Raw genomic sequence first — 120,712 nt, forward strand, 5'->3', positions numbered from 1 at the left:
TCCCCTCTTCTCAAGAGCCTTTCGTGCTTTCACCCACATTTGGTGGGTGTTTTCAGTGCATAAGGTACTGCTGTCACACAAAGGAAAGCCTTAAATTTCCAGAAATCACAAGCAACACCTAGTATACCTTGCTAGTAGACTATCACCTTGTCTTTGTGCCCAGTCCTCTGCTCTTGGTCCTACTAGAACCATCGGAGAGATGAGGCCTTCGCACGATTTGGTGAGTGCCACTGCTCTTGCAACTTGACAAGGATTCTGCAAGCGCGACACTGCTCCTACTGCTCCAAAGCTGAATTTAGGGCATGAAGTAAGCATGCGCCAGAATACATGCAGTAAGAATGCAAAGATATAATCTGAGATTGCAACTTGTCGATTGTCGAATTGAAGGAAGACCCAATATTGGACAAGTTGCAATCCCTATGCCAAGATGCAAGGAAGGTCGAACTTTCGCAATTCTGACAATCTGAGATACTTTTATTTATTTCTGTTATTCTTTATCTATTTCTATCACATTTTCTTGTCTCGAATACCATTCGAGCACTTGGAGCGAGCAAATATCCTTGTCATTAGGTTTTAAGAACTATATATTTTAAAATGTTTGGGAATATCAAGGAATAAAACACTATGATGTATACGTACGCTGCGTATATATAACTAACCGGAATCCTTCGGATGACATAAAGCCAGCCTCACACTCCGTGGTCCCTTCCATGGTTGGATTCGAGCCAAGACCACAATTGAACGAAGGATCGTCTTCAAGGCACTGAAATGATCAGTATAATGTTAATGGCCTTATATCTTAACAATATTTGCTGTTTGACTCCAGCGTGTTTTTCTGTCCTTCAAACATTTCTCGTCATTATAGTCAGGTCAAAAGGGCATGAAGCTCGGTGCAATTACGTAAGTTGCTGCGTACGAAGCGGCGTAGAAGAGCTGCGCATGGGATCGATGAGGGACCATCGCGAACAGCTGCGAAGAGTGCTTGCAGCAAGGGTGCGTCCTGGATCCTAACCGCTACGTTCCATCGCAGCGCTTCGAGCGCCACCGCTCACACAACTGCACAGAGCTTCAGGCCATTTTGACCTGACTATAAATGTATATTCATCTCTTCATTTTAAGAAAGGAACATTAAAGAAATTCACCATATATCCACCATATATACGGATTCGTTTCATCGTAGGAGAGGCAAAAAGCCATTGATTAATATGCTGATTCAGTGTGTTATAACGCACACCCTCGCCACAAACCAATTAACACTGGGAATTTTTGAATTGATACATATTATTTAGAAATTGATGTGTATTTTTTACACCTTTTAGGCTTTACAAAAGCTATCTGTTAGAAGTCTAATCAACCTCCTAAAGCGAGAGCTTCGAACAGTTTTTATTTCAAGAGCCCTCAACTAGGATGGGTTATTGGACAAACTCAGTAGAATCAGCTTCTATGAGCCCACGTAAACTATATCTAGAGAAAGAAGTCTGAAAATCTTTTTAACAAATTTAAAATCTATCTAACAAATAATTACAAGCATGTGCAGACTAGCGGTTCCAGGGAATACAACAATGCAATAAAAATCCAAAACTAACACTGGAACCGACCTCACCGAAACAGCAGATACGACATCACATTCGACATCACGGAGGGCTTCGGCACAAGCAGTGCTTAGGGCGCGATCCACACGAAATCCTACGCCTGAGCAAGCACAGATTACTGGCCACGACATTAACAAGAGAAATATAACGTCACCTCCGTGAACAGCAATCATTGTGGATCTCTAGGAACCACTAAGAGCGAACTATTAACAATCATTCAGAAGAACCAGAATGAATCAGTTCGTATTTTCTGAGGGACTGAAAAACGATTAGTTTCGAGGCCTATGTTGACGATGGAAACCCCAATGAGATTGGAATGTAAATCTGAATAGATAGTGAACTTTCTTGACAGGAAGTTTTTCGGAATTAAAAAAAAACGTTTTTATTCTGAAGTTGTTCAGATTTTATATGTTATGTCACTTTTAGTTAGGTTCTTTGGAGACGTTGGAAACATTTTCGAAGTCTCACGAAGGACGCTTACTGCAATTGAAAACAACTTGTAGTAGAAATGGCACCGATCACTTCGAAACCTGTTAAGGAATGCTGCTCCACTGTGATTAACTTTTAACGAATTGAAAGAAATAACGACATGACACTAAAACTACAGTCGGTTTAATAAAAACACTTTGTAACAATTCAGTCAGGGAAATTCCACGATACAGTGGAACTCAGCGGCCAAACAGGTAAACTTCAAAACAAAAACAGGGTGAACAAAAAATCACACTTAGAAGCACCGAAGAAGTCGAAGAAATGAACACATCCAGCAAACGCTTGGACTTACTATTCGATGTGCTTTCAATTAAAATAGGACCCAAAGAGAAATCAGATGGAACGTGAAGACGAATGGGAGTGAATCTTCCAGAACTGGAAACAGCAGAACCCGTGCGCTCCAGCGCGATGAGCCGCGACGCGGCCGCTGCAGCAAGAGTGCGGCAAAGACGGTGACCAGTTGTTTGCTTGTGTGTCTGAAGTAATGCTTGTTTCGTTTTCCAGTTGGGATAGCAAGCAGCAATTTCCTCTTCAGAATTATTCTCCTGATGTGCATAAATCTATAGTTCTTTTTTTAAGTAGGACGTTAGATCTAGCTGTGGTTCAGTCCATGAGAGTGTTCCACGTGTTGATTTCGTGCATAAGTTCATTTGCAATGCATACATATCTTCGCCCCTCGTGTTTTTGTAGGCTGAGACGAGATCGGAGATTGGGAACTTAGACCGGAACGCTCTCACTATTTCTTTTACCTTCTTGTACTTCAATTTTCGAGCGCGAAGTGTAAATATCGGGAGGGAAACTAGAGATCTGTGAGGGAATTCTAACGGTAACATATGAAAGTGATGTTCATGGTCCTATTCAATAGATTTAACGTGTGGTTACATAAAAACATCACCGAAAGGCAAGGATCAAAGTTATTTCCAGTGTGCAGCCTTTTCGCGGGTATAAGCACTTTTCTTTACAAAAAATGAAGAGGTTCAGTTTTTGTTACTGGGTTATTTCGAAAATCAAACAAAAAAATCAACAATATTAATGGCTGAAAATGAGGTACGTCATTATGTATATTGTATACGTCAATGTATACAGTATATAGTAAGGTCAACACGACTTCAAGCATGGTGCAGTTACGTAAGCGGGTGCGCTTGAAGATGTGCGGTGAAGCGTAGCAGTTAAAGGCATCACCACCTCGAATCTGAGGTGGTACGGATTTCAGGTGGAGTATTCGTATTATAGTAGATTATGGAGAGGGGGTGATTCCGTCCATTTCTTCCCAATTGCTGTAAAAAACGGTCTGGAAGATGCGGGGCGAGCACAAGGCTGTCGCGCTCCAACCGAACTCGTTGTAGAAAATAGTGCGCCGAAACGCTCGAAGCCGAAGCTTCCGGGGCGCTTTCTACGGCAATTAAGAAGAAATGGACGGAATCACCATTCTCTCCTTAATCTACGATCCCGTATACGAATACTCCACCTGAAATCCGTATCACATCAGATTCGTGGGGTGATGCCTTTAAGATCGACTGGGCACCCATATTAGCACCTCTCATCGTTGCAGTTCCCAATGGTCCCACCTTGATTCCAACCGTTGTCTCCACCGTGCCTGTTCGAGCCGCTTATGCAGCTGCTCCGTGCTTCATGTCGCTTCGACCGAGTATCAGTACATTTAATTACTTAATTTAATTACAGTAATACCGTGTTCTCTCTACTTAGTAGAATATAAACGGATGTTAAGATATTTGTAATTCCAGTCTGAAAAGTGATCAGTAGCTGAGGGTCGAGCTAATGCTGTGCTCTGAAACCACTCCAAACTACTCGAACGCAGAGTCTTTTTTCTTCTCTTTTTTGTGACATTTAGCCATTTCCGGCTATTGTTAAAAAAACTGTTTAAACGAGGATTTTTGCGCGTCTCGAGACGATAGCAAATGGTATGTTAAACAACTCTTTAGTATGTCAAATGATTGGGACAACGACTGGTCAGATACCCCTCAGGCGGGGAAACAACAGGGATTTCATCAGCAACAGCAGCAGCATCAGTACCAGTCATATGGGTGAGCGTAATCTCATTTTTTTTTAGTTTTCAGGCTTTCACTCTTCACGGTTTTTTTTATCAACATTTTTTAACGCATGCAGTATTTATCTGTTCCCTAACAGAGTTGTGATAGTCACGGCAAAAAGCAATACTTTCAGGGGTTATTCAGAAAATCAAGGACAAGGATACCATCAACATCAATATCATGGCCAACCTATTATCCCTCAACAACAAAATTACAACAGTTATTATTCCCAACCAAATTCTAATGCTGGTATAGTCATTTGAAACTTTATTCTCAACTCGTCAATGATCAACCTAGTAAGGTTACGCGTTCACGTGATGACGAATTTGCATTTACCGATCGAATTATTGTGCAAATTAGCTGCAGAAATGTGTATCCTTCGGAACTGCGTTCGTATGTGAAAAAATTGAGTACTTGATAGTGGGCAGAAGCACTTCTCGCAAATCTGATTCTGCTCTGGTCAGCTTTCTGGAAGAAAGTTAGATCTCTACCCGAATGCACGACATCCATGGTTCAAGCATGTCTTAAAAACTGTGGACTCTTCTGTAAAAATTGAGTTGGAGTCAACTATTTTGAGACCATCTTCGCCTAGGTTGCTCTGATGCATAGACGCGATAGTCGGAGCCGGTGCTCTGACGCCCTTCACTTTTGAATGTTTGGGAAAAGGAGCTCTTTCACTTTTAAATGGTTGGCGGAATTACCCCCTTCACTTTTGGACGGCTGGCGAAAGGACCACCTTCACTTGAGCTGCACCCCTTGAGCTAAACCCCCTTCACCCCCCCCCCCCACCCCCTTCTGGAGGTAATGTATTCAGGTTCAATTAATCTTAAATTTAGGATTCGGCTTCAATGCTCAGTCGTTTATGGCAGATCCTATGATGCAAGCTGCTCAGCAGTTTGGAGGGCAGTTTGCAGAACAACAAAAAGAAAAGGTTTTTTTTTTTAAATCAGCTGTGCTTTTTTGTCACTTTTTCTCAATCCACTATTCGTTCTATTATTCCTCATTTAAATTTTGTCTGTATGAATTTAGCTGACGAAATACTTGAGTGCTTTCAACTTGAAGTATTATTTCACAGTGGACAATTCGTATGTTGGAAAGAAACTTGGAATCCTACTATTCCCTTTCGTTCATTCTGTGAGTTCTTTTAATGCTGAGTTTCTGGGACATCCATTTAATTCTTCGTATCCCACCAATTTGCATCTGATATTCACATTAGGATGTCTAGTTCTTTTTTTTTTACTGATCTGTGTTCTAAAGCTACTTTCGGCTACACATTACACATTATTTTTTGTAAAGCTGGAAATATACAATAGGAGAAGAACAATAGTTCTAAACCTGAGATCAGATCAATTTCTGACCGTTAGGAAGCCCATAAAAACAGTCTGTAGACTATTGTAGCGGTTACGTGATGCGACTTAAAGACAGTGTGTTGTGGAATTGACGTAGTGTGTTAACGTGATAGAAAACACATGGTTCGGGGCGAGACAACGAATATGAACATGATCCTCTCAACTTCCGTTAACCGTGATGAAAAAAAAAACGGCGTGGAAGGCGGCGTTCTTTCCTACGAAATCAGTTGCAACGTGCTATCTGTGCAAGCATCCACATGCGAGCGGTCGAAGACCAATGGGGTCTCTTCAGCAGCGTACTCATGTAAAAAAAAAAATGAATAGGCTGGTGAGGAGGCCGAAGTGTGTAGAAAGGTTGTGCGTTTTAACGTGCCTCGTAGAACGTAAGGCAGTTCCCACACCGTTTTTTTTCGACGGCTATGAAAAGTTGAGCGGGATCGTGCTCATGTTTGTAATTTACACCTCGACCTCTGTGCTTTCCATCTGCTTTCCACACTACGTCAATTTCGTGATATGCTGCTTTTGAGCGATGGATGTTTGCAAGTGTACTTATGGTGTTCTTGCAGGATTGGTCTTTAAAATATGGAGGTGGAGAAGATCCTGTACCAGCTAAGGAGGATGTTAATGCACCAGATCTATACATTCCATTAATGGCTTTTATCACCTATATACTTGTATCAGGCTTTGTCTTAGGAACACAAGGACGGTGAGTGTTTCATATTATCAATACGTAAGCTCAATTTCGCTGATGTATTCATTAGATGTCTTGGAAAGAACAGCTTTTTTGTCTTTTGAATAGTTCTGAATTTCTTTGATTTCTTCTCCATGTATTATTTAGCTTTTCACCAGAGATGTTAGGCATTCTCACAAGTAATGCATTCATTTGGATTATAATTGAAAACATCATAATTTTTGTCAGCAAGTATGTACTAAACATATCGCAGGTAAGAAATCTGATCTCTTGTTGTGAACTGTCTCATTTGGCGCAGTTATCTTGATTTCCCTCTTCCTTTTCAGAGTCTTTCTGTCTGGCATTCTCTAGCGTACAGCACGTACAAATTCGTTGGGTAAGTTAACAATTGGTCAAGATAATTCTGTGCCTTAGTAATTCGTAGAGATGTACTCAAGAAATGCTCTTTTAGTGTCATTTTTCCACAAATCCCCTAAAATTTTCAGGATGATCATCTGTTTATTGATGTTCATGGCAGGAGGAAAGAGTTCTTACTATTGCGCACTTGCCTACACTTCCCTCGCCCTTGTTTTTTTCTTGGTAAGTTGATGCTGGGTTCTGAGACAACGTGTCTATCTATAGCTGCAAGCAAATTTTGTGAGCTCAAAGCAGGACACGTTCTGGTACATTTCATGTTTGTTTTCGAAGCAGTTTTATAGAAATTTACGTGTTCTTGTTTGTTTTCTTTTTCTGAAGTAAATACTGTGGCTGTATTCTGGGTCATATTTAATTCACATCACTATTTTGGTTCATGATTTGTATCCCACCAGTAGAAATGAGCTTTTTTCGCTCAACTAGGAAAAAATTGTTGGTAGTTTCTTTAGTACTTTTAGTTTAGTTTCTTTCTTTTATTAATACTTCTTTAGTTCACTTTGTCTCTTTTTTAAACATCCTGATATACACATCCAGTATTTCTTTTTATTTCAGCTTCGTACTGTTAAAAATTTTATCTTCGATTCGCATCACTTCGGAGGTGAGGATGGTCGGAAGAGGAAGCTGACGTTAATTCTATTCATTCTTGTATCCCAGCCCCTCATAATGTGGTGGCTTACTAGGTTAGCATTTGCATTGATTGTGCTCGACACCATATCCTTTGTTTCCATTTCATTATCCCAAGGAAAAAGCGGAAAGAATTAGTAGAGCAGATAACGACAGATAGAGACCGTAGTTTACAGCGTACGCTTGCGTTGGGACCAGTTCTTTATCTCGCTGCCTTGGACTTTGCTATAATGCAGACTGTTGTTTAAAACAATTTCTAGTAACCGTAATATGGCTGTTCTCATCATACTGTTATTACTAAATATAAGAAAATCTAGCACTTCAGCTCACAGATTTCAACCCAGAAGCCTAACGTTGTGTTGGTGGGTTTCGATTGCTGTAGTGAACGTTGTTTTTATTATGTGATACGTGCGCATCTTGTGTTTTCTGACTCTTTGCAAATTTGCGTTGATCATTTCTGCATTCATTGTCTCATTTGGTGATGCATCTGAGATGAGCCACTCGCTGAAGTTTCACTTTTCATTTTGAAGTACCTTTCCAAACAGATGGATCACATTTTTGGTGCTTTTCCTCGTAAGCAGATTTTGTGTTGCTCGTGAAATGCGGGCAAAATTCGATTAAGCCGGTGTAACTTCTGGCTGAATTGGCTCATCCAAGAATCTGAAAGATAGCTTGTGTTCAAAGGCTCGTATCAGAGTTTTTGTATACAAAATTTGATTTCCCTAATCACTAAAAGTTGAGTGCGGATATACATTCAATATGTTATTTAAAAGTATTGTAGTTTGCATGATTTTCTTGTCGTTGCTTATTTTACTTTTCTTTTCATGTATTTGTTTTGGGAGGTGTTTAGCGTCTATGACAATTCTTAAAGGTTTGTAATTTTCAGTGGAGTAACTAGCTTCGAGTACGGAAAATACAATTTTGCTCAAATGGCCATGGGAAAAATGGGAATGGGTGACGTGAAGGCACAGGACATACCACTGACCGCTGATGGAGATGTGGATTACGAGGCTTTGCTCAAAATGCCGCAGTAATTCATAATCTATTTCCTTGCCTTGCATAGTATATTATTTATTCGCCTTGTCTGTGTTACTTCGTGCCAAATTTTAATGTAATGAAAGTATTTCTTTGGTATCAGGAAGTAATGTTATCTTTGTCCACCTTCTCATAGCTGTAGCTGGTTCATCAGGTAAAAAAGGATATCTGAGAGGAACCCAGCATGTTTTCTGATGTTGTTATTTTTGCTGTTTGTATCATTGTAGAGAACTGTGAGATTTCATGTAATATTTATTGATTGAACCGTTTAGATATTATTCGTATTATTGGTAGTAGCAAGTGCGATGAGTTTACTACACATGAAGTATAAGACTAGAGATTAACTTATCGATTGGGCAAAATTCCTCACAATTGGCGTCGAAAGCGACATGGTAGATTGCTGGTAGGATCAGTTAGTACCCTCCTCCACTGAGGGCGTTGCACAATAATTGAATGGCGACTTCATATAGGCTACCTGTACTCCTATTCGTCAAGAGCGTGGTGGGAAATACGCTTCCTCAGAATTTGAGTTAAAGGATAACATGATTTCCCAACCGATAACTAACGTCAGCGCTTTGGCGCAAAATGTAGCGGTGTGCTTCCCATTAAAAGGTGGCGCGAAGTGGTCTTCCCATTAGCACTACTTTCTTGGAGCTACTGATCACCTGAATGAGTCATTAGAAGGCAATTTTCGGGAAACTGTTCCTTTGAGGAGGCACTGTTCTTATTATGTTCTGCTGGGTGAGTGAACATTGTCGAGAAAAAGTATTCGATCGTATTTGTTTTCGAGTATCACTCCATGAAATTGATGAGGAGTGCTTAGTCTGATCGAGAGACTTGAAGCGCAGTACAGTTGCATAACGGTGGAGATGGCGATGGGACCATCGTGAACTGCGACGATAGGTGATGTCAGCAAAGGTCCCTCCCCCCTCGATCCTAGCCGCAATGGTCCACCGCAACGAGATCCATATCGTTTTGACCCACCGGACTCTATCGCAGCTGGCTCCACTCGTACCGCAGGGAAGAGGGAGCGTCCCACCGTGTCACTTCAAGCGAAACTCTTTGTATAATTGTAGCATGAGTCAGGTGTTTCTGACTTGACTGTACCATAGGGCGTCATAACTGTAGAGAGGCACAATGAGACCTTTTTTGCGGAAGCTGACGCGAGTTGTAGCGAAAAACTTCCGAAGTGGGAGTGGATTAAACAGAAAATACCACAGATATGTTGTTGTCAGCTAGAACTTCAGAAGAAAACGGTACTGCTCGTATTCCTACCAGGGTCAGAAGCTTTCAGCTGAGTAGATTTAAGGTGAGGTTCCCACATTTTTGTCTTGGAACTTTGTATTTCGATTCTACTGTGATTATCATTATTACTAGTGGTTATCCTACGCTAATCAATCCTAGCGATAGAGATAGCTTCAACAATATCCATGACTGTTACGAGATCGACGAGATGTTGATTCCCTTATAGCGCTATAGATTTTCGTTCGACGAAGTATGTAATTTAAGGAATTTTCTGATTGATTCAATTCAACGATTGATTTAAATTTTATGTTAAGGTGGATGTCTTTAAAGGCATCACCCCACGAATCTGAGGTGGTACGGATTTCAAGTGGAGTATTCGTATACGGGATCGTAGATTAGATTAGGAGAGGTGGGTGATTCCGCCCATTTCTTGCTAATTGGCGTGAAAAAACGGCCCGGAAGATACGGCGTGTGGACACGGCTGGCGCGCTCCAATCGGAATCGTGGAAAATAGCGCGCCTGAAGCCGTATCTTCCGGGCCGTTTTTTACGGCAGTTAGGAAGAGATGGACAGAATCATCCCCTCTCCTTAATCTATGATCCCGTTACAAATACTCCACCTGAAATCCGTACCACCTCAGATTCGTGTGGTGATGCCTTTAAGCGTGCAGAACTTGCAGTTATGAGAAAGAACTGTGTATGCATACCGAGTGCAGAACCAGTTGTTTGTTATCGTAACCCTCTCAGGATGAATACACATCGATATTGTGCGCTCAAGGAAGCAGGCATATGAAAAGAATGTTTGACTTTCCGCCTTCACCGCATTCTTTGACTCAGTTCCGTTGCACTCGTTTCAGCGTTTGCTTACTGCTCTTTGCTGAGACCTGCCTCAAAAAATTTATACGGGGCCAAGAGATTATTTATGAGTACAGTGTGTTATTATTATTAATGTGCTTGAACCAACTTTTTTCCTTCCCGTGGACAGCCCACTCCTGTCTTTCTAGTCAACTTTCCCATTCATTCCAAATACATGCAGAGATTCACTTATAATGAATGGATTTTCAACGTTCTGAGTTCTTTTACTACTTTCTCGTTGCAATTCCACTTAATTTAATGTTATATATTTGTTTCGACAAATACATCTTTCGGAAATGTGCTTGCCGCAACTCGTGGACGAAAACGTACTCTTTATTATATTTACTGTTATCAAGGTCATCGTGACGTGTTCAACCAGCTGTGCGGTACAGATATAGAAGAGAAACAAAAGCGCCGCGTAGCGAAGTCTGGAACGGAGACACGCTGGCGCACTCACAGGAAAAAGTCATAAGTAGATAGACGTATAAATATGTAATGATAAAAGGGAAGCATGAAATTGAAATAAAAATTCTGTGCAACACAACAGCGTCGAACACCATCAATTGGTGTTAGTTTCTTTGTTCTTTACTTTTAAAACCTTTTAATTTTTTTTTCAAAATAAATTAGGTACATGAGGTGTGGATTTTTTTCTTGAGTCGGGCAAAAAAAAACTGGGCGATCGTATCAAACCAAAACGTATCTAGTGACGTTCGAAATCGAGTGTTTGCAGCGCGCATCCATAATCGGGTCGATCCCAGTGAAATGATCAAGCAAATTAATTCGAAACGCCTTTAATGAAATGAAACGTAAGTCTTCACCCAGTACGATCTCTGAAACAAGCACCCTTTCGCTGTACCGACGGTATAGGCGTCATAGTAGTGAAGGAAGAGATAAGCGCGGATCACCGAGTAAACCGGCTATCTTACCCTAATCTGTGAATCCTTTCCATGTTTTGTTTTCTAGTCAGCTCCTAATGAGATAATTTCATCCACACTGAAAAGAAAGTACTCTTTACCTTTTTTTCGGGAAATATAGAGGAAATCTTTCATCACAATCTTTCTCGGTAACGTTTCCATGAGAATTAAATCGCCATTGTTCCGTTACGAGAATTTTTTCGCCATTTTGTTACAGGAAAAGAAACAGACTTGAGGAAAATTGCACCGTCTGTAATTAGCATTGGAGTTCCAAGCGATCCGACCACATGCGTTTAAGTGCATAAATGGTTCATGAAGGTGGTTCCAATTAACTCGCTTGTCTTTTTGAAATATTTCATGTTCCTGTTTGCTTTTTCCGCCCTTCAGAAAATTCAACGTTTCCCTCAAATTGTACACGTGAAAAAAGATTTGCTAGCATCTTGTTCACAATTTGCCGGCGACACTTGACGATTCCCGCTTGGTTTTTTATAGGTTTGATGAAATTGTTGCAAGCATGTTATTCTGCGCTTTCAAATCGTTAACATTTCGTATTCGGCACGAAGTTTTTCGTCGTCCCACAACAGCTGCCGCGGATTTTGCGACCGGCTGATTGTCATCGATGTGCACTCGTTCCATCGCGCGGTATATCGCAATTCACTGAGGATTACGCCCGATCAGCCGTTTACGCTTCCGGTTTTGGAGCGTTTTTTTCTCGCCTCAACGCCACCGACAACCGCTCTCTTGCCCGCTGCTCATGGTTTTCGACACGCATCTAAACCGTCAAAATGACATTCGTTTCATTCGTCGCCGTCCCATGTGCTATGACTGGTGTCCCTGCGAGGCCTATTCCTTCCGCTGAACTCACATCAGTTTCTAGAATTTGACCTATCACAACATAACATAACTATTATAACAGCATCTTTTTGAGTCTTACCCTTTCACGTCACTTCTCTTCTTCTGAAGTGCAGTCACTTCATAAGAGGAGTCCACCTTTCCGTACTGTTTATTGCTGAAATTGTTCAACATCGCGCGCCGACTAATTTAATTTTTCTGATTTCAATCAAATGTTCTGTGTTAAAAGAATAAGGAAAGTGAGTTCTGATAATTTCCAAGTACTCTTTTCTTGAAACCTGAGAGAAGTTTGAAGGTACATGCTTAGCATCGAAAACCTCTAGCCATTTTGAGGCCTTCGACAAAAAAACGAGGTTGTCGAAACGTCCGGCCACCACTAAATTTTCAACAAAACCTCGTTAGTAGAACATAGAAGAAAACATAAATCCAGATTAAGTTCTGTTTTCTTCTCACTTTTTCTTTTCTGTTTGTTCAGCTTGGACTTCTCTTTTCTTACAAAGTTCCAAAAAGTTAATGCAGATGGAGGGAGTACAATCACTGGTTTAGCACTATAGCACTCGAATAATGATGAAGAATTACACTAACTACTTAATTGTAGAAGTTTGGTAAGCGCGCTAAACCTGGAGTGCTTCTAAAAACAACTTCGCAACAGGTTCCTTTTTTGTTATAGTGGCAAGGATATTTATTAGCTTTTACAAAAATCAAATATTGTCCGGTTAATTTAGAATTAATTGATTGCTTAATGAGTCCTCTGGAATTTCATGAAATGTCACGACAATCCATTTGAAGGCTGCACAGTTCCCCCTTGCAAATCCACCCAAGCTGAAGCCACGTTTGATACGTAGTTCACGTCCTACATCGAAGTGAAGAGAAGTGGGGTTAGAAGTTGCCACAAGAAAAAAGGGAACAAATCATCCGGACATACTTTAATTGAATGAGAGGAAAAATTATTCGAATATAAGAAAAATAAATAATTTTTTTGGAGCTTCAATTGCGGTGCCAATTCTTGTTGTACCATAACTTGCGAAGGTGGTTCATTGTGAGGTTGTTCGAGTCGAGTGAGAATGTCTTCGTCACCTCCGTTGTCACACGTAGAAAAACCCTTGAAATAACTCACTTTCTTGGAGGTAAATGGAAAAATATGGTGTTTGTAGCCTTTCATGTAATAATATGTGCATCAATAAGAAGAGACGGTTTCTTTTTCTAGAGAAGATTTCCCTTTCAAATTTCTTCCTTATTTAAGATTTTGCTTCATTTTTATATGAGATTTCCTGCACCGATCATGATCTTTTTCTGAAGGTTTCAGTTATAAATCAGCTAGAAAAAAATGAATTGAGAGCAGTCTGAAAGTAAGCGTTGGAAATACATACGTACGTAAGTGCATACATTAGAAATACCGCACATTGTTCGATAGAAATAGATTGAAATATCCCTTTGTTTTTTTGCGAAGCTTTCTCTCAAATGTTGAACCACATTTGACAAGCCAGATACTCGTCAATTTCGGAGTGTTTATCGCCGTGTGACTGAAACTGGAACGAATTTTCTTTTTCTTTGATGGTTGCCGCGGAAGTTTCACGCCTGGCAAGCGTTCAAAGAGAAGAGTATTTTTTGAGTGCGAGCTACCACACGTGAATGTCGGCGTCCCCCGCGTAAACCGTAATGGTTCGAACGTCACTTCTACTTTTCGAACACTGCTTGCAGTGACCTCAAATTTAGAAAAACTGGAGACTAGAATCTTGAGAGATGGACCGCTCGGTTTACCTCGCAAGGTTCCAGATTTTTGTGTAACAATTAGCTGACGGCGTACTTTTAACTACGTAGATAGCAGTTGTTTTAGTGAAACTGGTTTCTTCTCTTAGCAATTAGGGTAGTTCGCGGTTTACCGGCCGTTGGGCCTCTTTTTTTCTACTTTTTGCATCTGAGAAGGTTTTCTAAATTAAAACTCTCATTTATTGAAGAGAAATCGTTACTGTTTCTCCTTCCTCTGCAAAGTTGTGAAAACCGACAAAGAAATAATTATTATTTGTGTGAAGAAAACCGCTTCGATCAAAAAAAAAAAAACCAGGGTTTTTAATAACTACCATAATGAATCGACCACGTTATGGTTATTTTGATCGGATCGATCTTCTTGCCACAAAAAAAACAAGATCAGAAAGCCCTTTTGAACTCCAATAATTGATCGGGAAGGGATCGCGCCACAATAATGTGACGAAGCGCGAATTTTATATCCATTTTTATAGCGTTTATTACTTGTAACGTAATATGGATTTTATTCGTGATCATCGTCATTGATCGAATATTTGGCTTGCATAAATTTATTTTTTATTTTTCCGCATGAAAGAATTGCTTTACCTCTACGGGACTCATTCGCGTCATCATCTCACTGCTGTTAACAATTGCTTCGTCGGACAAACTGATCCCTCTGAGTCCTTTCTTTCGATTTCTGGACTCGTCCCAGTTCTTTCCCTTCTTCTGTGAAAAGGAGATTCCTATCTCTATCTGATACTGAGGAATATTCAGTACTGAGATATTCCTCCCAGAAAAGATCCATTTCCAGGAAAGGTACGTGTGACGAATCCTTGTGTCGGAATTTTTGTGTTAAGATCGTTCCAACACCACAGGTTTTTAATTGCAACGTCCTTGCCACTAAAAACTAAAACGTAAATTGTTGAGGATTTAATCACGAAACGCGGCTCCAGAGAAGAAGTGTCGAAGAATTTCACATTTAAACGAGTGGTTCCGCGCTTCAAAACAAATGACTGAAAAAATGTTCTGAATGCATCATGACGATGTTGGGCGTGGTAGTCACAGATCGTAACTACCACACTGGAGTCGACCACATTATGGTTATCAGAAAATGTTGTGTAACCACACTTTCTGCTCTTCCAAGGTTAGACCATCATTTCCTGGGTAAAAATTGGTTTAACCAAAAGGAAAAGGAGTAGAAAAAGAACGAATCTTCGAGGATGAAAATCAGCTGAGACCTTTGCTTTATTACTGGTTTTCGAGAAATAAAAGGTAACGATTTAAGAAGAATTCAGTAGGATCGGTCATTCACCGATTGCTCCGATCCGGAACTCGTAATTGAAAAGGAAAGAAAAAGTCATTGAAAAGAACAGTCTCTTCGAAAGGTCTGGAGAATACTTCGAAGATTCTGCCGAGGTAAAAACAGCTGTGGAATCTGTAGGCAACCAAGAATCATTCGTTCTACTCAATACATAAGAATCTTCCTGAGTTCAATAATCACGCCAGGTCATATAGACTTCTTTGCAAAATTTAAAACTTGTTGCAAAATTTCCACACTTAACTTCTTGGCATCGCAAACTGAGGTAGTACTCCTAGCGTGAAAATTGGATCCTCTCACAGGGGATGGACCTCTTCTCGCTGTTTCCCAAATCCGGAGCTCTGGCTATGAGCCAGTCTCTTCTGTTTATTTCTTTCGTCATTCCTCAAGAACTTCACCATCGACGGCATTGAAAGTTCTGGAAAGGCCTCATACTATTCGCCGCTACTCGGAAGGAAATCACTCGCTAATTTGAACTGGCGAAATGTAATGATATGTCATCTTGCTTCCATGCAGCGAATGAGAGTTAGTGAAACGAATTCCTCCCGATTTTTGCGAAGCGTTTAAGAAGACCGGTCCTCGTCGGTTGACATGGAAGAAAAGTATGTTCAAGAGAATAGGAGGCCCTTGCGAAGAAAACTAAGAACACCCGATTCCGCAAATGCCTCTTTAACAACACCTTTCTTTCTGCGTTACGTACATTTCGGAAACCAGGACACTTCGTAACGAGGAGAAGGATTGAAAGGCGGTCAACCTCGCCAACTTTTAAGTCCATATACTGAGTTGAGGGTATTTCGGAATGAGTACTTAGGATAAACAAAGGTTAAAGACCACGTATCACAAAAGCGACGATCCTGAGGCCCCTGTGGTCTGGTATAATGTCCGGAGTGTAAAATTTGATCAATACGATTTCTAATATGAGCGTGGTCCCGCTGAGTTTTCCTTAATCGTCTTGAAAAAATGGAAGTGGCGTCTGTCCATACGAACTGTGCAGCACCTTTCTACACACTCTCGTTTCCTCAGCACCATATTCAATGCTTTTACTTGAGTAGGCGTTGAAGAGAGCTCATTGAACTTCAACCGCTCGCTCGTGGATGCGGTGCGTTCACAAAGATAGTCCTTTTTGAGTGCCTGTATGAAGAAACACCGTTTTTCTGGACGCTTAAGGAAAGATGAGCGGAACCGTGCTGGTTTCCATCGTCTACAACTCGAGCTTTATATTCGCCCATGGAGAATCCAACAACGTCAACTTTCTGAGACGCTGCCTTTCAAACGAACAACATGAAGAAAGTCGGGAATGCTGATGTCAGACTTCTCTTTGAAGTCCATCAATGAAGAAATCTATTCATTCGGTTCGTGAATGAAGTAGGAAGTACTATGTAAGGATACACTAGGAGTAAACCCCAATGTGGTTCGGGTTAGGCACTGTTTACAACAAAAAAAAAAAAGATAAAGTCACTGGCGTATCAATCCACCTGGGATGCACCAACGCGTTTTACTGGAATTCGTAATCGTTGGGGTTTTGGAACGCGTATTGGCCTACACAATGACTTGCGGAGGCCAGCCGATCATCAAGTCAGTGTTTTTATCCTCCCAGACAAGTGTGGCACTAATTTGTTGACCCGGAGGGATGAAAGGCTTGGTTTGCACTAGGGCGGCTTCGAACCCTCGACCGTGGGGCTACAACGGACCTCTAACCGACTCCGCCACGCCCACCTTTTTTACATCTTATGGTTCTAGGTTATTTTAGTATGTTGTTTGTGATGTGCATTTTAAAAGAAACTACAACCTTACCCAATTATCCCTGCTGTACAAATAAAACATGTATTCGTGTTCTGCAGGAATGTGAACTAATGTGTTGAGAAGGCACTATTTATAAACAATATATCAACATGAGTAGGAATCAACCAAGATCTGTGAGCTTTTTGGTAGTTCCGACTTGGTTTGCACTAGGGCGGCTTCGAACCCTCGACCGTGGGGCTACAACGGACCTCTAACCGACTCCGCCACGCCCACCCTTTTTACAACAAAAATCCTCTCTAAATTAAATTAAGATGTTAAATTTAATTTAGTTTTCACATTCATTCGTTGCAAATTCAAATGTATCAATTTCAATAATTGTAAATGAAGTTTTAAATGTATCAATTCAATTGTAATAATTGATAATTTGTGATTTTAATCTAATTTTCCGAGATAGCTTCTTGATTCAAACTTAAATAAGAGTTTTTTTTTCATTGTTTATAAATCATCTCCGAGAGTAGAACACTCTCGTGCAACCGCTGGACGAGTTTGTGGTAACGAGAGAATTCAACACAATTAGTAAGAATGGAACAATAACAATAAACTCATTCATCAACCAGTTTCAGCTTGGCGCTTTTGACCATTTGCTGTTTTTGTTCTGCATTTATGTGTATATTATATTAGTGAATTCGTTTTCGTTAAGCACTGCCTTCACGATAGCGTTAAAAGCCCTCAGGAGCTGATTCACTTCTTATTTAAATTTGTCCTTCTTTTTTTGTTTATTTCACCTGTCGAGAAATTCCCATAATCAGCTGTTAAAGTTTTATTTTCTTTATTTCCGAAATAATTTACTCTACATCCAGGATTTTTGCTAAAGTAGACACAGTTATTCAAAACGCCCGAAAAACACATTATGAAAAATGTATTCACTTGTCTAATCATATCTGCCGTCATTTCCTCTGAATCCACGAAACGCTGTCCTCCAAATTCGGTTTCAAACTGCGAGAATTTGTTGAAATCGGCTGCGGCAAGATCAGTGGACTAATTCAAATACAGCAATCATTATCATTATTTTCAACATATTGTTCTTTCAGCCATACTGACCAATTTGCAGTGGCGCTGCCCTGCAGGAAATCCCCGTCGGTTTTGACGCGTTTTTCAGTTCGCTGAAATGGCTAAGCCTCAACCAATCATTCTCTCGGCTTTTCGTCATCTGAGACACAAACCTTTGAGAAAAAAGCTGAGTTTAAAACCCGGTTCAGCTGCGACTACGCGGTTGGTCGGTGGTTCGAAACTTTCTATTGTGTGGGTTAAAAACGCGTTCATAAAACCTCAAACGAATGTGAGTTGAAGTGAACGCGTTGGCGCATCCCAAGCGGATTGATTAACGTCAGATACTCCTTTATCCTTTATTTAAAAAATCTACTTAACAACACCACCGTCTTTTGTCAGCTACGCTTAGAATGATTTTTTTAATCAGTACAAAGTAGATACCTTCCGAGGCGAAAATCAAGTACTTTTCGTTGAATTTTGAAGATTTTGAAAAAAATCGAAAAAAATTTCATAATTCGAATGGTGCATATTGTGCGCGCGAGCACCTTCCCTTCCTGTTTTCTCTGGGATTTACAATTTTTCCTCTTAGGAAGAAATTCTGAAAAAGATGAAAGAATAAAGCTCAGCGATTCTATCGAACGCATCACAAATCACAGATGGGTATTTGGTGTTTTCCTGGAAATTCTCGGCTACCACTATCACATAGTACCGCAAGATTGATGGGTGACCCGACGACCGAGTTCCGAGCTGTCAAATCGGGTTCCCCTACCCGGCGTTGCCTCATCCGTTGCAATTCTCACTTCTTCATGCTGCTTTGATTCTCAGCTCGTAGAATTGCATTTTAATGCTGTTGGGCTGTTGGAGTGTTTGGTTGTTGACGACGGCTTCTGAAACTGTTTCACCGATCGCTTCAACTTTTCCTTATGCTTCGTTTTTCGATGGTTTTCTGGTGTTAGCCGCTTTTATTCGCCTTTATGCGAATTTTATGGCTTCGACGCCTAAAGGGAACGAGCCGTCAACGGGTTAAACAGGAAATTCGTCGAAAACGTTATTCTTTTGTGCTTTCGTCCTATTTCTCAAATAAATATAATTAGATTTTTTCACGTTGTTCATCTCTGAAATGATTTTTGTTTAGGAAGCGCATGGTACGAATTCGTTTGCTTCTTTTGCGGTGAAAAAAATTTCGGCAAATGATGTTTTCGATGTACTCATTTAAAGGCATCAACCCACGAATCTGAGGTGGTGCAGATTTCAGGTGGAGTATTCGTATACGGGATGGTAGACTACGGAGAGGGGCTGATTCCGTCCATTTCTTCCTAATTGCTGTAAAAAACGGCACGGAAAATGCGGCACCGCACAAGACTGGCGCGCTCCAATCGAACCTCTTGTACAAAATGGTGCACCAAAACGAAGCCGTATCTTCCGGGCCGTTTTTACGGCAATTAGGAAGAAATGGACGGAATCACCCCCCTCTCCGTAGTCTCCCATCCCGTATACGAATAATCCACCTGAAATCTGCACCACCTCAGATTCGTGGGATGATGTCTTTAAGGATTAAGGACGAAGGAGAAACTTTTGATAATTTTAGAAATGCAGAATTTCTAAAAATTATTAGTATAACCTGCAATTTTTCGCACCACTTCATCTTCTTTTTTTGTTTTTTGTTTTCAACGTAGTAAATTGAAGTCAGGGACGGAATAGGGCAGTCAGAAGAGGGTAAAGAATCGTGGAAAATTTTTGTAAGATTTATATCCTGCGCACTTTCCCTTACTTGTTTGAACAATTAGAAATTGAGTTAGAAGAAAAAAACTCGTCATGGTAGAAAAGAGAAAAGATAAAAGAAAAGTCTCGTGTATGTGTTGCTTTTTTGCTGCAAATTGCAATGATCGTTTGAATCAGTTATCTTTGCGGGATTTTCCCTGACATACATATACGTTTCTGTATTAAATAATTGAATCCGGCATAAGTTCGGTCGTCCTTGTAAACATTTCGTTGGTGCAATCCATACAAATTCTAATCAGTTCGACTTATATGAGTTCATGAAGGAGGTAGGGCGCGTAGGCACGGATATCTGTGTCTTCTTAGAAGACTATGTTCTTGAGTTCCTTCCAGCGGTAGCTTGAATCCTATTTTTGGTATTTTTTCTTTTTTTTTCTGGATAATACTAACATAATATTCCCGCTGTAATGTTGTGATTCGATTTGAGTGCGAACACTGTAAGAATTCCGTATTGTAGAGTATATTCTACATCGTTAGTTGTTTATTGAGTGAGCGTATTTGTTGACCCGGGCGTCAATAAACGCTAAACGGACCGGTCTCATCGTTGCTATTGAATATAGTATTTCATGGATGGATTGTAGACTTATCGCTTTCGTTCCAACTGCTGAGGTGAAAATAGAGGGGATTAGTTGAAAGAAGTGGGGAGCTGTGTCTGGGCGAGGGAGGGCTGAACGCATACGCAATGGTTCGATACCGTAAACCAAGCCTTCATATCTAACGAGTTGATGAACCAGTGCCAGACTTGTCTGGAAAAATATCAGCCATCTCCCGGAACTCAGAGACAGAACTCTAAAACGATTTCAAGCTGAAATCGTATGCGTCGGCGCATCCCAAACGGATCGATCAACGCCAAACTCCTAATTCTTTACCTCTTAGACCTTTTTCTCTTAAAAGAGTAGCGTTTTTTACTGGATTCATTTTCCATAAGTCAAGTACTGTCGGAAGAACAACTACTAAATCATGTTTGCAGTTTTTTTTAAACATTACTCTAACAAATACATCGAACTTTATATTCACTTTGCTTGTTTATTATTCCACGAATTATTTGAGCGTGTCAAAATTTACAATGTAGGCAACTGGAAAAAAGAACGACCTCGGAAATCAGACCATTATCCGGGCTTACGAAGGAAACGAAGAAATATCCTTTGTTTTGATACGTCGAAAGGATTAATTTTGACGGTGTACATGACAACGAACGACTGAGGATTTATTGAACGGGATGTGGTTTTTTGTTGTGCAACTTTGCATTGAAAATATGATCGCCTATTTTCAAATCTTCTTATGTGCTTCCTTTTTGATTTTGAAAATTCATTCATTTTGTTCTTCCTTTGTTCAGTTACAACTTTTCCTGAAACATTCACACTGGATCATCAATTACGCCAAGTTAAAAGTTAACGTAAATAGTAAGTTTTTCATTAGAGATTAATTAAAACCAATTTTTCCTAACATGTATAGGACGAGTCTGCGCTTCAAAACGCGAAATTCCCTCTTTTTTCTTTTTCCCCTTCCTTTCTTCTTTTCTCATCTCACTACAATCAAGTAAGTGTGAAAGTGGAAAAGTAGTGGCCAGGAGAAGAAGAATGAATAAGATGGAGCAAATTTTTACTTTTTGGTACAAATTAAATTCGCCGTGTACTCGTATTGTCAGCGTTCAAAAGATGTAAATATGTATTGTTTTCAGAAAAACATTGCGGAGAACTTTTTTAAAGTCATTTCAGTCCAAAAAATATTGACATTGCAACATTGCAGAATTTATGCGAGAAAAAGTGAAGGAGAAATAAAGACAACAAATAATAAAAGCAAGGAAATTTATAATCTAAACATCAATTTACAATCGGCGGGAATATCCTGACCAGCTGAAGAATCCAATAAAAAATCCGCAAAGGTGCAACGCTACGCCCCATCGCCGCCTGCGTACAACTTCCAATGAGTCCGCAGTAGTCGTCCTTGCTACGGGACACTGACTCGTAACTCCTTGCGTCGGACCCAAACCCAACGACATACGGCGCCATTATGGGAGGCGCGACCAGAACCTGAGCTATACGTGACCGCTCACGCGATTTTACACAGGTCAGAATTTTTCGATCGTATCGTTGGTTATGAACCAACACTTAAGAAAGCAACGGAAGAAGAAAAAAGCGGGGAGTCGCATAAGCTTCGTGAGAAATGAAGGGTATTTTTAGAGGCACATAGTAGTGCGGTCAGTAGAAGCGTCTGTCATCTCCTGACAGCAATAATGGACCTCGGTTCATCTGAGGAGACTGCTCAGATGCTATTATTTGGCGGTGATGCGCAGAGTTATATTCATTTCCTTTGTTTTTTCTTTCCTCTTCTGTACCAAAACGTTTAACTACGTCTCCTTGCAAAAAAACAACTCATCTTGCTTCAATAAATTAGTCCCATTGCACCCGCCTAACAAGGTTGGCCCAGTTCCGTCCCTCGGGTCCTCCTGACACCTTAATACTAACTGTTCGCACCCAACGCTTAGATATTTGTCCGATTTCATCCCAAAGTCGGAAACTACTGAGGAGTCACTATTTCATTCGAGTAGCCTACTCAACTTTGACCTTTTCTCACTGCATCCTTTCTTACAAGAGCCTGTAGATCCTTAACTGGAGAAGACCAATCATATGGTCCCGGCAGTGTCCCTCTGCCCGTTCCCTCCCAAACTACCTTAAGTACAATCAGAATTTGGTTGCATTGGGCTGCTGACACAGGTGCGTAATGGGAATCCTATAACATATGCAACATATTATACATACAGTATTGTACAAACGAACTAATCCCGTTTTTAAGCTAACTCATTGAATTAAAAATTACTCTATGCATTTTTAGATGTGCCTACTTGTTCATTCTTTTCTGACTTAGTGACTTACTTTTTACTTATTTATTCATTCAGTGGCAACTCGTTTCACATCCCAAACATCAGTGCATTTCGTTGACCGCTCGTTCATTGGTTTCTCGTACTTTTGGTATTTGGAATACGATTCTTACAATCGCATCTTCAATTTACGATTCCTACGTTGACCGTAGGCGGAGCCTGATTGATGAATGTGTGTTATTTCGCTAATGTTCACGTAACACGTAGCGATCGCCGTATTAGCGTCGTCTTTGTTGTGAATGATGAGCTACCGTACGTACTTCAGTGAATCGTGCTCAAATTCGGGCGATTGGACTAAGAGCGACTGTGTGAGTCTTGACGAGTTCTGCTATCCGCTGCCTGCAGATCCACATCAGCTAAGTGGGACGGACGTACTGCTTTTGAGCTCATTTCCAGCGGCTGCTGTTCGCTTAGCAAAGAGCTTGGTGTATCGCAAAGAAGAACTCTACGACGACGACGACGGCGGCGGCGAAATGCCGAGGCGGATTCGTGAGCAAATCCTGGAAGTGACAAAAACCGTGACAGTAACAGAGATCGTGAACTCTGCTCCAGATAAACATCCACGATCGTGTGAGGTGACAGTCACAAATCTCGCATCGGATACCTCCCATCCGGTTTCTGTAAAAATCAGTCATCTGCACGAGCGGCAATCAATCGACCATAATGAAGCAGGAACGCAAACACCGACGGTGACAGTCGAAGAGCACACTTGGGATGCGGTCGATACCGCTCCAGACGGCACGACACGAATCGAACAGGAGAAGCGGTCGAAGGTGGAGCGTATACGACGCAGAAATATGCCTGTCACGACAACTTTTAACCTTCCAACAGATAATGTTATTGATCTGCAGTTCACGCAACCTGTTTTGATTGAAAAACACGATCAGCGACAGCCAAAGGCGCATACATTTGAAACATTCGCAAGCGGACCGGTACATACGCTCTACTACCGGAATTTTTCGGATTCGGACAATCCGTTGGACATCGTTCGACCGACTTACGCTCAACCTGACGTTCTTCAAAGAAGTTCGGTTGTCGATGAGACAGATGTTAGTGCATTTACTCCTTGAGATACTTCTTATAATCATAATTCTAATTTTAAAAAATAATATAATCTCAATAATTGGGTGATATAGGAATGAAAAATTGATTTAGTCAATATTTATTCCTATATTACCTAATTATTAGTCAAAAGTGTTGATTTTTTACATGACGTATACTGTAGCCGAACACAGCGGCTTGAAGATTTGTGTAGGATTAAGCACTGTCCAATAGTATTCTGCAAAGACTTCACATATTCCTGGTTTTGAATGTTTTGTCATAGGAATCATATTTTACGGATTTTCCTCGTTTGTTTATTTAATGGTTTTGCAGTGATTCCTCTTCCAGTTAAAAGAACCATTAAAGTATTAGGAAACGTGTGGAAAATTCTCCCTAAAATAGTTGTAAAACAATCAGCAACATCAATAATCGTTTCTCTTTTTGAATTGAAATTATTTCCAAGAATAGCGTCTAGTGTTTTCAAGTCACCTGCATAGTGTCCCAAGGATTTGAAAATTATTGCAAAAATAAAAAAAATATATTTTTAATAAATGTCCTTGCAGCTCGGATCTATGGCAAGTGACGGATCTAGTGGAGGCAGCATTATCATCCACGCTGACGATAGTTCACCAGGCAGAGCATTGTCAGCCGAGGGCTACTTCACTACTCCTATGAAAAGGTAAGACGTGTCCGAGGATTTCTTCTTCTTACGTTTTTCTTTCACTTTTTTTGTGTTTCTCGCACGGTTACAGGTGGTACGGGAACTTTTTCTGCTTCGCTGAATCGGTTTTACTTACTTCTGAGACAGTTTTTTCTCACCACTAACAATTTTTTGGCAAACATTTTTTCAGTACCTTCTTTGCTTCTTCTCTGCAGCAGGCTTATTCCAAAGAAATTGAGTTTGAGAAATGTTTCGCACTCCACTTTTCCTATTTCTTCTTTGTTTTTCAGTTTTCATCGCTGTTTCAGCTCACCGCTGCGGAAGTCTTTCTTGTTTTTCCTATTAATTTTTATTATACAGTTGCCAGGAGTCCCTCACCTGGGAAGGAAGATGTGTTCAAAGTTGTTTTTAACAGTTTACTCCAAGCTATAATTTCGTTCCTCGTTCTCCGTTCTTTTCAGTGCCAAAACAATAAGATTTGGCTTGAAAGTGCTTGAGAATGCCCTCTTCAGTTGTCCTTTAAGTTACGTCAGCTGTCACTCTGCCAAAAAAAGAAAGATGAGTACATGTGGCTAGAGAAATCGCATGTAAACACCTGTATACGGAAAGTACTGGGCGGGAGGTTTTTTCTTTTTTCTTTTTTTTTTTGGCTGCTGGAGGATTCAAGACAATGCTTTGATTGGGATTTATAATATGATAATGTCGATGGTAATGAATGATTTGATGATAAACATAAGATGTTTTCTACCAGTGTTTTCCGGAGGACTGAGCTTTGCCGAAATTCCAGGAAACCGCTAGACTGAACGAGGTTTTTGTTTAAGCCATTCATTTTTCTTCTGTTAACTCATTTGGAATTCGTAGCCTTCGGAATTTTGTTTGAAAAGAGGCGGTTATCGCTGTGTTCATTAATTTTCATCGGAGCATTTAGTTCTCTAAGGTGCAGATGGTTGCTGGTGATCGAAAAGAACTTGGGACACCTAACTTCCCCAACTACATATGGTTGCATCTCTTCTCTTTTTCTGTTCACCTTCACTTTTATTCGCTTCTTCCTTTCTTTCTCTTCAGCCGTTTCCTGATGTGTTGACAAAGTTCACTTTATATCGTGTTGGTACTAAATAACTTATTAGCATAAAGAACTAATTCTACCATAACAGGATTGTTAGCGTTTCTTAGTGATCCAAAATTCTCTCCAAACACCGCGACTTACTCTCCCATTCCGATTTCCCTGCATTTCAGTTTTGCATTTCCACTGACAATGTGACTTACACCTAGAGTTTCGACTTTTCTGCTGTAATAGTTCGGTTTCACTGACGGTCATGACGTCAGCGATTTTCGGGTATTTGTGATGACCTTCCCTGTCATCGCTCTCATATTCATCATTCGCCATCTAATCATGAAATTTTCTTTGTAAGTTTCCTTTTTTTCTTCTGCTGAGAAACGTAGTACGAGGTACGATGACCATAAAGGTTCCTTTATCTCTGTGAGTTGAGCGTTTGGAATTTCCCTGAGAGGAAAAAAGTCGAATGTTTTTTTTTTGAGTACGTAATTCTGCGTGGAACGTTTGTTTCTGAAAAATGCTAAGAACCGAACCTTTCTACAATTTTTATTATTATATTATTATTTTTATTTTTGTTATTTATTATTAGAATTTTCTTGTTATTTCCTTGGAATGTACCGTCTTCAACGTCCCTGCTTACTGACGCAACTGAATATGATAGATATAACGAAAACATTGCAAACTCAAATAATTTAGTGCACATAAAAATCTCCGTTTATCGGAAGGACTTTTGCCTCAAATCTTCGTCACTAACATGATTTTTGTTCAGCTCAGAAAACTCTGAACCCCTGGAGAAAGCAAATAGCGATGACGGAGTTCCAAAAAGGCCTGAAAGAAATCTGACGAACAATCGACGAAGTCGTTATATTGTGACGTCGAAGGAGGAAACCAAGGAGTGAGTTTGTTGCTCAAAAATAATCGTTATTATTTGAATAATAATGTGTACTGTGTGCATATGCATCTATTTTTTCTATTAGGCAATCTGATTTTTTTTATTTTCATCCCCTCTTAACGCAGCTATATATATGTAGGTGATTATATGGTGCTTTGTATTTCATTTTGCGTTTTCATCGTTAGTCGTTCGCTTCGTTGCGCTTGATCAGATTATGATGCGCATTTTCAAAGTAAGTCTCTAGATTAAATGTTCTAGCCATTAATTTTCAGCTAAAGAAATAAATCTGTTACTCACTAGCATTTTGTAAGGACATTTTGCTCTCTGCTTTTTGGATTTTTCATTGACTTTTTCGTTCTAAAAACCTAGTGTATTCAGTAGAAAACAAGTTATTGGATGACTTTTTTTCAAAATTTGAAGTCTTTTGGGGGAAAAAATCTCTTGCATCAGACTTAAGGAAGGTACTTCAATTCTCATGTTCCGATTTTCTCGTGCAGATTTTTCAGGATTCTCAAATTATAAGTGGTACTAGACAGAAATTTATTTACATATATGACTTAGATGTTGGTTTTAATGTGAACTATAACGTTTATAACTGTTTATATTTTCTCATAAATACTTTTCAAAAATAAGAGCTTTTCAATTTACCAAACTTATTTATTTAATTTATTATTTATTTTATATCTGTTTATTTGTACACCTTTACTCAGCGCACATGTACATCAATTTCCCTTTTTCATCCTACTTACGGTGGAAAATCGCCTGCTTTTTTTCCTTTTCTCTTGCTCTCCAGCAAAAATTAGCTGCTCATGAGCAGGATCTGTTCTCTTACAGGTCAGATCGTGAGCCAACAATCCGGTGGATCTATGCCGAATTTGATCCATCTTCGAAAATGAAAGAGGGTAACGCCAGAAGTGCTGGTGCGGGTGGAGATGAAGTGAAAGGAGAAACAGCGAAAACCTCAGCCAAAAAAGAACAGGTTCGGAAGTCATCCAGTTTGTGAGGTAGGGATTTCTATACCGATGTTTTAAGCTTCCGTGCACATCCAAATCAATACCTAATGGACATGCGATCTTCAACAAAAGCTCGAATGCGACGCGGAGCGAGCATCTGATGTCGGTCACATCAAAACCGACAGCGGTAGCTTCGAAGCGACCACAAAACGCCTGTGAAAGCACTTCATTCATAGCGAAGTACGTTAACTTTTTTTTGTAAATTTTCTCAAGAAATGGTGGAAACCTTCTGAAAGAGAAAAAGCTCTTGCATGGTTTAAGTGATGCTCTCACGGGATGTGGTCCCAGCGTTCGAACTGATCAAGAGGATGTTTTTGAAAGGAGACGTCGTTCGACACCACCATTGATGACATCGACACCGTACACAACACTTGAGCGGAAGGACAGGTCCTCTCATTCGTTCTCATTCCTTCCTACGTTCTTCTAGGTATAACCCTTCCATTATCGCGTTAAAGGCAGCATACCAAGAACCATGATGGAATGTCTCCAGGGAAGGATATGGTTAGAAGTGTAGATCACGAGCACGAACGCGTAAATGTCCTGAAAAACAGCGTGGGAAACGGCTTGCCGACCGAATTTTCTACGAGGCACCTAGTGACGTGCCACAACTGAGAGCGGGCTATTAGAGAGATTCGCGCTCGTACTCATACATTGTACTATTGGCTTCAATAGCCGATCTGACGCTGACCCTCCAAACCTGCTTCGAATTTTCGTGGTTATCAGGTCAGGGTACAAATTGAAATGGGACCATGAACGCTTCTTGAAACCGCAGCGTTTTGAAATGTATTTATGTTTTTCAATTTGTGTGCAAAAGAGGTTTTGGTGAAACTTCATTAGTGGCGTGACGATTCGACAACCTCGTGTTTATGGAAGGCCTAAAAATGATCCGAGGTTTTCGATGCTAATCATATCCCATCAAACTCGTCCTCTCTCCTTGCCAAGCCTTCATAGATATCTGTTTAGACCAGTCACCAGTGTTTTCCTGTTTGGAGTTCTTGCGAAAAAAAAAACCTTAACCCATTATCGGGCCTTTGATAAAGACGAGATTGTCGAACCGTCAGGCAATAAATGAAGTTTCGACAAAACCTCATCGACAAAACAAGGAAACATTAGTCCGGTCACTAATGGTTTCAAAAAGAAAGCCTATCTGATGCGTGTTGTCTGGAGGACAAAGTCCGGGGATTCCTTTTCGTTAGGGTTTGGAGTGTAGTTTTTCTGACGGTATCACAACAAAACAGGAAATAGGAGGCTGCAAAACCAAGAAATTTCGGAAATTCTGTCACTCATGCACTCTGCGCATGGAATTGCCCCATCGGACTTCGGATTTCCACTCAACGCGTTTCCAATTTTTTTTCTGATACATTTACGAGTGCAAAGTCGTCTCGTTAGGAGAACTGATGCAATGACTCTGCTCCTAACGAATCCAACTCATATCGTTTTTCGTCTGATACATGAAAACTACGTTTCGAACCATTTCCATCACTGGAGTGAATCCAATACTGGAAAATTTCTTGAATGTCGTGTTTAATCCTATAGAAAAATGTTTGAAAGCTCCAAGATCTTGTCACGGTACGACGAGGGTCACCGTTTCGAGAATACCGCGTATTTTCCGAAGGTATTCGCAATGAACGACATCGATACAAAACACTTTTTTTTAAAAGAAAACTGAAACGTAACATGTCTTTGGTAATCATGTATGAAACGGAAGAGTGAGAAAGGCAAAGTTTTTTCCACGAGTATGTCGTTTTTGTTTTTTTTCTTTCGTGAATGCCAAACATTCTTCTAGTAGTGTGATTTCCAAAGTCGAACACCGTGAAAATGTATCCGTAATAATTTTTTCATTATACCGACTGAGAACAAGTCAATGAATGACTGAATGAATGAACGAATGAATGACTGAATGAATGAATGAATGAATGAATGAATGAATGTATGTATGTATGAATGAATGAATGAATGAATGAATGAATGAATGAATGAATGAATGAATGAATGAATGAATGAATGAATGAATGAATGAATGAATGATAGGAAGTTTTCGTGGGTAATGAGCATAGGCATTTAAAAAAGGAAAACTTAAAGAATTTGTATATACACGCTTATGTTGGCGTGAAAATATGAGTAATTCTTGAAAAATATGAAATCAGTTAATTGAACTACATATGCGCTCGGAACATTAGTTTTGTTTTGCACGTAGGTACGACTTTATGCAGAAAAAATCAATAAAACGAAAAAAAATCAGTAGAACTTTCAAGTTTTTTTTTGCAGAGGAATTCATAGTGATACTCAGACTTTAAGAGTAATTTTAAAAAAAGAATTTATTGACAAGTACTATTGTTGTAATGTGAGAGACGATATTTTAATCCAAAAGGACTAGTTTTTACTCGATTAGGTAAAAATTTCAAGTTATTTTTTGAATCAAAACAATGTGAGAAAAGAGATGGGTGTGGCGCAGTTGGCATGAGGTTCGGTTGTGGTTGTACCGCCAATGGCTCGAAACCGCACTAGAACCAACCAAGCTTTTCAATCTTTCATCCCTTCGGGATCCATAATAGCTGGGAAGATAAAAATAGCCCTCCCTTGCCTCTCATTTTTCCAAGCTGAAAAAAGCACATGATAATAAGAAGTAGTTCGAAACATTCTTTATATGGTTCGACAGAGCACTTCTCTCTCTCTCTCTCTCTCTCTCTCTCTCTCTCTCTCTCTCTCTAAAAGATAGTCAAATTCCAATTTTTTTGAATACTCATTGAATCTTGGTTTCCGAAATTCTTGTTTGGAAAGACAAGAATCAGCAAAAAATCTTCAGAAATCGGAATATCTTGAACATGTTCAGTTTTTTCCAATGAATCGAGGGGTTGAGGCGACCAGCGCTGCTTGTAAGATTTGTGTTGTACGTAAAGGACAAGAATGAGGCGAAGAGGCATGAAAAGTCAAAAAAACAATACTTGGAAGACATTTAAAAGTGCAAGATAGTGAAACAATTGAATGGTTGGATAAAATTATGTTTAGAGAAAAAAAAACAGTGGCGGGCATGTTTTTTATTGGTTCGCAGGAGTTTTTTTATTTTCAAAGAAAAAATTTCTTGCCTGTAAACCGCCGGCACCGGTGTCAGTCTGTGATATGTTTTCGAGGTAAAAATCCCCGATTTTGAAGTGTGAAGAAAAGATTGAGCGCTGTTTCCAGGTAGGTCTCCTCTCTAAGGCGAGTGTTTCCTATTCTCCACTTGACATTCACACTTTAAAGATCCGGACAGAAAAGAAAGCATAAAATTAGAAAATCTGCATAGTAAAATCTTGTATTGTGATAAATTTCTTCTCAAATAGAACATTGCGGAAGTATCCCTTATTTCTACGTGTATTTTTCACTTTGAGTGGAAAAAAGCGTTCGCAACTTATTCCTCAACCTGATGAATAGTGACAACATTGTGATTAATACTGTTTGTGGATATCACTAATAATATGAAAAAACACCTTCTTTCCTACTCGTCCTTCATTCTTGAGGTACGAAGAAGATCCAAATCATACTCACCAGGATATAAAAATCTAATTCTTTCCTTATCACACAATATTTTTTCACTTGAACTTCCTCGATGTAAATATTTATCATCCCTTTCGAATTCCTACCGGTTTAATGTTTATGAATACGATGATCAGTCACCATCAATTAATCTCGTTTCCATCAGCAAAATGTTTACTTGTGTACCTGTAACAATAATTTGTCACATGGCATGTCGTACAATATAAATTTCAATGAAAACACTCATCCAACCAGTCGAGGCGTAGTTCTGATGCGTGACGGTTTGATATCAGTGCGCTCTGCCGAACATGGCCTCGTGCGTAAGCGGCGTCCTTTTGTCTCCTCCCTTGAGACATCAAGTTCTAATCAATATGTACATACTGGTAATCAGTTGAAAATAATGCAGCCCGTAGAAAATAACTTTTTTTCCTCGCATACGTGTGTTGCCATTTCACAGCAATTTGCATTAGGGTAGCAATGAAAAAAAAAACAACTGAAGGTATCCTGGATATTCGTATGAAAAAGCAGATGTCCAGCGGTGAGTCACGTAGATTCGTTGACGTGTTGCGATCCCAGTCGCAGAAGCTTCAATAATCAAGGAATCATCCAAAAATTCCCAGTGTTCGTTAATCGCAAATGAATTGTGTTCCATCACCACAATACGAAAGTCCGCAGAAATTTGCCCACCGGTCTAAAATTATTGAAGTTTGCTTGGGATGTGTTGCCACACCCATCATTCTCGCCTGTTCTTGTGTCCCATCAGATTTCCACTTGTTTCGCTCTCTTCAAACTCCTTGCGAGGTATAATATTTAATTCAGGTAAGGCTGTGAATCAGTGCCTTTCTCAGTCTTTCCCCAATAAAGCCAGTTCCTCCTAGGAACGAGAAATTTTGAAGCTCCCTTAAAGATGGAGAAAGATCGTCGATTAAAGCTGACAGTCAATAAATGACCTTCGAAAAACATAGGAAAAATACGTCATGACTTTTACTACAACCAAAATCGTGGAATCTTGCGTCACAAATTTTCTTGAACTTCTGCGGTATCTACAAGGGAAATCTACCACACCCAAATCCCTCTTTGACGGCACTGCTCATCGACGGAGTCAGAAAATATCCGTGTTCCCTTTTTTGCAGGGAAAATAAAGCTGTTATAGCAATGCGGGTTTGAAAAAAAGATAAGTTTATGGTTGTCGGTGAACATGATAGAAAGATCTTGAAACATGACAACAGCTAGGGCGATGTAACAGCGAAAAATCTGCTTCTCTTGTTTTTTGCGGCTCTTTTGACTGTAAAATTATCCCGACCGTAATTTTTGACGTGAAGAATTCGTTTTTCTAGGAGACAAGGTCTCGGCTGTAGGAGGTTTTCTCAGACAAAAACGAGGGACGACCTTGGTTGTATAGTGTACTGAATGAATTCAAATGCCAACTTTTTTAGAGTCTTTGAAAATCGTTTCTCATTTCTAACGCACACTTCTTTTTTGCAGATCCAGCGTGGACATCATCAGTGACCGTAATGAATTGAGACAATCGCAATCATTCCCAGTAATACGTTTGGAAAATGGCTCTGATATCGGTAACAAGGTGCATCGTTTTTCTGCCTGCATTCCGTTCTCTAATTTCTCCACATATTCCCGCTGTTCCCACTAATTAGTGTCGACGGTCGTTTCGGGACGACTGAGAAAAGTTCTCTTCATCAATTACGTACTTGTCGTGTTCGTACACACCCTGTTCCTTTGATTCAGAACCATTGACATCCAATAGCCCTCTCCTTCTCATTCGTTTGAAGTCATGTCACGCCGACGGATGCGACAGATGCTCCTGTTGCAGGAGAACGACGTGGGCCACGATGAAGTTGGTGGTGAACTGGTACCTGCATCGCCTCGTCGAGTTCCGTCGTCGCCGATCGTTGTCCTCAACCAGAGCAGGAAGAGCAGCCTCGACCAACATTTTAATTCCGGCGAGCGGAGACGTCGCAAATCCACTGTCACGGACATCGACTGGTTTGCTGCCTTTAAGATGAAGGCCCGTTTTAAATTAGTTTTTTTTTGTTGTCGTTCGCTAAGTCATCTACTTTTCGCACGTTTTAAGATAATGAAGGAAGAAATCAGTGTAGTTTTTCTAGAAAGTTTTTTCTCTTACTCCCCGAAGATTGCATGAATAATACCAAACAACCATTCTGTTTACGCTGCTCTGATTTATCTGCACTTTATACCGTCGATATTATTAAACTAAACCTCATTCATGCAGAAATTCATCTGAATACACCCGAAAATGCAAAATCGATTCGAGAACGAAGACAAATCAAAATAAAAACTTTGCGAATGCCTTGGGGTAACCTTTTTAACACTGATCGTCTATTTTTCATGATCGTTATTGCTATACATATATTTAAAATGGATACACAGGGACCGTGATCACTATTTTGGTTCACAGTAACACTGATGTCTTGCTGATTATTGATAGTGCCAGTTCAGGAACCTTCCACACCTAACTCTCCGGGCTGTGCATTCGTTCTGGATGTGATGAAGCAAGCCGACGCCGCCGGTGAACACACACATCCACTCTACGAAACGACCAGGTCTGTTCTTTCTGCTCATCTCCTTCAAGAAAAATTATTTTTTTCTAGGCATCACGTGACGGAGGCCCCGAAGCCGGTCGAAATCGACATGGACGAGATTTTCTGTGTCAATTCCGGCAGCACAGATACGAAATCGTGTCCGTGTAATGCGTGCTACCTCACCAAGCTCAGCGACGACGAGAGAACAAGATTTCTACGAAGATCCTCGAGAAGGAGGAAGGTGCGTCCAGCTGAGAAGACCATGTCGCAGCCACCAACATCCAGCAACAATGTACCAACAATGGACATTTCTCTGGACGAGGTATTTGAACCCCACAGAGCATCGCGAAGTGCTGCGAGCACGAACAGTGAGGACGAGAGGCATGCGAGCAGAAGCGTGGAAAACTCAGGTCCGCTATCTCCAGAGGATATGAAAAACGCCAAGAAAACAACTTTTTGTCCGGAGAAAACCACTTCACTGTCGTCTCAGAAAGAGAAAACAGAGATTAATCTGGATGAGATTTTTCCAACAACGAATTCTTGTGATGGAAACCTCAGAGAACATAAAAGAAAGTCGGAGACCACCCAGTTGTCTTACGAAAAGGCGTTCGCAAAAGAAGTGGAGATGAGTCCAGAATTGCAACAACAGCAAAAACCATTCAATTGGGTAGCAGCGCTTGTTGGTACCAACTCCTCCGATTTTTCAGCGAATGAGACAAAAACGGGAGTAGTTCGTGCTCCCAGAATCGAGTGCAGTGATGCTCATATAGATGTAGACGTCAACAGAAATAAACCTGATGACTTCAGTAGCGTTTCTACCATAAGTTCTACGGAAATCAACGGACGAAGTTCTCCCTCCAACGGGCTCGAAGGAACGGAAGATTGGTTGCATAACATTGTAAAGTCGGAGAAGTCTGAGGAACAAAAGACGAGCATCAGTGACGAAGAAAAGCCATCCGATGTTAGCCGGAAAATGACGTCAGCTCAACAATTATCAGACGACTTGATGCAGACAGTCTTCAACCGAGAAGGCACAAGTAGTGGATGTGATGGTAGAAAGTGCCGCTGCGCCGCCTGTACGATTGACATTCGAACCGCTCCGACGACGAACGGAAGCGGGCACGGCGAGCACACGAGCGGAGAGGTATTCGCTTAGATTCTCTTCTCTTTTCTTTTTTTCCTGGAATCAAAAATAGTGGTTTTTTGGCATTTTATCCTCATTGACTGCTTGTTACTGGGTTCTTTATGAGATCTTCCGTACATAAATAGTAATAGAAAACTCAAAAATAATTAGTCATTTTAAAAATTAACTGAATATGAGTTCACCTCTATCAGTTCTTTTACAACATCCCACAAAAATTAACAAATTTTTGTTAATGATGTTTGCACATGAGTGCTTGGTTACTCGTCATTTTTCACTAATTAGCAACTGAAAAAGTTAGTTCAAATAAATTTTTGGCTGAATTTGAACTGAATTTTTTCTAAGCACTGCCATTTCTTCATAAACGAAACTGAAAATAATCAGTTTTGTGTTTATTAGAAATGTGGTGTTGAACTGACTAACAGGATTGGTCGCTCTGCCTGTAAAAAATTTATTATTTATTGAATATTTTCAGACTCTTTACTTTTTTCTTAACTCATAAGAAATGCCTGAATAACATACATACGTCCAGATCTACGTACCTTTGTAAACTTTCAATTAAAACTCTTTTCAGGAAGGGATCACAAATAACACTTTTGTTGCGAGGAAAGGTCTTCACCTTAAAGCAGAACTTAGAATACTTAGTTGCTTCAGTGTTTTTATTAATAAAAAATTGAATAACTGAGTAATAATTAATTATTGAAATTAAATTAATATGAAACATTTTAGATTTGCAATGGATTTTTATCGTTAAGGTACATCGATCAAAAAATAAAGCAGCAACGTCAATTCAAAAAGACCCTGCCACTTGTTCGAAGGATAACATCGAAGAAAAAACCTCGGGTTCGTGCGATTTCCGGTTTTCTGTTGTCCTAGAAACTCGCTTGAAATATGTAGCAGCAGTGAACTTATTCATAATCATGATGAAGTTAGAAGCGCAAAATTCCCACGATAATAAATGTTTAGATTGCTAGAAGTTTGAGGAAGGAAAAGCATGAGTTCACCCGGAGTATTCTCCATAAAGATTGAAAATTTCCTCAAATTTTTCTTCCTCAAAATCGGTCTCACTCTCGACAAAGAATTATCCTTCTCTTTTTTTTACAGATTCCTCTTCCAAAGTTTACGGTGACCCGCGAGATCCTCCTGATTCCAATGAATCTGAAGCAATCCACTTTCCACCTGGCCGTACAACACTGGTTGGCGACGTCCTAAGAAAGCCAAGTATCCTCGAAGAAACTTCATTTAACACAGGTTCGCTGTTAGTCACTTGAAATTGCGCCGTAAGTACACCTACTTATGGATTTCAATCGTTCCAGACCACTTGTCATCCATAAGCGATGTTTCGAAGGCATACGTACACCGTTTGACTCAGCTCAAATCAGAGCTCGATCTGGAGGAGAAGGACAAAAACCAGGGGCCTTCTGTGAGCGTGCCGAATTTGAACCCTCATGACATCTCTGAGCACGGTGGAAACCACATGCCCCGTGCTACGTTTTATTCTGCAGAACCGGATAGTTTGAGTGAGGAGGCTTTGAAACGCGAACCAATAAGCGATGAGGCGTTGATCGACGCAGTGTTCAGCGCTGTGTTCGAGGGAGAGTCAAGTGAGATGACGAGCTTGGGTGCCGCTTCCTCCTCGCAAAACCTTCTTGCTCCTGATCGACCTTCCACAGACGAAGATGCTGAGAAGAACCACGATAAATCGGAACCAGTGGTGAGCTCGAGTTTCGATGACTGGTACGATAATCCGACTGTTCCACCCTCAGAAGATAATGAGGTAAACGATTATGTTGAGGAGCTGCTCAACCAATCCATGGACGAAGCGATATTCTCGGCGTCAAGAAGTTTGCGGAAACACGATGACGACACGAAAGAAGAAACTCTGGACACTCCTGAGAAATCAAGTGACAAGGACCAGCAGGAGCAACTCGATTCTGCACCTGTAGTGGACTCTAAGGAGGGCAGTGGAGAACAGGAAAAGGATGCAATCATGGAGGCCGTGTTCACCTCAACGATCGACAATCAGCAGTTCATGGAATCTGTTATCTCGTACCCAGGATCAGCTTCATCATCCAGAATTACCTCGTCGGCGACTACTCCGGGACCTAATAGGTCTCGAAAAGACTCTGAGGTCTTTTTTGCATCAAACACAGGCCCAGCTCCTGAGGGCGATGTCACCTTCGTATCGAACGCGAGTGTCGTCATGAACAACACGCATTCATCGTCCGAAGGTGAATTTGATGAGGATTATATCATAAAATTAGTGTTCTCGGAGAAAAACGAGGAGGCAGTGCCGAAAGACGGAGCGCCTATCATAGAAACTCCACGGGAGCGAGTGGAAAAGACGGTGAGACCTCCTCCAGTAGAAGATCCAAGTGAGTCGGCCATTGTCTCGGCAAATTCAGAGGTGGGTTTTGTAGAAATTTGATTAAAACCACTTCTCTACAAATATATTCGGCATTTTCTTTCTCAAATTTCGGCTCTTGAGGCTCTTTTTTTATACCGCCTCGTGCAACCCAAAATTTCCCTTTTGTCGGATTTCCTTACCTTTCCTTCTTCTGTCCTTAAAAACTTAAGGGAAGAAGAAAGAATGGTTTTTAAGATTTTTCTTACTAAATGTTTGGTTTTCTGTTACACTTCCTTCATGTTCACCGGTGCTACAGCAAAGACACCAACTTCCAGGGTTTCTCCCTAACACGAACACCTGGATCTCTACTCCTTATCGAGTTTCAGCTAATATTTGAACATCCACGAATTAATGAAATAAAATGTTCTTTATCTTGAATAACGTATTATTTCCACTTTACAGTATCACTTAGCATATCTCATGGTCCACTTTTTCCACTTTTTTTGAAGTTAAAGCCACTTTACTTTGTGTCATTCAATAATTGTTTTGTTTTATTTATTTTAGTAACAGAACTACTACAGAAATTCTACAAGTTAGTAGGATCGAAACTGTGCACTCACTCGCCACAACGCTTCAAACTCATATTTTTTGACGGGTGCTATTTTCTGCTGATAACTTCAGGGAAAAGAACACTTTGATAACACTTCCAGAAACGCTGATAACATGGATCTCCGAGGCCAATTAAGAATCAATTACCCCATTCCTATTATTTCCAAGTCCAAATTTTGATTTTTTCTGCAGATATTTTCATGAATTGAGCATCTACTTAACAACTGGAACAGATGTGAAGCCAAATCCTCATACATTCATCGGGATTCGCAAAATTCTATCTTCCTCCTTTTGTTTTCTTCTACCATCCAAAAGACCAACTTATTGTTTGTATCCATAGTTCATGAAGCCGAGCTCGAATGCACGTTTACATTTAGAATGACGCGAATCGTCGAACGCTCTTGTGTTTTGTTTTTCTCGGAACAATCGATAGTAGTCAAAAGCCAGAGTAAACAGAGCTGCGATTTGCGTTACAACCGCTATTCTCCTAGCATTCTTACAAAGCTTCACATCATAGTGTTGAAGATCCATCGTATAACACCCATTCCTCCTTTTAGTCGCCATAACCATTCGTTTTCATTATCTCCTTTTTCTGAAACTCCCCGCCCTCTTCTGACGCCAGGTTTAGAAACGTTTTCACAGGTTTGTGCTTCTGTTATGCTGCTACTACAACATTTGAAATGTTGCAGATCGATAATCGATCGCTGTCACCAATGGAGAACGACATGGACGGGAAAGCGGACGAGGAACTTCTGGAGGTTGAGGTTTTCCCGGGATATTTCCACATAAAGGGGAACTATTCGCTAGTTGTCGCTAAGGTGGGCAAACTTGAATTTGTTGGATGCAGCGTCGGGAAGCTTTTCTTGCTTCAGGGTGATCCTTTGGGAGTTCTGCTCGCAGACGTCCACTCGAAGGGATCCTCCTCGTCCCTAGATTTCTCAATTACACCAAAGCTACGAAGAATGTTGATACAGTGTTTCAAGGAAAAGACTCGGCCTAACATAGAAGGAGGTTAGTTCTGAGAAATGCCGCATGGTCCTCCTAAATGGTGAGCTCAGCTCGGATTAAGCACCTTTGAGTAGCGCCCGTGGGTGTTTTCTTAGATTTGCAAGACTTTCTAGGCACTACACAAATATGAGAGCTGCACGGAAGTTCCTCATACAATATGGCTGGAACCCTTTGAGATAAACGCAGATTTCCTGTAGAATAACATTAAAATCTGTCATTTTACGAATATAGACTAATTAAAAGACAAATTAATTACATGGATTAAAAAACACAAAGAAGAACAAGCAAGGTTTCAAAGCAGTGACTCCGGTTTTTTGTCTTTGAGATCCTGAAAGTTAAATCGCTCGGTACAGGATCGATAGGATCGCTTTCAAACTGCCACCTTTTCGTAATATTTTTTCTTGCCTTGCACTTAGCATTTTTTTCTAGATTTCAAATGTCAGCACGTGTTTTCCATCATCTACTTCCGATAACTGAGCTAAACCGGTTGTAAACTTTGCCTTCATTATTTTATCATAGCTCCAACGATTGTAAATATTAGGAACTCATTTCTAGAGGTCACTGTCCCAGATAAATAATTGCTGGCAATTACCTTTTTTCAGTGAATTATCTTCACTTTTGAATAACACTTCTTCACATTTGGAAAATTTAAATAAAAACCTAGACCTTCCATTAAAAAGCAGAATACCAAGAAATTGATGGTGTTGAGGTCTTTACACGAATAAGGATCGGGGTGTAGCTCTCTACTGTATTCGTGGCCACGCTTAAAGGCATCACCCCACGAATCTGAAGTGGTGCAGATTTCAAGTGGAGTATTCGTATACGAGATGGGAGACTACGGAGAGGGAGGTGATTCCGTCCATTTCTTTGCGGCGCCGCACAAGACTGGCGCGCTCCAATCGAACCTCTTGTACAAAATGGTGCGCCAAAACGAATGAAGCCGTATCTTCCGGGCCGTTTTTTACGGCAATTAGGAGGAAATGGACGGAATCACCCCCCTCTCCATAATCCACGATCCCGTATACGAATACTCCACCTGAAATCCGTACCACCTCAGATTCGTGGGGTGATGCCTTTAAAGGCAGCAAAGGGTGATTTCGTCCATCTCTTTCTAATTACCGTAAAAACGGCCCGGAAGGAAAATGCTGCGCCAAAACGCCCGAATCCGTATCGTCCGGGCCGTTTTTCATGGCAATTAGGAAGAAATGGACGGAATCACACCCCTCTCCATAATCTACTATCCCTTAGGAGAATACTCCACCCGTACCACCTCAGATTCATGAAGTTCCGCCAACTAATCCAGAAAAAGAGGGGGCAAATAGGCCTTGTTGCACCAGTCCCCCCACGATGCAACTTGTTACGCAATAAAACGGAAGCAGCTTCGTTGTCGTCCACCACCACGCAGTTTTATTCAAAAAAGATAAAGGATAAAGTTGCTGGCGTTAATCAATCCGCTTGGGATGCGCCCCACGCTCACTTCAATTCTGAATCGTTTGAGGTTTACGAACGTGTAACTGGCCTATACAATGACTTGCGGTGGCCAGCCGATGTGTCAATTCGGTGCTTTTATCCTCCCAGACAAGTCTGGTACCAACTAATCGACCCTGGGGGGATGAAAGGCTTGGTGAGCTCTAGGGCGGATTCGAACTTCCGATCGACCGTGCAGGCAGAAGGGACCTCTAACCGCTACACTACATCAGCCCAATTCATTTCTTAGTCATCCAACTTGTTTCTTTATTCCGATTTATTGCATTTGCTTTTAATTGCTATATGAGCTGTACTAGACAGAGACTGGGGTCATTGTCGAGAGGGTATTTTATGTGAGGTGGTTGTCCTGAACCTGTCCCAAACGCACAATAGCAGACACGCTACAGGCAAATTGCTATCGGCCCACTACCTGTAATAAGTTGCACTGTTGGGAGCACCGGCACAAGCAAGGCTTCACACTCCTTTTTTCGAATAAGGAAAAATCTAACGTGCTTAAGCTCATGATTCTTTTCTTTACATCCCTGCCCCCGTCAACTCGCTTAGAGACCCAACATCGTCAATTTCGTGATTTCTAATACAAAAAACTTGCGATTATCTTCTCTCTTTTTTTTGAATCCAGGGAGAAGAAATACATAGTTTAGGTATTAAAATTATGTAAGGCATTAAAGAGGTTCCAAAATGAGTCCCATCTGTTACTAGTCGAAGTAGGAGCTAGTAGATATGTTTGTCCAGGTGGCCCCAACCCGCGTTCAGTGGCAAGACCCACAAACATGGTCGAAGACCTTTGTCAGCGACATTTTCGCGACAAGTTAAGCGCTTTCTCTTCCTACTTCTCTGCGCTTTCCCTTAGCCTAGTTGAGGACGCGTCGCGGTTTCTCTTTTAAATATAAGTCCCCCAAATGACGTTACCGAACTAAAAAGTGCTCATATAAGTGTTTTAAGCTGATATGATCTGTTATCGAGCTCGAAACCTCCTTACCGAAGAGGACGTATCGGATATTGTGTACACTATGATGGAAAAAAACCGCTTCAACGCCGAATCGAATCCAGAAGTGAGAATCTATTGAAAACTAGAGACTTTTTTTGGAGATATCGTTCTTCTTTAGGGCAACATCAATTTTTGCACGGCAGAAAACAATCTCTGTACGAAAGAAGTGATGGAACAGTTGAAGAGCAAAGGTTTCTCTCCGGACGAATCTCATCTGATACACTATCCCCCAGCTGGTGGATACATAAGGTGACCTTTGTGTACATAATTGAGCATCCATTGATCAATACCGTAACGAAGAACAGTTTTGGTTTACAGTTCACAATACCTTATTAAGTATCATCACCATGTAAATGAACAAAAGAAAAACAGACGGGAATTGTAGAACTGGCTTCTCGTAGCTGCGCGCCACTTTTTACATATGTTTATATGACTATCGGTTGCGGAAATCTTAAGTGAGAGCGCGCTTCCGAAGAAAAAAATAAGTGTTGCTATGTTTTTAGGATCAACATAAAAAAATGAATCCGGTCAATTGAAGATAAACATCTGAGAAAAATATGAAGATGATCATTTGTTTACATTACGGTCGGCCATTCTTACTACAGCCGGCAATTTATTGCAGCACTAAGCAAGCAGTGGCTAAGTACATGGCGGAATTCATGTCCATCGAACCGCCTGAACAAGAACTAGTGATTCTTCCTTCCTCCACTTCTGGATACGATATGTTATGTCATTGCACCTGTGAAGCTGAAGGTGACTTCTGGACAAACAGGGAAATTTCCTAAGAACCATAGTAGAACGATTGCTCAAACAAAAGAAAAACATCTTCAGATATTGTCCTGACAAGCGTTCCTACCTACGCCGCTTCGGTGAGAAATTGCGGATTTCGTGCTGAATGCAGAATTCGTCCTGTTGAGGTGAGGCTGTTTCTTCAGGATTCTCTACGGAAGTTAAAGAAATTACTTTTATTGCAGTAAACAGTATATAAGGGAATAAATTCGATATCAAATTATATCCTTATATGCTTACAAATTTTTGCCTAGAATCGGTTCTCTTGCCCACTCCTTGCATTTTAATCCCCAATTGAGCAGCGAAGCTCTGATACTTTATTATTCCATTATTTTTCTCTTATTCATGTCATTAATTTCATATTAATCATTTATTTCATTACTGATGTACTACAGTCTGTTTAATTTATTATGTGTTTACATTTTGTTGTTTCTTTCATTATTATATTATTTTATTCTTTGGTACTTGATATTGTATTATTAATTATTATCAATTATTTATTTTATTGGTGACACAGTGCCCTGTTTTATTGTTTATTCATTTATGTTTCGTTATTTATTATATTACTACTTCATTTTAAGCTTTCATTATATGTTCAAGTCCAGGTCGGGTGCAATATTGATACACAACAGTCTGTTCTAGATGGATATGGAGTCGCCCAGGCTGGACGTTGACGCTTACCAGAAACAACTGGATTATCATAATGCTAGGGTTTGGACTCCACTTTTGCATTCGCTGGTGAATAGAATAGAAATCAAAAATTTTAGGGGGCTATCGTGGGAGCTGTGCTCATAATCAACCCGCACAATCCTCTAGGAATAGTTTTCCCGCCAGACGATGTGCTAAAGTTATGCAATTGGGCAACAAGGTTGGAACACTTCGAAATTTGCTTCCAGCTAAGCACCTAACTCTTTCGTTCCAGGAATAACCTCGTGGTGCTTGTGGATGAGTCGTTTTCGTCGTGCGTATTCGCGCCTGATTCATCGTTCAAGAGTTTTCTTAGCTACAGAAATCGATTAGAAAACCCCGAAAATGTGATCTACTTGTGGAGTTTGAGCAAGGTGAGACTTTCCAACATCATATTTTTATTATTTCATTTGTTCCTATAACGCAAGAAATTCAAGGACTTCGGCGTTCCCGGTCTGAAACTTTCCGTTGTGCAATCGTGCTGTCCGAAGTTGATCGAGTCGCTGGGCACGCTCGAGCGGATTCATCCCGTTTCAGCAGTAGCACAAGATGTCGCGGTGGCGATTCTCACGGATTTCGGTTAGTGAATCGACACATGTAGTTGTCGATGTTATGTTTGTGGGAATGATGCAGCTGTGCATGCGATGAGCCTTTCACCAGTGGAAAACGCGCCGCGATCTGAAGTATAAACATGAGTACTGAGGACTATGGGTGCGACTGCACATTCTGCCTGGCTTATGGAATCTGGAAACGTCTTCCACTCTCTCAGTACTACAGACTGGTTATTATAGTATAATTTGCTCACTCGGAGGCAGCATGCATCCATTCTGACGTGGTGAAGGAATAGCAGAAAAAGCAAGAGTTGGGTGAGCGGATTTCGGTAGTCGGTAGTTCCGCTCATCTCCCCCAATCGTCGTAAAAAAACTGCGAGAAAGACGACCTTTTGGGACGATTAGGGGGAAGTGAGCGGACTGCGCTCATTTCCATAATCTACAACCCAAACTCTACGTTTTCGCTGGGATTTCCATTTTCCATGTCAATTTGAAAATTAACGAGATTGTCTGTTGTGTTTCTTACCCAGAACCCAGAATTCAATACCCAGAACTATAGTAGAGTCAAAAGGACATGAAGCAGGGTGCAATTGCGTATGCGGCTTTTCTCAAGGCGGCGCGGTGGAGCGTAGCGGTTAGGATCGAGTGAGGACCCCTCCTAACACCGCTCATTGCTGTAGTTCGTGATGGTTCCACCTAGATTCCAGCTGCTGCCTCCACCGTGCCGTTTCGAGGGCGTACGCAAATGCCCTGTGCTTTATGTCGTTTTAACCCAACTATAAATTGAGACTAATGCCGACCGCGAAATTCTGCAATGTTTGGTGACTTCCGATTAAAACATTCACAAAATTTGCACATTTTCGCTTTGAAAGTCGCATGGGACCTGTACACTCTTGAGGATTAGATCAGACACCTGCAGGAAAAACATTTGTGTGATTCATCAGCAACGATCTATTGCCTCCAGTTCAAAAATGTGTGACTCAAATAATTACTCAGCGTAGAAAAAATTCTAGATTTCCTTCTTTTTTTGAATTCCGAGGAGCATTCAGTTATTTATTTTGTAGACTTGGTTTCACTCATTCTTATTTAAAGGCATCACTCCACGGATGGTACGGATTTCAGGTGGAGTATTCGTATACGGGATGGTATATTATGAAGGTGATTCCGTCTATTACTTCCTAATTGCCGTAAAAAACGGCCTTTGGGCGTTCTGGCGCACTATTTTCTACAAGGAGTTCGACTGGAGCGCACCAGCCTTGCGCGGTGCCGCGTCTTCTGGATCTTTTTTACGGCAATTAGGAAGAAATGGAATCACCCTCCTCTCCATAATCTGCTATCCTTATAAGAATACTCCACCTGAAATCTGCACCACCTCAGATTCGTGGGGTGATGCCTTTAGGGGCAAAACTTCCTCCTCTCACAAACGTTATCCCAGACTCATCGATATTTTTAGAGTGGTTGCGGAACTTCCATGACACAAAACTGAAACGGTTGTCAGCTCACTACAAGTATGTAGCTGATCACCTTCGTCAAATGGCTCTTTCGTTTTGTCCAGCAGTAGCTGGCTGCTTCGTTATGGTCGACTTCAGAAAGGTAATTACTTACTACTTGACTATGCACGCTTTTCGACATGAGAGAATGTAGTACTTCTGAAAAAAATTATTTTGCTGCTAATTTGGGCGGGCGATAGTTGAATTGAGCCGGGAATGTAAGCGTGTAAGAAGAAAATGAAAATAAAGAACTACGAAATGAGAAGAGCATACAGTTTTTGAACAAAGAGACTGAAAAATTTTCTCTGAGACATATCATGGAGTTTCAGTCTTCGTGTGATCATTAACGGCGCAGATAAGATCTCCTGCAGTCTGATACTTAAATTATCCTTACTCTTACCATGTCAAACAACGACAACTCCGATGATGTAGTTAGAACGGCCTGCCCAGGCTATCGAATAGTACTGAGCCCCCAAAAAGTCCATCACGTCTTGGGAATCGCCAAGGAACTTGTGTCGCTGAGTTTCTGGCGGATCCGTAAAATGTGTTGTTACAGCACCTGCGCGCTCAGACCTTCGCGGATGAATTGTCACTGTTTCAATCGCTGTGCGATCGAGGAGTAATGCTGACTCCCGGTCAACATGTTTTATGTCAACAACCCGGATGGATGCGTCTTGTGTTCAGTTGTGATAAGAAGGAACTGATTGAAGGTATGCTGTCCGGTCTGAAGTAAGCAGATTTCTTCTAATCCTTGATGAACTGAAGGCATTAACCGAATTCGGAAGTTCTTCAATTTGGAAATGGACCAGAACGAAGCGGATATTGAGTACTGAGGTTAGTACCAGTATCAGGACACTTTTCTCGGTGATTTCGTTGTTATTAGCAGTGTTTGCAGCAGTGTCTTCCGTTTTTGCAACATGTTACGAGAAAGCATATCGTGTTGTATTGAAGTATACTGAAAGACATGTATCAAGAGTGTGCATAAAGATTATTATTTTTATCTTTCTGTTGCTAAATCCATTCAATCGCAGTAATTGCTTCCAAGACAGACGTAGCCAGCCAGCTGTAACGAAGTAGAAAATTTACCTTTCTATGGAATTTCTGGGAAATAGTATCCATTTAGTAATTAACAAACCTGGATACTTTTCTGAGCCTTATCCTTCTTACCGTTCTCTTTAGCAGTTTTTTCAGAACTTAAGCAAATGTTTCTTTTGCTTTTTGTTTACTTTCATCTATGAGTTCTTCACAGGTTCGACGACAGGAACCACGACTTTTCGAAGTTGCACTTTTGATTTTGCTTAGCGTGCCGCATCCCTCACTGGATTTCCCCAGTAGCTTGAGAGGCTTCGTCGCATCAGGTCTCAGCTCGTTGGCGATAATGTCCAACGATGCCGCCGGTCACTTTTTTTGCCGAGTGGGACAATTCCCGACGATATTGGAGGAAGTATTATTCAAAAAAAATAATTACGATGATTATTATTAACTTATTTATTGAAAATTTAATGTGTTCTGTGAATTGTTTCTGGAACACAGGACAATGCAGCCGGAAAAAGCCGCCAGAGCGTCGGTGTGTTAATGGGTGAAGTGTAGTTGGGAAGAGGAGTAGAAGGGGGAGGTATACTTCAATGCTGCTCGAATCGACTTGCACTTTACTACCACTTCCTGCAGCTCAAGAACCGTTCTTAACTAGCGAATTTCTTTCCCATTTGCATTTGCAGGAAAATTTGAGGAGACAGTATCTCATCAGTCTACAGGTCAGTACAGAAAGTGAATAGCTCAGTCAGTAGGCGGCTAAAACCTAAGCATTTGTCTTAAACGGTCTATGAAGTGGAGGCTAAAACCTCTAAGAGGAGAAAGGAAGTAGAGTTGGAACTGCTATCTGTTCTTACTTTACAAAACTCCCCAAACAGGCTCACTGCAAGTGAATAGCTGAGTCGTACCATTTGTACTTTCAAAGAAACCTAAATGGGTACGACAGAAAGCTATAAAATGGGACGAGATGGGTTCTACAGCTTAGATTTGGGTGCCGCGGTGCAGTAGCAGGACACAAAAATCCAAATGAATTTGTCAAGAAGTAAATGAGACTTATAGCTATGAGATCTGCATTTCTTGCATTTCACCACTGAGACATGGCTTCTCTGCAATCTGCAATTAACAAATAAAGGCATCACCTCACGAATCTGAGTCGTATATTGTGGAGAAGAGGGTGATTCCGTTCATCACTCCCCAGTGTAAACGGATGACCCCGGAACGCTGTTTCTCACGACGGCTTCTGTTGACCCTTGCGCCCCGCCCCCACCTGTGATTCGTCGAAAACCCATTCGGACGAATCGCAGGCGTCGGCGGTGCGCAAGTGTTTGCATGCAACAAAAGCCGTCGTGAGAAACAGCGCTCCGGAGTTGTCCGTTTACACTTATACAGGGAGAGATGAGCGAAACCACCCCTGTATTCACAATCTACGACTCGATACAGGTGTACTCGAGAGGAAATCCATACCGCCTCAGATACGTGGGTTGATGCCTTCAAGAACGGTCTTTACGCTCTGAGAAAGTCTTTTTTGCGCGCCAAACTGGAGGTCGACTAGAGCAGTGTTGAGTGCCCCTCCAACCACATTTTACCAGGTTTTTGAATGTTATGAACTACAAACAAAGCCACTTCAATAGAACCAATGCTGTTGCGCTGAGTTCGAAGGGAAAAAGATGAATGTTCACGAAAAAATAGTTTTTTTCTGCGAGGAGTTATATTGGGAGAAGCAAAGAATCGTCTTAGCACGAGAGTCCCGGCGAAAAAAGGTAATTAGAACAAAGAGTATGATCTTTCTGTGATGAGCATCAACAGTTTAGTTAGGGACGCTTTGGTCGGAGGTTCTCCAAAAACACTCTCTGCAGGACAACACGAAATTGTATCTGACGATCACAAGAGAAAAAAATTCCACCCACAGGAAAGAATTGGAAATCATAAGGAGAAAGCTGCAAAGCTGTAGGCTCGCGTATCGGTAGTCTGTACAGAGAGTCGACGCGCAGAAATACCATTATTCTTCGGACGCACGTGACTGAGAACTCGCATAGAAGAAAAGGAGATATAGTCCTTACTAAGAAAAATAGAAAAACGTAAAGACAAAGTACATTTGTTGTCAAAAAAATTTCAGGAGAAGAAGGTTCTCATGGACGGACAGGTCTGATCATTTTGATACAATTAGACTTCTCATCAATTCCGCTAATTCCGCCTAATGGGTCATGAATGCGGTTGGTCGTTCTTATTTGACTTTGAAAAAAGTTGTCTGCACAGGCGCCAAACGTTTAACCCGGATTGCTCTTTTGATTGTGGCAAAACAGTAGAAATAGGAACCGTGCGCGAAACACACAAAGACAGTGTGTTCCCAGATTCGCGTCGCGGTCACAGTCTTCTGACCTCGGCTGGTTTGGCCACCTCGAATTTTTCCAGATAACACTTCCTTATAATTCGAATGACGCTCATATATGGACTCATAAAGATCCCGATCTTCAGTTGATAGAGCCAAGAATACTTGCTTCCATTAATAGGAACTATCTCGTGTATGGAAGAAAAGTGAGCCCATACCATTCTTTGCAAGAAAATGTCCGAGATCAGGGTAGAATGTAGTTGAGGGGACGCTCAACGCTGCTCCAATCGAACCGCACATTTTAAGCGCAAAAACGTTCTTAGAGCAAAGAAACCATCTTTACCTGGCAAATGGTTTTCCCATCTGAGAAGGCGATTGTTCATCAATCGACATTTCATCACTGGAAGCAAGTAGCTGGGTTGGTCGGTGCCCTAAAACCCAACCATGTCTTGAAGGATCCATGGCATCTAGGGTAAAGCTAATGAGACGAAAAGGAAGATAGAGCTAGGAAGATGGAAACACTTATGCTTTAAATCGGTCAAAACCTTCCAAACAGATTTAATGAAAGCGGATACCTTTGTTATATCATCTAGTAGTTTCAACGAAGCCCAAAATAGGAAAAGAACTTAAGAGTTGCTGCGCATTTCACACTTGACAGTTAGGAACGGTCTTCGCGCTCTAGGTGCGTTTTTTGCGCTCTAATTTAATTAGTTATTTTATAATTCAGTGCACTTCGAGTGCAGTTCAATTAGAGTGGTTTGAGCGCGGCAAACTTCATTTTACCCCGGCAGTAGGAAGTATCGGTTCTTATGAAAAGGAATAGAGAAAAGGCGACTTTATTACTGTAGTTGTTGTTTACTACAAGTTCTAGGTCGGTCGTCCTTCCCTGAACCACCAAGTGACAATTGTCAATCACGGAGAACATCCTATAGCATTCAAAGTAATGACCACCGATAACTACGCGTACTTTGTCAATCAGGTAGGCAGACCCTCCTAACATTTCACTGATTGGCAGGAAGTAATACTTTGTAAAAAAAAGACTGTAAAGTAGATAAGTAGAAATTGCACCTTGCTAAAGCTAAATCTGAGGGAATTCTGAACATGTTACCGTACAGCAATGAGAAAGTGCTCTCTGGAACAAATATGACTTCGAGCGCAGTTCCTTGATTTCTTAACCATTCTGGTGAATTAAACAGAGGAATTAAGTAGTCATGGTAGGGTGAAAACACATGCAGCTCAGTAGAGATGATGACGTTCACGTCATTTCAAGTTAGCACGTCATCCTGTGCTAATAGTCGCGCTAAAATAGGAGAAAAACCAATACTTTGAATAGTCTTCAAATGTCAATTTCAATTTGAAATGTCTTCAAATTGTGGCGGTATCGAAGGAATGCAGGTGTGAAATCAAGTTTGAATACTCTCCAAATGTAGTGCTGCCACATTTAAGAACAACAAATTCCTTCACCAATGCTTATACTATAAAAAAAAGAACTAAGAAAGCATGGGTTAAAAAATACATATTTAACTCCTCAGAGAGTGGCAGGACTTTTAATTTTTATTGGTAAGCGAAGGCAGGCAAAACGAACACCAGAAAAAGTCTGAAGTCCGGCTTTACTCGGACGTTAAGACTGGTACATAAATAATGTAAGGTCAGGTAATATTCATGAGTAAGCCCTACCACATAACACCGAAGAGATTTGTATTTTCATGCCCAAGGTATTTGGAATAATTCCTGGACGACATCTTCATGCGTTACCTCATGTTCGTGCCCCGAATCAGTTCACTCTACAAGTAAATCGAAGGCCATATAATTGTTTCTGTGATGAACAGCAACCTTCTCACTGGAATACGTGAGCTGACTTTTTTCTGTTTGGATCCTAGAGTTTTCTATCTTAAGCTTGGTGACCCCGAGAAGTTGAAATGACTCAGACAGAAGCAACACTCTCGATATTTTTCCAAATAATAAGCACTTCTATTTTTACGATCTGTAGAAATAAAATTGTAGAAGTAGAAGGAATCTACTCAAATTGAGCTGCTGTCTGATTTATCTTCATCCAAAAAGTTTTCGAAATCTTGTTCATTTGGGTCAGTCAAGGCTACTCTACTCACCAGGGTGGAGGCTGTTTGTAAACCACGCGCTCGACCACTAGTTGATTACTGGAATCTAAATGTTCGCACAGTGACTTCTACTTTACTTCAACTTTATGTTTTCTTCTTGTTGTTGTCTTGTTCATCTCCAGTCTTGCCGAATGGGCAAACATTATCTGAAATAGTAGATAGTCACGGCTGTAGTATAGAAACCTTTTTCTAAGCAAACAGCGCATAATGATCCTGACCAACGAATGCCTTCATTTTCAAATGATCAGCAAAATAGTACTCTCAAATAAGAGCATTTGCTATGGGCAGAAAACTTGCTGCAGTTCTTGCCATTTGCTTTATGAGCAGAAACAACCAATAATCGAACGTTTTCCACAGTACATAAAATCCACCCGAAAACAACCAAAAGATGGTTGGCTGCCTTACTCGAATGCTCAAATAAAAGTGCACAGTGGCATTGCGAGTGTGAAATGGTATCGCAAGGAAAGCTCGAAAAATATACTGATAAAGGCAACGCCAGCTCATTCTATTGGCATGAAAAAGGCAATTATACGAAATATGGTCAAAACAGCAACAGCAATATGCACAGAGGATAGAGAACGGGAGGAATCACTAGAACTAGCCGTGAGCATAGCTAGTTCAAACGGTTACACGATATCGAAATCTAACACCCAATCTCGAACTACAAACAAGACAGTGAGGATCCCACGTGAAAGTAGAATTCCACTGTGCATCCTCTTCCCTTCTGACTCCTTAACTGCTGCTACACCGAACGGACTCTTGCGAGCACAGTTGCAAAATGATATTGTATTGGTGAATATCCCAAACGACAGCATCAAGTTCGCAATAGATTCTGCGATAGCCAATGTGTGTCAGAGTGTTGCGTTGTTTGTCTGTTCGGTAAGACTGGAGATTGCATAAAAATCCGAGTCGTCTATCGAATAGAATGTCTAACGTGCAACGCTTCTATATTGGAGAAACTGGAAAGATCCTGAACCTGTGTATCAAAGAACATTCGACTGATAAAATGTTTGAAATGAAGCGTACAATATTAGCGTACGAGAAAGAAATATCTGCTAGGAAGGCATAGGAAGCATTCTGGATTTCTGTCAGGAACCCAGCCATGAGTATAAAAAAGGAGTGCTTAAAACGTTAGTCCAGCAATAAAGTTTCACCTAAACCTCGCTGGGATAACAAGAAAACATAAATACACTTCCTAATGCCGAGTTTTTAGGTAGAGAGAACTTGGATATTAGTGGTGCTTTTTATTCGTTTTCCCATTCACTGTTCAACTTTCTATGATGATATTTGCTGCATTTTTGTTGGTACTAATTCGGCTATGTCAGCTTAAACTCGGTATTTCTATTGAATGTTTCCTCTTTAAAATGCAATTAAAGGCGGGTGCGGCGCAGTCGGTTAGAGGTCCGTTGCAGCCACACGGTCGAGGGTTCGAATCCGCCCTAGTGCTCACCAAGCCCTTCATCCCTCCGGGGTTGATAAATTGGTACCAGACTTGTCTGGGAGGATAAAAACACTAACTTGATCATCGGCTGGCCTCCGCAAGTCATTGTATAGGCCAACACGCGTTCCAAAACCTCAACGATTACGAATTCCAGTAAAACGCGTTGGCGCATCCCAAGTGGATTGATACGCCATTGACTTTATCCTTTATCCTTTAATGCAATTTCGCTTCCTGGTTGCCTTCTGCTGAAATACGCTTTGGTTTGAAGACTTGACTCTCGAAGGCCTCACATTGTAATAGCAAGCAATACTATCAAGCAATTTTGAATTGACGGGGCTCTTATAATAGCAAATCCTCTCCTCCCTATTAATTTTAGGCCTCGCAAAGACAAACTGTTCATTCTATTGGCATCCGTATTCTCATACAGCATTCCTCCTGCAGCTGTCTTCCAACATCAAGGAGCTTATGAGAAACTTCGGATTTGTCTGGAATACACTGGAATGCCTACTGATCCGGCAAAAGATACGTATGCAAAAACACTTTTATCACTTCTAGCGTGCAAATGCTAAAGAATGCAAAACAAAAACGTCGAGGAAGAACGAAAGACAAAAGAAAACACCACATGGTCTATGAATAACGTGAAAATTAATAAAATAGATTTCAGATGTTTCCCTGATTTTCAAACGCTTCCGAGGTTGGTGCACTTGGGATTTGGAGAAAAAAAAGGAAGGTTCTTGTGAGCCACTAGTAAGTACATGATCTAGCAATTTAAGAAAATTCATGAGAACTTGCTCAGTATGGCGCTCTGTGGTCTCTTACTTATTCATCAATGTAATTTGCGCAGGGTATGAAGAAGGAGGAAGCAAAAAACATGATAATGAACAGAGAGTGTCGTATTCCCCTCACTTTCGAGGAGATTCCTGAGCCGCCTCCAATGGCAAGTTCCTCTTTCCTGAGCAAGTTTCCTTCCATAAGAAATAATAGTTTTGCGGCATTTTCTCATCTCGCTTAGTCATGAAGCCAGCACAAACGTATGCGCAAGTGTATATGTTTTTAGGAGCTATCTAAAAAGAAGAAGTAAGGAATCACCGAAAATTAGACCACTCAATACGGGTTCTCTTATGTTTACGGGAACTACCTAATTTGCGTGTTTCTCCTCACTATTGCATGCTGCAAATAAGTTTCTTTCAGAACGTCCAAAAAGGATAAACACAAAGCAAAAATCGCGGATGTCAAGATGCATTCTTTCCCAGCCCTTCCTGTCGAAACGCAGCTACCTTCTGAGCGTCGAAGAAAATTCACCGGCAAACTTGGGAAGGGCAGCATGCGGGACGACAAACCAGCAATTTCACTTACTGCTCATGTGCAGAACGAAGTCTCCAAGATTATCGTACCTTCCAAATCAGCAAGGAGGGACATTTCCGGAGATATTCCCAAAAAACTTGCAACGACAGAAAGTGTAAACAAGACCGCAAGGACTCAAGCGTCTAAACTGGATCTTGAAGGTTCTCAGCATCGAAAGCCATCGTCTGAACGACATAAGTTGGGCAAGAGCACTATGAAAGATCTTAAGAATTTGATATCCCTGAAATCACAAATGATTCATAGCAAAACTAGTGCTTTAGTGAAATCTGCAGAAGGAAGGAAGCCAAGTCCATCTCAGGTAAAAGATGTCGAGGGAAATCTTTTTTCAGCAGCAACGCAGATGGACGTTGGCAACTAGACGCCCCTTTCTTCTCGTTTTTGACATTATCTACTCCACGTAGTTTTTGTTATAATAAAAGAATTCTATAAAGTGAAGAGTGCTCTTTACTCATAAAAAGTGACGAACTTCTTCTTTGCAGTTCGAAGCAGTCCGAGAGCAGAGCTAGTGGAGCAATGAGAAGAGGGAGTGTGCTCAAGTAAGAGTAAATGATGGTGTGTGTGGCGCCCATCTCTGAACGCTCAATCCAGCTACACAGCGCATTTTCCCGTGATTGTTAAAGGCAGCATACCACGAATCTGGGGTGGTACAGATTTCAGGTGGAGGTCGGGGTCGTAGATTATGGAGACCGGGTGGTTCCGCTCATCTCTCTCTGAATCACTGCAAGCAGCCGGCCCCTGAATGCTGCTTTGTACGATGCCTTCTATTGCAGCCCGCCACCGTAGTACGCGTAGCGTCCCCTTCTACCTATCCGGACAGTCCGAACTGATTTCCGACGAATCGCAGGGTGGACGCGGCGCAAGGGGTGGAGCGTTGCAATAGATGGCGTCGTACAAAAGAGCATTCTGGAGGCGGCTGTTTGCAGTGATGCAGGGAGAGATCAGCGGAACTACCCCCGTCTCCATAATCTACTCCGTATACGGATACTCCACCTGAAATCCGCACCACCTCAGATTCGTGGTATGCTGCCTTTAAGGGCCGCGTACCACGAGTCTGAAAATGTGAGGGAATTCGCGGGAAAGGCTTGAGATGTGGCTGTAGATCGCAGGGTCTGAGGTGATTCCGCTCATCTCTCCTTAATCGTCGTAAAAACGGCGTTGAAGATTATGGAAAAATGATCTGATCCACCCCGGTTTCCGTAATTTACAATCCCATCTCTTACTTTTCCCGCGGATTTTCTCACTACGTCAGATCCGTGGTCTGGCGGCTGTAATATCATGCTATATAATAACGCGCTTAGTCCGTGTGTGTGTGTGTGTGTGTGTGTGTGTGTGTGTGTGTGTGTGTGTGTGTGTGTGTGTGTGTGTGTGTGTGTGTGTGTGTGTGTGTGTGTGTGTGTGTGTGTGTGTGTGTGTGTGTGTGTGTGTGTGTGTCTGTGTGTGTGTGTGTGTGTGTGTGTGTGTGTGTGTGTGTGTGTGTGTGTGTGTGTGTGTGTGTGTGTGTGTGTGTGTGTGTGTGTGTGTGTGTGTGTGTGTGTGTGTGTGTGTGTGTGTGTGTGTGTGTGTGTGTGTGTGTGTGTGTGTGTGTGTGTGTGTGTGTGTGTGTGTGTGTGTGTGTGTGTGTATATATATATAAACTTTTATGTAAATGTATACTCCCAAATTTGCAAACTATCATGCTGCACAATAACGGGCTTATTCCGTCACGTATGTGCGTCTGTGTATGCGTGTGTCTCAGTCAAGAAATCCGAAAAAGAAAGGGAGACGGATACCAAGGCGTCGGTTTGGTGCGTTGGAGCCTAAACGCGGTAAAATTGGGTGAGACGGGTCCCACGGCGTCGAATTCGTGCCCCGGAGCCAGATAGCTGTAAAATGGGATGCGACGAGTCCCATGGGGTCGGAATGGTACGCCGGTGCTAGAAAGTTATATAGTGGGGAGTTATAGAGTTTCCACAACGTCGGATTGGTGCGCGGGAGCCCCAACGCAGTAGGATGGATTTCTGTGGTTCCTTCACATATCTATTTCCCAGCATGTCTCCCTAACGCTGCTAACATCCTTTCTTCGAAAAAAAAGGAAACGCACGTGCGAACGGCTGCTTAAATACAACACATAGTAGCCAACGGTTTACGCAATCTGACGTAGAACGTTATTTTTATCACTACGATAGTGATATTCACGTCTTCTTGTTTCGTGTTACTACGTCATTCTGTGCCAATAGTAGAAAGCGGAGCAAACTCATACCTCGACTAGTGTTTCCAAATTGTGGAGGTTTCCGAGAAACAATTATGTAAAATCAAGTTTGATTACTCTCCAAATATAGTACTGACGAGTTTGGGAAGAAAATCATAAAATCTCTTATCTATGCCTAAATTTTTGAAGAAAAAGAATTGAAAAGAGCGTTGATAGGAAAAAACAACTTTAATTTTACAAAAAATGTTGTTACTGTTGCTTCTTATTGATCGGTGAAGGCGAGCGAAGCGAATGGCACCACTCATCACTGCAATTAGCGATAGTCCCACCTTGGTCACAACTGCTGCCTCCACCGTGCCGTTTCGAGCACGTACGCGAATGCACTGTGCTTCATGTCGTTTTGACCTACGTCAACTCTACGTCTCTCTTGGGTTTGCTATCCCAATGCGCCTACGCAGCTGCTGAACGGCGAGCTCAAGACGCTATCTCGAACGCACCCACACACGCAATTGCTCCACAAGTAAAGTCGTCTTGAGCATAGCTGTCGTTGAGACAAACCACTAAAACACACTCTGGCCCAGATTTTGTTTCCGCGCCGCGTCACGGCAGGCCACATTGGAGCAAGGCAGCCTCGGCGCAAGCTTTTACCGTTTACTCCGCAATGGTGAGGAAATGTAAAGCTTTGTCCTTGCTTCACTTTCTGTCGTTCCTTCAGTGTCGTCCTTTTCAACAGTCATGCATCACTTTTGGTACGCTATTGCTCCTTTACAAATTTATTGCTACGTTGCTTATATGAAAGAGATGTGTTTCTTCTACAAACTTCCGTTCTTTTCTCTTCACGTATGCATCCACCTTCTGTCGTCTCTTCAAAGTCGTTCTTTAGGTAAATATAGCTTTACTTTCGATACATTACTGCTCTTTATTCAAGTTCATTTTTACGTTGCCTATATTTCACAGGTATGTTTCTTCTATAAACTCCTGCTGTTTTCTCTTCATGTGCACTTCCCAATTGCCGTCGTTTTTTCAGAGTCGCTCTTCGCGTCACTGTAGTCGTCGCTCGTAGTTTATACGTTGTTGTGCCCCTTCGGAGTAGCAACACAGCAGCAATAACCCGAGTACAGAGCAGTAGTGTTTCGAAAGAAGTCAGACTGTTTCGTAGTCTACTACCACGAAGTAGCTCAGCTGTCAGTATCGTGAAGGGACCATTCGAGTGAAGGCGAAGGTGATTTCACTCCAATCCCAACAGCCAAACCCATTGACCGCCTGTGAACTTGCACCGTGTTCCGGCTCATTTGGTTTTTCCAAATAAGCAACGTAGCTTTGAGCACTTGAAAAAAGGAATGCGTATCGGAAGTAAAGAGAGAATAATGTAAAGAACGACTATGAAGAAACGGGAGAAGATAAAAACGTAAAGCCATGAAAAAAAAAACAACAGAAGTTTATAGAAGAAACATACCTTCTCCATGTAAGCAACCAAGCAATAAATTTGAAAAGGAGCAATGGCGTACCAAAAGTGATACAGGACTATTGAGAAGAACGACATTGAAGGAAGGACAGAAAATGAAGCAAGGACAAAGCTTTACATGTCCTCACCATTGCGGATAGTACACAGTAGAAGCGAGGCTGCTCTGCTCCAATGCGGCCTGCCGCGACGCGGCCGCGGAAACAAAATCTACGCCGAAGTGTGTTTTGGGTGCTTGTGTCGTTGAGTGTGGTTTGATCTAATAGTTCGAACAATTTTGATCTAAATGCAACATTGCGGTTTCGATCAAATGCAAGGCGGCGTAGCTCTTCTTGTTTTTCCTTCTTTTCTCGGAACTTTACGTGACTTCATAGTAACTGCAGTGTATGAAAAAGAAAATATTGTTTTGTAAGGTGGTGGGTGCATGAGGTTTGTGCATTCTTCGTACACAGCGTCGTATCGGACGCCTAACTCTCGCAGAGCTTGTGCAAAAGTGTGGCTCCTACGCGGCTTTGAGTTCGTAAATTCTACTTACCTTTGTTTCCTTCTTAGTTGGTACCATACATATATATTTTGTTAAATATATATAGCAGTTCCACCTAACACCTTTTAAGCCGTTATGTCGCATCACATTTGTATTTCTTTTCGTATTTCTTATTTTCTGTTTTGTTTATTCTTGTACGAGTTGTTTTCAGTTTTAGAATTTGCAAATCTCGGTCAGAAATCGGCAAATTGTATGCTGCTTGGCTATCGTTGCTGCAATTTTGGTGCAGTGCGCTACGCATCATCTTCGCAGTACTATGATGCAGTCGTGGTCGGTGGTGGAATGGTAGGCAATGCAATGGCATGCGCAATGGGTTAGTTTCAACCATCGGTGACTCATCAGAGCAACATCAGGCAATCCAAGCATTATTACAGCTTCAGTGCAGAAGAACGAATTTCAGGTCAAAATCCCAAACTGAAATCAAAGCGTATTCTTTTGCTGGAAAGTGGAAGATCCACGTCTTTACCGAAAACACCACCTGAGGATTACAGCAATAGAGTGTCTGCAGTCGGACCTGCTTCTGCACACTTATTTAGAAGTGAGTTCTATTCGTTGTTTCATGTTTGATATATCTCCTCTTCCATCTATTCAAAAAGAACATTCCGAGAACTTCTGTTGATCACAGAGGAGTAAATGGCCGCAGTATAACTGAAGTAACGAGCTTTCTGAGTACTTATACCATTTAACTGATTAACGACATGTGGAGTGAAATCACTTTTCTGCTTATCATTTTTAACCTACAGTGATACCCATGTGTGGCAACTTGATTACAGTTAGTTGTTTGTAGTAAAGTTAACCAACCGAAGAGGGGAGCTTTTATTCTTTGCCTCGAAAAAAAGAAAAGACTCGAAATGATAAGAAACGCGCCCATATTTGACTCTACCTGGATTAGGGTTAAGACACGATGATTCTAAAGATGATGAGAGCATATCCTGTCGTTATTTTGTTCGTCATCATATCGTACAGTAGATCGTGCGATTGATAGCAATGTTCCGAATGTCCGAACATAGCAGCATAAAACAAGATTTGTTCACCACTCATTTTTTTCTATTTTGTCTAAGATATTGTTTGTTCGGAGCAAGAGATCTTCATTAAACAGATATACCGTCGTACTCACATATCTAGCAGTAATTGGAGACCACAAGTGTCCCTGTTGAATTATCTTTTCTCGATATTAGTTACCACAAAAAACCTTTGTTTGTCTAGTACCAAAGATGTAAATTTTCTCTTTTGCCTTTGAAACATTCGTCAATTGTGTGTATCTCTATTCCTCTCTTATGTTCTTACGATTATTCGTTTAAGAATTGGGAGTATGGGATAGATTGCGTGGTTACAGAGTGAAGAAGGTGAATCGTCTCCGGGTAAGTTGCATTATTTTCGCTGTTAACAAATTACCAGTTAACTGATGCTGGCTTCAGGTAATTGATAATTGCTCACGTGCAAAGTTGGAGTTTGACTCACCTATAAGAGACCAAGGTACGTGGAGATGTTTGCAGAGGATGATGGGTTTCATGGTTTTCTTTTTCTTTTTGTAGAGGTTGCTTACATAATTGAGAATAATGTGATCATTGGAGCACTGTACGATAAGGTGAAGGATGCTTGTCCCTCTGTGGAAATCAGGACTGGTGTTACTGTTAAAAAATGTAGGTTAGTATGTTTTTGCTAAGCTTGATAAACTATGCAAGCTTCCAAGGATAAATAGGTATGTGGTATGTAATTTATGGTAGTTTTCGAAGCTTTTTTCAGTGTGCCGTCAACGCTTAACGAAATCGCAACTATTGAGCTGGACAACAGTGAAAAGATAGAGACTTCCTTGGTTGTACGTTATGCTTCTTCCTTGATTTATCGTTTTCTTCTTGTTGCTCATTGGTCTATTTGTGGTAGTGGTGCTACATATATTAGACTTTTAGCAGTTTTCGAAGCTTTTTCCTCCCATAGATGCGATAGGTGGAACCTGTGCTCCGACCCCCCCCTCCCTCCCTCCCTCACTTTTTCGGGGGACTCCTTTACTTTTGGACAGTTCGCGAAAGAACGTCCTTCACTTTTGAACGGTTGGAAGTGCGATCCTCATCACTGAAGCCGAACACATTGAACCACCCCCTTCGGCTGAGGAGGGTTCGGCTCCTTCTCATTGCCGAGAAAACATACTTTTTCTCCTACAGAAAAGCAGTTTCTAGTCCCTGCAATATTTTTGCTTGTTTTCTTTGGCGCTGCGGCACGTTAATTTTTCCTCAGTGACAACGTCAGAGTTAATCTCTGAGAGAATTTGTTTGAGGATTTTACTGAAGAAGTTGGTCACAAACATCTCCGCACTGTAGCTTGATACATTCGACTTTTTCAAAAATAGTTTGTTACAGTATCATAGTCCTGCTTCTTTCTGTCATGCATAAGCAAGGCTACGAAAATGAATTTTTTTCTACCCGAGAAAATCCCATTTAATTTTTTTGGGGTTCTTGCTATTGTTTGCTTTTGAAAGTGCCTAAAGTCAGATTGAGATACTGAATACTGCTCTAAATTTTGAACTTGACTGCTTTATTTGAGCTTAGAGTAGAACTTTGATTAATTCTTTGACAGTGGACGGATTGTAGACTTCTTGAATTAACTACATTTTTCGAACTGGCATCATTTCTACTGATCAGAAACGGTCTCCAAAAGCGGAATTTCCACTTCTGGTTTTCTTTTTTAATTTTTTTACTATGGCAACAAGGTAGGGTAGTAGAAGTGAAAATACAGTTCTTCAGTTAGATGATATTCAGATTGGAGCCGATGGTGCACGTTCAAAGATCAGACAGGCCATGAATGTAGACTACACTGCCTTCAACTATGATCAGTGTGGAGTTGTGGCGACGCTCGTGGTTGAAGTGAGTCTGAAGTTTTCAGACGTTGGCCTCTTCTCTCTCCTTTCGTTATTTTGTGATGTGGAAGATTCCAAACTTGAAAACACTTCTACAGAATCATATGAGATGAATTCTAAGCGTTGTGATACCCTAGACTCCTGGTGAAAATGACGTGGCTTGGCAACGTTTCTGCCGTACTGGACCAATCGCCTACTTGCCATTAACTCGAACGCTTTCTTCTTTAGTATGGACAACTTCATCAGACGACGCTCAAAGGCTGTTGACTTTAACGAAAGACGAGTTTGTTGATGAGCTGAATCATTCAATGGTAAGCCTTCATCGATTTTGCAGTTGCCTCGCATACCTATTAATACAGGCACAGAAATCTAACATGGTCGATCAACGTATCACGTATTCTCGGACGTGAAGCACACTCTAGCGTCTTTTTAAATGTTATTAATGTTGTTAAATGTCTTGCACTCATGTACCCAGTACCGGAGCCGATACGTGGTGACACGCAACTAATAGGAGGAAACTACACTAGGATTAGGATAGCTAAGACTCCATGTATTTCTACTAACAAATCAGTCGTTTCGTTACTTCAACAAGATGAAAGGCGTGCCTAATTGCTGAGCTTACTTGTTAATTTTGTGGACTTTTGCATTGCTCAGTTCGTCTTTACTGATCCTACTGGGTTCAGCGTATTTTGCAGTCATTTATTTTGGCACTGTTGCCCTTGAATAATGCTCCTTTCTTTACAAAGTGACAGCGTTGAAGAGACCCAGATCCAGAAGTCTTAGATTTTCGCCTGACTGACGTGTGGTGCGAACATCACCACCTTATTTCCATCGACAATTGCACATAATATTGTTATGCTACCCAGAGAATGGAGCGAGCAACGGTTTCAGCCTAATGGTCCTTTTTGAAAATTTTAAAGATTCTAATAAGTGCCCTGATAAGTAGTAATATAATAATATAAGCGTATAATACGGTTCAGCTATAACCACTGACAAATTAGAAGAGCAGTCTTAATATTGACTGCAGTTTCTTTCTCTAAAGTAATAACTCATCTTTTGACAAACTATATTCGCTTTGTAAGTTTGCTCTGAATTATGCTGTCTTCAGTTCACAGAAGAAGATCAAAATGACTGTGTTAATAAGTCACTCTTCGCACTGTCAAGGCTACCTCTCATCTCTAGGGAGCATGGTCCCACTCCACAACCTCCTCATGTTGTTTCATTACAAGGCGACACTCGAGCTTTATTCCCTCTGGGTTTTGGACATGCTCACACGTGAGTTCCTTTGATCAGTTTTTTTTTCAGACTAACAACAGCAGAAAGTAATAGCATTACTGACTTCGTTTTATTTAGTAGTACTTTGCTCGACTCTTTAATACCTCGTTTGCTGGGATGAGTTATCAATGAAGTATACCATTCAAAATGTGATCCTGTGATGTTTGGGCTAATATAGAATTTACATGCTTTCGACATAGACTAAAAACTCAAAAGTAACGCTATAACAGAGAATCTGAAAAAAAAAGAAATGATCGATTCGAGTTAAACTGGGTATTCTATAAATTTAAGAGATGCAGGCCTAAAGAAAGTAGCGCTATCAGCATCTTACGTTTAGAGTCGCTGTCTTGCTTCGATGAGATTGTTTTCAGATTTTATTGTTTTTAGAATGGAATTCTAGACAAACCTCTAGGGCCTAGTTGTTGATCTCATCGTCACTAACTAGGATTATATTCTTGATGCCTAACAACTACTCGTACTGACTTGTTATGTAAACTCGTGTCAAAGTAAACGAAACTTAGCAATTATGATTTAGCTATGTGCACCCTCGTGCAGTACTAATTGGTGATGCTGCACATCGCATTCATCCGCTAGCTGGACAGGGAGTAAATCTTGGTTGGCATGACGTCATGGTGCTCAATAGTGTTCTATCTCGTGCAGTTACAGACGGTGGAGACATTGGTAAATTCATTCTTTTCTTTCAAATTCTTGGACTCACTGGAAATTTAGTCATTCCAAATATTTCGCGTTACGATGGGAATGGACGATTATCAGCTAATGCCCTTGCTTAGTCACGACTTAATAGTTTAGTTTAATGAAGTTGAGTAGTTTTAATGAAGGCATTTTCTAGGGTCTGTGACATATCTACGAGATTTTGACAGCCAAGCTCAACGTCATAATCTCCCAGTTATGGTGTCTTGCGATTGGTTGAATCGTCTATATCGCACAAATGCGGCTCCCGTTGTGATGATTCGCTCTCTTGGTCTTGCTGCTTTCAACAGGCTAACGCCATTGAAGGTATAACCATGTTCATTGGAAAGAAGACGCATGAAAAGATTGTCTTATTTTCAGGATTTTCTCGTCAACCGGCTGTCTACGCCAGTTTGATCTTGTAGATCAAACAAGTGTAATTTTGTTCTTCTTTCATTGTTTAACTATTAGCAGAGAAATATGAATAGGAATAAGAATATTTAACATTATTTTGTCCGGCAGTCGCAATTTAAATACTGTACTGTATAGCACACATAATTTAAAGAGGACAATGAGGAGGCATAAAAATTGAAAAATAGAAAAGATTGAGTCAGAATGTCGAGATAGGTTTTCTAACCGTTGCTAGAGCGAACTGCAAACATACTCCCATTTGATCAGGGTAAAGATTGTCTAACACTGTAGTCTGAACGAGATATACGAATCACCCATAAGGAACACAAGCTGCAGACAGTTCCACCAGTGCTGATAAAACACGCGCCTGGGAATCGTCGTCGACGGGAAAAGCGAGCAGTGCAACCTTTCATAGCAATATTGGTTTCGTCGAATGTGAGATAGCAGAATAGTCGCTCTATTCGTAATTTCCTGCCTCATCACCCTTCTATACCATATCTATGGCCAGCTACAAACTTGCATTTCTTCGATTGTCGCCATGTCACTGCGCTCAGTGGATATTGATCAACAGGCTGTGTGTTACTGATTCGACGGCGCTGGTGGGACCTTGCGGGGTGGCAGTTAATTTATGATATAAAGTTAGGGAAATTAGTGGGTGAGGAATTAACGATTTCCGGTAATTTGTCATAAGTCATGTTTCTTCTTACTTCTTCGTTCTTAGTAGTGACTGGGCTACCTCCATATAACTTATCTTAAAATCAGCAATGAAAACTAGTCAAAGGGAAAAAAACCAGTAAGTGGAGTGGGAAAATGAGCAGCACTTCTAGTCGCTGCGTAGAGGCTAAACGTTTGAGGCACTGAGTTTACGTAGGATTAGGATTGAGACACTGGATTAGGAACATATACAAAAGATTGATCTAAAGGGTTCGTCAAAACAGAACCTTTGTTGTTGGGTCCGTTGGGATGCAGCATGAAATTTTTTGAGTTTGCTTTACTAATTTCTCATTACGACTAAATCAAAGTTTAGATATTTGATTTAGACTGGATAGCTAGGCTTTGATCTTCTCTCCCTGAACTTTCCATATACTCGTTCAGATTTGGATGCCTGCATCCCAGACAGGCTGCAGCAAAGAAGTAGCTATGTTCCAAATGCCGTTATTCATCGTTAGAAAAAACTCTGAGAGGAGTAGATTGACTACTTCAGGATAACGAGTACTGCAAAATTTCTTCTACTTCTCTCTTTATCTCGATCACTGCGAGGGTTATTAGGTTTACTCTCTTTATTGGGATCACTGCAGCAAAATTCCGCTTTAATGAATGTCACTGGTCGAAAAAATGGGCTTTGGTAGAGTTGGCGAAAGATTGCTTAGAGACCTGGACAGGGGAGTATTATTCGTAAAATCAAGCCCGATGTTGCCAGGTGTGTTTGCTGGGACGTAGCTGTATGTCGGAGCCCTATTATAAACCAATTATGCTGACCAACTTCACTGTAAAATCCGTCAAAGCATAGATTCCTTGTGTGACCCTTTGTGTATTCATCATGTCTGAGCTAGTTACGTTGGGTTACCTCGATTAGCAGCTTAAATGAGTAAATGCTTGGTAAGGATACAAAACTATGTATGTAATGCAAGTAAGAAACTTAATCTTGTATTAGCTCCTTAAATGTACTCAAATATTGCCTGAAACCCCCGGGAGAGGTCATTGAAAAGTGGTAATTGGTTTATTGTTTTCTGTTTACGCCCTCGCCATCTCCAATCATCTCTGCAGACCTAATAGAGCTAGCAATGGTCCCATTTCGGTATTAACTGCTAGCTCAGCAGAGCCGTTTTTGGCAGAGCCGTTGTGCAGCTGAAGGAGGCTTCGTGTCGTCGTTGACCCGACTGTAACAGAACCACCGCTGAGACTGCAGGAACGGGTGGGATTTCGTTCATTCGTCCATGATAACCGCAAACACGTCCCGGAAGGTGCAGCTTCGAGCGCTTCGGAGCGCTATTTTCCATGAGTTCGATTGGAGCGCGTCAGCCTTGTGCAAGCGCCGTATCTTCCGGGCCGTTTTTTTTTGCGACAATTAGGAAGAAATGGGCGAATCCCACCCGCTTCTGCAATCTACGAGACCGTATAGTCTTTAGCCTTCGGAATACCATACCACCCCAGATTTGTGGGGTGATGCCTTTAAGGGGAAGAGCATGAAGGAATTCAACAGGATAATTCACCTATGGGTAGTTGGTGTTTCATCTAGATCTGTGTTTCCTCTCCTTTCCTTTCAACGTGTTTTGTTTAGTTTGTTTATCTGCTAATCAACAATGTTTGCATTCAAATGATGTGTCGGAAGACTCATTCCAGCAATAACGGTTACTGCAGTATGTTGCGAATTTTGGGAGCACTACGCAGTTGTGAGTGTGGTCCCCGGCAAGTCGTTTTTCGTGCGATATTTTCATTTCAATTTCAGCACCGCGTTCGTTCGTTCGACTATGCAGCACAGGAACGGTGAGCACAACCATCGTTATCTATATTTGTTCTATTGAAGGTGGCCCACTCCGGTAACTCACACACTTTCTGGCTCACACACACTTCCTCTCGTCCCCGTAGTGCCCAGTCGAAAACGCGTCGCGGAAGTCTGTGTGAGCATAAGTGGCTGCATCTACAAATTGCATAAAGTGCTTGGACCAGCAAAAATCTTTTCTGCATGGCTAAAACAACTATAAAGGGACCATCTTTTAAATCGTTGTCGACCGCAGACCGTTGTTCTATTTTGCTGTCTTCTATAAGTCTCAACATCCTACGGTATTTCAAAGGCTAGTCTTCGACCGTTGATTTCGATCTTAAAATAGGAATGGAGAGAAGGAAGAAGCTACTGTTTGCTTCAACAGCTTTACTGCAAAAAAGTTGTCAATTTATAGCGTTTCTAAGAATTATCAATTTCTATCGTTACAGTTGTTGGCGTTGTTAAAAAGAAAAAAGATTTTATACGAAAGATCACTGAAATAACTTCAAGTGTTACTCATCTTTGTTGTTTCTTTTCAGAAAGGTACTGTTCCGGAAGATCCTTGTTGCGATCCCGACAATCCAAAGGAGCTCTCTTATCAGCTCATATCCATTGCGCATCACAGACTTAAGATAAGAACAAGATTTTTACAAGACTAATGCTTTGTCGTTATAGTTTCTATCCTTGCTTTTTTAAGGAGGAATAGTGCGAACTGATTGCCGATATTCGAGGCTCATTTCAAAACTGACAGGATGTGAGGTGTTCATAAAAATGGAGGTGAACCAGGTACTACGAGATTTATTTAAAAATTTCCTCGATTAAGGTAGCGTTTGTAGAAAAGTTTAATGTTGGTTTCTAGCCACTGGTAGGTGAAATTCGAGAAGTAACTCATCACAGGTTTCACGACAAAGATGTTATTCACCCCAATGAGTTTAAAAACGAATGAATCAGCAGAAAAGGGTTGATCAATGCACCCAACGATGGAGTTCTTTGCACCGACACGATTAACTGAAATCGCTAAAGTGGACTACATGTTAAGTTATCCGATAAAACAACTGTTTGCAGGAAATGATTCAAATAACGTGGTTTCATTTTTTCACTCCGATGGATGCAAGGTGCTCCGTCGGGCATTATAAAATGATCAGTCTGATGCTCCTGATTCACCTCTTCTCCTAGATTTGAAGAGCGTTCCGCGTTTCTCCTGTGTTTCCTGCAAACTATGTCATGAACTCTATTTACATGCCTAACATCGAAAGTCTCCGCAAACGTTTCCTCTGTTATTTGTCGGATTACAATTCCCTTTAAAGGATACTGGAAGTTTCAAAGAAAGAGGTGGTCGATTCGCACTATTGAATCTGTCTGATGAGGAGAAGAAGAATGGCGTACGATGTTTATCATTTCAGCAACAGATCGTGTTTTCATTACTTAGGTAATTCTTCTAGGTGTACGCAGCGTCTGCGGGAAATCATGCCCAGGCTATAGCAATTCACGGAAAACAACTTGGCATACAAGTGAACGTTGTGATGCCCCGTCATGCTCCATTGATGAAAATCACAAAATGCAAAGATCTTGGTGCTAATGTGATTGTCGAAGCAAGTTATCCGTTCTACACTATTCTAATCGGTGTAGTCTAATCCTAAACTTAAGGGAAAAGATCTTAGCGTGTCGCGTCAACTCGCTCTCAAACTCGCTAAGGAGAGAGGAGGGAAATATATCAACGGATATGACATGATAGATGTACTTGCTGGTGCTGGCACGGTTGCAACCGAAATTCTCGATCAGGTTCTTTGCAAGTATTACTTAGCAGTTTCTCTGAGCGTTGCATAGACTAGTAAACAGGAAAATCAACGAACTACCCTGCAGGTCCCCAATGTCGACGCAATACTTTCGCCATCTGGTGGTGGTGGCCTGTTGGCTGGCTGTTGCGTAGCAGCCAAGACTCTCTCGCCCAGCACAAAAGTTATTGGCTTAGTTCCAGAAACGATGCCTTCAATGCTTGTAAGTGTTTCGCAAACGAGTGGAATAAGAGTAGACAATATTCGATTTTCTTGCAGAAATCCCTGGAAGCGGGAAAAGTTGTAACTATCAAGAACAATCCGACGCTAGCTGATGGTTTAGCCGTTCCAACAGTCGGCGTCAATTCTTTCCAAACGATAAAAAGTAAACCTGTTTTCCTTGAAGCTGATTTTGCCTTCTAATTTTTTTGATGGAAAACTTTTCTTGCGTGTTAAAGAAATGTTGAATTCACGAAAAGTGGAAGTAGTTTCTGATTAAAAAAAAGCAGATTTCTGAGATAACTGTTCGGAGATAATTATGCTAAAAAATTAATCTATGCAAACGACTAAAGATATGTTGGTGTAATATCATGTATGAAGAAAGTCGCATTATTTGCATCAAATTCCAAATTCAAATGAGTGCGTTTCCCGAATAGTTCGCGTGATTTCATGGAATAGCGAAAAGACCATCTCCATCGAAAAATCGCTTACTTTTGTGCACCAAAATGGAATCTTTCGATGGGGTGCATTTCGAATCTCTTTGAAACGTCTGCTGAACGCCTAATGTTCCTTGGAGGCAGCGCGACGCCGTACTGAAGAAGCAAACTGAGGGCATCACCTGTGTTCCATCTACATTTGGCCTCAACTTGCGATCAATCGCTTGGCTATATTCTCAGTTTTGACGCGGTCGCTCTACTTTTGGATGGCGGCGTTAGGGTGCGCTCTCCTATAATTCTAATTTGGTTTGAGTTGATTGTAACTCCAGCTAATAGGTTTTCGAAAACACTCTATCTGCTCTCAGCGAAGTGAAGTGATGGCCGGTGTGTTTGGTCATCCATGAAGATCTTTCTTATCACCATACAGTGAAACCTCGGCCGTCCCAGTAGTCAGTCCATAGAAAAAGTTTTAAAACTCACCGTGACTTTTCTTTGTTTCTGTGACTGTTTTCTATTTAAAATCAATTTTTTGGAATTTTTCCGAAGTAGTCTCTTATGAACTGGATTCTTCCAGACTTGGTGGACAAGGTTGTCGCCGTGAAAGAAACTGATATAGCCGTCGGAATTTTGCGACTGATTGAAACTGAAAAAGTAAACAGATCACTCATATTTTTTCGGGAAATTTGAAAAATTGAAGAATGGCATAATAGTAATTTCTGTAGGTTGTCACTGAGGGAGCCGGTGCAATCGGTGTAGCCGCTCTATTAGCTGGAAATCTTCCTGAACTATCCGGAAAAAGAGTCGTATGCATTTTGAGCGGTGGTAATATCGATTCCACCATGGTAGGAAGGTGTATTGAGAAAGGTGAGCACCAGAAATTTGAAGCCGAAAGCCTTTTTGTTCCTCGTAAATGTGATGTGAAATGTAGGATTGGCGGTGGATAATCGTCTAGTACGGTTCGAAGCCCTTATCTCGGATCGTCCCGGTGGTGTTTCTGAACTAGCAAAACTTGTTGCAGATACTGGAGCCAGTGTTAAGGGAATGTCTATGGTAATGTTTTTCAGTGATTCATTTCTAAAGCGTCATTGCGAGTAGGTCATTGAGTGGTTGGACTTCTCGATTTTCATACAATTTCCATGCAAATTTTATCCTTCATTAAGGAACGAGCGTTTCACCGCAGTGACGCTTTTACTACGAACTGCAAAGTCGTAGCGGAGACACGCGGACTTGACCATACATTGGAGCTTAATAGCGTCCTCAAGAAAAGGTTATCTCATAAATCACAATTTTTAAAATAACTATGTAAGAAGGCTTAGATCTCGTTACACCACATAATTTACGTGTTTTAGATATGGTGCAGATGTCCAATTCTTTACTATTCATGGTCCAATCAATAGTTGAATGATTGTTGTGGTTGAGAGAAAATTGTCTTGTACTGACTATGTCCACGTCATGGTTTCTCCGTAAAACTCATGACAAAACAGAAAATACGACTTTTTTTCAGTTGACGGTCTCAACAAGTAGGAATTAATAAAGCTATTTTTTGAAGCACTTGAAGAGTTACGAATCAATGACAACCTCATAGCACAAATACTCATTGATCTCCTAGACGTTCAATGTGTCTCATGCTCAGCGTTCAAATTTATTGTGGTATTGCACTTAAACTGCTGCATCAATTCGCCTAAAGTGTTATGAAAAGAATCTATGAACATTTGAGTAATTAAAGTGCTAATCACGCATATGATAAAAATAATAACGTGATACTAATTATTCTATTTTTCGGAAACGATTTTGAAACTGATTTTTAAGAATTACTAGATATGCTGACCACGAGTATGACATGTTCTCAATGTAATCCTAGAAAAAGTACTTGACAAGTAGATGGATTCAGTATGGCAACAAAACAGCGTCCTATGACGGAAGTCATGGAATTTGAAGATTTCCAGTACATGGTTTTCCACTGAAGTTACACCTCTCGAACATAATTTTAATTAAATTCGAAGGAATGAGGAGCTTTCCTTTTCCTTTTTTCTTTTTTCTTTTTTTTCCGAATTTTCGACTGCAGAGTAAGATTGGATCTTCGGTAAATTTCTGGAAACCTCACCTATTTTTGAATTGAAACTAAAATGGAAGCTAAGCCTTCATCGCAATCGTTCATAAGTCCGGTCAGAACGACCTGATGTACACCTCGTGCAGTATGGCGTTGCTTTCAAACCGACATTTTTCCAAATCTTCACAAGTTACGGGCAGATGTAGTGCAGCTGGTAACAGATTCGCCTGTGAATGCACGACCGATGGACGGTTCGGAACCGCTCTGGCATCAACAATCCACCTTTTGCTGTCAAGAAGTAGTAAAAGAATTCTCTTAGAGGATGAAAACACTGACTTCACACATCGGGTCCTCCACGCAAGTCATTGTAAGCCTACACGCTCGTTCACCAACCTCAACTGATTCTGAACAGAAGTCAAACGCGTGGGCGCACCTTTTTAGGAATTGATCAATCTGATCTGTGGACTTTATTCTTTAGCCTTGTTGGTAGTATCACTGCGCTGTAACTGGTTGTGGCCTATACCCCGAGTGGGGAGTCGAGTAAGGCCTCCAGACGGAGACATAAAATATATATCAGCTAACAACATTATGGAGCGCCAAGATTGCAAATTCTTTACCCTATTTTTAAAAAAAAATATAAAAAAAAAAAAAAAAAAAAAAAAAATTAACAGCTTCTTAAACTTAACTTAAAGGCAACACCCCACAAATCTGGCGTGGTGTGGATTTTCGTTGGATTTTTTCTATGTTTTCGAACCTATGTTGAGTCGTAGATTATGAATACAAGGGTGATTCCGCTCATCTCTCCCTGCATCACTGTAAACAGGCTGCGGAATGCGGTCCCTTACGACATCCTCCACAGCAACGCGCCACTTGCGCCCCGCCCAGCCTGGAATTCGTCGAAAATCCATTCGGACGCCCCGATTGGCAGTTCGTTTCATTCGACGTGGCGAATGAGTGTGGCGTGTGGCGACAGGTGTTCCGGAGCCGTCTATTTACAGTAATGCAGGGAGAGATGAGCGGAACCACCCCTGCATTCATAATCTACGACGCGATATAGTCCAACGAAAATCCTTACCACGCCAGATTCGTGGGGTGATGCCTTTGAGCTAAAGTTTCATGGAGCTAGCACCAGATACAGATTTGTTTTTTGTTGAATCCAAAGGTGCATCGTGGAAGAGTGGCAGATCTGGCGAAATGGGCGAGGAGGGCGATGTGGACGAAGCCTCAGCAAGAGCTAGCGCAAGAAGAATTAGATGCACCTATTATAACACTGTCAGGAGTCGTGCAGTGCAATTATTGACGCTTATAAGCCTCCCGGATGCACTGCGGTATAATTTTACCTTTTCTCCGTTCTACCCAGGAGACTCCTTCACAGGAAGCAGAAGAGAAGAGAGAGTGTCATGCTGTTTGTTTGTGAACACTACCAGTTCATTCCCTAATTTCAGACGCATGATATCTTGCATAAAATTAAGTTATCAGAAGAAATTCTGTTATGGTGAACTCAATGAAGGAACACTTCCAGTTCATTCCACGCTTTTTGAAGTGCGGTCACCTCAGATGCTGTCAAAATTAAGGTCCACATATAGTAAGTTCAAAACCAAATTATGATCATTGAACACCATTTATGGGCACTGGCAACTGTGTTTACTCGGTCACAATGAGCGTTCGATGAGAACCGGATAAAGTGGAGAGGAGTTTTGCGTCAAACAGAAAAGAGCGTGGGTGGTGGTGAAAGCGGTGCCTTCATCCAGGATTCAAAAAAGCTATTGATCTATACTAATTAAACATCTTTCAGCAAAGCTGCTACCTTCTCTTCGATATATTTCGATTCAAAGTACGACTGAAGTCAGTTTCATTACAGACTTTGAAGTTCATTATGTTTTGGTAAACGACAATTTTTTTAGTATTTTGACCCTCATTGCGATCCAAAGAATCCCAAAAACCTGGAACTTTCGGAAATAACAGATGCTTACAAAAGGATCAAGGTAGGTTTCTTTTTTGTGCTCGTTTTTTCATTGAAATATGGTGCTTTTAATCTCATTTTAAGGGAAGCGTCATCCATACCAGTTGCAGGAAGTCACGTTATTTTTCGAAGATGGCTGGGTGTAGCGTTCTTTTCAAAGCAGAAAACAAACAGGTATCAATGCACGTCAATCCGATAGAGTTTTTTTTTCCATAATGGTGCATAAAGATGATGCTTTTAATTAACGATCTGTGGCGATCTGGAGACCTTTCTAAGAAAATCGGTAAGCGCCTGAAAGCTTTCTGACCATCGCACGAGAAATCATGACGTCCTGTTCAACGCAAACAGTGCCGAAAAATTCAAGCACGTAGACGCCCGGAGGGCAACGGGAAAGCACGTTTTGGCCGCGTTCGATTCGCGACAAAGTGAAGAGTGTGTGCGACGTAATGAATAGGATTTCAGGATCCAAAAGTGATTTCTTTACTCTGTTGGTAAAAACTATAACGGTAACTTAAGTGTCTAGAAAATATTAGTTTTGAGGAAGGGATGTCTCTGTCTCTGATGCCCATTCACACTCAACGGAACGAACCAATCCGAATAAGAATCTGATTGCTACCTGCTCGCGCTGGTCCTGCTTGAACTAAACACAAACCATCATTTGAGTAGGCTCTGGGAACGTATGAGCTAAATAACCTGCACTGTTATATGCGGCCAAATTCGTATACATTGCAAAAGCTGCTGTCGTCCACCGCCAAGGTCCATAACCTAATGATCAACTGCCTGAAAACAGCATGAAATCACTGGCAAAAAAACATTCGTTTGGTCACGCCGAGATGCTGAATCCTGTCGAGTGAATTCCTACGATATCTCTGTGTGCCTGTGCGTCGCTGTATTGCAGCAAATACGCTTCAGAGATCGGCCCGTCATTAGCGAAGGAGATTACATTGTCTACTGCAAGGATGCTGATAAAAAAAATAGACAGGAGGTTGGGAGATAGCAGCGAGGAGCAGCTACAACAAGTTAATGGAGGAATTTGGCTCAACGTCGATTAGGTGCGCTTTTGCACGACTGCAGGATCGCAGAGGACTCTGTATCGTGAGTGCCCATGCACCCACGGAAACCACTGAAGACGACAACAAGGACGCCTTCTAGGTTGAACTCAGTGCGTTGATGTCTAAAATTCCCAACCAGCAGATGGTCAGAGTCGGAATCGACGCAAATGCGAATATGGGACTTGAACATCAATCCGATGTGCTAGGAAAATGGTATTATCCAGCGGAAGGCACTACATCCTGACGAGAAACATTTCTCAGTCGGAAGCAAAAAAAGTCTACAGCTGTTTGGGTTTCGCCATTCAACTCTGACCACCGTCCAGCTCTTAGCTCAAACTTCAAGATACGATTCGATGAGAAAAACCGATGAGTTCCTCTTTAACCGTAAATTGACGTGGCAGGTCTGAATGACGAAGAATGCAGAACGAAATTTCAGCGTGTGTCTACTCATGTTGGAGTACGGAGTGCGGATGAGTGAGGAAGAAGCATTGCGATACGGATTGCTCGACGATGTTTATCTAGTACGCTGCAGGAAAGGCGCTCTCGGATTTAGTCCCGGGAAAGAAGTTTTTCTTTGCATCTGAGGATATAGAATCCACATATAAGTCTGTATGTGTCTACGGCAGCACTTTTTCAACCAAAAAAAGCATCTAAGAAGGAAGCAGTACCGACTAAGGTGATAAAGAGGCTTCATTGCACAGAAAGTAAGCTGCTTAGGCGGCTGCCTTGCTACTTTTGGCCCAGAGTACGGCACAGTAAAGCTCTTTACGCGGAAGTCGATGTGGTGTACCGGCGGATGAACGTCGAAGATATCGACATCTTGCACCGCCATCGAAACCAACACCGAAACCTTAACATGTGACCAAAGAACCGTCTTCGCCTCTTTGGTCACATATTAAGGAGACCAGCAGATCGCCTTGTTCAACGAGTTCTGAGGAGTTTGTTTTGTTGAAGCTGGAAGAGACTACCTGGCCGAAAAATGAAGTTCTGGACTGAGGTGGTGGAAGTGGGCCTGAGGACCTGAGGGCGTAAGCAAATCAGGCGAGAATTCAGCATATGGAATAGTAAAAAATGAATCGATTATGTGCACGCTCTTGCTGAAGATAGAGCAACACACCTCGGTAAAAATGCAGGCAACCGGGACAGTCAGTAATATCAGCCGATTAAATCAAGAAAGTCAGACCAAGAAATGAGCATGATGAACGTACTGATCTTCAAGTCTGACAAGATGAAGCGAGCAGCTTGGAGAGCATAGGATAACGTCAAGAATTGAGCAAAGAAGACCAGGAACCAATGGAGCCGACTCTGTGCTCACCTCTCCTTAATATAATTTTCATCTCTCTCCTTCGTGATTCGACCTACTCTTCAAAAATTAGAGCGTTCCCTAAGCTGAAAAAAAATGCGATCAGCATTATTGAACGTTCGAGAAAGTAATGTTAAGTGTACTCCACTCTATGCAAATCCACGCGATTAAAATAGTGGATTTGAAGTTGTGTTCTAGGTTAACTTCGTCGAAGAACAGAGACTTTGCAGCATTTGGCATTTGCCAGGAAGGTAAAAAAAATAAGTTCAAAAGTTTTAAGTGAAGTGTTTCGTCAACCGTTGGAAAAGGGACATGAGCGACTGGATTCCACGCGATATTAATCGTAATACAGGAACGCCACGGCTCGTTGAATTACATGGAGCTAATTGAAAAAAAAGATGTTTTTTCTTTGCAAAGAGGGAAGTCACTAGACAACTCTTGCGTGCGATCAGGGCAGTAGAAGTATTACCCGCATTTACTCCAGCACACAGAAGAACGAGTGGAGGTGATGGAGATGATGACAACTGTCATAAACTCAGACTAAACGATTCGTATGATAACTGTTACAAGAAATCAACTTTTCCCCGGATCTCTGTATTTGCTGTAATTAATAAAAGTATATGAATGTCAGCCTTCAGACAGTTATCTGCGCAATCATCTTTTCAGCGAACTGGAAGCTTCAAAGAACGAGGAGCAAGAAATGCGTTGTTGCGCCTTTCAGAGGATGAACGCAAGAAAGGAGTAGGTTTTCCTCCATTAAAAGTTGAACATTTTAGAATTTCTGTCAGAGTTAGTGTTTAGCGAAGGTTGAGCGTAATCTTTCTGCAAGTTCGCAGTCATTTTCAGGTGGTGGTCGGTTCAAACGGAAACTACGCGGAAGCAATGGCGTGGCATGGTAAGCAACTTGGTGTACCAGTAACTGTGGTGATGCCGCGTTACGCAGCACTGAGTACAATTTCCGTCTGCAAAGATTTGGGGTCGAATGTTGTTGTTGAGGTTTGTTATGAAAAATCTTCTCTACTGAATATAATGGGAATTTTTCTTATTCCTATACTTCTTTCATCCACTAATCAAAGATTCATGTAGAATCCGGCCGGCAAGTTTTTGTCTTCCACTTTGTCCTGCCGTTGTTATCGTCATGCATCAAAGGTGGATTTCATAAAGGATGCGATAGAAGGCTTTAGCAAATCGGCTGACATGAAGCTCTTTTTCACTTCTTTGAGGATACCAATAGGAAGTCGGTATCGTGGTTATAGGCCCGAGCATCTTTTCCAGTTGTTTCGTTCCTTTGCCGTCGTCATCCAATATGTCCTCACTTTTCGTGAGTGACGTTGACAAGATCCTTGAGCCGTATCCACCTGGGCTCCCAGCTGATCCATCTATGCAGCGAACACATCAGCTCTTCTCGTTGGCGATCTCTTTCAAGGGTGTTTTGCATCTCTTGGGATCCACTCCTGCATACTTTTGTTCCATTTATCGTCCATTCTTCTTGCAATGTGACCGGGCTATGTATACTGTGCTTTCGATATATGTATATATATATATATATATATATATATATATATATATATATATATATATATATATATATATGTATATGTATATGTATATATATATATATATCCCGATGAGTCGCAGGCCAGAATGGTAACACGAGACGGCAAGATCTCGTGAGGATCCAGAAGATTGACGACGGGTGTGCGCAACAAAACCGACACTACCTACATTCAGCGGTCAGCGGCTGTGGATACTGTTCTCGCGTTGCAAAAATAAAACCTGAACGCTCTCCCGTGAATGTGTTCCCTTGGTCCAGAATCGGTCCAGAACTAAGAAATCAATCAACTCGAGAGATGGTAGCACAAATAGGTGTTTTACAGCGGGGAAATAAGCTCAAGGTTTACATGAATAGTGAATCGCATTTATACAGACATAAAATTGTACGACAGTGAGAAAAATAGGAAAATTATCATGATCGTAGCCCGAAAAGAAAAGTTAATAACTATGAACAGGAAGTAGGCTAATCCAGAGATCGAGCGTGGAAGCTGATCATAAGAGTTAAACTGAATCACCAAAAAATTGGCGAGAGTGGACAGCAGGGTGCCGCACCATGTATTTGCGCGAGTCGGAGCGATATAAACCCAAAGTAGAACCATAATTGAAACTCAATCATTTACAGCGGTCACAATGATGACAAAACGACCCAAGGCGTGGTGCAGTAGCGTGAACTCGCTCAAACTGTGGTGAAAGAAGCTGTTGCGGGCGAGGTGGGACCCTCGTTTTCTGTAGTCCTACTGCAGAGATGAGTACGGGTCGCACCTCGTAACCGTCAGCTCAACGCACCACTTTTTTCATTTTTTTGTGAACAGACTCTTTAAGGGGAAAGATCACGCCGAAGCACGAAGAATAGCTTTCAAGATTGCTCAAGAAAATGGTGGTAAGTTTATCGATGGTCACGATCACGTTGACGTCATCGCCGGTGCCGGAACTATTGCTCTTGAAATACTGGAGGAGGTGATGTATCTACTATTTTTTTATTCGAACTCGTGAGAAGTCGATTTAGGTATCGTTCTATTGTTTTTTTTTTAAACTGAAGGTGAAAGATGTTGATGCAATTCTTGTTCCCGTTGGTGGAGCTGGGCTGTTAGGTGGCATATCGGTCGCTGTTAAACAAACCTCTCCAAAAACAAAAGTGATCGGTTTGGAATCAGAAGCATCTCCATCCTTTAGTGTAAGTAATGTCGGCTCCATAGAAGTGGTATTGTGAAGAGCGGATTCTGATGTTAATTTTAGGCTGCACTCAAAGCAGGCCAACCAGTTACCATTAAAATCCAACCGTCATTAGCTGCTTCTCTTGCAGTGTCAAGAGTTGGATACAATTCGTTCAATATAGCCAAAGGTCAGTTTCTACCGTTTCTCCATATTCTAGAAACTCGTTCTTGCTCTTCTGTCCGAACCTAAATTTGTACTAGTATCATCTTGTGGTGACGGTCATTTATCGTGACTTCCCTGCAACTGAAGTAGTTTATGCGCGGCCCGCTTATTCTAACTGTTGCTTCAACACATCTACGCCTTGGTTGGTACGGAGCGGTCGTCTCTACTCTATAGTAAATATATTTCACTGAACTACCGATTGGGTCTGTTCAATTGTGGTACTAAAACCCTAAGTATCTAGTCACCCGCTTTGTAACTAGTAACACATCTCTTGAAAATGGTGACTTGGTAACATTGCAATTTTCAGCTGATAACGAGGTCGATTCGTATCCATTAAGCTCCAGGAACTTCAAACTGGAGTGTTCGTGCAGTCCTAGCTATGAAGTAAAATTAGTAAAACCTTAGTAATATAGAAGTAATAAAATCAAGTGAAATCATTTCGAAACTAGTACTTGAAAAATCATGGGGAAGCCGAAGACAACTAGGGACGGGTATAAAATAGGAACCGTAAGCAGTGTTTGGATATTACAGTAGTGTCAAAAAGCACCTGATCTCCGTGCATCAGTTGAGCGTCCCGCAACCGAGACGTCGCTGACGTTCGACAGCGTAACTTAGTTCGGGGGTGAGGAGATCAGATGTTTTGACCCCACTAGAACACTCTAGACTAGAAAGTATTTTATCGCGTTCATAATTAGAAGGGAAATTTCTGTTACAGGAAATGTTGATGAAATTGTTACCGTCAAAGAGCTGGACTTGTCGATAGCGATATTGAGAATGCTCGAGAAAGAAAAGGTTTGGTTTAGTTTTCAACAATTGATAAAAAAAAAAGAGAAGGAGATAAGCGTCCAGCAGGAACTGTTATGAAAAAGTGAAGAACTTTTTCCATGGGTTTACATCTTGATGAGACGTTCATGACGTATACGTATAACTCCATCGACGCCCCCCCCCTCCCGCATTTCACACGAACACTTTTCAACGAATTATTGCTGCGCCTTGGTGCTTAGCTACGTTGTCTTTCAGGCCATTAAGTAAGTGTATTTTTTCACATTACTTTTCGCTCCTTTACTCTTTTCTTTTATAATGCTGTTGTGATGTACAAAGTTGCATTTTTTACGCGACTCTCCATCTGGATTATTCCTCAGTTTTCCACGTCTACACTGTTCATCGCAATCATAAAATTTTATAATTTCTTCCTTCCTCTCTCTCATCTCCTCTCTCTTTCGCTCCTTCTGCGACTTCATCCTCATGATCTTTCAAATGGCAAACTTTTCCGTTATTCGCTATGAAGAACTGTTATCGTTGCCGTTTATTTTCTGACAGCAAAACCGGTGAGAAACTCAGAGCTTGATTTTTAATTTTTTTTAAGTTAAAAAATTTTAAACATATATTATGCGCTCAGGAGGACTTACAAATCTCGTGACAGTATCTACTACCTACTTACATACAATTCAAATGACACTGCTCTACGGACTCTGATTTCTTTTATTGTCTAAGTTGCCAAAACCATCAAATGAAATATTATGCGGTCCTCTAATTTCCTTCCCATCTTCTTGGACATTTTACTTCTCATCAAACAACAAGGATATTTTTATCAACAGTGTTAAACAGCAAGGTAGTGGTCTTTATCCGTGTATCGGTTGATTGTTGATTCTTCCACCGCGGAATTCAGGGGACTGTGATTTAAAATGCTGACGACCGTGGTAAGAAACCTATAGGACGTCCCAACTCCTGATTTGCTTCATTTTTTTGTTGAACTATCAATGTTCTATGAATTCTGAAATCCGAAAAGTTTTGAAGATAGAAGGAAGTACGGAACCTGTTTCCGTTTCAGATGTTGGTTGACGGTGCGGGAGCAATGGGACCAGCTGCACTGTTGGCTGGTGGTGTCCAAGGACTTCCTGGTAAAAAGATTGTTTGTGTGTTAAGCGGTGGAAACATCGACAGTACTGTTGTTGGTCGAAGTATTGAGAAAGGTGAATATTCCCTTCTATTTTTTTAACGGATTCTGGATATCTCGTTGATTGTACGTAGGTTTGATCGCTGATGATCGCCTCGTGATGTTTGATGTACTCATTGCTAATCGATCAGGTAGTATTAGCGAAGTGATCGAAATCGCAAACAATACTGGAGGATGCATTAAGGATATTGCACTGGTAAGTTGCGAAATTTCGAAGGTCTTAACATTATACGGGGTTGAATTTCTCCTCCATTTTCTCGTGTAACCCGGCTTGATCGGCGTTCTTCTATCGCACGCGTAGAGTAATACCAGAAATCATTCTCATCAGGAGCGCTACCCAGGCACAACTATGTACATGAAAGAGGCAGAAACCCATTTTGTATAGACTGAACTCTCCGGGGAGATGCTCGGACATTAGAAAGAACTATGGAACAGGAGAAAAAGTAATATTAAGGCTTTATGGATATTGATTGCATGATTGCACAATTACTTAAAGAAGGGGAAAATTGAGTCAAATCCTCGCAAACTAAGATCTTAGACTCTTAGAGCCATTCAAAAAAAAAATAAACGGTAAGTCATAGAAAAGGCATTGCAGGCATGTACTGTAAAGTCTCTCTCTTGCGAATTATTGTGCGGATGAAGAAAAAAAGAAAGAGGAATAGAACTTCAAGGAGCACATCCCGTTCTTTCAAAAGAGAGAGAGGATCCTCTCGGTCTAAACCACTTCTAGAAATAAAAAAAAACCGCAGCCCATGGTTATACCTCCACTTGTTGGTTTAAAGGCAGAATATCACGAAATCGACGCAGGTGGAAAACTTGTGAAAAATATAGAATTTAGGATGTAGACTACGAATATGAGCATGGCCCCGCTGTGACTACCCTAATCGTGCAGAAAAATACCGTCAGAAAGGAATTTTTTCATCCTAAATTAGAAGGCGCCGCATCCACGAGTGAGCGGTTGAGGATCAATAAGGTCTCCCTAGCAGTTTATTTATGTGAAAGCAATAAAAAGACCGCTGAGGGAGTCGGACCGTGTTGAAAGGAGACGCGTCTTAACGTATCTCGCAGTGACTAAAGCGGTTTCCACGACGTTTTTTTAAGAACGACAACGGCAAAGTGAGCGGAGCCACGCTCGTATGCGTTATCCAGACCACAAACTCTTTGTTTCCTAGCAGTTCTCAACACTACTTCAACTACGACGTAAGCAGGTTTCTTGAGGCCTGGATCAATCAACACTGTTGGTTGATTTAGCAGATCATCGGTAATAATAGCATGGTAATTTCAATTGACCAGTTGCAGTTTCTTGTAAAAATTCTTCGTAATGGCTCCCTAAGCCTCTGTTTGGAAATATAACAACTGAAAACAACGTTCCAAATTCAGTTTTTGTTCCTAGTGGGTGGAGGTCGACCTGCCTCATTTGCATGACGGCAGAAATGGCTGCTGTTAACTTGTTGACTCTTAGTGATTCCACTTTGATTACTCCATATGTGGACGGAGCCACCATCGAAGGCTAAGGAAGAGTTTTTAAAGAATTTAAACAAGCCTGTTTAGTGGCTCAGACTTCAAGAAACCTGCATAAAGGCAGGTCCGTGGTTCCGCTATTGCTTCCTAGTCGTCGCAAAAACGGCGTGGAAAACGCGGTTCCTTAAGACGACTTCAGTTGAACGTGCCACCTTTGTGCACCCAAGTGCAAGTGGTCGAAGATTAGTGGGAATTCCTTGCCAGCCCATGCAAAACCAACGAATAGGCTGCTGAGGAGAAAGTGCACATTGAGGACCGTTCTAACCCTCAGGAGCTGAGCGTTTCCCACACCATTTTTTCTACTACAATTATGGCGAGATGAGCAAAACTAACCCGGATCCTACAATCCACAACTCTGACTCTAGCTTTTCCCGCGGATCCCCTCTCCACGTCAGATTCGTGGTATGCTGCCTTTAATTTGCCATTACGACTATTTTTTTGAGTCTTCCTCCTGATAACGACTTCCTCGATAGAAGTCCTCCCAGAAAACTTCTTCTTTCACATTCTTTCTAGTATAGCCGCTCATTTAGCAATGAAAAATTAATTGTAACAAACAGAATTAAAGAAACTACTTGGACGTTTATTAAATAAATCAAATAATATAATATAGGAAGTATTAATAAATAGAGCTATAATGGATTTTAGTATAAAGTGCCTCAAGTAAAAAAATATATATAATACATCATAATATAGGCGCCACTGATAGCTCACTGTAAGGAACCATTACTGAGCCATTATTTCGAGGGAGAACACGTTTCAAAACCATTTTCACACTATTTCCTACTATTTACCGACACGTTTTCTCATCGACAACGGTATAGGAAAGAACGGTTAAGAGTTCGATCCCACCGGAATTTTTCCAATTCTGCAAAATGGAAAAAACAACTAGTACCGATGCAGATCACACTCTATAAGCATTTTCTCACTATTTTCTTATTACTACACAAAATTTCACTCATTAACGGTGGTTGCAGACGATGAATAGTTTGATCCCCACCGGAATCTTGATTTTGGCAAAACCGAAAAGCAATTGCTGAGAAGAACAATTCACTGGCAGTTTTCTGAAATTGTATTTGGAGCACTGTTCGCCGCGTATAAGTGTTATTTAGAGATCATGTTAGCGATTAGAACCAGGTTCCGTTTGGAAATTACTGCTGGATTGATCGGATTTTAGTAGATTGAAATGAATATGAATAATGGACTACGCAAGAGACAAAGACAAAGGTGGCCGTTTTCTATAAAGGAAGCGTTGCGCTATAAGAGGATTAAAATATCTTTTTCAGGGACCTTCTGGTTTTTTTTTTTTTGAAAGCTAGTTGAGAAAAAGTTGAGAAATTTAGTAGAAAATAAAAATGAATTGTGGTAGCGAAAATCTTCCTCTTCAACACACTTTGAACAGATTTTTTATTTATAAACTAAAACTGAGTTATTGGACTTTGTTTGAAGTCGTACAGATTTTGAGGCGCTGCGAAAATCTGAGATTTCGCACATTTTCCCGTTGCAAAAGTACGGTAGCACGATTGAAAAATTCGATGCCATAGTTTGTTAGAGCATCAGCAGAACCCTTAACTGCAAATTTTATCCTCTGTAGGTGTTATAGTTTTATCAAAACATAGTTGAGAAAAACGCAAAAATTTGAAGCAAAATTTAGAATTTTTCTCAACTAGGTTTTAAAGAAGCTAGGAAAGCTAGAAGCACAAAACTTTGTAGAAATATAGAAGAAATCTCCGTCTACAAAACGCAGCCGCCATTACTGTGTGAAATTCACGTTTAACGTCGATGTTCAGAAACCCGTTGGGCCTACTTTGTACTAATTTTATCCCTAATTCGGCCTGTCGATGTCTTTTTTCGCTCAGTAACAGCATCGAAATTGCTTTTTTGAGTGACAATAATAAATTCGTCATTGTCGGATGAGATATGTGTTTTTTTAGCTCTCGCACACTAAATGCAAGAATTCCACTTTTTTCAGTAGCTGATCTCTGAAAGTACGGCGACACATCATTTTGCGCCACTGAGGTGCATAGGCTATGTGTACCGGATACTCACTCTTTGATTCCTTCTCTCATACTCAATATTTTCCATTTTCTTGGTATTTTTTTTTAGAAATTAACTCACTTGAAAGTAAAGCCGCAAAGTTTCGCTCGGAACGGATTGCATAATTTACTCTCTTTTTTTGCCTTCGTACTCAAGACCCCTCGCATTTATCCTAATCTAGGTGTCCTTCATTTATTTATTATTTTCCCAAATCAGTTCCGGACCAGAAGGTGTGAAATTATACCAGCAAAATCTTCAAGAAGTACTTCAGGTCATCTATTTTTCTAACATTTTGCATCCCTTAATATGAGTTCATTTGAAATCGGCAATCCCCTCTTCATTTTTTCTCCTCCGCTGACAAGCTTTGCGACTCCCTCCTGCTGCGACACTCCTCTTACAACCCCGCTTGAGAAATTCTCAACCCACGCTTGACCCAGGCTGTAACTTATGCGAACCCCTCCCCGTTCCACCCTTTTCAACCATAGCCCAATGCACCCGCTCGCTTTTATGTTCTATTTTCAGGAGCATGTATTCCACAAATTTGGTATGTTTGACGTGAAATGCAGAATTATTATGGAAACACGTGGCATCGATCATTCTTACCAGTTGAAAAATGTTCTGCTTGAAAGGTGTACCAGAAATTTGTTCTGTTTACTTCTCAACTGCTAATTACCCTGTTTAAAAAGCGTTCTGTCAGATATCATCTCGCTGAATAAGATTGATTGATCCATGTTTCAGGTACGGGAAAAATTGTGAGTTTTTCATGAAGAGAGAAAAGATATGAAGAAAATCGTATCAGTTATAGCGTTTGACTTTATTCTTCGTCGAAATAGTGGACAATAGATATGTTCGTTATGTACAGTGGATTCGCAATAAACGAGCATTTTCAGAGAACACTTACTATGTTGTAGAAACACCAAAACAAAACATAAGAACAACGGAATTGGAAAAAAAACGTGTTCTCTTGTGGACTCATTTCACTAACACTCCAAGGGATAGCGGTATTTTTTTGAGAACAACGTAATTTCAGTTCTGACGGAGTGAAGAAATCATGAAGTAAATAGTGAATAATAAATAAAAAGGTAAGAAGTGAAGGATAAAGTTCCCGCTTGAGATGCACTACTCGAAGTGTCAAGTACTCAGTGTTTTTTTGTCCTCCCAGACAAGCCTGGTACTAACTTATCGAACCCGGAGGGAATGAAGGCTTGATAGGCTCTAGTGCGGATTCGAACCTATGGTCGATCGTGCAGACGCAGGGGATCGACTGTGCTACACCCGCCGTTAATAGTAAACAAGTAATACATAGTAAATAATCCTTGAATTTAATCCAGTAGTACTGGTTCAAATAAGCGTGAATTTGGTTTTTTATCTGTTACTATGATAGAAAGAGTTATATAGAAAGAAAACTCAAAAAGACAAGCAGTTCCCTCTCCGCGTCCTTCTCAATCGGTCTGGGCAGCATCTTCGTTGGTTTCTCTTACTGATGTCACCCTATACTCCGAAGATTTTTTTGTGACGTGAAAGGACCTATTGATATTGGTGGATCAAGCATTTTTTCTCCCATAAGGCATCCTGTGTTTTTCCGGAAGAAATAACACTTCACAAACAGAGAAACAATTCCATATCGATTCTCTCGCGGTTCACCTCGATCATATTGGATGGTTAACGAACTCGGAAGTAGCTCGTTTCGCATCGTTCTACGAGAACAGCTGCGGTACATCCGTAGCGTAACGGTAGAAGAAAAAGCACGAGTGTGCTCGTCCCTTATCTGTTAAAGTACTTCCATGTCCGCTAAATTCTTCCATGTCCGCTGAGACAGCTGCAACTAGCCCAAACTAGTATCCTTGCAAGATTAAGATTAGTTTAAAATTACTAACCGTTGAGTATCCAGAAGACTTGATTATTTTCCGTCCAGAAAACAAGGAACACGTTGAATATCTAGACGAAATGCGTATATTCCGTTCAGAAAATAAAGGTTAATTGATGACCAAAATTAGACTCTCCAGGAATATAATTGTTTGCCAATGGACTGCTCAAGCTTCCTTCTTCCTTTCCTATTATTCCAGGCCGAACTTTAATGAATAAAAGCGGTGACACCTACATTACAGTCGGACCAGAACGACCTAGAGTTTGACCCAGTGTACAAGCAGCTGCGCTCCAAAGGGTGTGATTGCAGCAGAGAAGGGTCCCATCCCGATCGTAGTTTCGTTTGGTAGCTTCCGTGCACCGCCTCGACTCCTGCCGTATACGCTACTTCACCAGACCTCAGGTCGTTTTAGCCCGACTGTGGTGGGATCAGAACAACTTAAATCCTGATGCAACAAGCGACTGTGTGGGACCCAAGCTCACCTCTGCAGTCCGACTGGAACTAGCGAGAATTTCGCCTTGACCGCGACCTCTTACACAACTGCACCCAGCTTCAGTTCGTTTTGACTCGTCTCTAGGAACATTCATATTTTTGCATTGATGAGTCTGGAAGCAGTGGTTACATACAGGATCTGAATCAAGTCGTTCGAACTCGACTACTATGGAACCTGAGAGTTTAAAAATGTTACTTCTTATTGTGTCATCATCCTAACAGAGACTCGTATGGCCATTCCAGAGGCTGATGATAGTCCGTTTTAAGTGATAGTCTTGCTGAAATGTGTCTCATTGTGTACAAGAAATTTTATCTCATTGTTTACTGATGCTGGTCACTGTAGCCGCCCGTACAGCGTAAACACAACAAAGACGTCATCACAACTGCTGCTGCTGTTGAGTGTGTTGTTGGGAGCCGTGGCGACCGTGCTAGTGTTGTGAACATTCTCGCATTGTTTTCATCTTACCGGTGTCACTAGTTATTCGTTGGTGGCCTCATTTTGCAGTCTCATTTCTATTCCTCAATTATTCATGAAGAAGACTAGAGAGGCCTTATTAGCATTTTTACTTAGCTTTTGCATTTTTAAAAAATACCTCTTACATCTAATTTTAGATCTGAGTTTTTTTCGAGTTCCCTACAGTAATCATTCACCTTCTTAAAGAGGAACAGAGTGGCTTCCAGCTTATTAGCTGGTTGTCTCTCTAATTCTTGCGAGGATTTATGCGATAGGAAAGAAACTGTCGGCGGCTTCTTTTCCCACCTACGTTCACACCGACACCTAAACACATTATTTTCCCACCATTCAATATTATTTGGTTGCTTTGTTGACGCGAACCAGGTGTTGTGGTACTTCACTGCGAGAGCCAGGCGTCTGCTGGGCAAGGATTTCCATCATTATAACGGATGGATATCTGTTCCGACTGAGTGTTGCTTTTATCTGTGGGCAAATTCCTGTTGCGTAGCAGTGTATTCTACCCAATCTCATTTATTCAACACAGCGCGTTTCTCTAAACACAACAACAACAAGCCAGACAACTGATATTCGATGCGTTCTCTAAACATTTGAGAGTATTTTTGTGGTCAATTTCCAACGATTTCAACACTTTTGAACGATAGTGATCTTGTCCCACGGCATCCCAGTTTTACTTCGAAGTGAACTCTTGCGAAAAATGTGTTTTTTCTACGCCAGTAAAAGACCGTTTTTATGTTGACATCCACAAGAAGCTCGAAATCATGGAGATGAGAATTTGAGAGACCTAGAACACTACATTCGTCGACGAAACGAGCTTAACAGACCACACAGATATTCTAAAAATAAAAGAAATATGAAAAAGATATCTCTGCTCATGGCCTGTGAAGCTCGTTTCGCCGATGTATATGATGTTCTAAGTCTCTCAAATGTTTATCTCCAAGATCTCGGACTTCTTGTGGACGTCAACATAAAAATGGTCTTTTCCTGGCGTTAAAAAAATTTCCGCGAATTGCAACAAAACTGCGGGTCAGAACCTTAAGAGAAACTTTCGGGAATTATGGAATACACTTCGAAGCGAAACTGGGATACTGTAATACAAGATCACCATCGTTCAATAATATTGAAATCATTGGCAATTGGCTAAAAAATGCTGTCAAACTCATTCTCTCCTACTAGGAAAGTTTACTTTTTCCAATTTTTTCGTAAAAAGTTTGTACGGATTGATCAATAAGATCAATAAGTTTGGAACTCCCTCCAGCGATGCTTAAATTTTAGTAGTACAAAGGTACATAGACATTTTTGATATATACTGTGCGAAGCAATTCAATCTATAGGAATTATTGGGAAACTAAAAAGACTTTCTAAACTGAGCGAATGAATAATGAACGGGACAGAAGGTAAATTTGTAATTTTACCGTCGTTAATACTGAAGAGCCTTCGGAGGAATTACGTTAAACACTCCGAATCTCCTGTATATCAAGAATCGTAGCGCCTAGAATGGAACAGAGAGGAGTTTGCGTGGTCTGCCTGTCTCATATGTGTGACGTTCGTTATATAGTTTACTCTATGAAAAGAATTTTATCGCTGAGCAGGCTTGGGAGCTACCACGGTCTGCTTGCTCTTCATCATGCACTGTTTTTTACAGACAGCGTTGACAGTGGAGAGAGACCGGCCGAAAATGGATACCATATCCAACGCTATGATACGCGATCCCTGCGCAACCAGCAACATGTCTCATTCCTGCTTCGAGCGTGAATTCGTGAAGTGTGCGTGTTCATTCACGGAATAACGATTCGGGGGAACGTTTATTGTATGGTAGGGTCAAAACGACATGAAGGACGGATGAATGGCGGACACGGTTGACGCCGTGCTGACACCGTTCCTCGCTGTAGTTGTCTGTCTAGTGTAGTTCGCGGATAATCCCCCCACGATTCCTACCACTGTGTCCACGCCGCTTTGGTGCTTCGAGTGCGCCTGCACAATGGCACTTCATGTCGTTCTCACCCTCCCATTACTCAACCGATTGAAGGTGTTGCACCGTTCCAGTGATAGTGAAGAGATTCTGTGAGGATCTCAACAGTATTATGGTGTTCTCCATATTTGCGATGCCAGTGCGAACGCGAATGCGAATGATTTTAATAAGGATAAAGTGTCTGGCGTTAACCAATCTGCTTGGGATGAGCCCCCACATCCACTTCAATTCAGAATCGCTTGAGGTTCACGAACGTCTATACAACGACCTGCGGTGGCTAGCCAATGTGTCAAGTCAGTGTTTTTATCCTCTCAGACAAGAGTGGTACCAATTTATCGACCCGGGAGGGATGAGGGGCTTTGTGAGCACTAGGGCGGATTCGAACCTACGATCAGTCGTGCAGGAAGCGGAACCTCTAACCGCTACAGTACACCCGCCCTCACCTGTATGATATTAATAGTAATTATTACTAGTACACGTATCATCTACGTATGAGGGGTGAGGGGGGATTGCTGTGATCTATCTATCTTAATCTACCTATCTTAATCTTTAAGAATTAGGCTGCAGAATATTTCCCGAAAAGACTTAAACAGGAGATTACTATTCATCAAATAAAATTTCTAATATGGATTGCTATGAGTTTGGGAGAATGTGGTAGAAATGTGAACACAAATTTCTGCCTTTGTTGGTAACTTTTTCCATTTATTTGGAATTTGTTGTGAAATACATGTCAGACTTGATCTGTGAACGAGTTTCGAGCATTCCCACCGCTTCACTACGATTTCTTCACGTGTGCATGTAGATGTGCCGATGTGCGTACAGTTAGCTCAGACTACGCACTGGTACGTTGGAAGTCACTTGTGCACACGTTCCGGTCTCCTCACTAACCTGTTCGTTTGTGTCACGTGAAAAGGCTGGTGAGAAGACATCATCGATCTTCGACCGCTCGCACTTGGATGCGGCGCGTGCATAAGGATGGCGTAAATTAAATTTGAAATAAATTAAATTTAAAAAGTTAAAAATAAATTGCGTGGAAGATACCGTTTTTTGCGAGTCTGCGCCCCGAACTCAATGCCTTCGATGAGGTTCGGCACCGCATTAAAATATTGATACACTCCTTTTTAGTGGTAAAGAGGTACGAGTTGAGGGTGGATGATGATGGATGTGACACACATAGTAAGACTTAAGACATGATCGATGGTTGGAAACCACGCTAGGTGCCTGGGGTTGAAAAAATTGGAGCCAGACTTGTCTTGGAGGACAAAAACACCGGTTTTATAACGCAGCTACGCGTTCGAAGTTCCGGATTGTTCGAGTTTTATGAACCGAAATGCGACTGCAACATGTTTTGCGACCATAAAATGACTTGTAATCAATGCGTCAATTCGATGTCTTCACTCAAACAAGTCTGGTAGAAATTTATTGATTCCGGAGGAACAACTTTTTTGGCCTACGGCAGTTTTGAGTCACTACATATAGCGTGGTTGGAAACCGTTCTAGCCCGAGCAAGACATCTAACTTATAGGTCTGGTCGGCATAAATTCGTGGTTCTACTGGAAATTGAAGTTCTCGTCTGGTTCTTGGCGGTAGAGAGTAGTCCGATCTTACTTTTTTGTATCCTCACCCTTTATCGAGGGTAACTTCTACAAAACGGCTTGATTTTGAACTCTCCTATCACAGAGAAAACCCGAGAACTTCGAAACGTCATCGTTTACCTGCCCTTAGATCTTGTCTTTTGTGTCTCGCGTCATCCTCGTCAGTGATTGAATTTATTCAAATTATATTTCCATTTTTTGGACGAACTGCTGCATTTTTTCGACAGCCATCCTGTGTACCCAGAATTTTGCTTCGTATAAATAAGGTAATAATTCGAATTTGAATAATAAAATTTGCTTCTCACCAAGGTCTCATCAAGTGTCACAAAATGCTCTTGAAGTTCACTTTTGTGTTGTTTTTTTCGAAAACTTTTTAAAGGATTTTCCGTTCTCACTTACCGGTACAATAGATTTTCCGCCTTACATACTTCTTAGAGGATTATCCTCTTTTCCTTCATTGTGGCTGAAATAATATTGAAATATCATACCTTTCTACATATTTAAAAATTCCGTCGACGTAAAAGATCACATGTCTTAGATTCAAAAAATTTACCATTGTTTTTTTCCAGTCTAAAAGATCACTTTATTTTTTGTTGGGTTTTTCTCAGCGCTCGCAATAGAACATGCTACCAGATACGTACTTCGGTAAACGATTTAATTCTAATTTTCTTCTCTTTTCTTACTACTTCTAATAGAATAAATTATACTAAATTATAATAAATTTCCGTTACTACCGCGTCTTTGAGTGAAAGGAGCATCCTGTCAGTCAATACCTCATAAAGACCGCTACGTAAATGTCTCCTTCACCAGTCAATTTACGATCCTTTTTCGAAGCCGATAAGATCTTTCTAGAATTCTGCTCAGCTTCTGGTGTTACACGTAGGGCCATGTCGAAATTGTTTTCTCTAATAATTGTTTGATTGTTATCATAAATACACTGTATCATCATATTATTATGTTTTATATTTCCAGGCGGTCGGCGCTGCGTTGCGCATCATAATAATTGCGACAACGATTGGAATCCGTCCGTCGGTGGGTCTCTGGAGGAGGTGACGCTTTCTCTGCCTGTCAGATCTTGTGACCTAAACAAATATATTAATAGCTCTCCTTTTAAATTCCTTCTTGTGACGCCACTCTGATATTCCACTGACCTACTTCCCCTAGCATGACCTTTTCGATTGAGCACGATCCGCTGCGGTACTTCCGCTTTCTCACGAACAGGACAGCTGTGGAATCGTTTCCGTTGCTTTCCTTTTCTTTCTGCTAAACTCATTGGTGGATCTTAATGATGCTTCTGCGTCCAAGATGTGGTCTTTTGGTGTGACGTCGCTCTCCTATCAATTCCGCAAAACAGTACTTTTACTTGTAAAGCTCTTTTTTCAAAACTTTCTTCACAATTGGTAACTGCATTTGCAGCAGAATTTAAAAGAGGATGTCATTCCTGAACAATTTTTGGAGAAAACATAAAATTTCGCGTTCACGTTGACCGTTGCGCACTTCGAGCACCTAGGATAGATTTCCATTTCAACAGCGTTCATCGAGCACTCGCTGTCCAAGAAGGTCACTCGCTTTGACTTTAGTGGATCTAAATGCTGGAGAAGTATGAATATAAGTCGTTCTTGTTTCTTCAATTAAAGCGATAGCGTGACATCTGTGCTTAATAACGTATGGGAAGCGTCGGAGAAGCTGAGAGATCTTAAGCATTCCACTCTGTTTGCCCCGTTAACCAGGGCCTCTCTGGAGCCGAAAGCTCGGTCACGCGGTGTCTGTAAATTGCAATCAATTACACGGTGTTGCACTCATCTCAGTTGTCCAAGGACACTAATTGTTCTTTAGTACTTTTCCCCTCATACACAACTCACTGTTGAATTCTTTGGTGAGTTTTGTTAAATATATATATATATATATCCAGAGCAACCAATTTTTAACAGAAAAAAGTGGCATTCTCCTTCTGTTAGCGTCTGCAGCGAAAACCTTTAGGAGTACACGGAAAATCTTAAGAACTAAATGCAATGAGTTTAAATTAAAGTGTAGGAACCAGTCGAATCGATTATGGTTTGACGTTTGGTAACTACTCTGAGTTTCCGAGGTTTGAGTTTGGAGGGGTTTCAGACTCTGAAAATTTGAATTCTTTACTAAGAAACCGAGAATTGGCCCGAGCCGGGTGTATTATATGTGTGTGTGGTGTGTGTGTGCGTACATGTGCGCTTCGAGGCCATTTATTAGTGACGAGGAGGAACCTATCGTGAGAGAAGAGGAGGAGGATAGATCGAAGACTAGCCATGCCAAAAGAGCTGGTCATTCGTCGTCAGTCGATGAGGAACGGCCCCCCGCTAGCAGACGAGACATGGTTTTCGTTAGCGATCCGGTTCTAATCCATCTACTATACAATCCGAATACGCTTCGTTCATTGTTTCTGCTATTTTTGTGCTGTTATCATGGCGATAATCTTGGAACACTCCAGCAAATGTTTGTTTTATCCGCTGTTTAAGTAGCGGTACACTCATTTTTTTTCTAAATAACTAAGTAAACTGTCACCTTGGTAATGACATTATAATGTATCTATGATTAATTGATAGAACTTCTATTATTTTTTTTTCGTTTTTTTCGTTACCCTCCGTCCCTCATGGTTCTTTCCTTCCTTCATAATTCATTTCGTCACTGTTCTACAGCTCACAATAGGAATGTGCTTACATAAGCAGCTCCGAAAATCAGGTCATTTCACCTTATCGGCACTGACTCTTATCGGTTCCAAAGTTTTTGGGACAAGTCAGAGCTTTTGTAACCCACAGATAAGGTCTGTAGTCACTTTCACAGCCCAAAAAAAGGAGTTTTGAAGAGCCACCAATTGATTACCTTGAAAGAGAAAAATTTTTAGAAGGAGTCGAAGATCGCCATTTCTAACTCTCTCGGAATTTCCTTCGCCCCTGAACCAACAAATTTCCGAATTTATCGCACCTCAATTTTTCACCTTTAAAACGCTCTTATACACGTGGAAGGAAGACAGGAATCTTTCTAGACTTTTGGTTTTTTTTTCGTAGGACAGCGATAACTTTGACGACCGACATTAACGTGGGCGATTTCGCACGTTTCAGCTCTGCAGAAAGCACTTCTCCAAAGAATTCAAATCTTCCGAATGTTTCCTTGTGGGAATTTTCTTTTCTCAAAATAAGGGTCCTGGCAATCGAACAGGATTCTTCAGCATTTCGCCGTGCTGTCGTATCATGCCTGTTGTTTTGCTGTACCCTGTCTTCGCATAGTTCACCGATGACTCTTTGATGTACTCGCCCCTGGAATGAGCTCGTAGACTCGTCAAAAGTCACTTGACGTCTGTCCCTCTCACATATGACAAGAACAACTCAAGAAAACTCGTGTCTTTCCCTATCACCGTGTTACAGTACCTTTATGAGTAGATAGTCTTTTTTTTCAAGAACTACAGTCCTTTTACTTTCCTTCACTTTTTATCGTATCCTAATACCCCGGAGGAGGAATATTGTTGGAGTGCGTCTACTCATGCATATCACACTCGATGCTCGAAATCCATACAAATTAAATTTCTACTTCCGGTTCCAGTTATTTGTGATTGATTTCGTTCTGTTCTAATGGATCAACCACGCAATCCATCACAATCGATTCCTGTTCATTCGAATGTGTTCGTAATTGATCATGGGCTGTCGCCGCTCACGTGGTGCGATTCTATTTCGTTCGTGTTTTGAAGCTTAAAACCAGCATCTCAATAGTACAACACCTTTTTTCGGGCACAAGCGCTCACAGGTGCAAACTAAAAGGCACCATGAAGAGATGGGGAGAAAAGAGAGTAAAGAAAGGACGGATCTAAATGGGATTCTGCTGAAACGTTGCAGAGAAAATCCCTTTTTTGTCGCATATTCGTGCTTTTGGGCGATGTCATTTGATTTTTCTGCCACTTTTCCATTCGCGGCCATCAATTTTTTCAACTAACCGCTCCCTGAGTTTTGAAACAAGGGAATCAGCAATCTTATCCGGTCGATGGGCGAAAATCAATTACAATTTTGGTTTTCTTGTTGAATGACATGCGTTTGTTGTTGTCTAAGAGATAAAACTCCAAAAAATCTGGAGGGGGGGGGGGAAAGACTTAAGGAAGAACCTAAAGCATTAGTGACATTTGCGCTCAGGGCAACAAAGCCCCTTATCCCTCCGTGAACGAAAAATTTGGAACTAGACTTGTCTATGAGGATAGAGACTCTGACTTGATTCACCGGGTCTCGTGATACGCCGTCAGAGTGTAGGCGACATAAGTGCCCATAAACCTCTACAACTCAGAATTGACGTCGAACATGTTACCGTATCCGAGAGAGATCGGCGGAACGCTCCATACTTTTACTTTAATGATAATTAATTTTATGGGTTATAACTGTTATTTTTACCGAAAAAGGAGTCTTTTCATGGCTTCTGTCGTTCTGTTTGACGCACTAGAACGAGCAGAGTACTGAGTACGTATCGATGCGATTATCGATCGCCAGTCAGACACATTGCACCCGCGCGCGACCGCCAAAATGGCGCGGGACGAAAATCATGGAAACTACTGTAACTTCTTCAAAGTTTGCCGCTGATCATGTAGCATATTTTGAGGTCATGATTCTACTCTTATTTAATTAAATAATTATTACTTGTATACTATTAGTCATATTTTAATTATAACCGTTGTTTATTCAACTTCTTCTCTGAATCGAACGTAAAGACTGCTGCTTATCTGAGGCAAAAAGGTGAAATGATAGAATCCGCTTCTTTTTGATGAAATTCTCGCGAATCGAGATTTTAATCGAAAAACTGTCCCTCGAATTTCAGTCAAGACATAATTTTAATCGTTCCGTAACTTTTTAATTTTCAAACACACTGTGGTACCGGAACAATTTTCAGCGAATAACTCGTCCCAAATATGATCTAAAGTCTATTATCATCTTCTTGAAGTTGTTGTTTTAATTATCTCCGGATCAAATGCTGTTTTCATGACTGTACACAACCTATAGCTTCAAATCTTCTTGCTATGACGTTAGTTGGGTCTTTGCTTTTCCACAATTGCAGGAACCTGTATTGCATCAGGTTGCCCTCTCTGCCCACGGTTCTGTTCTATCTACATGTCAAATCTACTCCTTATCTCTATTTAGCCCCATATCAAGTCTTCTCTTTTCTGCAGCAAACCCAAATTTTTCGTTGATTCTAAGTGTTGTCACATGTTTTAATCAGTTTCTCGTCGAGAAATTTCTATACATCAGAGAAAATCACATGTCACACATCACAAACAATTTCACATAATATTTATGCATATGCGTCGGCTTCGACACGTCGAAAATTTGCTGTCACTTCCTCTATGACAATGCGTTTTTCCCGACGTGGAATGGAAAATGAGTCGCCGCGTTGTGTTGCTAGGACATGGTGGTAGAATAAAAACCGGACAGGAGGACGACACTTTTCCATTGTTTCCTTCAGAAATGGCGGCAAAACCAGGAAGTCATTCTATGTATGTCCTTGAATTCCACTTCTCCGCATAGTTCTACTTGTCTGTATATAAATTTTTTCTTTTTAGTATGCCGTCTCCTCACCTTGACTTTTTCTTTCTTTCATCTTAAAAAGCTGAAAGAAAGAAAAAGTAAAATGAAGGCACAAAAACTCGTCGTTTCTAGTTTTTTTTTTATTGTTTTTCACATGTTTGTGAACGTCTACTTGCCTGACTCTACCGATTTGACATTGTTTTAACCTCACTGTGACTGGACTGTAATAGAAGGGACAAGAGAAACTTCTGACCAACAAGTCGTCGTCAGAAGGACCAGCCACAATTCTTCTATTCAGATTTGAACGTTCTCTGATACGCGAACAACGGTCGTCAGAACTGTACTTCGAGAGATAAGTGTTTGCTAGCTAATTTCTGCACTTCTGTGTAGAAATGTAAGTATTTACATTGACTTGATTTTTTTGTTCTTCAGGTGTCGTGCCGCTTTGAAGTAAGTACTTTTTGAAATTGATGAGGCAGTCGCTTAATTCCTCCCATGGTATGACGCTCCGCCCTTTTTGCTACCTTTCTTTAGGAAGAATGCACTTCATTAACATAGGGCATCGCTAGCAACTTTTTTTGCCTTGCCGATTTTTTCATTCGTTGATCCTAACGAGCATTCAGAATATGTCACAGTCTGTATAATTTCATTACATGGAGTATAATTTATGTAATATATTATTTTTTTCATAAACGCGGTCCAATATTATCTGAAATTATTCACTAGCTATGCTTAAGTTATAGGTTTGAAATGAGGCGCACTCTGATGGCTAATGACATTAGTTCTCCTAATTCTTAATCGAGCAGGCAAGGTCCTGCTCTCGCAAAGAATGGGACTTTAACTGAGTTCGTACTCATTTTGCATCATTATTTTGGAAAATTTTGCTCCACACATCTCTTTCACATACAGACTTCTCCTCTAATCTTCTGCTCATTCTTCTCAGTGGTTTCAGAATGAAATTTGGATAAAAGCCATGGCTGCATAAGTTTGAGTCACTTTTTCATTGTAATTTTGTTGAGGAACTGTCGGACGGGTGGTTTCAAGAAAGAACCGAAGAAGAAATGAAGTAAAATTCTGCAGAAAAAGGTGCCGCACCAACCGCATTTCCACATAAAAGTTCAATAACCAATGATGGTGTTTGAAATTATCTGTAGAGTCTGCGTGTACTTCTATTTAATTTTAGTTTACTATTGTATTGTTGGGGAGGGTGTGGCGCAGTCGGTTAAAGGTCCGTTATAGCCACACGGTCGAGGGTTCGAAACCGCCCTGGCGCAAACCAAGCCTTTCATCCCTTCGGAGTCGACAAATTGGTACCAGACTTGTCTGTGAGGATAAAAACACTGACTTGGTCATCGGCTGGGCCCCGCAAGTCATTGTATAGGCCAACACGCGTTCCGAAACCTCATCGATTACGAATTCCAGTAAAACGCTTTGGCGCCTCCCAAGTGGATTGATATGCGAGTGACTTTATCTTTTTTATTACATTGTTTGTTTATATTTTATTATTATTTGTTTTTACAAATCATTTTTACATTTTCTTATTATTCTATTTTTTGTTCATGTGCTTTTATTCCTGAAGAGGATTAATCTGCTCAACACTCATATACGTACCCATTTCTCGTGAAAATAACACAATATGGCACTAATTTCATTCAGCTTTCACTGGATTGCTTGCACTTTTGTGGTTCTCGTTCGTTGTTCCGATGTTCGAACAGAAACCATTACACTTGAGTCATCTGTCCGCTCGAAACCGTCACCAACCGTGGGATGGCGAGACTAAGTGCACTACAAAATGACGCAATGCAGCGAAACTGAAAATCGCTTGAATTCCTTATTACCGCGAGCGCTAATTGATGTGTGCGTGACTCTAAGACGCATTCAGAGAATCCATTAAAACTACGTTCAGGCTATGCTTGATGTTGAAAAGGTGCCTTGCAACATACTAGAGTAACAAACAGACAGTATGTAGAGCAACCACCATATCCATCTACCTGCAGGGGCTCCGCTTTGACGTGAACCTCTTCTCATAACTCTTTCATCGAGTTTTTCATCGAGTTCCGTAAAAGTTTCATCAATACTGTGGGCAAGAAGGCAGTCTTGAAAGCAGCACACCATAAATCTGGCGTGATGAGGAATTCCGCGGGAAAATCTAGAGATGAGGTTGTAGACTGCGGATCGGGGATGATTCCGTTCCTTGACCGCCGTAAAGACGGCCTCTTTCAGTTGCAACGCGCTACCTCTGCGCCCGCGCCGCATCGACGTGCGAGCGATCGGAGAACACTGATATCTTCTCGCAAGCCTACTGAAGTAAAGGATTAAGGATAAAGTTTCTGGCGTTGATCAATCCGCTTGGGATGCGCATTCACGTTCACTTCAATTCAGAATCGTTTGGCGTTTACTAACGTTTGTCTTGCCTATACAATGACTTGCGGTGGCTAGCCGATGTGTCAAGTCAGTGCTTTTATCCTCTCAGACAAGTCTGGTACCAATTTATCGACCCCGGAGGGATGAAAGGCTTGGTGAGCACTAGGGCGGATTCGAACCTCCGATCGATCGTGCAGGAAGCGGAACCTCTAACCGCTACACTACACCCGCCCTCTACTGAAGTAAAAGCAATGAATAGGCTGCTGAAGGAACCGGAACGTGTACGCAGAGAAGTGCGCTAGCGTAAATCGTAGAAATTGGAACGGTTCCATGCTTTTTTTCCTCTTCCCATGCCTAGTAGAAAGATATGAGCGGAATCACGCTGGACCCTGCAATCTACAGCCCCATTTCTAGTTTCCCCAGTGGATTTAATAGCCGCGACAGATTATGGTATGCTGCTTTTAGCCCCACTATTTATTTATTTATTTATTGAAAAGAGCCTGCATAAAAGAAAAAAAAAACAACATGGAACAAGCTCACTAGAATTCCGCCTGAATTTTACACGACAAAAATTATGACTTATGACCCTTGAATGAAGCGTTCAGAAAGTTGGATAGAAATTTGAGGAGTCTCAGAGGGAGACTTTAGAACGGCAGTCACATGTTTTTTGGGAGGTTACGAGTTGGACAGCGAGCTTCGGCCACGTGCTGCTGTCGCATTATGGACGTGCGTCGGTGGAGTTCGTGAATATGTATACTTACTGTTTTTTTATTGCAGCCTACTCCCCTCTTAGAAATGTGTGGAACGAATTTAATTCTGCAGAAATGTTGTCGCGTTGCTCTCTTTCTTCCTGGCTGGCTTCTTTTACCAGAGTTCCTCTCAAAATCGTTGTTTCAGCACTTATTCACCTGTTACTTGTGCTCACTCACTCCTCTTCATTGTTTTCTGCTACGCAAACAAAGTGCAAAATAATTTCCAGCACAATTCCTCTCCGTTCTTTGAACGCTATTTGTTCTTCCTGCATTCTGTGATTCCCCGAAACAATCAGTACTTTCATGACTTTGGATGCTGTCCAAAGGAAGCATTCGGGTTTTTTTTTCTCGATTTTCGGTGTTGAGCTTCCTTTAGCAAGAAGATAAGGGCTGTTGCATGGTTTACTTTTATCCAGTATTGAAGACGCAAAACACATCCAAGCAATCCAGGAAATTTGGAGTAATTAGGGGAAAGCGAGGGCACAGTTCATACAACGACGCAACTCCTTACCCCCGTAAGATTAACGGGGATGAATGAGCGTGAAGTGGATTTCATTGCTTGAATGGATGTGAAGTGATACTTTAGTGACCAGATTCACCACTAATCAATCTCAAGCTGTTTCATTTCGTCATTCCCATGGGTGTAAAGAGTTGCTTCGTCAGGCAAACCAATGCTTTGGACTTGAATTCGCATTTACGAACCGCATTCTCCGTCTTCGCTGTGACACTCACTACCAGAATTCTACCTATTACAAGAGTGAAGCAAACATCGGATTTCTTTCCTGAATCCTGTTTTAACACATGAGTTTTTATAAAAACATCACCTGCAAAGTATTTTCATGAACTTCTAAGAAAGAACAAAGTGTCTATAAATGTTTTCAAATGTACGAGAAGAAACGGCGATAAATCGTAGCAAGGGTTAGCCAGGAGCAATCCAATCTATAGCAAGCACTCCAATTCTCTAAGATTTATTATCTTCTGGAAGGCGCTTTAAAACGGAAAAAAGGCTTCTTAATCATTCTGCGGTTCGTTGACGGCTTCAACAAACGTCATTCCCGATTGTTCTGCGCTTAATTATTCGCTTTTGTTTCATGCTTTGTTGAGTGCTCCGCGGAATCCGCTAATTCTTCCTGATGACTGTCGTTGTCGTTTACTTACGTCGCTTGACTGCCATCCAAATGAACTTTGAGTCGGGTGTTTTTATTTCTTCTTTGTCTCCAGCTGCATTCTTTACGTTAAGGTGTGACGAGTTAAACAGAAGATAAAAATCTAGAAGAATGCTGAACTTTACAGGGGTGCGATGAATAAGTCCCGAATTTGGCGTCATCACTTAGTTTAACTTCTTTCATTTGTTTGTTTTTCATTTTCTCTTCTTCCTCTGAAGAAACCGCCTTGTCGAGTTTCACTTTACGTTCTTCTTTCTCATGTTTGATGCATTGTTCTTTACACATCTGTTCGTGTAATAAATCCGCGCTGCCATAAGTAAATAAATCTATAAGCACTGGTTCTTGATGCGTGTAGAACATCCGCTGGTAGTTTCTCGATGAAAAGTGCATTCTTTTAAGGTGTCCCGCCTCCTCGCTTGTTATCCACAACATATGTATAATATGTGTACACATAGGGTTTCGTTCCTTCCAGTCTTTCCGAGGGTGTTTTCGGAGGACCGGGAACATTTATCATCGCCGGCCCCCAATGAGATGACGTCGACCGCTCGTATGATTCCGGGAATGTTATTGCAGCTGGTTTTAAGTAAATGTTCGGCAAGCCTTAGTGGCGACAAAGGTCATGCAAATTTTTGGGCGGATTTCAGAATTTCCTTCGCCATGTTGACATCTGCTCCGTTTATTGTTGAGATATACATATCAGCACGTTTTCGAATGAATTCCCTGCCGAAACTCCAGCAGGCCCTTATATTCATGGCAATGAGTTTTCCTGGTTTTGTGGACATTCTGACTTCTTCATTTCTCGTATTTCTTTACGTAGTCCTATGTTCTGTGCATCTTTTCACTCCAAAAGATTTTTAAAATAGATCTGAAGGGTCTTGCAAAAAAAAACAAATGTTCAACGTTTCGTATGATTTTTTTTCGTTTATTTTCCCTCTTTTTAATTTTTAATTTTCAATTTTTCTTTAATTTCCTTCGTACTTGCCTTTCTTTTGTGCCTCCTTTTGCTTGAAAATGAGTTGTTTTTGAAAAATTGGAATTAGATGCTTCGTAAAGATTGTGTGAGTGACTACAATTGCGACCTGAAATTGCACTCTTTGCTAGGAATAGTGTTTTTCTTTTGTTTCTCAACTGACTAATGAATGATTTTGCGAAAATTTCTTGCACTTGCTATGTAAAGTAATTGATGGACCATCAGTACGATATTTCAGATGTCAGATGATCCAGAAGTGAGGCGGCGCCGCCTCCCCAATCGAGATGCATTATTTCGGTTGGAATTAGACTGTGATATATGTTCTTCCTAAGATTCTCAGCCTTCCACTGTTCCCGCTTTTAGAGGGATTTGTGAATCAATCGGCCTCATTTCTTCCTGCTCAAGGTGATGGTGCGCTTAAGCGCTTGACGAAGCTGAAAGCTACAGGGTTGAGCAGTCGAACCGCACTTTTCGAAGAATCTCGTTTGGCGGGGTATGCAGGCTGTGACAGTGACAGTTCTCCGTACTCGAAAGTCCCGTGACCACTCAGGACCGCAAAAAAGCTATCACAGTCATGGCGTATTTAACAAATGCTCGAAGTTACATGTGGGGACAGCGCGAATTTCCCTACGTCTATGTCCTAACAGTTCTCAGCGCCATCACCTCTTCTTCTAGTTGTTTGTTCCATTGTTTGTGGATTGTTGGTCGGAACTTTTCTTTTCGGAACAACAGCACGAGACGGAGGATGAAAATGTAAGCAAAATCCTCGTTGTCCCTATCGTTTAATAAACACGCTTTGACTGTGGAACTTCGTTGTTCAGCGGACCGCCACTGGATGGTTATTGAACTTGCAGGTGTTTAAAACATGAAAGTCACTGCTTGCTCACCCCACCTAACAAGCTCCCACCAAAAAAACTTCTTTAGAAAAGTGCAGTTTAGCAGTCCAACCTTGTGTACGCTGGAAAATGCTCAAGAAAAAAGCAATTCAGCTAATATTATCGCATTGTTTCTTTTATTCTCGAAGAAAATTAACACATTCTATCCTTGTTCTATGTTCGCGTATTTTGCTCGAATTATGAGAATATGTTTTTTTTTCGTGAATTGCGACAAGTTTTGCAAATATGTTCAAAATGCAAACGATATGCAAACACGAAATGCAAACAAAATTCTGATGCAGATGCAGGCTTTTGTGCTAGTTGTCCTGATGTTTTTATATTTTTTCTCCTCATTCTCATTCTGGATGGTTTCAACTGATCAAATCAAATTGGTTACTGCCCTTATTCGGTGGGCATGAACACATGCGATCGCGGTCTCGTGCTGCAATTCATTCACTTTTGTCCGCATTTGAAAATCGGAGGACCCGTGCGTGTTGGAACAGTCCACCGAGAGTGAATGGATGAAGCGTACGTGTGCTTCACATGGTTCACTATTTTCCTTCTGAAAATAATTCAATAGTTACACTTTAGTCCTTTTAGTAAGCTAAATAGGTTCGTTATGAGCACGTGCTGGAACGTGCGGCTAGAGAGGAAGTGATTTTTTTCACTAGAGTGTGCGCTACTTCTTGCTGGACAAGTGGTACACTTCAGTAAAGGATAAAGTAGGAAAAAATGTCTAGCGTTGATTAGTCGTTTGAGGATGCGTCACCTCAGCCGACTTTTATTCGGAATTATGGAGGCTTATAAACTCGTACGCGTCATATACAAAGACTTGTGGAGGCGGGCCGATGCTCAAAATCAGCGCGTTCATCCCCACATCCGCATCGACCCTTACGCGCTCTCTGCGCTTTCGCTCAACTCTCCGTCGGTGATACCAATTTATCAAGCTCAAATGATGAAGCGCTTGTTCGGCCTAGGTCGGTTTGCGTCATTGACCGTGCTGAAGCTGTAAAAATCTTTTACGATTCGCTTCCACCCTTCGTGGGTGAACTTGAACATGAACTGGCGAAGCTTGATGCGAGCTGAGTTCACCGTCATGCGATGTGTTCTGTGTCCGCAACGCAAACTCACCATGATTCATGCTGAATAAATTCTTAAACGTCATGAATATTTGTTTAGTTGAGTCACGCCCCTTGATGTCGACGTTCTATGTCTCGTATCCACCTGCCATGCGATGCGATAAACAATAGACAGCGATCATTTCCTTCCCGACGTCGTGTTTGCCATGCATGTCCCTTCGATCTCTGTAAATTTAAAGCCTCTTCTGGGCCCTTGGATTTATCGGATAAGAGAGGAAAATCTGCTTTGACTTCAACAAAGCTGTGGAGGCGTGCAGGCTGAGGGAGGAGGTGGTATTAAATTTCCGGCTAATCTTGTATCCATTCCATGCGCTCCATTAATGCTAGGCTGTTTCCATTGGTTTTTTTTTTTTCAAATATTCTTCTCTCCCAAAGGAAGAGGAGCCCTTATTAAATTAATAAGATTTTGTCTTTGCGGTGGTGGTGCGAGCCGCAGTTCTTTTTATTCTGGAAGAAGTGCGTATATAGTTTGAAACGTTGAGAATTCGATAGAGTTTCTCATGAACAGTAATTCTTACTTTTACACGCCATTCATTCTAGCGATAACAGCTAATCTCAGACTTCCACACTCGGAAAAATGTAGCAATCTCTAACTTCATTCTCTGTCTCCTTAATGATGCTGAAGATGACTTCCACTACACATGCGGATGACATCCAGAAAAATTGTCGATGTTGTGCGACTGAAAGCCGTGCTGATGTTGAGGACAGCTTAATCAGCTGATTTAATTGCAGATGGATTAACCGTGCAAATCTTTCAATCGCATCCAAAAAGGAATTCATTCCATTTAAAATCATGGCGGGAGCTGTTTTAATTCTTCCTTAATACTGCATAAAGCATAATATTTTGCATTTGAAACAATAATCTTTTAAGATTGCTGGCCTCTGTTTCTGGACATGTCTTTCTTCTTAGTAGAACTCCTGTAGATGAGAGAGGGCATAAGTTTATTGGATTTGATGCGTTTCATCCTCGTCATTGACCTCTTATATTCTCATTTATGTAACACACAACAAATGACTAATAGTTTATTTGCAATTGAATATCTTTACGCCATTGCGTTTGTTGCCACCATCTCTGTTGATTTCCACTGGATCTTCTAAGTCCTGGCTCGTTGGTCACGTATTCACTGCCATCACACAAAAACGTCACCGGAATCGAATTCTGGACTCAAATTTGGGTACGAAATTGGCGTGGTAAGGAATCCCCAGCGAAAACGTGGAGTTCGCATTGTAAATCACGGAGAAGGGCGTGCCCCCGCTCAATTCCCAATGGTGCTCCTAAAAAGCGGCGTGAGAACCGCTTCAGTTCCTACAAGGCACGTTAGAACGCGCCTCCTCGTACACGACTCGCGTCACGAGTTTTTAATCAGAAGCGAGCGGTCGAAGTATCAGTGAGGTCTGTTCGCCAGGCTACTCAGGTAAAACCAACGAAAAGGCTGCTGAGCGACCAGAGTACAAAGGTGTGCGTTCTAAAGTTCCTGGTAGGAGCTAAATGGTTCCCACGCCGTTTTTAGGACTACTAGGGGAATTTAGTGGAACCCTTAATCCACAATCCCAATTTCCTGAGGTTTTCGTACCACAACAATTTCCTTCGAGTATGTATCGTTGTTTCTTTGTTACTAAATGCTTCAGGTGTTATAAATGCTAGAATCTGAACTTTCTCGACCCTAGGATTTGCAACAGTTGAGGTTTGACTTGAGAATATTTTCTCGATAAAGAGCTTTGGTCTAATTCATTGATAAAATTTATTGATCTTTGTTTCGTATTGAAAAAAGACAAAGTAATTCTTGTGGGGATGAGCAATGCTTGATAATCGGATTCTAATCAAGCAAGCAGCCACCTACTTGAGAATTATTTTCTAGACCCAATACTACTTGAATAACTTTTCGCAATATCACAGTAATTCTTCCTTTCGTATTTTTAAAAAAAATCTCTACCTTCTTGTTGGTGTTCTGAAAAATGGAATTTTGAACTTTGATTTCTTAAAGCGTCACGAATTCGTCAGTAATGAAAATTTGGGGATTTTCAAGATGAAAATTTCATTTAATGAGTACCAGCGGTTATGTGAGCTGCGTTTTCTGCTCGTAATCGATGCACGTCGCCCGGCTAACCCCGAGAGGTCCACTTGTTCAATGATGAAGATCTTTATCTGGAACGCTGCAGTGCACAGCGCGTCAGTCACATCTGGAACGCATAAACGTCTCGTCGTGCAGGTTGCTACAATTTCGGGAAGTTTTCTGGATGAGTGTCACCCGCTAGTCATCCGCGTATTTTACGCAGACCTGCGACAACACACCTGTCCTATGCGGCATTGCCACTATCAACATGAGATGTTGACCATCACGATCCTGCACACACGAGCTTCTTCACCTCGCTCTCCCTTCACTAAGAGTGTCAAGATTTTCCGCTCAGATTCTGCTGTGAGTGGATACTGTTTGATAATTTTCCTTATAATCGTTGTTTTCCGTTTAGACGTTTCTTAAGCAACAATCCCTTTTCAACCCACAATTTACTCCCACATAATTATTTTCCTCCACACATAATTACTAGAACTAATCGCATGCTTCAATTTCTCGTTTTGACGAGATCTTAAAAACCAAAACTTCGAAGTTCTACTTGAAGTTTTTGGTATTCGTGGTATTCATTGATTCATTGTGGAATTATTTTTCCTATTTTATCTTCGATAAAAACAGTTTTTTCGGTCTCTAAAACCGTCTGAGAAAGAAAATTCGTGAACGATCAATGGCCCTTTGTTCATCGTATGCGAAAACGATAGTTTTCCCACGTATAGTGAAGTAAAGAAGACAGTTTCCGTAAAAACCAGTTTCGAACAGCACAGTAAGTGCAATACACTACAGTAGCTGGTATATCACGATCACTTATCAGCTTATTTTCCATCAGAAAAAAGAGAAAAAAAAACTCCGACAAAATCAACTGAGTCGACCAGAAGTACATGTCTTTGACAGAACTTCAGTTGTTGTGCAGTAATCATGCAGAGATACTGTACATATATACTTTGAAGATGGGACCTAGGTTGACGTGATGAGGGACACGAATTGCTGTGGACCCATCCTGGACGAACATGAGTAGTATTTTTTAGGCCCTTTCTTTGCTCAAATTTAATCCACCTCCAGCTTTTTCTTGCTTTTTCATTCATCGGCACAACCTTGCAGTAGTTTATGTGCGGGCTAATAACGGATGGACTGAATCTTCCCATCAGTTCTGTTTTAAATCTCACCTTTCAACACTTTCACAAGGGATTTCCCATTTAGAGATGGGAAAAATAAAAATAGAACATTAGCGATGATCCCTACATTCACGTAAAAACAGTTCCAGAGATTATCAACGATCCACACGTGGCGACATTGATATTCTATATGTATTTTGTGAAGGGACAGCTTATATTCTTGAATATATTGACTGCTCAGCGTGCGCATACCGCCCTCGCTTTAAAAACGAATGTGGAATTTTTCCGCTGCATCACCAAAGATTTGTTTGAAAATGGATGGTTTTTTTAAACGAAGTATTTCTGTTATTTCTGGCGTTCCTGCATGCTGTGTGGTTTTATTTCTTAAAGTGTTTTTTTACAATTGCATTGATCGCCAGTTGAATTATTTATTATGTACATTGTACATTTTGATGGTTTACGGGGGCTCTTGAAGAAAAGGCGTTTCAGATTAGTTCCCCTTCAAGATTTAACCGGCTGTAGATTTACGATTGCTGCGAGACGACCTTTAGTATCAGGAGTGTGACTTTTTTTCGAATTTAAAAAGCTGACGTACGTCTGCACTTCGTATTTATCTAAATTTGCTTGACACTACACCGTTAGTGCACTTAAGCTCTACTTTAGTTAAAGAACTTATAAGTAACGATAAGTCGTTATTACGGATGGTTAGAACACCACAAGATCACGTTTCTCATGGTCTTTGCTTTCAACCCCTGTCTGGAGGAAAATGGGACTCTGAACGTAGTCAATGAGGATTTAACGTTGAAAACGAATACATTTCCCAAAAACCAACCAATGAGGGATCTTGAGCTCTAAGTCCTTCGCTTTATTTAACGAACCAGTTCTCTGGATCCCTTAAAATTTATGAAATGGATTTTCATAAAGTGTATTCCGTATGTATTTGCTTTGCGGTGTAATTTCACCACCAGTCCACTTAACGAGAATTGCTCAGGTCACTTCTCCTGTGAAGAGTGCTGAGTTGCTGTTAGGTGACATGACGGCTTTGGTGTTCCTGACGCGTCTTATCGTCAGAGTTTTTAGATGTTATGCGTTTTCGCTGCAAACTGCGTGCCGAGTCCTATCTGCTCTTAAGAAAACTCAACCCCAAAGAAGCCAAAGATCTCCCAACTTTGTCATTGGCTTTGAGGACAGGGTTCGGCAACGTTTTTTTTTCAATAAAGAGAGCGCGGTCGCCTGCACTTATGTGCTCGTGGGTAGCCGCTACGCGTTAGGTTGGTCCGAAAGCCTTGCACCACACTTTTCTCACACTTATTCCGACAGTTGTAGCTTTATTGTTCATAGGCACCAATCAACCAACACTACGTATGTCCAACGCCTCACTAAACCATCAATCCCAGAAGTCCAGAACTCTGGCATATATGTCGGAACACGTGTGTACAAATACTCTGCCTGAGACACCCTCTCGCTTCTCGCGCCGCACCAATCGAACACACAACACGGTTGTTCACTTGGTGCTGTGCGGAGGTAGGAGAGCTGGCGAAGATCTTTATCGGGTCCCCATGCGTGTTGTACCGTGCGCACAACTCGCTGACCTTTGGATTTTCCCCGTCATTCCCCCGTATTTTTGACCGATCATCGATGGCACTTCAAAAAATACGTGACTTCTCATGGAGCGCGCGACTTCAAATCGCCTTTGCATGTTTAGTCGCAGTGCGCTCTCATATAAAGCCATGTGGTTCACGGAACACGCGCCATCGTGATCACTCTCTTTACAAGTTGCTGGACTCTGCAGAGCTCTACCCGAGTGGCCCTCCTGTTGTGGACCATAATAACGAAACCATGCGACCAGTGAGAACCGCCTCTCTTTTCATCTTAATGAGATCTGGTGAATTTTGGCAACGCAAGAACGTGGATGAAATCACTTTAAGTCAGAGCAACTTGCCTTTCATTAACGCAATTTTCTGAAAAAGAAAAAACTGTGCAACGGACTAAGTGCAAGCTCTTATGGGGGTGAGGAAAGAAGATTTTCCAGTTGGGCCCGCATTTACCTCGTACTATTCTTAGAAGTCGCTTAGCTCTTAGTTATATCCTATCAATTTCCAGCGAAACGGTAATTTCGATGAAAACCTAAGTAGAGTTACTTTCGTAAATTTATCTAAAATTCATCTAAATTTTGCAACGGCGATAGTTATATTTCTCATTTCTTTTTTAAATGCTAGGCTTCCTAACCTCCTGTGCAATCTCGATGCCTGGAATATTTTTAGATACAATTTTCGTTCCATTTTTTGTTTTCCTTAAAAGCAGTGTGTCACGAAGCATGCGATGTAGTGGTATCTGTGAGCATAGTATACAGAGTTTGAGATGTAGATTACGAATATGAGCGTGGTCCTGCTCAGTTCCACCTAATCGTCCTGAAAAACAGCGTGGGAAACGACATTTGTTCTTATGTTAGAGTGCGTTAGGACGCACTACCTTTGTACACGCTCCTGTTCCCTAAGTAGTTTCTTCATTGGTTTCATTGAATAGGCTGTTAGGGAGACCTCATTGTTTTTCAACCGCTCGCTCGCTCGTGGACGCGGCGCGTGCAGAAGCGTGGCGAGTTTTCACGTTCTTCACGTAGGAACTAAGGCGGTCCCACGCACTTTTCCCACGGAAACCCCAACATCGTCAGTTTCGTGATACGCACCCTTCAAAACCGTGGCGCCTAGACGCAACGCAGTCCTGTCTGCGCACAGCCATGCGGCGACAACGCCACGTTATTGAAGCGCGTTCCTCGTTTGATATGCTCGTGTTGCAGCAGGGAACAAAAACTATGGCAAGTGCTATGGAGAGGATAATGAGTGGTTTTTGGAGAGAAATATCTGCTTTCAAAGGTTGCTGAGTGGATATTGCTCGCTGCTTGTTGCGGGGCTTACGCGAGTTGTTGTCACATAACCCCGACCTATGGTGGTCGTGTTCATCGCTGTCCTATCAGTTTTCGTAGATAAGCGAGTGCTGGCACTCGGATCCGGGGCTGTGCGAAGTGGAGTGGTGCGACACACGTCGTGTGGTTCCCGATTCCCGCCCATTTCTGATACGTGCTTGATTTGATGTGTCGTTGAACATCGCTGTGATGGGCGATTATTACTGAAATCCTCATCTGTTGTCGTCCATTCGTCCTGATTCATTCAATCCATGCAGTGAATACAGATTGTTCCACCAAAACGCTGCTGTTGTTTTTGCACTGAATATTTTCGAGCTTCAATTCTCTCTCTTGTTTTTTATAGTAAGCTTCGTAATTTCTTGTTTAGCACTAGAAGAGACACCGATTGGCTCGTTAATTTCGTTTCTATTCAGTTTATTTCGGCAGGAAGAAATTTCCCTTCTCAGAAAGACTGCATTTCTATAATTAGAATAGAAATTTCTCTTCGCCCTTGAGCTCATTTCGAGTTCCGGCTCTATTTTGAACGTTCTCCGCAAAAGTTGTTTTTAAGGGCCTCGATTATTCGTTCACAGCATCCGCAATCCCAATGGAAGCAACAGTTGGGTGCTTTTTCAAGAATGAACACTCTGCTACTGTCCTTTTCTCTTTCTTACTCTTTTTCCTTACGTCCTACTACTCACTGCTTGTTTCTACTTTGATTCACAAGAGCTCTATTCGATGTTCATCTTGATTAGCTGTTGATCTCATGTCCATACAACTTAGAAGAAAAAGCGCAGGATTTAAATAAGGTTCCTGGTTTTTCTCTTCTCCATTAATTTAATGAATTTCCAAGGAAGAGATCCTCTTTCTAAATCTTGCCTTTCGCTCCGCCCACATCTCAAAGGCTCATTTCGTCGCAAGTAGTTTCTCTAATTTGTTTTCTACAAGATGTGTGGTTCTTAGTTTCACCTACTTTCAGAATGTTAGGCAATAAGTTAAGAAGACTTTTTGCCAAGCTAAATGTTGACAAGGACATGAAAATTCAATCTATGTCAAAGAAGAAACTAGAAAACAAGAAGAACCCAGCAGTAAAATTACCGGATAATGTTTGGTGAGTCTCCAAGAGAACTTTTGTGTTTCTTTTTTTTTTGTGAAAACAGTGAACAATTTTCCGATGTGGTTGTTCATCCTACAAACTGCAAACATATGCTTTGTTTCAATTGAAACCACTCGGATGTTTCAAGCAAAACCACTCAGATTTTTTTAAGGATGAGATTTCTTGACGGGAATCGGCTCTCTCAAGGAGGTACAAAATAAACGTTGTTTTTAAAAACAACGCTGTTTACGAAGAACTCGGATACATGCGCTCCAAGAGCGGATTGCACAGCTATTTTTAAGAGCTCAGCAAGAGCAAAAGGAGACTAACGCATCAAAGTGGTGTAATAACAGGACTAATCATTAATACAAGCTCTATCACGGGGGTATGCTTCGATAAATTCAGGACTTATGTGACACTTATGAGCTAAAAGTCGTTGAGCACTCATCTAGTCATTCAGTGCAATTGAACTTTAGGAAAATACCGTATTAATGGGAAAAAACTTTCTCTGCGACGTTCCCAAGCGACTATTTTAACAGCTTGTTTGAAATTAATTGTTTTGCAACTGTCACAACTATCCTAGTTTAAAAACACGTTCAAGGGTAAGACCTGGGGATCTTAAGGCTACAGAATTCTTTTTCATTATCATCCGGTTTCTAATTTCTAATTTTTGGCAAACGCTAGCAAATTTTTTAAGGGTGCGTTTCTAATAGGTTTACGTGAAAGTTGAAAGTAGTACAATTTTCTAAATAATTATGAGCTTAGAATACCTTCAACATTGTTTCTCCGCAAATAGTACTGTAGCAATTATTATCCATTCAGGAATCTGATCTTTGACTACTCGTCACCGTTTGATGTGGTGAAATGGCGAAGAGTCAACAAGCAATTTAAACGCGTTATGGATAATCGAGTGAAAAGAACACTGTACTTGGATGTGCTGAGGATGGATATTACTCAGATTCTACCTAAAGGAGTGTTAGGAGATGGTGAGTGAAACCCGAAAGGAGTTTTTCGCAATTTTCTGTAATCTCCTCTTAATACCGGCTGAGGGATCAGGGAAGCTAAGATGAAATCACGAGATGCACTGCACTTTACTGGTATAGGCCAGGATTAATTTAATTTTTCGAAACCGCATGATTTCAACAATCGACTCCATATTTGTCAAAAAAAATCGCAGCTCCAACAAAAAATAAAATTTCTGGTCTCAAAGTAGACTGTGGCGAATTGTTATAATCCTCTTCTGCGGCAGCGAGTGAAAATCAGTGAATCGCTTTGGAAATACCGTGTCCACTGTGTTTGAGCATTCACGTGGTTTAAGCGGATTTTCCGGGCGTTCTGTGACGCTTTGCGGTTTCAGCGATGAGCAGAACTCTTGCATTTCTATGCTATCGCATAAAAATGTTTTTGGACGGGGAAACCTAGAAAATTTTCCGATACTATGGACATCTTACGGTTTACGATCGCACGTACATCGGGGTTCATAAAAGCACAAAATGCATGAAATTTCGTTTCATCGCATCGAAAGGCAATTAAATCTTATCAAAACTGGCATCAGGACGGTACTGGCGGATTTTTTAAGGAGAAGAAATTCAATGCAAACAATTTCGATGAAGCGAACAGTTAAAAATGCAACGGAGTTGCACTTGTATTTGTAGTATTACGATAGTCAGAAGTGGAAAAGAGTAATTATTTCGGCTGTGAAGCTGCCGTTATACTCCGCTGTCGATGTCGCTTTCATTTTCGATGGGTATTGATTATGGGCGGAGCAATCGTGACGGCCCACCTAATTTGCAGTTAATGCCTATCAAAAGTGAATTCGTCATCACAGTAACGTAGCGGTGGCTTCGGGAATTGTAGTGCTTGAGAGGGATGGAAACAGTTGTGGTTATGACGAAAATAGCAATCTCTTGATTTTTTCCTCTGCCCTTATCTTATCTTTCCAGATTTATCCAGCCCCTTAAATTTTTTTGCAGCAACTGCGTTTACTCAACGGTCGTTTGTCGACTTACACATTAACACGAGACTAGTTCTTATGAGTACTTCACAGAACAAAACGAGAAATCATCCACAAAAATGTGCCCTTAGAAGAGCTGTCAAAGAAGATTACCGGTCAAATTCTCATTAAAACACATCGCAATCGCTCTGCACGTTCCGGTACCGGACAAATTTAACAAACATCCTTTGTTCGCAGAAAAAACATGGGGATTTCCAACCATTTCTTTTCTTTAATCAATAATAATTTCTTCGGTAAGCCGAAACTGGTCGTCAACAATCCCCTCCGCTCAGAAAGCGATCAGCGGATATTTTGCTTCGACGTGTTTTCAGTTATAGAATGATTTCCAAACTGTAATGCTCGAGATGATCTCGAATGTTCTATGAATCTTTTGGCGAAGGGTGTAATCAATCAGTTTACTAAAGTTCGTTTACTTCATGAGATATATTTTTGAAGTCAAAAGTGCAGTTTTGGGGGAGAATCTTTTCAAAAATCTCTTTTCTTCGGAAAACTTGTTGATAAAAAACGTAACGACATTTAAAGCACAAATTGTGGTCCTTCTTGAAATTACTTAATAAATAAAAAAAACCTTTTGTAGATAAAATCACTAACTAAAAATTAATTAATTAATAATAATAAATTAATTATTAAATTAATTAATTAATACTGTGCATTTCCCAAAATAATGAACCAACAAAAGAAACTGATATGTTTGCTTGAAAAGCGAAAAGCGATCAATTTGCAGTGAATTTGTCAACACTTGCAGTTTTCACTTTTTTATTTCGCTTTTCACTCTTCTAACTTTCGGTACCGCTAATGACCTTTTCTCCAATCTTTACCTCTTTTTTGCGTTTATACAACACCTTTTCTCCCTCTTTTTCAAAGCTTTCCATTACGAATTTCTTCCTCGGTGTACTTCCAATGTGTTGACCATTTGTCATTAAATTAACATTAATTCACTCTTATTAAATTATTCTCATTGTTCTTAAAGAAATAGGACTTGGGAAAATTGAGGAAAAAAAAGAAGTTTAGCCATCGGGACCTCTCAATAAGTGACAACGATTCTTATTTTTTCGTCACCACGTCACTTAATTCGATCTTTTTTTGTTTGCCAATGCCCCACGTAGAACGTAGGCTAATTCGTCACAATATGCATCAACATTTTTGCGACGATATCAATCAAATACAGCCACAAGCGCTGCCAGCACCAGTCCAACAAGTCGCGTTGTCAACACGGATTTTCAGTGGTTTAGTTGATGCGACCTCCTCTTCCACTTGATCGCTTGACACAATGTGCCGAGTGCCAGTTTGCTGGGGGCGAGCTAGTTCCTGTCAACCATCGTATCAGTGTTTTTTTCCTTAACTATGGAAAAAAATTGGCAGTGACAAGGATCCCGGGTGTTTCTTCTCAGACTTTTTCTGTTGTCTCTTCTTCTCATACGTACTCATATTTTCCATGGTTGAGTTTGGTTAATATTTTCTGATTGCACTTCTTTTTTCCAATTTTTAAAGTTTCTTTTTTTGAGTTAAATCATTAGGAAGAATATCGGTGAAGTAATCTGGTCGGACGTGTCATTTTAATTTTGCAATGATGGTTGAAAAAAAGCTTCGTAAACGTAATAAAAAGCGTAACAACGAAACACACAATAGGGAAAAATATATCACATGTTTTTATCACAAGTCCCATTGTCATGTGGGCAATGGAAACTGTCACTAATCGCCGCAAACTCCCGAGAGTCACACATCAGGAAAGGAAATTTGGGTGACGCTCTTTATGACGAACGGCTTCCGAGATACGAAGCGGTTATAAAGAACTGGTGCTACTGTATCCAATACTCAACACATTAGTATATAGCTTTATATAGTTTACTATAGATATAGTTCATATTTTATAGTTTATAGTAAATTTATGCATAGCAGATAGGTATGTATACATAGTTTTATTTTCTTTCCTCAGAAAATTGATACTATGGGCTTTTTTTCTCGAAATGGATGAATTATATGAGCAGACGGGCTCTGTATTTTAAACACGGGACCGATGGATAGTAGGAGGTAGCCAATACATGAGAGACTTAAATGTCTAACGCGCTAGATGTGTGTAAGAAAATAAGTTGCAGTGACTTTTTCCCAAAATTCTAATTGAACAACTGCCTTATCTGTTTTATTAACTTGAAAAAAAAATCACTTGAAATCCCTGTCCGGATCCATCCTCCATTTTTTTAACAACAAAAAAAAAAACTGGTCGTTCCCACACTTTGATTTTTGGTGCAGCGGTAGTTCTTGTAGCAAACATAGCATTCTATGCTGGGCACTCTTTCGTTTCTCTTTCCGCCTTGCAAATCCAAAAATTCCTTTTAATTTCAGGCGACTTCTTCCGACATCCCACCTGCAACCTGCTAGCACACCACGAGCACCGTTCCGTGCTACTCGCCGCTCATTCGCAATGGACAGCAAAAGAAGCGACAAAACTTCGAGCTGCTATACAGTTCTTCGGCAAATACACACACACTGTCACTGTAAGTGGTTTGGTCGCTGCTCTGAGTTCATACTCCGAACAATCATTCATTTCCTTACAGCTGGACTCATCGATAGCGGAATTGTGCGTGGCTGGACAATGCACAACCGATATTCCATCCTGGTTTGCTTTCCAAGCGGCTGCTGGCGGCACGGATCCAATTCCAGCGACTGATGGGATTCAGGTTCTGATCCTGTTCGAACCGTAATGAGTCAACATCTGAAATTTTTCTTATTCAGACCCCAGGATGGCTGCAAAACGAGGCGAAATTCAACCAGTCCACCTATCTTTGTCAGTCTGACTCAGATTTACCGCAGTGGAATCCAACAACACAACGTATCCCATTGGGACCACTTTTTCCGAAAGCAAAAGAAGTGTGTTAATTGTTTTTATGTCCACGCGGCTTCTCATAGTCCTCGACGTGGTTTTAAACTGAGCTGCTTCAAACTAAGCACCAAAATAAACTCCTTGACGTGGTTCTCGTTCCGTTGTCCCATTGCAACCATCGCCTATCATGTTCGCCGCCACCGATCGGTAGCGTCCCAGTTATCGACTGGTGGTATGGGACGGAAAGGTGCGGTAATCACAGTACGCTGACCAATGGAACGGAAACCATTGTACGGCTTCTACAGAGCAAAAGTTATGGTTTCTCCTCAGTTACTACATATGGTGGACTTTTTTGAACGTATACTAAATCTTCAACGCCTTTAGTCCCAAGGCATTGAAGTAACGGTCCAGACTCTAGGGTCATTGCAACGAAAGAAATCTTAACGTAAACAGCGAACAATGAATTAGTAAAAGGATAAGAAGTGAAGGATAAAGTCGCTGGCTGATCAATCCGCCTGGGATGCACTAGCCGATTTATCAAGTCAGTGTTCTTATCCTCCTAGATAAGTCTGGTACCAATTTAGCGTACCTGGGAAGGATGAACGGTTTAGCACCGGTACCAGAGCGGTTTTGAACCAACGATCGATCGTGCAGTCACAACGGAACCTCATACCGGCGGCACTAAATCACAAACACTAGTGTCGATGCCCATAGATCCTTACAAACCCTCTCCAAAAATCCTTTGATGCGTGATGAATGAATTTTTAAGACACCCAGCGGCATTTTCTTCTGCTATGTTCTTCACTTTAAACTGAGCGCATAAACAAAAGTAAAATTTAGAAAAAGAAGAAATCACTCACAATACTGCTGTATTCTTTCAAACTCATCTCCAAATTTCAGATCACATTCCGTTGTTCGGTGCCGCAATTACGGCGGATGCGACGTCTTGCCGTATATCATGTGCCGGCGACATTGATCTTCTCAGCAGAACAACTGCAAGTCTTCCGATTATCGATTATTGGTGGACGATCGAATGCGCCGGCCTCGTTGAGACTTCGTCCGTTCCGTGATTGGCTTGACGGCGATCAACTCGGAAATAAGTTATGCATTCAATTCTGTTGAGTCTACGCGACAACGATGACAGCGTTATCGTGGCCTGCCGATTTTCGCTTAAGTAAGGGCAGTTTTAGTGCCTCAGAGCCATCCGCTGCTCAACATTCGAATTATGTTATGTATGTATCGAACAGCACACATGCACATTGCCATACATTTTCTCCAAAGGGACTTGCTCACCACCGTGTTGGAACTGTTGAGCCGTTTGTGATTTTGTATATATTTACTTGTATATTAATGTTAGATAAGCTTACAAAGTGATACAGTGTGACAAGTCACTTGATTGTGTGTTTGGAGTCGTTCACTACGTTCCTAGTGTGATTGTTAGCTGATCTCTATGGGTAGCATGTCATCGCCACGCGTGCAGCAGTCGACAGTTGCAGCTCCTCGGGCGAGTTCGACCGCGCGACGGAGTGCGAGGGCGGACGCGCGGCGGTCATCTCACTAAACAAAAGTTCATGTAACTATAAATACACACGATGCGCATTCCATAGGTTTCTGACCCCCGACTACGCAGAAGTTTATGTGACCTTCCTTTTTTTTATCAAATTCAAGAACACCTTTCTCAAAATGTCGGCACCAATGCATCATTGAACAGTTTTTTTGTAAGTAGAATAAGAAATGCGAATGTTAATTCATTTGCTAACTAGAAATCTTTGAATCAAACCCTGTTTCTATTTCCTGTAAGATTCATCTAGCTTCCTTGGTGCTAAGTTTAATCAGCATTTCGCGTAGCGGTGACTTGTAACCATTTTAGTAGATTGTTGATCGTCCTTTAGTTGTTCCTATAGTTTGTTTTTTCTTCCCCTCCTTCGTAACAACGAGGGATTCTGTTGCGCTCGGGTAATGATCCACGCACCTTTCACACCATTGGATTTCACTCTATGCACTTTTTTCTGCCTATATGATGTATCCTCTCCAGAATAAATCTATTTATGAAAGATATTTGTTGTTGTCATTTCATTCCTTGTCTTTGAAAAGTCACCTTAATTTTTATTCGTTTGACATTCGTGTTTCGTTAGCCCTGGTGTTTGGGTTACGCATTGACTCGCCTTTTATGTGATGTTGATAATAATACGAACTAAGAAATAATAGCTATGGTGAGAGTACGGTGTTTACGGACTGCTTACGGAATTGGGTAGCCGATGCATAAAGTCAGTGTTTTATCCTCTCAGAAGTCTGCTAGCAATTTATCGACCCTGATGGATAACAAGCTTGGTTTGCACTAGTGCGGTATCGAACCAACGATCAGAATCGCCTTTCCTCGTATACTCCTGGAAAATCCGCTGAAATGGCTTAATTTATGCTGCACTATAACGTAAGCGACTGGGTTGGATCCGAATGAAGTAGAGCCAGAGTGTCACCGCGCAGACGTCAGCAGCGCAACCGTACCAAGCATCACGGATTTTGAATCACGCTCGCTTCCTGCTGCATTTATAGTCGGGTTATATTTATAGTATTTATAAATATAACCCGATTTATATTATTATAGTATATTTTTATTTATTTATAGTCAATACGACATGAAGCACGGACATTTGCGCAAGCGGCTGCGCTCGAAGCAGAGCGGTGGAGCGTAGCGGTTGGGATCGCGTAAGGACCCTCACTGCCGCCACTCACCTCTGCAGTTCGCCATGGTCCCACCTCGATTCCAACCGCTGTCTCGACCGCACCGCTTCCGGTCGCTTGCGTAACGGTCCGTATTTCATGTCGTTTTGACCCAACTACACAAATCATTCTCTCACAACATTTATTGTAGCATCGTTCAACTTTTACAGTACTACCGTCTTACGTAAATGAACAAATCAATTAAGAGAACGAATTCGATCGATGATGCTGAAGATGTTAGAATTTCTTCAGAAGATCAAATAATGGCTGCAAATCATTGAATATGGCCGGTGTGTAGTCTCTACATCTGTAATCAACGCTTGGTTTCGTGCAGAAATTTGGCGAGTCAGGAATTCTTCGGACTAGGCTCACTTGTACATTTCTTCAGGTGACGTTTCGTCCATTTCATGTGCAGTCGAAACAGCTCCAACTGGTTCTGGTGCCGTTGTTGGTTGCTGTAAAACACTTGCGCATGTTTCACTAATTTTTGTGAGCTGATAAACGCTGGTATGGCAAGCACGTTTAGGTTCACTTTATATTTGCGGCTTGGTGCGCAGATAAAAGCATCACATGACGGCTACACACAGTCAGTCATTCCCAGTGCGGACATGCTGATTCGACGATGTCTCGGACCCACGACAAAGTGCCACAGTAGCGAGTTTGCACCATAAGGTGAACAAAACAATCAAGGAGAGCAGGGTTGCGAAAAGAAGACGCCAGTGGTTTCTTTCCCGTCGTTGTCGTCCTCGCGAAGGCAATTTTTTCTGACACCACTCTTCTCCTAGAACCCTAATGAAGGAAGACTAAAGAGAAACTATGCTGTGGTCCCAATGCTGCATAATATTTACCGCAGGTGCCTCTTTGGGAGGTGAATCTTTCGGTTCCTCTTTATCCCGATCTCTGTCGCGATGCTTTCCCTTCTTTCGACTGTCGGTCTTGTCCGATTTTTTTGCACAGCACTTAGTCACGAGATTAACAAACAGCAACGCGTAGAGAAGGGCGGAAAACAGCAAGGCGTTTAGCTGCATCACTAAAACAATTCTCATTAGCTTAGGGAGGCCAAGAAATAACTTGAAATGTGTTTGCTGACAGCAGCTGACAGCACTAACTCACCCTACTTGAGGAAAGACACTTAAAAACTGAATGGTGGTCTGGTTATCCTCCCTCTCAAAAACAAACCGTCTTGGAATAATGTCCATAATGATAAATGGTGATCTAACAGTGACGTCTACATATAAGCATTATGCATATAAACATTAGAGCAAGAAGGAGGAAGGTGGGTATCAGATGGCAGGAGAGCAGACAGTAGTGCTGGACCAGGGAAGAAGAGCAGAAGAAAAGTAAGAAGGACCCGGGCAAGTGGAACAAAAAAGATGAGAAGAAGAGTCAGATCCCCCAAGAAAATGCCCAGGAATAAAGATGACTTCAATGGCATCGCTGTTGCCAGTAGTCGAGCACTTCTGCAAAAAAAAAGAGCAGAAACGCAGTGACTCGAGGCACTGCACAATGAGCCCACGAGAGTGTTTCACCCGAACTCTGGACATACGAAGTTCTTAGCAGAGAAGTCCAAGATTTTGTCTCACTTCAAAATTCCTCACTAGCTCGTGGAAGGAATGGAAGATCCAAAAGAACAAAAGCAGACACGAACATCACATTGAAACTGCAGGCTCTGCTCGAGATTCCTCGCAATTCACTCGCCGGGGGTAACTGATCATATTCCCTTTCTTCCTCTTGCTTTGTTCATTTTCCACTTCTTTCCTTTTCTGCTCCATCTCAAATGTTCTGTGAAAAGAAATAAGCGATATTTTAAAGCATAAAAGTCAAAAAAAGTGAATTTTATGTAGCAACTTCCCCGTATGTATGCATAAGATTTTCGCTTTTTCGACCTTGTCCAAGGATACGCACCCATTTGCAAGATGTAAGTTTAAAAGTGGTGAATGTCGTGAAGAATTGCGCACTGCCACAGTTTTTCTGCGCATTCGATTGTTTGGATCACATGACGTAATTGCTCAACAAAAAAACAACCACAATGATGTTTATGACATACAGCTTCCTACTGAGCTATACCGTCTCTGGATAGCATTATTCCCTATTTTTCCGTAATCGAAAATAAATTCTATTCGATTCGATAACGTTCCAAGCACACTTTTACGCCCGCATTTTTCTCATTTTCGGCTTTAACTTCAGTTATTATATCGCTTGAGCGGGAGAGTAAAATAAAATGACTACACTGAATAGCAAATAAAATGGACAAACAATTACAAGCAACTAACTGACACCAGCTATTTTATGCTTTGCTTTAGTTTTTGGAATCTGACATCTAAAGTTGTCAGGGTTGTCACTTTTTTACTACCTTTGAAAGCCGTAAAACGCATGCAATTTCATACAGAGGGTGTATGAAATTGATCATGATCTTCTCCCAATGGTAGCGAGTCACAAAATTGACGACAATCGGATTCTTCATGAATAGAGAAGGGTAAGGATTCGGTTCACGAATATGAGCGTGATCTCGCTCAATTCCCCCTTTAGTTATTCATAATAAAGGTGTTTGAGATAACCTTAGTTGCACCGTTGCCTCCTACGATGCAATTTGTTACGCCATGTGACAATTAACATGAATGTTGGACAACTTTTGCGTATATTTACTGTTATTCAAGTTATATTGTTCGGTGACGTCCGAACGTTGAAAGAGGGAGTTGCAATCGATTTATCGAGTAATAAGTTACACCGTTCGGGACTTGAGACCACAAAAAGCTCATCCTCAAGCTTCTTTCTAGAATAATAAAAAGAAAAGAGAATGATCTCGTAGGCCACCTCTATTTATTCGTATATAAAACTGAAGGATTATAGATCCACTTCTCTTCTTCCTCCTCAATCTATTAATTCATTTATTTTGAGAAAAAATCAGCAAAAAAAAAAAGATTTCGAAGCACATATGTGAAAAATGATGAGATCTTTATCCGATTTTTCCCAGAAAACACTTCTTTGAGAGTGTTCAGCGAGAGAAGATGTCGATGAATTCATGTCTCTCATCTTCGTAAATGTGGTTTCATCCATAACATGCACGGTTCCATCTGGAATCGTTCTCAGTTTCTACAATGAGGTGAGATCCATGAATTGTAGGAGCTGCTGCTTGCCCCCGTAAGGTATTGGTCTCATTTCCTTAAAGCTTCATTAATCGATCGCTGGCATTCTTTGAGTCTGTCTCGCTAAATTCCAAAAAAAAAACTCAATATTTCATTCAGAAGTTTATAGAAAAACTATTTAAAGATTGGTTAATTAGTATTGGTTAGTATTATAGTATTGGAGATGAGAGGTTATTAATCAGAATCAAGTGGTAATGTGGCATAGAGAAATAAAAAATCTTTCTCTGTCATTCATCACAATCCATTCAGTGTGTTCCGCTTCGCAACTGTATTCCTTAGCAAGCAGAAAATTTTAGAGGCATCACCCCACGAATCTGAGGTGGTACGGATTTCAGGTGGAATATTCGCATATGGGATAGTAGATTATGGAGAGGGGGGTGACTTTGTCCATCTCTTCCTGATTGCCGTAAAAAATGGCCCAGAAGATACGGCGCGTGCCCTCCAATCGAACTCCTTGTAGAAAATAGCGCGCCAGAACGCCCGAAGCCGTATCTTGCGGGCCGTTTTTACGGCAATCAGGAAGAAATGGACGGAATCACCTCCCCCTCCATAATCTACTATCCCGTATACGAATACTCCACCTGTAATCCGTACCACCTCAGATTCGTGGAGTGACGCCTTAAAGGTGGTGCGGACTTCAAGTGGAGTATTCGTATACGGGGTCGTAGATTATGGAGAAGGGGCGGCTCCGCTCATCTCTCCCTGAATCACTGCAAACAGCCGCCTCCAGAATGATGTTCTGTACGACGCCTTCTATTGCAATGCGCCACCGTTGCGTATCCGACAGATGCTTTCTCGTGCCGTCGTCGGAAGAATATTCAGAACTAACACATTTTTCCATCGAGAACATCCCTTCAAAGTAAAGCATCAAAAGGAAAATGTCTGATGTAGACAAACCTACAACATTAAGTGTACAACGCATAGTTACCAGCTCGAAAATGGTTCTCCTCAAGAATTCCTTTTAAAAATTGTCCTCTTATTTTTTGCCCAGTTCAATTTTTATCTTAATTCGAACATGTGCATATAGTTAAAACCTAATTTCGACATTGCACAGTCACAGTGAAGGAAATTTCAATCGATTTTTTGATTTCGTGTTTTAAATGAGCAGAGACGCTGGTGGACTGAACGTATCGACTCCCTGCATCTCCCAATACTGACCTGAAACTCTCGTGTCGATCAGGCAAAAACCTGCGTTGAGGTTAGTGGGAGGTGCCAATGGAGAAGGTTAGGGGTCGCCTCAAACAGATAAGCTCCAATCTTCTATACGCGAGGTTCCTACATTTTTCCAAGAAACCCATTGGAACAGAGGCCTACAACCTGCCCTTGGGTTTCGAAACTTTACACATGATATGGAAATGGCAAAGACTCTCTTTACTTTTGAGGAGTGGAATGAGAAGAAAGAAGAGTAGAAAAAAGACTATCATAGCGACAGAAACAACAAATAGGAACTTGCAATTCCAGAAACCCTCCTTTTCACGCAAGACTTGGGGTCACCCAGTGGAGGATGCCGTAACGAAACTGTCTACATCACCGTCAGTAAAAGGTCTTCGCCGGACACATCTTGATGTTGTAGTAAAGTTCTATATAAGAGCAGGCTATCGTATCCTTCCAGAAAGATTTTTCTTTACTGGAGAGAACAGAGAAGACCGCAAGGCTGTTGTCATGCAGTGTGATATCCATATCATCAGTTCATTCTCATGTACTTTCCTAGCACGAAGAGAACCAATTCGCGCAT

General features: G+C 41.2%; 10 protein-coding genes across 18 annotated transcripts in view; 5 read left to right on the forward strand and 5 right to left on the reverse strand.

Moving 5' to 3' along the window:
• RB195_013856 (uncharacterized protein) overlaps nucleotides 1–1,765 on the reverse strand; it is a gene marked incomplete at both ends in the record, with an annotated part of 2,538 nt that extends 773 nt beyond the window's left edge. The window contains 5 exons of the mRNA XM_064203856.1: nucleotides 1–89; nucleotides 147–289; nucleotides 660–763; nucleotides 1,604–1,692; nucleotides 1,747–1,765. The exon at nucleotides 1–89 is cut by the window's left edge and continues 48 nt beyond it. Coding sequence (XP_064059737.1) covers nucleotides 1–89; nucleotides 147–289; nucleotides 660–763; nucleotides 1,604–1,692; nucleotides 1,747–1,765 — 444 coding nt within the window. The remainder of the gene's footprint in view (nucleotides 90–146; nucleotides 290–659; nucleotides 764–1,603; nucleotides 1,693–1,746) is intronic.
• A 44-nt stretch (nucleotides 1,766–1,809) lies between these two features.
• RB195_013857 (uncharacterized protein) lies at nucleotides 1,810–2,914 on the reverse strand (the record flags this gene model as incomplete). Its single annotated transcript, XM_064203857.1, has 3 exons — nucleotides 1,810–1,850; nucleotides 2,374–2,557; nucleotides 2,831–2,914. 3 exons carry the CDS (start codon nucleotides 2,912–2,914, stop codon nucleotides 1,810–1,812), a joined length of 309 nt encoding a protein of 102 aa, XP_064059738.1.
• A 1,111-nt stretch (nucleotides 2,915–4,025) lies between these two features.
• Nucleotides 4,026–8,244, forward strand: RB195_013858 (uncharacterized protein; the record flags this gene model as incomplete). The annotated part of the gene is made up of 10 exons (XM_064203858.1): nucleotides 4,026–4,126; nucleotides 4,266–4,381; nucleotides 4,969–5,063; nucleotides 5,162–5,266; nucleotides 6,048–6,187; nucleotides 6,320–6,425; nucleotides 6,499–6,548; nucleotides 6,658–6,751; nucleotides 7,139–7,266; nucleotides 8,097–8,244. 10 exons carry the CDS (start codon nucleotides 4,026–4,028, stop codon nucleotides 8,242–8,244), a joined length of 1,083 nt encoding a protein of 360 aa, XP_064059739.1.
• Nucleotides 8,245–22,866: 14,622 nt separating this feature from the next.
• On the forward strand, nucleotides 22,867–45,412 carry RB195_013859 (uncharacterized protein; the record flags this gene model as incomplete). Of its 2 annotated transcripts, XM_064203860.1 has the most annotated exons (29): nucleotides 22,867–23,676; nucleotides 24,232–24,347; nucleotides 26,156–26,281; nucleotides 27,113–27,257; nucleotides 27,311–27,471; nucleotides 27,553–27,678; nucleotides 32,293–32,389; nucleotides 32,636–32,830; nucleotides 33,283–33,386; nucleotides 33,435–34,509; nucleotides 35,262–35,349; nucleotides 35,611–35,757; nucleotides 35,823–36,220; nucleotides 36,302–36,913; nucleotides 38,152–38,280; nucleotides 38,335–38,473; nucleotides 40,901–41,010; nucleotides 41,065–41,195; nucleotides 41,569–41,699; nucleotides 41,778–41,863; nucleotides 42,378–42,446; nucleotides 42,503–42,603; nucleotides 42,658–42,796; nucleotides 42,860–43,001; nucleotides 44,427–44,566; nucleotides 45,020–45,173; nucleotides 45,229–45,247; nucleotides 45,291–45,297; nucleotides 45,359–45,412. In XM_064203860.1, 29 exons carry the CDS (start codon nucleotides 22,867–22,869, stop codon nucleotides 45,410–45,412), a joined length of 5,751 nt encoding a protein of 1,916 aa, XP_064059740.1. The 2 variants fall into 2 exon arrangements, with proteins under 2 accessions (XP_064059740.1, XP_064059741.1); XM_064203859.1 differs by lacking the exon at nucleotides 45,359–45,412 and having other exon boundaries at nucleotides 45,229–45,296.
• A 1,478-nt stretch (nucleotides 45,413–46,890) lies between these two features.
• On the forward strand, nucleotides 46,891–62,177 carry RB195_013860 (uncharacterized protein; the record flags this gene model as incomplete). Of its 5 annotated transcripts, none has more annotated exons than XM_064203863.1 (24): nucleotides 47,700–47,708; nucleotides 47,908–48,030; nucleotides 48,696–48,803; nucleotides 49,540–49,673; nucleotides 51,759–51,865; nucleotides 52,047–52,129; nucleotides 52,227–52,319; nucleotides 52,440–52,459; nucleotides 52,574–53,045; nucleotides 55,819–55,892; nucleotides 55,963–56,085; nucleotides 56,135–56,157; nucleotides 57,093–57,254; nucleotides 57,342–57,479; nucleotides 58,244–58,302; nucleotides 58,360–58,417; nucleotides 58,477–58,588; nucleotides 58,688–58,760; nucleotides 59,698–59,802; nucleotides 59,933–60,106; nucleotides 60,904–61,070; nucleotides 61,606–61,751; nucleotides 61,921–62,087; nucleotides 62,142–62,177. In XM_064203863.1, the coding sequence occupies 24 exons, from the start codon at nucleotides 47,700–47,702 to the stop codon at nucleotides 62,175–62,177; spliced, it is 2,766 nt and encodes a 921-aa protein (XP_064059743.1). The 5 variants fall into 5 exon arrangements, with proteins under 5 accessions (XP_064059742.1, XP_064059743.1, XP_064059744.1 ...); XM_064203864.1 differs by having other exon boundaries at nucleotides 57,099–57,254; XM_064203865.1 differs by lacking the exon at nucleotides 56,135–56,157 and adding an exon at nucleotides 56,850–56,913 and having other exon boundaries at nucleotides 55,963–56,077; nucleotides 57,099–57,254.
• A 2,356-nt stretch (nucleotides 62,178–64,533) lies between these two features.
• Nucleotides 64,534–82,682, forward strand: RB195_013861 (uncharacterized protein; the record flags this gene model as incomplete). 3 transcript variants are annotated; one of them, XM_064203866.1, is made up of 26 exons in its annotated part: nucleotides 64,534–64,564; nucleotides 64,621–64,698; nucleotides 65,354–65,442; nucleotides 65,964–66,038; nucleotides 66,099–66,236; nucleotides 66,304–66,438; nucleotides 66,520–66,654; nucleotides 66,711–66,816; nucleotides 67,662–67,738; nucleotides 67,810–67,951; nucleotides 68,016–68,137; nucleotides 68,248–68,354; nucleotides 70,583–70,722; nucleotides 70,933–70,982; nucleotides 71,042–71,122; nucleotides 71,185–71,274; nucleotides 74,122–74,196; nucleotides 74,302–74,451; nucleotides 75,832–75,966; nucleotides 76,049–76,183; nucleotides 76,246–76,351; nucleotides 77,102–77,178; nucleotides 78,218–78,359; nucleotides 78,418–78,539; nucleotides 82,421–82,527; nucleotides 82,637–82,682. In XM_064203866.1, 26 exons carry the CDS (start codon nucleotides 64,534–64,536, stop codon nucleotides 82,680–82,682), a joined length of 2,691 nt encoding a protein of 896 aa, XP_064059747.1. The 3 variants fall into 3 exon arrangements, with proteins under 3 accessions (XP_064059747.1, XP_064059748.1, XP_064059749.1); XM_064203868.1 differs by lacking the exons at nucleotides 64,534–64,564; nucleotides 64,621–64,698; nucleotides 65,354–65,442; ... (7 more) ...; nucleotides 68,016–68,137; nucleotides 68,248–68,354 and adding an exon at nucleotides 70,332–70,465; XM_064203867.1 differs by lacking the exons at nucleotides 70,583–70,722; nucleotides 70,933–70,982; nucleotides 71,042–71,122; ... (9 more) ...; nucleotides 82,421–82,527; nucleotides 82,637–82,682 and adding exons at nucleotides 65,196–65,199; nucleotides 68,437–68,488 and having other exon boundaries at nucleotides 64,621–64,658; nucleotides 66,099–66,248.
• Nucleotides 82,683–89,290: 6,608 nt separating this feature from the next.
• Nucleotides 89,291–89,569, reverse strand: RB195_013862 (uncharacterized protein; the record flags this gene model as incomplete). Its single annotated transcript, XM_064203869.1, has 2 exons — nucleotides 89,291–89,378; nucleotides 89,448–89,569. The coding sequence occupies 2 exons, from the start codon at nucleotides 89,567–89,569 to the stop codon at nucleotides 89,291–89,293; spliced, it is 210 nt and encodes a 69-aa protein (XP_064059750.1).
• Nucleotides 89,570–107,144: 17,575 nt separating this feature from the next.
• RB195_013863 (uncharacterized protein) lies at nucleotides 107,145–107,444 on the reverse strand (the record flags this gene model as incomplete). Its single annotated transcript, XM_064203870.1, has 1 exon — nucleotides 107,145–107,444. The coding sequence occupies one exon, from the start codon at nucleotides 107,442–107,444 to the stop codon at nucleotides 107,145–107,147; it is 300 nt and encodes a 99-aa protein (XP_064059751.1).
• A 715-nt stretch (nucleotides 107,445–108,159) lies between these two features.
• On the forward strand, nucleotides 108,160–114,232 carry RB195_013864 (uncharacterized protein; the record flags this gene model as incomplete). Its single annotated transcript, XM_064203871.1, has 6 exons — nucleotides 108,160–108,290; nucleotides 109,098–109,261; nucleotides 112,633–112,784; nucleotides 112,845–112,967; nucleotides 113,023–113,157; nucleotides 114,011–114,232. 6 exons carry the CDS (start codon nucleotides 108,160–108,162, stop codon nucleotides 114,230–114,232), a joined length of 927 nt encoding a protein of 308 aa, XP_064059752.1.
• A 1,836-nt stretch (nucleotides 114,233–116,068) lies between these two features.
• On the reverse strand, nucleotides 116,069–117,030 carry RB195_013865 (uncharacterized protein; the record flags this gene model as incomplete). Of its 2 annotated transcripts, XM_064203872.1 has the most annotated exons (5): nucleotides 116,069–116,138; nucleotides 116,204–116,286; nucleotides 116,680–116,766; nucleotides 116,813–116,861; nucleotides 116,945–117,030. In XM_064203872.1, the coding sequence occupies 5 exons, from the start codon at nucleotides 117,028–117,030 to the stop codon at nucleotides 116,069–116,071; spliced, it is 375 nt and encodes a 124-aa protein (XP_064059753.1). The 2 variants fall into 2 exon arrangements, with proteins under 2 accessions (XP_064059753.1, XP_013298678.1); XM_013443224.2 differs by lacking the exon at nucleotides 116,945–117,030 and having other exon boundaries at nucleotides 116,680–116,859.
• Nucleotides 117,031–120,712: the final 3,682 nt, after the last annotated feature.

The sequence above is a fragment of the Necator americanus genome, chromosome V, assembly GCF_031761385.1.
Source record: "Necator americanus strain Aroian chromosome V, whole genome shotgun sequence".
Taxonomy (NCBI): domain Eukaryota; kingdom Metazoa; phylum Nematoda; class Chromadorea; order Rhabditida; family Ancylostomatidae; genus Necator; species Necator americanus.